This window comes from Phyllostomus discolor, chromosome 9, assembly GCF_004126475.2.
Source record: "Phyllostomus discolor isolate MPI-MPIP mPhyDis1 chromosome 9, mPhyDis1.pri.v3, whole genome shotgun sequence".
NCBI lineage: Eukaryota > Metazoa > Chordata > Mammalia > Chiroptera > Phyllostomidae > Phyllostomus > Phyllostomus discolor.
Window position 1 is genome coordinate 53,794,055 of NC_040911.2, and position 121,172 is coordinate 53,915,226.

General features: G+C 41.9%; 1 protein-coding gene and 2 pseudogenes across 8 annotated transcripts; 1 reads left to right on the top strand and 2 right to left on the bottom strand.

Moving 5' to 3' along the window:
• Positions 1–991: 991 nt before the first annotated feature.
• Positions 992–77,818, bottom strand: SLC41A3 (solute carrier family 41 member 3). Of its 8 annotated transcripts, XM_028524835.2 has the most exons (12): positions 77,707–77,818; positions 55,863–56,149; positions 42,379–42,546; positions 31,055–31,162; positions 22,479–22,550; positions 17,144–17,288; positions 13,951–14,097; positions 11,527–11,671; positions 10,280–10,359; positions 8,116–8,250; positions 3,409–3,557; positions 992–2,145 (listed from the first exon to the last, which is right to left on the bottom strand). In XM_028524835.2, exons 2-12 carry the CDS (start codon positions 56,115–56,117, stop codon positions 1,936–1,938), a joined length of 1,614 nt encoding a protein of 537 aa, XP_028380636.1. In that variant the 5' UTR covers positions 56,118–56,149; positions 77,707–77,818; the 3' UTR covers positions 992–1,935. The 8 variants fall into 8 exon arrangements, with proteins under 8 accessions (XP_028380636.1, XP_028380637.1, XP_035865264.1 ...); XM_028524836.2 differs by lacking the exon at positions 42,379–42,546; XM_036009371.1 differs by lacking the exons at positions 31,055–31,162; positions 42,379–42,546.
• LOC114506526 lies at positions 4,083–5,558 on the top strand (annotated as a pseudogene).
• LOC114506982 lies at positions 58,485–61,888 on the bottom strand (annotated as a pseudogene).
• Positions 77,819–121,172: the final 43,354 nt, after the last annotated feature.

Genomic DNA, 121,172 nt, shown 5'->3' on the forward strand with positions numbered 1-121,172 from the left:
ATGAAGGAGAGAATCCTAGAAACAGCAAGAGATAAGGAGACAGTTACCCACAAAGGAGTTTCCAAAAGACTGTCAGCTGATTAGTCTAAAGAGACCTTACAGGCAAGAAGGGGCTGGAAAGAAGTATTCCAAGTCAGAAAGGCAAGGACCTACATCCAAGATTGCTCTGTCCAGCAAAGCTATCATTTAGAATGGAAGGGCAGATAAAGTGCTTCTCAGATAAGGTCATGTTCAAGGTGTTCATCATCACCAAGCCCTTGTTATATGAAATGTTAAAGGGACTTATCTAAGAAAAAGAAGATAAAAACATGTATACTAAAATGACAGCAAACTCACAATTAACAACCACACCTAAAACAAAAACAAAAAACAAAGCAAACAACTAGAACAAGAACAGAACCACAGAAGTGGAGATCACATGGAGGGTTAGCAACAGGGGAATGGGAGGAGAGAGGGGAAAAGGTAGAGAATAAGTAGCATAGATGGTAGGTAGAAGATAGACAGGGGGAGGGCAAGAATAGTATGGGAAATGTAAAAGGTAAAGAACTTATAAGTATGACACATGGACATGAACTAAAGAGGGGGAATGTGGGTAGGAGCGAGTGTGCAGGGTTGGAGGGGAGTGAAGGGGTGAAAATGGGACAAGTGTAATAGCATAATTAATAAAATATATAAAAAACAAAATAAATGGAAAAAACATAATTTCAGTTAAATCATGGCTAAAGTTGTTATGATGAGCTAATAAAAAAATTAGTGAGTATGTATGCACGTGTGTGTATGTATATGTAAAAATTATTTTTTAAAGATTTTATTTGTTTTTAGAGAGAGGGGAAGGGAGGGAGAAAGAGAGGGAAACATCAATCTGTGGTCGCTTTTTGCACACCCCCTACTGGGGACCTGGCCCGAAACCCAAGCATGTGCCCTGGCTCAGAATCAAACCAGTGACCCTTTGCTTTGCAGGCCAGCACTCAATCCACCGAGCCAGGGCGTATTTTTTTTTAAACAGAGTTCTGGTGCAGTGGTTCTCAAATAAAAGAGTGTATCAGAACCACCTGGAGGGCTGGTTAAGCATTGCTGGCTATGGGGAAAGGGAAGATTTATAATCTGCATCACTAACAAGTTCTCTGGTAATGTTGATTCTTCTAGGCTTGGAGGCTACAGTTATGATAAACATTGCACTAGAGAAATGCCTGAGGTTTCTATTACACATAGATCCAAATCTCATGGCTACATTAATATTTTTACAAATAGAAAATGCCAAATGTAACATATTCTATGCTTTATTTTATACTTTTCTGACCATTAAAATCTAAACAGAGGTTTTTTCTTAGAGAAAAAATAAAAAGAAAGAAAAGAGAAAGAGGTAAAAAAAAAACAGTGACAACAGTAACAGCTGGGAGCAGATGAGGGGATGTGTAAGGCCCCATTCTAGGAAGGGCTGCACGTATTTGCAGGGCACACCAAAAATGGCCCATGGAGCTGGACCTGGTGAAGATAGCAGTTAAGCCAAGGTTCAGGGAGTCCTAAAGCTTGGGCACATGTGGATCTTTTTCCTGCTTTACCCCAGTGGGCTGCATTGCATGAAACAGGGCCACACATCCCCCAAAGTGCACTGGACATGCCTCTTCCTTCAGGATCTTTAGGCCTCAGTACCCTGCTGTCTACACATATGTGCACTCATTCACAGGCTTGTCTAGCAGGTAGACACACGCAGTCACATTCACAAACAAAGAGTGCTTCTAATTTTAGGCTCCATCATAGACTCAGTTTCCAATGCCAGGGTCAAAGTGTATGGGTCAGAGTCTCCTTAGCTGATTGACATAGGGCCACTTTAGAGGCAGGGAGACCTAAGGATCCAGCCAAAGAGGAACTGTATTCTGTACCCCATTGGTGTGAGGAAAAATTTTATTGACTAACTGGAACTGCCTGGTCTCATTAGGAAGGTCCAGATGCTGATCCTGAAATTCTATCCAGTTCTGCTTCACTCTGCAATAACCAGCTGATAAGAAAACAGAGAGCTAGGAGGCCAGTCCCTAGGAGGTCCCCTAGCCCTGTGAGGTAAGGGATACAGTGGTTGTCAGGATCCAGGGCCTGGTGCCACATCAGCCGAGCCATCACTTCTGCCAGGTACAGCAGGACTGTCACCTGTCATAAGAGCAGGTAGACACAAAAGGCAAAGACCAAGTCAGAAAGTCAAGTGTCATTAATAAACATTAGCAGATTTCAAGAGCCGACACCAACATGGACACATCAACACCAAGTAGTTCCCCTTCCCTGAGCTTCTCTTGGGGTCTGACACCCAGCTATGAGCTCACACAGGGACCAAAGAAGCCCACCCTCTTCCACACTTGCCTAGCCTTCCTCCCTGTGGTTGGGCCCTGCTCCTGGCATGCTGAAGAGTCAGACAGACCTGTTGCTATTCATTAGCCTTCATCTTCTCTGATGCATCAGCTTCACTCAACATCCTTGGAACCTTAGACATGAAAATTGCTGAGACTTGAACTTGGGTTCTCTGGAAACCCTCTCATGGGTAGTTTTGGATGACTGGCCTTTCCTGAAGCTGCTATGGGGTAGTTCACACAGCCCCGGTCAGGTCCCAGGGCTTCCCAGTCCCTTGATGCAGGCTGACCCCAGCCCCTTTCTGCTGCTGCTCAGGATAGTTTCTCAGACTGCCCTAGTCTATTCTTCAGGGCCAGAGGCATGCTGTGACTACAAACGCTATAACTCAAGGATTTGAAAATGCTAGTCCCTTAGAATTGCCCAACAGTGCTCACAGTAATCCCTGCAGAGGCCCCAGGCCCACCAGGAAATCAACCAGCTTGGCAGAGTCTGCTGTGTCCTTAATCTTTGAGGCAGGTACCAGTAGGTACCAGCTTTATCTTTTATGTCCTTATCACCATTTAGCACTGACTAAAGTCCACACATGCCTTTTAGAAACACCCCAGCAGGGATCTGGTCCATGCCCATGCCAGTCTGTGCTGAGTGATGCATATGGGCCAGTTCATCAGCAGGATCTGATAGTCAGCTTGCTTCATGGTAACATTCTGCATTTTCAAGATGGCTCTTCTGATCTTCTGGTGAGGAGTGAGCTGTATGCAATAAGAACTATGCCTTGTGAAGGGTGGAATAATGAGTGTACTGTGTGGATGGTGGCCTATGCAGTGAGCAACATGGAGTATGCTATGTGGAATATGCAGTATGGAGTATCCAGTATGGAGTATGAAGTGGCCTCTGAGTCTGGATCATGCCCTCCTTGGCCTTGAACAAGTTAACTTGATGGGGACTGTGCCCTGCATGTCCAGAAACACCCAACTCCACCTCCTTAGCATCTCTGCCAGGACAGGGAATAAAGCTTGCTAGCTGCCTAACTACTGAATGCTGCTTTGCTGCTGCAACAGCTGTCCTTACCTGGATCAGGCCAGCTAGCAGATAGAATGCCACAAAGATCTTGCTGTTTGGGACCGAACGGCCTTCCACCAGGTAGATAACATAGAAGAAAATCAGATGGCCCGGAATCACCAGAAAGATCAGAACTCGAGCTGACATGGAATTGATTTCTGGAATAAACAGAACCAAGGAGGTTGCATGACTTACCTGGCAGCAGAGGCCACTTAGGAATGTGACAGTTTAGTAAGGGATCCACATTCATTCCGCTACTCCCTGAATGTGCCAAAGGGTAGTTCCCACAGCCCTGGTGGACTATGTTGCAGGCATGTTTCTGTAGATGGGAATATAGTCCCATCCCTTCCCTAATGGAGCTGACACTTTAAGAGAAAAGAGAAAAACTGGAATTGAGCAGCAGAAACAAACAAGAAAGGTCATTTCAAATTGGGACAAGTACTAGGAAGAAAATAAGCCAGGATAATGTGATAGAAAATAAAGTGTCTATTAGTGCGAATGAGCTACTGGAGATAGCTCTCTCAAGGAGATGGCATTTAAACTAAATTCTGACTCTGGGGGGAAAAGATTCTGGTCAGAAGAAAGAGAATGTGCAAGGGGCTTAAGATGGGAAGACCCTGAGAGTGTCGAAAAAACAAAAGCTCAGCATGTGGAATTAAGTGATCGGGGAGGGTGGGGCACTCATGGGGCCTTTGGCACATTGGCGGGTGAGAGTGATCACTGCTCTCTTTAGGATCTAGCACTCCATGAGTTTGAGACTCTGAAAGAAATGTGATTTACCCTGCCCATCTCTTTAAAACTATAACACATGAATATGATGGGTATTTCAAACACAAAGAGTTTCAATGAAAAGTAAGTCTCCATTTGCTTATGAGTTAATATAATGTATATTATCAACTTAATAAGGAAAAGGAAAAAAATTGTATGTAGCTTAGAAGCTGAAAAGTCAACTATAAAATAATAAAGAATGGAAACACACAACAGCACCAAAATCTAAGATGACAAATTAGACAAGGTGTAGAAAACTTACACAAGTTGTAAAAAACTTAAAGAGTAAGCAAAATAACTATTATTACCAGCTGACATAAAAACTCAAGAAAATTAACCCTGGCTGGCATAGCTCAGTGGATTGAGTGTAGGCTGTGAACCAAAGTGTCGCAGGTTCGATTCCCAGTCAGGGCACATGTCTGGGTTGCAGGCCATGGCCCCCAGCAACCGCACATTGATGTTTCTCTCTCTCTCTCTTTCTCCCTCCCTTCCCTCTCTAAAAATAAATAAATAAATAAAATCTTAAAAAAAAACTCAAGAAACTTTATACAAAGCCACATAAACAATTTAGCAAGTATTTTATGTGATTCTACAGACAGTTTCCACCCAAAATCCATGTTGTAACCTAACCCACAATGTGATGATATTTGGAGGTGGGGCCTTTGTAAAGTAATTAGGTCCTGATTGTGGAATCTTCATGAACAGGATTTGTGCCCTTATAAGAGAGACCCCAGAAAGCTCTCTCACCCTTTCAACCATATAAGGACACAGTGAGATGACAGCTGTCTATAAACCAGGAAGTAGACCCTCAACAGACATGGATCTGCTAGTGCCTTGAGCTTGGACTTTCAGTCACCAGAACTATAAAAAAATAAATTTCTGTTTATTGTTTTATGTTTCTGTTATAGCAGCCTGCACTGAGACAAATACCTAAATAATATAGAAAGTAGCTTTCTATCTCTTTCCCACATGGTGGGTCCTCTGTTGCAAAATTCTGGATTTCCCTGGGTCTTCTGGCAGAAACAGTGATCAACTGTGCTGACAACCCAGGAGCCAAATATCTGTATATCATCTCTGTGAAGGTGATCAAAGGACAACTGAACAGACTTCCTGCTGCTGGTGTGGGTGACATGGCGATGGCCACCACCAAAAAAGGCAAACCAGAGCTCAGAAAGAAGGTAATCCAGCAGTAGAAGTTCGACAACAAAAGTCATACTGGGGAAAAGATTGTGTGTTTCTTTACTTTGAAGATAATGCAGGGGTCATAGTAAACAATAAAGGTAAAATGGAAGGTCCTGCTATCACAGGACAAGTTGCAAAGGAGTGTGCAGATTTGTGGCCCAGGATTGCATCCAATGCTGGCAGCACTGGATGATTCTCTAGTATATTTGTAAAGAAAAAAAAAACATTAAAAATTATTTCCTCCCCCACCAAAAAAAGAAAGTACATACTTTTTCTATATACAAATGAAAGTCAAATTATAATAGTGACTTCCCCTTCTAGACAAGATGAAACAGACACACTTATTCCTATTCTTCTCACTAAATACAACTAAAAACCCTGGACATTATATAAAAACAAACATAAGAAGATTCTGAAAGGTGGAGGAAAAAGGCAAGCTGCCTAGGGACCTCAGGGTCCAGGGAACAACATGGTGTTGTTCCCCAAATTGTTGTGTGTTTTTTTGGCTTCACATGCCCCAGACTGGATGCTAGAGAATTTAGTTACCAATGGGCACTGACCAAAAAGACTCAACCGAAGTTTGCTTTCTTTAGCCTAAGGTCCAGAAAAGGGGCAGCCTAGCAAAACAGAAAACTCTTAGACAATAACCACTTTATTCTGGCCAAACACCATAGCAACCCCACCTCTATCAGCAAAGGGCAAGTGAGTAGCCTGGACTTCTCTCTGCCCTTATCCAGATGGAATGTTAGTATTCACACCTTTTGGATTAAGTCATATAAGAGAAGGTGGAGTAATAGAAAATAAGTGGTACTCTGCGGGGTGGTAATGAAGACCCCCCCACAACCCCTGACACACTCACCGTGAAGGCCATGTGGGAGCAATAATAAGGCATCCCTCTTCCTCCAAGCAAAAGTGGTGTCAGAGGAATATGGACTCTTACCTTGCTAGGGTAAGGAAGTACTCATTTTCCCCTAGAGCACACTGGAGAAGGCCAGGGAATCTGGACTTTCACTTCTGCCTGGCAGAAAGGAAAAGCAGTGCATTCCTTTTCCCCGAGTGTCACATAAGATCCAGAGTCTTATAACATAATAGTCCAAATGTCTGTGATTCAATCTAAAATCACTCATTATAGTAAGAAAAATCTCAAGTAAATGAGAAAAGACAACTAACAGACATTAACATTAATATGACACAAATGGCAGACTTAGTGAAAGTGATTTTAATGAATCCATTTTTAAAATATAATTTTAATATTGTAATAACTATGTATGGTGACAAATGTTACTAGGTTTATCAGGGTAATAGCAATTACAAACATACATGAAACACATGATAAAAATAGAAAAATCTCAGGAAAGATAAAAAGAACCATATGGACATTTGAGAACTGAAAAAAGTACAATAGGCAAAAAATCTGAACAACTCAATGAAAGCATCAGTAGCAGAATGGAGAGGACAGAGGAAAGAATGAATGAATGTGATGAAAAGAAAAAACTATAGAAATTAGCCAATCTAAATGACAGAGAGTTATGTGTACTGGGAAAAAATTAAAGAGGACCTCAGAGACTTGTGGGACTATCACAAAAGATAAAACATTCCCCTCATCAGAACACCAGAAGGAAACAAGAAACAGTGGGACTGAAAAAGTATTTATAGAAATAATGGCTTAAAATTTCCCAAATTTGGCAAAACATACTATGTTTCCAGGTACCAAGTAAGATAACACCAAAGAAATCCAGACCAATGCACATCATAATACTAAGACTAGAAAGAAAATAAGCAACAGAGAAATAAATGATACCTCATATATACAAGAGACAATTCAAATGATGTCAATTTCTCATCAGAAAACAAGGTCAGAAGGGTGGCACATTTTTCAAGTGTTAAACTATTAACCCCCAAAGTTACATCCAGTGAAAGTATCCTTCAGGAATGCACCAGCAGACCTACCCCAAAAGAATGGCTAAAGGCAGTTCTTGAAACAGAAAGGAAATGGTAAAAGAAAATGTAATTGGAGAAAGATCCATCTTTTTAAAAGCTAGAAAAAGAAAAAACACCTCCAGTGATTTCCAATGGTTCTCAGAATAAAATCCAGTCTCCTTTCTCAAGCTACAAGGCTTGAGGTAATTAACTTCTCCCCATCTTTCTGTCTTCAGTTCCCTTCACCCTCTCCCTTGCTTGCTATGCTCAGGTCTCACTGGCCTTTGAGTTCTTCAAATTTGCTAATAAGCTCCATCCTTCCTCTAGGCCTTTGCTCAGCCTGTCCCCTCTGCCTCAAATACTCCTCCTGCTTCAGCATGCCTCCACCCCAACCAATCTATGCTCATCCTCACAGAGGGACTTTCTAACCCCAAATGTATTTCTTATCATTCTTTTTCATTGTACCCTATACTTTTTTACTTTTAGAACATATCATAATTTGTAATTATGTATTAATTTTTTGGTGTGTTCACCTATTCTTCTAGATCATATATATATATACATACATACATGGAGGGCAAGAAACAACTTTCTCTGTCACCATTGTAACCTGACACCTAGTACCCAGTAGACATTTGATAAATATTTGACTGAGTGAATCAATCAACTAAAGGCAGAGGTAGGGAGTCAGGTATCTGGGAGAGTGGGCTGTGTCTTTGAAGATGATCTGTGTTGAGGTCAGCAATGGTCTTAGACATCATTGTTATAAACACCAGATTTCAATGACATTAATTTTTACTTGTTCAAAGAAATGGCCAAATAGCCTCTGAAGGATATCAGACCCACCTGAAGTACAGAAAGTGGAGCATGGGTTAGGCCAGATTTTTTTCATCCAGAGGGGTAGGACCCCAGGTGTGCTCCACATGTGCAGATAGGTGGAGATCCGGCTGGTCTGAATGGCCACCAGATTGCCACCAACACCTGTGAGGAGGAAAAGAATCTTGTTTCCCCTCCTTTGTGCCAGTTTCTGAGTTCTAACCCTTATTTTAAGTTTACTTTCTCCAGGGATTCTTCCTTGACTGATTCAGCACTTGATCTTCTTACATTCCCTCTCACTTTACCACAGATGTTGTTTGGTATCAGGTAGTAATGCATCACCTTGACAGCTCTTTAGGTAAAGAAAGTATGGCAAAGTAGATTTTCAGTACACATTTGCTGGGAAGGAGAATGAATGATGGGAAGGGAGGAAATTCAGGAAATGAGGGAGGACAAGAGAGGGAGGAAAGCAGATGACTTGGTCTATGAGAGAATATCTTGATAAGGTACACAAAGTTGGAGGAAGTGACAGGAACCAGACTATAGACTGGAATATCTGGGAGGGAAAAAAGGGATTTTCACCTCAAGGTAAAAAAGAAAGGGAACAGTGGGCAAAATCAGCACGGGAGGAGAGGTAATCATATGGTGACAGAGCTGGGGCTTATTGCTGAGGCTCCTGGCTTACACCAGGAGCTGATGGTGTGTCCAGTGCCATGCTGAACTCCATGCAGGGGCAGACTTTGGGGCTGGCAGAGAACAGGGACCACTGATAGCGACCATCTCCTTTTGAAATTGAGTTGGGTTGCCCCCATTCTATTTCCTCAGCTCAATGGAGAACAATCTCTCACTGGGCCAGATGTATCTCAGTGATCTCCAGGTGCAAAGACCAACTGCCTTGGGCTTCCAGAAGATGCAAAAATGTCTGTGGGCAGAGGATGGCTACAGATCTATTTTGCCTTGCCCACAAATGATTAAAAAAGTAACTCAAATTAATTGATAGCATTTACAAAATAGACCTTTAATACAGATTCCCAGCTTTTCCTAAAAAGTCAGCTCAAGCAACTCTGGACCTTAGTGCCTACCAGGCAACAAGGGGCCAGAGATAAACAGGCACTACTCCCTTCACCCTAGAAACACATGCCCTGTTCCCCACCTCCTTACTGCCTAGCTCTTGTCCTACCTGCTTAACTCGTTCAAATTGTTTGCTTGACCCCTATAGGTATTTGAGTTGGTGCCATCCAAAGATATCTTTCCAAGCTTATGGCCATCTGTACCTGACTTAGCTGTTACTGTCCTCACTCACAGTGGCCAACCCTTGTGCTGGGAATGGGCCCTATGGGACTCTGTCGAGGTACAGACCTATTGGGTGGCCTACTGACATGCAAGGAACACAGGCCTGAGTTCCCAAGGAAGTGGAGGGAGGGAGGCTGGCCCAAGAATCTCTGAAGCCTATTTCTGAAGACCCAGAAAGCCAGAGGCTGGCATCAAGCAAACTATGCAATCAGTTACCATGTTTGGTTTCTCCCCTGGCCACTGGTCCCATTTACAGAGCATTTCCAGAAACCAGACTCATACCAAACTTTGGTTAAAAGGGGGATTCTCACACAAATGCTCATAGGATCTAAGTCTAGAAAATAAATCAGTGAAGAGGGAACTGAGACAAACTGGACAGTATAAGTCCTGTCTCAGTGGCAGCTGATTCCTGCCCTACTCCCAATGTAAACCCAGTATTGTTACAGACTTGCTTTTCAAGAAGACAGACAGACATAGTTTTGTATAAATGTATGAGTTTTAAATGTCACCGATGAATCTAAATTAAAAATAAAAGAGAGACCATGAGAGGTCAACACTCCAGTTCTGAAGGCCACATTCATTCTGCTGGTGCCAGAGAATCCTGGATTAAATTCTGTGTGCATTCAAGCTCTGTGGGAAAGCTCAGGTCTCAGTGGCACCTATGAGGAAGAGTGTGTGATCTGGTGGAGCAATGGGCATGGCTTCTCCCATGGTCTCCCAGGGTCTCCTTCTATCTGAGGAAAATCAGCCTCAGTAGTCTCTGAGCACCTAGTTTCCTAACTCTGCCTCTGAGAGCCTGAGACCAGACCTCTGACATCACTGCTGCTCAGGTCCCACCACCTAGGCCCAGGGGGCCAACCCAGCCCAAGGACCCGAGGTGATGGGGATTGCCAATACCTACCACATATGATGGGAGTAAATATGGCCATTCCTTTGTACTGCTCTTTAGAAATGGTTTTGTTCAAGATGAGCCCTCCGAAACTGGGGAGAGAGCAAATGACAGTCAAATGATTAGAGTTTAGATTTGTAAGTGGCCTTGCAAATATTCTCTAAATAAACTGCCTAGTCAGGTTGTATTTTCATCTTAGCAAACACTTTCCTTACCCCTATGCAAAATCCCTGTTGTAGCCAGTCTGGTCTCTCCAGTGTCCTGTGTACCCCACACACACATTTCTATCTCTAGTCTAGTCTTACCCGTTCCAGAAGGCCCTTCAGACAGTGTCAGTCCACTAAATGCAACAAACTCCTTTCTGAGGCCTCTTAGCTGGCTGGCTCTGTCTTGTGAGAGCCCCTGAATGGCAACTGAGCTGCTCCTTAGCAGAAAACACACTTGCATGAGTATCATCTCCTGCCCTTGTTCTTGGAAGATGCTGCAGCAAGACCTCACTCCCACCAGTCCCTGTAGTTTAGCACAGGCTGCCCCACCCATACAGCCTTAAAGAAGTGAAATCAATTTGTGTAAGGAACCTAGACACAAAGATACCTAGACTATACCTTCTCCTCTATGAGAGTCAAAGTTAGAAAAGCACATCAGAAAGGACTGGGGTGGCCCCCATCAGGGTCTGCTAGTGGGAAGGGCCCTTGAGAACAAGGCTAGAGGGTAAAAGACCCGGGCTCAGCTAAAGGCCCAAGGCTACACAGAAACTAATCCCTCAGTCCCTCTAGGCCCCACTAGCATCCATGCTGTGAAATGGTGTTCCTGTAGTCATTGTCTTGAGGACAAGTGAGGGACTTCCCTGCAGCCTAAGCAGGGGGCCAGGCCAGTGAGAGCTGTGGCAGCAGGGAAATGGAGACCAATATCTCACAGCACCAAGATGGGGCAGGAGCCATGGCACTGGTGCACTTATCTGATGTTTCCATATTCAGCTCTTCCTGGCTCTCTGGTGCTCTGGCAACTGTAAACAAGACTGCCTCCCAGAACAAACAAGTTTAGGGTTCTTGGTGAGAAAAACAGAGATGAAGAGTAGAGGTATGACAACCAGCACTGGGAATTAGTGAAGGCTGCAGTTCACTCCAACCATGGCCATGGAGAAGTGAGCCTCACCTTCCTCCAGGGGTTCCTTAGCTCTCACACCACTCTCTTGAACACAGAGCCAGGGAATGGCACGGGGAAGCAGAGAAGGGGCAGGGACCCCAATTCATGCTCACCTGCTGATCACCATTGCTAGGATGATTGGGAACCACCCGAACTTTAGGATCTTCATGATGGGTGGGTTCTGCTTTGCAATGAGGACCCAGACTGGGGTCAAGGCCATGAAGCCAATGCAAACCAGTGGAGCCAGAAACTGATTGTCTGGGAAGAAAAAGAAGAAAAAAAGGGATGCATGCAGCCATGTGGCTAGGGCCAGAGCACACAACAGGGCCTTGTGGGCTGAGGCCTGGGTTGTTAGAGATGAGAAGTAGGCTGAGAACTAAAGGTTCTAGAGGTCTGAGGAGACACTTCTGTCCCCATCAGTTTAGGGTGAACTGTCCCATCATACCTTCCAAAGTATTTTCTCCATCCTGTTAAGCAACTGGAAAAGCTGCTCTCTGTCTTCAATTCCTGCCACCTTTACTTTCACTTCTGGTTTGCTATTTTCCTAAGTACCCTCTTCTGCCTCCTCCCACCCCAGTGAGCTCTAAGCAAGTATCAAACACTATGGGAGACAGCATCCTATAGGAATGCCGACTTGTAGGACATTTTCACATCTAGTCTAATTCTTCTAGAACTCCCCAGAAGCCTCAGCAGAGGTTCCACCTCATATTCCCCAAGCCTGGTTGTGAATATTTCCATTGCTCTGCATGTGGCTAGTCTTCCAGACTACAGTGGCAGATGTGATAGTTAATGGCTCACACCTTGTCAGTGAAGATTTGTCTGACAATATACTAGGCTGTGACTCCCACACCCATGCAGTGAACCCAAGATAAATTCAGTGTAATTGGAGAGATGGACAATCCAACAATAATTCAACATCTAGTAAGTTGTGTGTTAAAATACACTATTTCAGTAGGGGTGTAGAAGAGGCAGAGAGAAAGGGTCTGGGGATATCTGTGACTCATATTTATTTTGCAAATCAAACATGACTAACCTGCCCTGGCTGGTATGGCTCAGTGGATTGAGTTCTGGCCTGTGAACCAAAGGGTCACTGGTTCAATTCCCAGTCAGGGCACATTCCTGGGTTGCATGCCAGGTCCCCAGTAGGGGGCATGCAAGAGGCAACCATACATTGTTGTTTCTCTCTCTCCCCTGCTCTCTACACTCCCCTCTAAAAATAAATAAAATCTTTTAAAAAATATGAAGAGGATCTTTTTTTAAAAAACAAAAAACAAAAATACACAAAAAACATGACTAACTCATACACAAATCTAGTTTTAAATTCAGTTTGGTTTAAAAATAAAATTAGGCAATATTATTATTAACTCTTCATTGTCACTGACATGAACTTTGAGAATCTCCCAGATCATTAAATACTGTTGATGGTAGGCAATTCCCAGGATGGCAAGAAGCCAGTCCCAGAGCTGAGACAGAAAGGGTCCCGGTGACTGAACACTCTAAATCAGAAGTGTTTTGTTGCTCTGCTTCAGTTGCCAGTATGTAAAAACAGGGTGATATCCCAAATCCTTGGGTCCATGTTCCCACAGGGCAATGATTAATTGAAGCTGGGCTGCAGCTGCTCCTTTGTCTGGGGCATTTCCTCCCACTAACTGTCACCACATGCCCCAGCACTCCCCATTGTCTTCATCACCACATACTCCATTCATTTATGCTACCTGCACCAAAGCATCCAGGTCCTGAATGTGCTTGGAGTCCATGCTTACCAGATGTAAACAGTTGTGTACAGTCATCTTGGAGAGACTGTGCCAGGTGGGAAGTAAACAATGTGATACTCAGAAAGGTGGTCAGCTGTTGAATCTCAAAAGGGAAGAACCTCTGGGCAAGGATGGTGTTGCCTATCCACAATGCCACAGGCATGAGCAAACTCTGTTTCCATGGCAGACCTGGGGAGACCTCTGGTGAGGGCATGTTGCTACAAGATGTGTAAACTGCTCCTCAGCTGCTAAGCAGGTAGCTGAGGAGCCCTGGCTTCCCCTGCCTCATGACTACAGGGAGAGCAAATGCTGTTGCTGCTGCCTGTAACTGAGACACTCTTTTTTGAGAGCTACTTCTTGGGCAGTTCACATGTGTCCAGTGTGAACTGCCTTCCGCAAGGAGGTGCAGGTTAGTCGAGTTTTATTTGCAAAATAAATTCTGAGCACCTGCAAGAATGCACTGAAGTGACCAGACCAGCCTCAGGATGCCCCTGGCCTCCTCGCACACCCTGGTCCTAAAGTGGAAATGGACAACCTATATGTTTGCTGATATGAGCAGTGCTTCCCATCTAACATGACTGGGAGAGCTTGAGGCACTTGTTGGAGAATACATTGACTTATTCAATGACTTGAGGCTTTGCTTCTGTAAAAGGAGGATCTCTGACTCCATAACACACCCCATAGGTTCCTTCCTGTTGTGCCTGATTTGAATAGTACAGGCTGGGTGCAAACATTCCCACTCAGCCTTGCTGAAAGGCCCCTCCTCCTTGGGGGCCCCCCTACCTTTGTGTTTATAGAAGAAGTTGCTAACAAAAGCCAGAATGGACAACGTGATAAGGTCTCCCAGGCTGGCTGCAATGGGTGTGGCGATATTGTCTGGGTTGACCCCAAGCTTTCGAGCACCAATCACTATACAGACCATCAGTACTCCTGCAGAGAGGAGAGAGGAGACTCAAAGCCTGGGGAATCAAATGACTCCAAGGAAGGTCAGCCACACAGTTGAGAAGTGGCACAGGATGGCAAGCTGGTCAGGACACTGCTCAGGAACTTCCCTCTATCAGCACAAGTCTAGACAGAAGCCAGAGCACCTGAAAACGCTGGGAGAGTGTTGGACTCCGCTTTGTGACTTTCTGACATGATGATAAGGAACAGCCTAGAAGCTTTGATGGCACACTCAAACCCACTGTGGTTCCTGGCTTCCAAGCCATTTGGAACTATAGATGTGAAGTTCATACCCCTCACTTCAGGGAAGATGGTCCAAAACTCTTCTGAGCAGTAGGAACCCCAGGGACTGAGCACAGCCTTGCATGTCTGTTGGGGTCCATGGAGAAGCAGCTGCCAGGGTGGAATTAGCTGTGTGAGGGGTTTGTTAGGGTCAAAGCCTATGAGGGAAGATGGGAAGGGTAGCAATACAGGGCAGGACAGAAGGAAGAAAGAGGAGCACATGCAGACTACAGTGTAGTGCTGGGGAGCCCAGCAGGACTGCCAGGGGTCCCCAAGCTGAAATCATGTGGATGGGTCATGTCTCTGGGGAAAACGCCCATCTCAGGAGCTCTGCAGGACCACCATTGGATAAAACCAGCATGTGGCCTCTGATTGCAGGGCTGATAGATTTTAGGGTGTAGCACTTAAGATCTGCTCCCCAGCTAGAGGCCTGAGAGGTACCTTTTAGGAGCTGCCACCTCTCCAGGTCCTGCTTTCTGTTCTGACTCTGTTCTGAGGTGACAGTCACATGTGGACTTCCAGCCCCCATCTTCTGCTTGGGACTTCATGTGGGTTTTTAAAGACACTTTGTATCTCGGATATTGGTGTTTTAACACTTTACCCAGTATTCTGTAACTCTAAAAATAATTAGAATTATGACCTTAATGTTGTTTTATTTAAAACTGCCACCACCAGCCATAATTAGTGCCCTATTTTGTGACCAGATCATAGATACTTTAATCTCTTTCAAAATAACAATTCTAAGTGAATCTGAATTTGCATGGCTAAGGTGGTGGTCTCGTGACAATCCCACCGGGACTATAAATAGGGACACCACCCACTGGAGATTGCTTTTTGAAAACCACCACCACCACCACCTGACTCCATGGCACAGTCATGTCATGGTCACACTGTGAGACACTGATCGTCTACACATCTTTGGATGACCCCAATTATGTCCATGCAGCTGAGCTTTACCCCATCTCTGGGCCTCCGTTTCCTCCTCTGTAAACTGGGGAGCCATGGCATTTTGTACAAGGCCCCACAGGAACAGGTCTGGCCTTATGAATCATCTGATTGTGTTGTTTTCACAGAAAACTTCATGCCAAGTATCTCCTGGGCTCTATTTCTTCATAAGGTTTGGTATACTCACCCTGTCCTTTCTTTGACCAGAATGAGTAATTGTGCCACCCCATGCACATGCATAGACATGTGACCAGGTGCAAACATCACGCCCGGAAAGCACAGCTTGTGAATCTGCTCCTAGGCTTCTACACTCTCACCTTTCCCTCCCAATCATGTGCCCGGTACAGGAATGCCATTCCATTAATCAGCAGCTGTCTGGATTAATGTATAGAGAGCTGCATTAACTTACAGAAAGCTGAGTTCAAAGGTATTTTGGGGGCAGTCAGATGGCAGGACAGAAGTGTAAATACAAATCCAATTCATAAAGTTATCACTTGTTCCGTATTGCACTAGCACATATTGCAATATACACAGACACACAATCCATAAGAGAACCAGAATAAAGTCCATTCACACAGCAAACAATTGAGAGGTGGTTATATGCCTGGAACTGTTTTTAAGGAACCACTGGGCTCTATACGCACACTTACATGCTTCTTGGGTGAAAAAACAGACAGTATACAAGGAAGTGAACAAGCATTTAAAGTAAATAAATAGGATACTTAAAAATAAAGCATGACTATGAACAGGGCTACTCCAGAGGGCTACTCCAGAGAGTTAATCAGAAAGCCTCAGAAAGGAAGAGGAACTGACACTCAACTGGAATTATCTATATGCTCCTGTACTGATGTCTCACTCTGAACTAGAATACAAACATCACAGGATCCCTGTGCATTTTGCTCACAAGTGTATCACCAGCACCATAACAGTGCCTGGCCTGCAGCAGACACTCAGTAAATAATGAGTAATAATGAGTGGGTGACATTCTATCATAACTACATAGCCAACTGGTTCTCTACTGACATACGTGAGCTCTGAGGATGGGTTATGTCTGCCAATGCCTTTGTTCTTCCACCTTCTGTAGACACATAGGAAGCATCTGCTTGTGTGGCAGGCAGTATAATAGGAGCAGCAGATGGAAAACAGGAGATGGGGTCTCCAGTTTGGAGGAGCTGACATTGTAGCAGGCAGGTGAGACAGAAAATGAACAAAGAAACAAGATAATTGCAAAGTTTCCCAAGTGTTCTAAAAGGAATCTGGCATGGTGCAGTAGAGCATGGTGGCAGTGGGGAAGGGGAAAGGGGAAAACAGTACTTGTGAAAGGGTAGATAGGAAACGCCTCTCTGAGGAGATGAAATTTAAGCTAAAAACCAAGCCTTGCTCCTCACAATGACTGCAGACTGAAGGGTCCACCACTGGCCCATATGTAAGCCATGCTCGAGAAATGGTTAAGGACTGACTAATTAACTGAATAAATGAATGAATGAATGAATGAATGATTAGACAACTGTGTTTACAGAGCACAAGCCAGTTCTTTAAATAAGCAGAGGGAAGAGAACTGAAGTTAGAAGCTCCCCTTGGCACACACACCCTACCCAAGCGGGGGCTCATTGTCCTCTTCACCTGCCCATGAGGTGGGTCATGACCTGGAAGGCTCATCCTCATTCCCAGGCAGGACACCAAGGCTCCATCATTAGTGCTCCATCTTTCGGAATCAAAAGCACAAAGATCTGATATTGGAGCTCTGAGAAGTGGAGCACGCAGCCAGGTAGGAGGAGGAAGGGGGCTGGGTGGGGGCACAGCTCACCAAGTGCAAAGGCCGCAAGGAAGGCAGTGCTGACACTGCTGGCACACAGCAATTTGACCGTGGCAAAGTCTAATTCCCCCCTAGACACAGCTCCCAGCAGCAGGGCAGCCATAGCAGCCAGGAGACCCACGACGGTGGCCTGCACCTGTCAGGCAGAAATCAGAAACATGAGGAAGGGTCCCTCTGACCATCACTGCCCTCCCTGCCCTTCACCATGCCTCCTCTCTGACCTTCAGAGGTCAGGGGAAAACAAAAACAAACACCTTCCTTCAACCCAGCTCCCCTGAAAACTACCACTTTCCCTTCCACTTCTGTTCCATGTCATCTTCAGTCACGGAATCTAGTTCTTCATCTTGCCCTCAGCCCTTGGTCAAAGACTACCAGGCTCTGGCCCACAGCTCCTCCTTCACTGCTTTGGGCAAGTGGTTGTAACCTCCTGTAGGGAACCGATCTACCTGGCAATGGCAATTGTAGCTCAGCCCTACGGGAAAGCCCATAGGTGCGTGGTGGCACACAGGAACCAAACCCACGGATTGGCTTTCCCGTGGGAAACCAGGCCTGCATTATACCTAGGCTGCTTTGTGACTTGCTCTTGCTAAAAACTCCCTCACCCTGAGTTAAGGTAGCAAATGCTTACTGCATATCTTTAAAGTAACTTCCTGAAGTCTGTGCTAATTCTCCCAAGGATCAAAGTGTAACCAGACCAATTACCCTTATTGTTCCCTTGCATTTGCAACATTTTTTCCTTGTTAACCTGTAAGAAGTAATCAGTAACATCCCTTCTGTTGCTATCTATAAAAAGTAATTACCTAAAGCAAACCTAAACATAATGAATAAAAACCTTCTTTGATGTATGCTATTAGAAAGCCAATAAAAGCCTGTCAAGGCAAGGGTCAGGGCGCTCTCCCCTTGAGAGAGTGGCCGTGCCATCCCTTTTTCTCCACATGACTCAGTAGTCTGTGTGAATTTGTCTCATCTCATCCATAACACTGCGAACACCGGTGTCTGTGTCAACCTCCTGCAGCACAAACTGTGGATCTGTCCTGGTGGAGACGCTCCCTGGTCCTCAGCTACAGCTCAGAGGCCATTGTGCACAGTTCCCATCTCTCTCCCTTTCCTTTCCTGCATTGGCACTTGCTTTGCATGCTGGCGCCCTGTTCTCTGCATTCTCTCCTGTCCCCAGCTGCAGTTCCCATCTCATGCAGGTGGGACACATCCAGGTGGGGACATATCTCTGTATGCACTCAGGCCAGTACCAAGGATGCCCAGATCTAAGTATTAATATTGGCATCTGCTCTCAGTAGCCCAAAACATCTCAGTGGAAATAGGTTGTGTTATTAAAGAAGGTTGAATAAACAAAGAGTTCCACCATATATATAGATGGGGCGAGTTAGTCCTTTAAAGATGAAAAGTGCCCTCCAAGTTCACATATATAATTCCAATCAAAGTCCTAACAGTTTTTTTCATGAAACTTAACACATTTCAAATTTCACAAAGAAAGTAGATGTGTGACAATAACCAAAACAATTTTGAGAAATAAGATCAAGAAAGAGTTTTGGCATATTTATTATCAATATGTGTTTTAAAGCTAGTAATTAAAACAGGGTATACTGGCAGAAAAATAGATCAATATGACATAATGGAGTTCAGAAATAGAATCGTGAATATATGAAAAATTAATATGATAAAAGGCATTTCAAATCTATATGACTAGTGAATAAATAGAGTAAGAGAAACTGAATATCTGTTTGGAAAAAATCTAGAGTGTGCCCTGGCCAGGTGGCTCAATTGGTTGGAGCTTCATTCCCATACACCAAAAGGCTGAGGTTTCAATCCCCAGTTGGGCATAAACAGGAGGCAACCAATTGATGTTTGTTTCTCTCATTGATGTCTCTCTACCTCTCTAAAATCAATAAACATATCCTTGGGTGAGGATTAAAGAAAAATTTTTTTAAATCTTAAGTGTAAAATAGGAGAAAGTATAGAATAATATGTTTCAGATTTTAAATTACTACTACTAAAGATACATCATTTAAAATCAATAAAGAAAACTGTAGATAAACTAAGTCCAAGTATGACTTAACACAAGATAACACAAAATTCAAAGACAGAGATAGACTTGGAGAAAATATTTCCAACATATACAATAAAGGATTAGTATCAGAATAATTAAGTCCATTTTACAACTAAACAACAACGATAACATAACCTGATAGAAAGATGCACAAGAGAGGTGGACAGGGAACTCACAGAAAAGGAAACACAAATGGCCAAGAAACATGCAAAAAGACAGTCAGCCCCCTAGTAGTCAGGGGAATTTTAAATGAAATAACAATTTAAAGGCATCTTATTTATTTGTAACCACTGTTAGCTTTCTTATTTAAGTTAAGCAGTGTCTTATTTCCTCCTGGGGTCCTGAGCTCTGAGAAGAGAACCTGGATTTCAGCCCTCATCTGTGCTCACCAAATAAATGAATGAATGAGTCTATGAATGGATAGGATACACTATTTTTACCCATCAGATTAGGTAAAATTAAAATTTTAAAGTTTGATAACAAAATACACATTGACAAATATATGGAAAAATGGTCTCTTATACATTGATGTGGTAAAATTGGTACAGGAATTTTGGAGGAAAATTTAGATGTAAATTACCCATACACCTTATAATCTAGCATTTCCCAGGGAAACAACTGCAAATGTGAACAAAGACACATAATGATAATGATACTTAGAGTTGCTATTGTCTGAGTGCTTACTATTTGCCCTTGTAAGTGATTTTCATTCATGAAATCATTAAGAGAAAAGTACAAATTACAGAATTATATATATAATATAATATTTTTATTTTTAAAAACACAGAAAGTCACCATATATTGTCTATGGCTTAGAATAATACTTTCAATGCTGGTGAGGTTATAGAGAAACCAATGCTTCAAATATTAATACTAGTGCTATAATTTAATACTAAGAAACAAAATATTTTGTGATGCTTTTGGAAAAAATGTGGAACCTTTAACTGTTCATAACTTCTGAACTTGTGGAAAGTTTTCTTAAGAAATTTGTGCAAAAAGGGAGCATTTTTGTTGCAGTATAATTATCAAGTAGCAGCTTCAAAACAACTGCAGATGCACCCGCAGGCCAATAGTTAAGTGAAGTGGGACAGGGCCCAGTTTTGCATTGGCCTGCTGGGCTAGGTCTCAATGACTGCCCTTCAATCTTACTGGGAAATTTCCAGGCCCTATTAGACATTAACAATTTTAAATAACACTCTTGGTTCTATTTACATTATGGAGTATGCTGAAATTATTAAAAAGTTTGATTGTGAAACTTATTACACAATTTGTTTCAATGTTTAGCTTTTTAAAAATAGAGGGGACAAAATTATACCCACACTAATATTAGGACCATGTGCAAAGTTGCTGCCTGGCCCCAGAGCAGGACTTAATACATGTTTGTTAACAATCAATCATGCGGAAATGTACATACATACAAACAAGGATTTGGTGTAAAATAGAAAAGTAAAACCAGTGAATTGTAGCTGAGGTATTTATTACCTGCCTGTGCTCAGACCCACTATTACGAATGCCATCAGTGTCTCATTTAATTTCCCAAAGTCTTCAGCTGCAGGCTTACTTTGGCTGTAAATTACCCAGACCTTACAGTATATTACCGGTGGTCCAGGCCCATGCAAATCACCTGAAGTGGAGAAGGCAGACATCTAAACACAGAATCATAATAAAGGCAGCCCCAGCAACACATGCAAGGCACCAAGGAGCTGTGCCTTGTGTCAGGTTGAAACTGAGATCTGACTGGAGTCTTTAAAGGGCTTCCTTGACAAGTGAACAAAAGAAAAGGACACTCCAAGGACAGATAATCACATATGCAAGACATGAGGCTGGTGGGGAAGGTGGGACCAGACCATGAATGCCTTTTGGCACTCATGGATGGGGGAACCATCAAAAAGGCTTAAAGAAAAAGAGGACTTATTAGCTTTACATTTTAGAAAAGGTTGCTCAGGTGGCTATGCAGAGGTGAGCTGAAGGTCAAGAAGCCTGAAGCAGTTAAAGCAGTGAAGAGGTTTGCAGTTAGCCAAGGGACCAAGAGGCTAAGGCAAGGAGGGCAGGGCTGGATTCCAGCATAGCTCAGAGGTAGGATGCTCATTTACTGGCTGAAAGGACAAAGGGCAGAGAAGATGAAGTTCACTCAGTTTTCAAATGATTAAATGTTAAGAATATTCAGTAGGCATAGCTAACATGATTGATTAATATGTGCAAACTAGACACCATACCTCTCCCATGATCCACAGCTCATAACAACCTACCTTACAGGTAAGTGGAAGTGATTCTGAGGGTCCCCAGCTGACACTCAGAGTAAGCTTTCAACCATCAAACTAAACTGATTTAGGGACTTCAGAACAGTTGAGTGTGAGGAGAGAAGGTGACAGGTCAAATCTGGCTATGCTGTTTCAGGGATACTTTTGGGACACGCAGATAGAGATACCCACTAGAGAGCTGCAGGTAGTGGCTCTGGAGCCAAGGTGAGGGGTAAAGTAGGAATTCTCCTAATTTGATGAACAGGGAGACATGGCTAATTGAGTCTGTGTGCCCTGCCCATGCCACCAGTTAATACATAATGGCCTTAACTCCAGGCCTGTCTGATCTCAGAGTCCAGGTTGTTTGTGTAGGCATAGACTGCCCCCAGCCAGAGAAGCCCAGGAGGTTCTGGAAGGAGCCACTTCCTGTCTAGATACAACTCCGCCTTTGCCTGAGCCCCTAAGCCAATCTCTTCTAAGGCTCTCAGAGTCAGGTTTCCTCAATGAGCAGATGAACACATAAGCCAACTAGGATCTACTAGAGGGATGTATATGTTTGAAAGAGCAGGCAGTATATAAATGACAAAGAAGAAGGTCTTGGAAAGGCTGAGATGAAATAGGTAGAGAGGCAGCAGTGGGGCCAAGGAGGAATTTTCAGGTAGGAATGACATACAGATGCTCCAGAAAAAATAAGTAGAATCACATGCACAAGGCAATCACAGGGGAATGGCAGCAACCTTGGCAAGCACAGTTTGCATAGAATGGGAAGAGAAGGCAGTTAGCACCCCAGGCTACAAGAAAGAGAAGTAAGGAAGTACAGGTGAATCTTTCAAGAAGCCTCCAGCTACTTGTGGTCTGGTGGGCATGGAGTGAATGGATGATTGACCCTCATCCCCAAAACTCAGTCCAGAGCACAGGGATAAGGGCTCACTTTGCCCTCACCCTTCCTACCTGGAGTGGGCCTGGCTGCAGATTCAAAAGTGAGGAAGGGATAAATCAATCAGACAAAGGGAAAAGTCACCTGAATGAGGGCAAGGTTACTGCTGATGATTCTGTGTTGCTCCTGGGGGTCATCGATTTGTCCAGTGTTGGCCTAGCATGGAGAGAAAGGGGAAAAGGGTAAGTATGGCTAGGTCCAAAACTAGGTCAGTCCTTCCTGGAAAAGGCAATCAGTCAGAAGAGTAATCAGCAAATACCATTTCACTATAGTCAAAACAAATTATTCTGATCAGGTTTCCAAAGAGTGACTCAGGAGTGGAGAGGTAAAGATATCTTTAAGAATCAGATGGTGCCATGAGCCATGACTCCCATTCCCAAGTGTGCAAATGCACACACATATATACATGCACATGAGCACGTCACCCACCTTCAGGGCCACCTTACTGCCAAGTTCACCCACAGACCGAAAGGGAGGGACATCTCTGTGAACCTGGCCTGTGATCTCAGCCAGATCTTTGGCCACATTCTCCCAAACACCTGCAGGTCCCTTCTTCCCGCTCCAGTGAGTCACATTTCAAAGGACAACCAACCACCCCAACTTTATCTCTGCAAATGATCCTGTTTCAGAAATGCATATAAGTCTCTCTTCTCTTAGGATAAAAAAAAAAAAACAGGATCAGAAATACAATTTTCTCCTTCAGAAATGGTAGACAGCTCCAAATACCACAGCATTGCCAGCAAAATTCAATACGTAGATAAGAAAAAGTTTCAAAGCAAATATATTTTCCTAGTTTCTTTGTACTGAGTTCATTAAGTTCCTAAACACAGCTGGGAAAAATATAATCACATTTCTTTCTACAAATGGGGGGGCACTTTTTGTCTTCAGTATGACAGATGTCTGGGATTTATCTCAGAGCCTGAGTCACCTCTTCCCACAAACAGACTAATACCCACTTCAAGGATCCTCGTAGGGGCAAGGACACAAAGTAGAGCAGAACACAGCTGCAGACTCCACAATGGGCCCAAAACACAAGGCCAGCGTTCGTCCCTCCTCTCTGCTCCATGCCTACACTATGCACTCCTGGGGCTCAGAGTTTCCTATCAATCAACCAATTCCAAGGCCGGTGCCGCTCTTATCAGATGAAGGGCATGCTGACCTATGACCCCTGAGTATGAATCTGAAAAGTATTCCTTTCTCAAAACATTTTATTTCCATCTCTACAAAATGGTTAAAATACACAAATCTATAACCTGTATGGCCCATGCAACAGCCATTTTTCTGTGTGAAGGTGCCTGGTGGTGTCCAGAGGTATATTATAGAACAGGAAGTAGAAGGTTGGGGAAGTTTGGAGATCTCATAGAGAGGAGGGAAGAAGAGTGCCAGAGGGAAAGAAGCTGTGGGAAGAGGTAGCATATTAAGGAACTAGGATTTTGGAGCATCTAGAAGCATTTCTAGGCTAGGGGATGGGAATGGGCAGCTGTGTAGAATGCAAGTGAAGGTCAATGGAGCCAAAGCTGTCCAAAAATTGGGAGGCTTGGGTTTTGAATGAATTATACATGTGAATGCTGAAATCATCCAGAATGGCAGTGGAATTTGGTGTGGAGTTGAAGACCCTTAGAGGGCCTACTTTCCAGGACTGTGGGGGGCTAACCAAGTGGCAAAGGAGGGGAGGGAGAAGAACAGGATGGTGAGGTTGCAGCAAGCCCACAGGCCATCAGGATAAACCATAGGTAGGAGTCCTCAGGAGGCAGGTCTCCATCAAGATAGAGGGACATTTCTTAACCCTAAATGGTGGTCCTAGAGATATCAGGGTAAGAGTCTGAGGAACACCACCAGTCTAAATAAGCACAGGCTTGGTGGCTTTTTGCTAAGACTACAAAGAGAAATTTTGTGGGAAGTTGGAGCATCTTTTACAGACATCAATCTACATCCATGTCAACAGAAGAGGTTAGAGAAAGCCCTTCTTAAATGTGTATTTGATTACATATACTTATACATTTTAAATCTCTTTATCTCCTAAGTACAGGTTTCTGTAAGAAATCCTATGGAATCCTTTCTCAGTTCTAGATTTTCTAAATTTTTCCTTACTGTCTGTATCAAACAGTCTGCTTTCACTGGTTCAGACCATGGTGTGATGGATATTCTCCAGGCACCTCTCTGGTTCTGGGTTGTACCTGGAAGACTGACCTGTGTGGCTACATGTACAAGCTCCCTTGTGGTATTGTTTCTGCTTGATTCTGGTCAATAGGGAGCCATGGAAAGATACTGGAGGGCCAGAAGAGTGAGGTTGGGGGTGTGCGTATCTCTCCATCCTTCTCACTGGCCAGTGGCTACGTTCCCTCACCCAGACCTGCAGCTCCAGCCACATGGCCCTCTCCTCCAGCTACAGGCTCAGGTATCCCCAGTTCTGAGAAAAGAAAACCACCTCCTGCCCCTTTAGGCTTTGAGTGATTACTTTCTATTGTTGCCAGTCCTGGGGTGTTTCACTGTCCCTTTTTGGTTTGCCATTCACTTGCCCACAGTTTGGTGAATGAACTCACTAAACTCTGTTCGAATCCAATCTGTGTGCTACCTCTTTCCTGCCAGGATCCTGACTTACCCAGTAAGTTATATCTTCAGGAGCAGCAAAAAACATTTGTCACTGCTTTGTATGTTTTTTTCTAATAACAAAATATATGTATATTTACTGGGTTAAGATAGAGGAGTGAGTAGAACATAAATTTTGCTATTCTTCTTACCCAAATTGGAATAGAGAAAGACAATCTTAATTTGTTCCAAAGTTAACACAGAGGTTTCCCCTATAGGTTTCCTCCAGCTTCTCCTGATGTTAACATCTTATACAACCATGGGACAATCATTAACTACTAAGACGTTAACACTGATTGGTACGACACTATTAACTAAACAACAGAATGTATTTGGACTTCCCCGATTTTTCCACTAATGTCCTTTCCTTATTTCAGGAAATAAATCAGGATGGCCCACTGAATTTAATTGTCACTGTCTTCTTGGTCTCCTCCAATCTGTGAAAGTTCCTCACCTTTTGTCTTTCATGACCCTGACCCCTTAAAAGAACACTAGTCAAATATTTTGCAGAGTGTCCTTTCACTGTTTGTCTGGTGTTTGCTCATGATTAAACTGAGATTATGGGTTCTGACGGAGAAGAGTGCAGAGGCGAAGTGGTCTTCTCTTTGGTATCCAGGGGTACATGACAGCAACATGGCTGATCACAAGTGATGTTAACTTTGTTCACTGGGGAAGGTGATACCTGCCAGGATTCTCCACTGTAAACTTAACTATTTTTCCCTTCCCATATTCTATTAATTAGGAGTCATTAGGTCCAGTCCACACTCAAGGGAAGGGGTACTGAATTTCACCTCCTAGAGGACTGCATTTCAAAGATTTGAGGAAATGTGCTAAAACGACCACAGCAATTCACAAATATTTGGGAGATACTTAGAGGTTATGCAAAGATCCTATTTCTCCTAACAGTGCTACCTACTACTTCATCAGCAGATTTTGCCTGCAACAATGATCACCGTGGTATTCTAACGGTGATTTTATATTTCTGCCTTTCTTTCCACATTTATTAATTTACATTTTTCTTTAAGATGGAGATGTACTTTCTCCCCCATTTATTGACTTATTTATTTATATGCTATATATGGGCTCATGGGTAGTTATTTTATTTTTGAGGTCATAAGGCAGTACTATTTATTTTGTTGCTAAAATTGTTCCAGCTATGGGCAATGTGAGCTCTTTCAGTTTGGTTCCTACTTCTTTCTGACATGCCTCACCTTCATTTTAGCACCTCCTTATTTCCCAGCACTATCATATATTCCAGATTCAACTCAAATTTTCTCTGCCCCAGCCTTTTTCTCAAGGATGCTGGTTCCTTTTATTGGAGCATGGTATCAGAAAACAAGGTCTGGGCACCAGGTGTGCTAGGTGCTACTGCACTAGTATTGCTTCTAGGTCCTCTTAGTGGATGGAGCTAGAAAATGTATATATGTACACTAACCCATGTATGTATGCATCAACATTCATATTTTTTTGTATCTATCTGCATACATATTAAAATAAACATGAGTTTATACCGGTATCTCTGTCTTCAATATAGCATCACAGGATTCATTCTAGCATTGAGGAGATAGGGTTTTGTTTTTGTTTTTTTAAAAAGTGCTAGAAAACAAGAAGAGTTATCTATAGTATAACACAGATTAAGGGGAATCTCTGATCACTGGAAGGCAGATGAGAGTTCGGTTGACAGAAGAACCCATAACCTAAAATGAAAGCAGGAAAGGCCTAATGCACAAAGTAGAGGTGGCCCTGGGGATGATGGGAGCAGAAGGGTGACTAGGACAATTGAAAGGGTATTTGGTTCAGAAAGCAAAGCAGGAGCTTTAAGGAGGGCTGGCCTCTTCCCTTGCCTGCCTGGTTTGTGCCAACAGTGGGACACCTGGCTGCCTGGGTCTAAGCACAAGCAGCAAGAGTGTGTGTGTGTGTGTTGGGGTAAAAAAAAAAGCAGAGCAGTGCCTAGAGTGGTGATTAGAGGGACACAGAGCCCCCAGATCCGTAACACCAGTTCCTGGCACACATCTACAGGTAAAGAATTCTGACTCTCACCCCAAATCACAGGGGTAGCCTGCTTTAAAGGTGGCAGCATTCACAAGTACAGAAAGTAAAAGGAAATCTAAAGTATAACAACGCTTAACCAGCTAAGAATCACTGTTATCTAAAGGACAGCCACAACCATGAAAGAGTTTATAGATACTTGAGGATACAAACTCTTATTTTGTACATACTTTTTTCCTTTTGGTTATTCTCCTTTAAAATTTAGGCAAGGAAATTGTAATGGGTAAAATTGTGCCCACCCCCAATAAGTTGAAGTCCTAACCCTGTACCTTGGTATGTAACTTTATTTGGCAATAGTATTGCTGCAGGTGTAATTAGTTAAGATGAGGTCATACTCGAATAGGGTGGGCACCTAATCCAATATGACTGCTGTCCTTAAGAGGAGAAATTTAGAAACAGATAGGAAAGAGACAGAAAACCAAGTGAAAATACAGAGAGAGATAAGGGTAATGTCTCTAAGCCAAGGAACACCAAAGACTGCCAGAAAACTACTAGAGGCTAGGAGAGAGGCATAGAACATTTTCACTTCCAGCCTCAGAAGAAACCAACCCTGCCAACATCTTGATCTCCAACTTACAACCTTCAGAACTTTGAGACAATAATTTCTGTTGTTTAAGCCACTCAGTTTGCAGAACTTTTTTAAAGGCAGACCCAGGAAACTAAAATTATTACATGACTTCCAATTTAAATGAGGCAGGCCATCATCTTTCTTCTCTGGACTTTGCATTTGTTCTGATACTTAAAAAGCATTTTTTATCAGCAGATTCTAAAAATACTGGTGTGCTTTTCTGTTATCACGCTTCACTTTAAATTATTCAGTCTTTTTGGCCTAGCTGGCGTAGCTCAGTGGATTGAGCGCAGGCCTGTGAACCAAACGGTAAGGGTTGCCAGTTTGATTCCCAGTCAGGGCACATGCCTGGGTTGTGAGCCAGGTCCCCAGTAGGGGGTGCGTGTGAGGCAACCACACATTGATGTTTCTCTCCCTCTCTTTCTCCCTCCCTAAACATAAAATCTTTTAAAAAATTATTCAGTCTTTCAAAATATATATTTACATTTTTCTCTAAGTATGACAACTTAGAGAAAAATTACTTTCAAGAATAAACCAATTATCTCAGAATCACTTATTAATAACTCAGTTCTTTCACTGATTTAAAATGCCAGTATTATCACATAATAGATTATATTTGTATATATCTGAGCTTATTTCTAGAGGTTCTGTTTTGCTCTATGATAATATCAATTGAGACTGGTTGCAAAATATTTTAATTATTATAACTTTAAATTAAATTTTAAAATCTGGAAGTGAAATTTTACCATTAGTATTCTTTCTTTTTTTTCCCACCAATATTTTCTTGGGTAATCTCACTCATTCCTCCATATAAACTTCCCTAAATCCCTTTAGCATGCTGATAATAACTGTATAACCTTTACAAACTAAAACAAGGAGAACTGGTAACTTACAACACCGACTTTACCCAGTCAGAAACTTCGTATTTGTATTTCCACATTTGTATTTCCCTTTTTAGAGATTTATTTCCACAGGTCCTGTACCTTTCTTTTTGAGGCTTCATGCTGAAGATGCTTTAAAATCAGTTAATAGTTTGAAAGATAGTTCTTTTCCAATGGCATTTTGTAATTATTTTTAGTGACTGTAAAAGTACATAGATACATATATGTGTTAATGTATATTTCAAATTTCATCCAAATATTTTAAAACCAGGTTACTTTACTGAGCTTATTATCTTTAATGGTTTTCTAGTTAATTTGCTTAGAATCTTCCAAGAATACAAGCATATCAATAACAAGTTTTTCTCCTGCTTTCCGATATTTAAAGCTCTCATTTGCTTTCCGTGGCTTACTACATTAGCTAAAACATCCAGAACAATATCAGTAAAATATTCTGTTGAAAGTTGCACTAAGAGTTTCTTTTTCAAAAAAATTATGAATGGGTGTGAGGGAAGTCATAATCTACAGAGATTGGAACTGGATCAGAGGCTGCCAGGGCAAAGTGCTGCGAGAGACTGGACTGACTAAAACAAAATGAGAGAACCTTGTATGGAGAGGGTAATGTTTTATATCTCAATTGGGCTAATAGTACATGGGTATGTATGTATGTGTTTATTTAATTTACTGTCAAAAGTAACTCACATGTACATATAAAATCTGTGAGTTTTGCCTGGGCCCAGTGGCTCAATTGGTTGAAGCATTGTCCCATACACCAAAAGGTTGCAGGTTTGATTTCTAGTCAGGGCACATACCTAGGTTGTGGGTTTGACCTGCGATCAGAGAGCATTCATTAGGCAACAGATCAATGTTTCTCTCCCACATCAATGTTTTCTCTCTCTCTCTCTAAAATCAATTAAACAAACATATCCCCAGGTGAGGATTATAAAAAATTTGAAAATCTGTCAGTTTTTATTATATTAATTTATACTTTAATGTAATGATTAATAAAATTAAGAATGAATGTTGAATGCCTTTAATATTCTGTGATGATACAGGGACTGTTCTCCTTGGACAGATCACTGTAATGAATTATATGAATTCCTTCTATTTTCCCTCTATGTTTTACATATTTTAAAAGAATTACAGCACTAAGATATGATCATTGTAGAGAAATGCAGCTAAGCATTATGAAATAAAAACCTAACACCTGAAAAGCCAGCATGGCAGAGGTAACAATCAACATTTTTTTCCCTCCTAGACAATGATCAATATAATCAGGCATGCCAGTGTATACATACATACATGGGTATGCATGTTTTTGTGTGTAAATGTGTATTTGTGTGTGCCTGCTTCATGTTACCTGCTGCTTAAAACATGTTGATGTCCTATAGGGCTCTACATGATCTGGTCCCATGTGCCAGGTTCCCTGTTATTGAAATAACAAATTACTGCATAAAACAACAGAAATTTATCCTCTTACAGTTCCAGTGGCCAAGGCCTGAATTTATGGGGCTAAAATCAAGGTGTCAGTAGAGCCTTGCTCCCTCTGGAAGCTTTAGGGGAGAATCTGTTCTTTTGCCAGTATGCAGAGCTACATTTTTTGGCTTGTAGCTCTTTCTCCATCTTCAAAGTGGCAGAGGATCTTCTCTCTGGGACTCTGCTTCTCTCAGTTCTTCTCTTCTATCTAAAACTTCCCTCTGCCTCCCCTTTATAAGGACTCTTATAATCCAGGATGCTCTCCTATGTCAAGGTCCTTAACTTAATCACATCTGCAGAAACCTTTTCCATATAAGGTAATATTCACAGATTCCAGTGATTAGGACATGGACATTTTGGGGGGCTGTTGTTCAGCAAACCACCCCTCATCTATGTCTCCAGCTTCCTGTTCCAGGCAGCCCCCTCCCCTCACCCTCAGCACTCCAGCTGAATCTGTGGCTCCTCTCACAGTTTCTTGAACACACCACACTTCCTGTCGCCAGAGGCCTTTTTCAAATACTGGATATCAAGTGGGCATCACAGAGAGAGAGAAAAAGAATTTCAATTCCCAGAAGAGTTGGGAGAGAGAAGAAGGGCAAAGTTAGGAGCCTTCTAGTTAAAGAATCCACAGGAAAATACCTCCTCCGGTTGTGTGACATTCAAGGAACCCTTCTGGAGAACAAAATCCCTCACAGAGGTCATTAACACCATTTAATACTCTGTCTCCTCTCCTCTATGAAATCCTCCACCAAGCCTGTAGTGCTCATTAAGGCTTCAGTGCAAACGTGTGGAGCTAGGCTCAAGGTCCAGGTGGCTGAGCAATGGCAGCATGTAAACTGGGCACAGGGAAACAGAGCCCTACCTGACATGGGGTTAGAGAAACTCAGGGGACATAGGGGCTGAGCCTGGGCAGACAAGCAGTCCGACTTAGGCTATGGAAAACCAGGATGACAGGCATCACGACAGAACAAAACTCAACAACACTTGTCTTTTTACAGAGTCCAACCCACCCCCGTACAAGCTACTTCAGGAAGACCTGGTGGTGCAAACATTTCCCTCCCCCAGGGGAAGGTGGTCCAGATGCCCAGATGTCCACTTACAGCTGTGGAGAGTCGTGACGCCAGTGTCATCTCCAGGTTCCCCTTCAGGCCCACTAAGGGGGGCACCAATGTCAACAGGTCTTTAATCTCCACAAATGCTGGCCAGTGCTGGTGGGGACAGAATAAGAAATTCAATCCACACACACATATTGACATATATTGGACATTTGTTGAGAGAAACTTTCCATAAGTTACTTCTTACTCCCTATAAAATAAATGAATAACACTAACTAGTTTCTTTAATGACTTTAAACTAAATAAAAATAATGACGAAGCCGTGAAGTTTTCTTAATACTATTATTCAGTGAACAGCTGTAGTGGCCTCAAGAGTCCCTTTCTCTGGCCCTCAGCACCTGGGAAAATTGGGGAACAGGCTTGGCCTATCCTGCAGACATTCTTTGTCAGGAGTGCCAACGTGTTTATAGAAATAGGAATGAGTCACTAATTTTCAATGTTGGGAGATTCACATGAACTGGGAGAGCATGGGCTGAAGAATGGCACTGCTTTATCAGGGACAGAGCCTCCAGGCAGCCCCAGGCCTACACCACTGCTCTCAGGCACCAAGGCTGAGTGCATGTTACCCTGGTACATCATGTAGGGGGCTCTGCATTTGTCAAAACAGATAGAATGTGTCTCTACACAGGTCTCCATCAAATGTAAAGAAATAAAAATTAAAAATAAAAGGAATGAAAGAGATGCAGGTTTCAAGAAAACTAGAAGAGAAAAAAATTCTTTGTGAAGTAAAAACTACTCCAACCTGTTTCACATACACTAGATTATCGCTCAATCAATTTGTAATGATTCTCCTGACTTACTGGAGCTCCCTGGCCCCTACAGATATCTGTGACCCCCTATATGATAAGGACCTCCTGGTTTTGGAATGCTAGACCTGAAAAAAAAACAACTTTGTCAATGAGGAGATAGAAGGCCTGAGGTCCCCCAATCCCTAAGATAAGAGCTGTGTGAAGGTGTGAGGATCCACTCACCTCTGGGCCCTGGAGAGTCATCATCAGTAAAGCAGCAGCTCAACAAAACTTTTTACCAGGCCTAGAGGTGAAGGGACTGGGCCAGGCCCTTTTAAGACCCATTGTTTATGGTCTTCACTCCTTGATTATTCCCTTTCCTTACCTACAAAGCTGTGAAATTCAGAATCCTTACCTGCTCTGATGGATTTATGAGTCTGTGCTCTTCTAAAAATTCAGAAGGAAGCTGTATCAGGCAAGGATACAGGCAAGGAGGTACACCATAATCACAGTCCCAATCTTTGGGAAGCGTCGGGCCCCAGTGCAGCTGGGCAGCTGTCTAATGAGCTACCACACTCTACCCAGCAGAGCGTGATCTCCCATCAATTCATGGGCAAAGGTCCTCTCTGCTGCCACCCTAAACATCTTCCTACTGCCTCTGCAAACTGGCACGCTCCTGTGTGCTCTGTTTCCCTGCCTACATGCAACATCAAGTACCCACCAAACCAAAAGTAAAAACAAACCCCAGCTCTCTCGGCTTCCCTGCCACAGACGCCTCCCCCCTCTCTTCCTCAGCATCACCAAATTTTGAAGGAGTTCTTGTTGTCACCTATCATGATTAAATGCTGTGCAAGCCTCTGACTACCACAGTAATCTGCAGCAATACCCAAATTATGCAGCGGCTCTTTCAATAATCTTTTAAAATCGTCGAGCAGGTCCCAAGTTTGTGATCATTAATATAGAAAATGTACATATCTAAGTAATAAAGCATCAATTGATTTTTTAAATGTTTTTATTGTAAAAGTAAAAGAAGGCAACATAAAACTTGTGGGATGTTTAACACTATTTGAGAAACTGGTGCATTAATATCTTGTTTGACAGAAGTAGTTATAATTCTCAGTGAGTTCTCAAGGTGCTCATAGACATTTCGGTTCTAATTTTACCTATGTGTTTCATACTTGAAAATAGTTGCTCTCAAATGTAGGTGGTGCTAGATAGCGATGAGATGAACAAAGTATGATTGTGAAGCAAGAAACATTTGTCTCTGGGAAGATAGGATCTATAAAAGTCCAGTAAGGAGACATGATCACATTTTTCTTTAAGGTGAATGTCAGACTGCAGCTCTAGGCACTCCATTTGAAAATTGGCAGGTAACATATTTATGTCAACTGAAATCAAGACACAAATATAGCAAAATATTGACTATTTCCCCAAACATTTTGAAATGTTTTCAAATTTTTGTATCAAATCAAAAAGCAAGGCCGCATATTTTTCATTGTTACAGGACTGTGTTTACCCAATGTATCAAAATGCATAAAATTGTTTGCCTTCATTTGAGCTTGCCATAACTTCAGTTTCATTTGGAATGCCCTTATGGTTTGAAACATGGTATGGATAACGTGGTTTTCATCTTGAAGATGCATGTTTAACTCATTTAGATGAATTGTTAAATCGAATAAAAATGCTAAATCTGTAAGCCAGTTTTCATCATCGTCCTGGCACAAATTTGTGTTTTGATACCATAAACGACTTGATAACATGTCACAAATCACAAAATCTTTTCAACATTTGGCCTCGACTTAACCATCTTACTTCTGAAAAGTAAATGATGTCACCATAGGCAGTGTCAATACTTTTAAGGAATTCCTGGAATTGGGGATGATTCAATCCCTGGCTCCTATGAAATTCACAGTCTTTATGATGATTTCCATGGCATTATCCATTTTTAAAGTTTTTGTACATAAGTTTTCTTGATGTACTATGCAATGATAGTTCATCAGACATGAGTTTTGGGTGGCAACTGCATCATATATTAATTTTACAAGTCTCTGTTTTATTTACCATCACCAGGCACCATCAGTAACTATCCCAGATATGTTGAAACTAGGCAAAGAAAATCACTTTAACATATTTTTTACTGCTTCATATAAAATTCTCAATTTAGTTGTGTCTTTTAATGGTACTAAAGAAGCCATTTCTTCAGTGACATTACATTCAGCATCAATACCTTGAATAAAAATGGCAAGTTGAGCCGTATCTGTAGCAACAGTGCTATCATCGATCATCAAAGCATAAAATTTAAAATTAGCATCTTTACTATCCAAATTTCTTTCAATATTTTTCCAATATTATCAATCTGCCTGGCTATAATCTGTTGAGACAAACTGATTTTAGAAATATTCTCCTTTTTTTCAGGGAAAATTATATCTGCCATGCTTCCTATACATTGCTAAATAAACTCACCATCAGAAATAGTTTTAGGTCCTGGCTGGCATAGCTCAGTGGACTGAGTGCGGGCTGTGAACCAAAGCATCTCAGGTTCGATTCCCAGTCAGGGCACATGCCTGGGTTGCAGGCCACGGCCCCCAGCAACCGCACATTGATGTTTCTCTCTCTCTTTCTCCCTCCCTTCCCTCTCTACAAATAAATAAATAAAATCTTAAAAAAAAGAAATGGTTTTGATTTTTTTGTTATTAAATATGCTACCACATAACTAGCATTTGCAATGGAATCTGCCCAAGTAGTAACTTTTTGAAAAATTTTTTGTTAAGAAGACAAAAACTTTTTTTCAGTTCCATTATTTTGTCCTTAGGACACAATCCTTCATACACATTGAATTTGGTAGTATGTTTTGGCATATAATGCCTTTCAAATTATAGTCTTGAAAATGTACACAAATTCCCTACAAATTAAGCAGGGTACCTTACTATTCGCCTCAATAACAAAGTGGTCACCTGTCCATTTTTCACTGAACAATATTCCTTCATTCATAATTTTTCTTTTCGGGGGTTCTTTTTTCTTTTGAGACATTGTAGAAGTCAGGCTGAGATTAAAACATAAAAATAGCTTCCAGCCAAGATGGAGGTATAGGTAGAAACACTTCACTTCCTCATGTAAACAAAAGAAGGATAACAACCAATTTAAAAAAACAAAAAAACACCAGAACTGCCAGGAAATCAAACTACATGGAAGTCCTACAACCAAGGAGTTAAAGAAACATTCATCCAGACTAATAGGAGGGGCCGAAGGCAAGAGGCTTGGAGAGGACATGTGGCAAAGTAGCAGCTGGTGAACCAGGCCTTCCCACATCTGCGTAAGGATAAAGGGGGAGGAACAACTGGGAAGCCAGACAGACTGCACAACCCAGGGTTCCAGCATGGGAAAAATAAAGACTGTAAAAATCTGTGAGGATTGTGGCAGCAGGACAAACTGCCAGTTTCTTGAAAGTATGGTGAGAGCCAAGCAAATGGCATTGTTCCCTCTCTGACCCCTCCCTCACATACAGTGTCACAAGGCAGCAAAGTGTGTGGCCCTGCCCTGGAGAATACCTAAGTCTCCTCAGCTTACAATGTAAAAGGTACTCTAAGACAAAGAAATATAGACCAAATAAAAGAGGAAATCAAAACTCTGGAAAAAGAACTAAGCAACAAGAAGATAGTGAACCTATCAGATGCAGAAGAAGAAGAAGAAGAAGAGAAAGAAATTAAAAACTTATTTGACAAAATAATGAAGAAAAACTGCCCCAATCTGGTGAAGGAAATAGTCATGCAAGTCCAGGAAGCTCAGAGTCTCAAAGACGTTGGACCTAGGAACACACCAAAGCACATCATAATTACATTAGCTAAAATTAAATATAAGGAGAGAATCTTAAATGCAGCAAGAGAAAAGGAGAGAGTTACCTACAAAGGAGTTCCCATTAGACTGTCAGCTGATTTGTCTAAAGAGACCTTACAGGCAAGAAGGGGCTGGAAAGAAGTATTTAAAGTCATGAAAGGCAAGGGCCTACATCCAAGATTACTCTATCCAGGAAAGCTATCATTTAGAATGGAAGGGCAGATAAAGTGCTTCCCAGATAAGGTCAAGTTAAAGAAGTTCATCATCATCAAGCCATTATTATATGAAATGTTAAAGGGACTCATCTAAGAAAAGGAAGATCAAAATTATGAACAGTAAAATGACAACAAACTCACAACTATCAACAAATGAACCTAAAAAAAGAAAAACAACAAAAGAAAAACTAAGCAAACAACTAGAACAAGAAAAGAATCAGAGAAATGGAGAGCACATGGAGGGTTATCAGAGGGGAGGGAAAAGGGGGAGAATGGGGAGAATGGGGGAAAATGTACAGGGAATAAGTAGTATAAATGGTAGGTACAAAATAGACAGGGGGAAGTTAAGAATAGTACAGGAAATGGAGAAGCCAAAGAACTTAGATGTACGACCCATGGACATGAAGTAAAGGTGGGGGGAATGCTGGAAGAAGGATGGTGCAGGGTAGAGGGGGAGAAAGGGGACAAAAAAATGAGACAACTGTAATAGTATAATCAATAATATACTTAATAATAATAAGATAAGGGACTTTATTTACTTTTATTATAATAATTAATTGACAGGAAAATAGAAATCAAGGTTAGGGCCCTTCCACAGCCCTCTCAGCTACCACTACGTAGGGCAACATAGAGGGCCAATTGTAAAAAACATGGCGAGTGATGTGTGAGGCACCGCTGAGGTATGAAAGTACCTTTAATAATCAAATAAGAATGTTCACCTGACTTCTAAATAACATTAAATGCCATAAAGTTGCAATGGTAGATGGAAATATTATTGATAATCTCTGCCTCACAATGTCACCACGAACACAGGTAGCATCTGATGGTGTCAATTCTACTGTCTGCGCTTAGAAGAGAACACACTGGGAACCACAAATCACTGTAAAACTGAAGCTACATATGCCTACAAACAGCGAGAATGCATGTACATTAATTTCACATGACATTACAACATGTAATCACAAAAGAAATCTCATAATATTTTAAGTAAATTTACAATTTTGTGTTGGGCTGCATCCATAGCCATCCTGCAGGCTGTGGGCTGGATACCCCTGCCCTAAAGGAAGCAGTGACCTCCAAGTAGGTGACTCCACTGGCTCTCCTAACATCCATTCTGCTGCTCCCTCTGTGCTGGGGAGCTTTCCACCCCATGACCACTACCCAAACATGTACTAAACTCCCACTGTGAGACAGGCACACCTCTGAGCTCTCTGTATCCCCTGTGCTATGCCAGCCTCTGTAACCATTCCATCTTGGCTTCCACTGAGGGCTCCTTGTCCTCCTCCTGACCTTTTAATTTTTAAAAATTTAATTTAAAGGATTTTATTTTTCTCCAAAAGGAAAGCTACAAAGTTAGAAATTTCACCGAAGTCTAATAATCCTTGATTTTAAATGGGCACCGACTTTCAATTCTGGCCAGCCCTCAGGTTATACGAAGCCTTGTGGGACTTATTAAACCAGAACTAATACCCTATCTCAAGAAAACACAGGGTCAATCTTTTTCAAGATTCTAATTCCACAGCTGAGAAACTCCCTTAAAGGACAGATTGAACCAGACCAAGGAGATCAGGCTGCCACCATACCACTGATTTCCCTGTAGCACACATGGCTCCTGACCAGTCCTTTCCCAGTCCTGGATGCACCCCAATCCATTCAAAGTCTTCTTTCTGCCAAAAGTAAAACCCAGAGTTCGGGAAACCCAAGGTTGCAGACCTCCTGTCATAATCCTGACTTTCCCTCATGTTTCATCTTCATTTCTCCTTTCCTTCCACATCCTCTCCTTTCCAAAGCTTGAGTTACCTTCCACAACCACCCCACTCTCCATCAACAAGCACCTGAAAGAGGTAAAGGCTGAAAGGTTAACCTTTTGTGGGGGTCCCATCCTTCTTGTAAGCAGTCAGTTGGGTGTGGGCTGGGACACAATCATGGCCAAGGAGATTTGGGAAATCATGTCTAGACACACGAGGCATCCTTCAACCATGAGGGACAAAGTCGACAAACATGGAAATGTAAACTGGAAAAACAGTAGGACTCTGGATATTGGTGACACTATTAATCCAATCAATTAACTTGTGCTGGAGCTGTCTCATTTACAGACTTCTTTACAGGGATCATAAATGTTTTCAATGACCAGCTCAGATCTGCCTTCTGAGTGTTACACCTGCTGACCCAGCTGTTGACCAAACCTTGATATCCCACAGGCCCTCCTCATCAAGCCTCCTTTGCCTTGCTCCACCCACTGTAGTTCCAAAAATCCTTCTTGCTCTGCCAGCCAGGATTTAATTAACCTGTTGTGTTCCCTGACATCCTGGCATCCAAATTTTCACAACTGTCTTAAATTCTGCCACTACCTTCCAAAAGAGCAACACTTTAAAGACATCTAGCTGGGGCACTGGCAAAGCTGAAATAAATCAAAAGTAATGATTCGTGCACTTGGAGAGCTCTGAATCACAAACACAGCCTCTCAGCTTTGCCCTGTGGCTGGAACCACACCCTCCAGGGCATCTCTGACCCCATTGCCAGGGTTGAGTGCTGTTGTACATATACAACCATGTCACTCAGCCCCTTCTAACCTTTCATTAGCAATTTAACTCCTGGACATATACCCAGTAGAATCCTTTTACCCTCCCCCCCCCAAAAAAAACATATGCCTACCTCCCCTCTAAAAAGACATATACAAAATGTTCCTGGTAGTATCATGCCTTCAGAACAGCCAAAACGAATCTACAGTATTATAAGTCAGAAGAGTGGTTTAGGTTTGGCTAGGCATAGAGGGCTGAGAATGCTCTTGACCCAGGTGGTGGTTACTGAGGTGCATTAATCTTGAGGGTCCATCAAACTATACATATATGAGTTGTACAATGATCTATACTTCTGTGCTATACTTCGATAAAACAAATACATGATATTTATTATTAAAACAAAGAATGACAACAAAATCAACAACCCCTGTGCTCTCAGTATGTAACTTAAACTCTTGAGCAGAGCTGACATTGTCCCTCACTGCCTGCCTCCAGAGCCCCATCTCCATGATAGTGGTACTCATGTTCCTCACTCTTCACAAACATACACTAATCTGTCCATACCTATGCATACACTGATCCCTTCACCTGGGATGTTTACTATTCCTCACATCATCCTGGAAAGTGCTACATTATCCAAAATTAAACTCCAACTGTCCTACTAACTGTAGATTCTCTGACTCCTTTAGGAAGAATGGATTATTCCCTCTTCCTTCACAGGCAAATGTCTGCTCACTGCCTCCACTCACTCACTCATTTGTGGTATGGTCTAATGAGCATCTGCCTCACCTATTAGACTACAAATGCCAAGAAGGCTGGTGCTGGTCTGCTTTTGCTCACTATTGCACCCTCAGGGCCCAAGAGCAGCTAGCAGAGTTCATTCAACAAAATGTGCTGAATGAATAAAGCAGGAACCAGGTGAACAAGTGACTTCATCTATCCTACTCCGCAGCATTTGGCTCTCAGCTGCTCAAAGGCAAGGGCCCTGTCTGATTTGTCTCTGATTCAGTGAAGAGAGATCACATACCCTCGAACAACACTAAAAGCCACTCTTACTTGCCCTGGCTGGTGTAGCTCAGTGGACTGAGCTCTGGCCTGTGTACCAAAGGACTGCTGGTTCAATTCCAAGTCTGGGCACATGCCCAGGTCCCCAGTAGGTGGTGCACAGGGGCAACCACACATTACTGTTACTCTCCCTCTCCTTCTCCCTCCCTTCCCCCCTCTCTAAAAATAAATAAATAAAATCTTAAAACAAAACAAAACAAAATACTCTGCCCTGGCTGGTGTAGCTCAGTGGATCGAGCGTGGGCCTGCAAAACCAAAGCATCACCAGTTCAATTCCTAGTCAGGGCACATGCCTGGGTTGCGGGCCAGGTCCCCAGTAGTGGGGTGTGAGAGGCAACCACACACTGATGTTTCATTCCCTCGCTTTCTCCTTCCCTTCCCCTCTCTCTAAAAATAAATAAATAAAATCTTAAAAACACACACATATTCTTACTGTCTCCAGGTACACACATGTATACATAAACCCCAAAAGGTCTGGAAGAACATGCACGACCTCATAATACAGCTACAAACTGAGAGTGAGGGCTGTGGTCAAAGAGGGCTTAACTTCACCTCCAATACTTATTTTATGAGAAAGAGAAATATTTATACCTTCCTTGTATAAATAGTTTTTTGGGGGGGAAAAACTGATACTCTGACCACATACTGGACCTCAATCCAATTCCTAGGCCCAACCATAGACTGAATTCGGACTACAAAAAGAGAGAGACCTCTGGCCCCAAATTGAGAGGAGGTGAAGTCAGAACCCAACCAGTGTCCTTGGTCTCAGGACTGTGCCAGGCACAGCCCATGAAGTGTCCCTGCCAAGTCAGGAGGTCGTACTTGCTATAAATTCTTAAGCCTCAGGCCCCAGCAGGCAGCCTCCTCTGGGCAGGCATGGTCTGGGTACAATGGAAGCCAGGAACCAGGACCCCATCTCTTGCTGAGGGACTTCCCATGGAGTAGTGTTATCAAAGGTGCTTTCTTCGTTGCTCAGTAGTGGTGGGCAGTAAAAAGGTGGTGGAGGTTCAGGAGCCAGGGAAACTCAAATGCCCTTGAACTTCACATCAAACTGGAGTCAAAGAACCATGACTGTGAAGTGAGAAGAAGGAAAAGGCTGTGACTTTAAAAGCTATTTCTCTTTCTCCCAGCTGCTGGCTCCTAAAAACGAATGGCTCAAGGATTGAATTCGCAGACAGCCTTCCCCAAGACACACCTTTTTCTTCACGCTGGTGTCCCAGATGGTACCTTAACACACAATCCAGAAAGTTACTCTGCCCTCCGGATAGACTTCCTCTTGGACTGGCCTACTGTGCCACTTCTGCCAATGGTCAGGCACAATCCCATATCCTCTGTCTCCAATATCCCACCATATTTTCCAGATTCTACCAAGCTCTCTCAACTGACAAGACACCCTCCCAGGTTACAGCAACTGGGGGACACACAATCGGGAGAAGAGGCTCCAAACTCTGCTCCACCTGAGGCAGCTGTGGAGGTCAAAAAGAGGAGACGCAGGGCAGAGTCTCTTTTCCCAGTATCTGCAGGAGGGTGTTAGGGCAGGGGTGACAGACTCTTGGAGCAGCTCCAGAAGTGAAGCTCAAAGGCAGAAGAGATGGGTATCTAGGTCGAAAGCCCAGGTGAACACAAGATTCTAATGTTAAGCTGGTCAGTATGCAATAGCTACCCCAGGCCCAGGACTAGTGAGTGCCCCATCCACTGAGGTGTGCAAGCAGAGGCTACATGGGAGGCATCATGAGTCTCATTCAGAGACCAAGAGACCAGATTGGGGGTTGTTCACCCTTCTCCAACTCAAAGAGAGGCGCAAAGGGTAATGCTGGGTGGCCATTAATAAGGAGATGCTGTGTGTACTGAGGAAGGAGGAATGCTATCTGGGGTGTCCCATAGGTTAAAAAACTAAATTGAATTTTACAGATTATAAAGCACATTATGTACTATGATACCACAAATTTATGTGTTTAGATGTTCTTGATAGATACACTGCATGATATTGACGAATGTTATAGGCACCCACCCTCCTTCATTTATGTACATTTTGTAAGTTTTCTAAAATAACACACTTACTATATAAGAAATGTTTAAGTACACAGGACAAAGCCTCTACCTGAGCCAACCTATGAACATAAATAGACCAGGAGAAGCAAACACCAGTGTGCGATCACTCGAGGGCCTCCCAACAAATGCCTCTACTCAATGGAGACCACCACAGCCCCTTACTGGCCTGGACCCCCAGCCCAGCCTCTGTCCCTTGTACTTCCACAGAAGAGCCCCACGAAGATTCTGGGGGTAGGAGGGAAGAGTGGCCATCACCCTCAGGCCACAACACAAGATGCACTCAGTCATCCATCTTCACAGTCCTGCAACGTGGGTATATTTATTAGTCCCCTCTGCAGATGAAAAAACTGAGGCAGGGGGACACCAACGAGTTCCCTCAGATATGAGCAAACAGCACAGCCAGGATTTGAATCCCTCAGGCCCTGCCAGTGAGTCTGCATTCCCTGGAAAGAAAACGGTTTGAGCTTTTTTTTTTTTTTTTTTGTATTTATTTATTTATTTATTTTTATTTCAATCATTGTTCAAGTACAGTTTTCTCCCCCCTACTCCCGTTCCAGCCCATCCACCCAACCCTCCCCCCTTCCCCCCATTACCCCCCACCCCTAGTTTTTGTCCATGTGTCCTCCAAATTTGTTCCTGTAATCCCTACCCATTCCCCCCTGAAATTCCCTCTTCTCTCCCCTCTGGTTTGAGTTTTTGTGGCTAACATAGCTCATGCAGGCTGACCTTCAGAGAGGGTCATCAAAAGCTTCTATAAATCTCAGACACTGAGGTCTCTGGAGGACCCACACTCTCAGGCCTCAAGGCCTAGTTCAAGGTTGCAGTCCCACTCCTGGGAACCCTGGCCCCCTAACCCTGGGCCCCACACTGTCCCACAGAGGCCCAGTACGCACTTGGATGGTGCTCATCACCAGGCCAGCAGTCATCATGCCCAGTCCTGAGAGCAGAAGGGGCACCATGATCTGGCATATGATGGTGAAGGCAGTCTCAGGGAAGACCCCGTGGGATGACCGGGTGAGCTCACAGCTGAAGCCTCGCAGCTTCTTGCCTTGAAAGCGAAGCTCCAGATTCAGTTGGGTGACCACCATGATCAGGCCATTGACCACATTCTTGAGAACAAGACGTCCAAGCCAAGGGAGCCCTCCATCCTCTGTCCTCCTAGCCCCCACCAGGATACGTTTCCTAAGAGGTCCACAAATACAGAGCAGCCAAGGGCCTCGTACCTGTGGAGTGTTCCCCAACTGCCCCTCAGCCAAGGGTCAGAGAAAACAAGTGAGGAAAAGAGGCCAGTGTGACTCAGAGCCTCTTTTGGGGCCTCAGCCAGCTCCTGCTGTCCATCTGCTCTTTGCAGATCAAGTTTTCTTCAGAGAGTGGCTGCTACGTCAGCCAGGACCTCCCTTAGCTAGCCTGCCACAAGAAAGTTCACTGTTCCTCTGTATGACCTTGAAAGCATCCAGCCCTCTGGCCCCCACTGGCTCAGGCTGAACACCGAAATAGAGCCATGTGAGGTCTGGCCTTGGCAAGGGCCACGTGGAGGCCTGCCCACCTCTCTAAGTGTGCCCTGACGGCCTCTACTCTTGGCAGATAAGGGTCTAGAGAAATATCAGCATGAACAACCCACTCCTTAGGTCAGGCCTGTAGCCCTCTGAGGGTCTGCAGGTCCCCAAGGAAGACACACCTATAGTCATCTCCACTTCAAAGTTCAGAGGGTCACAGCCACATGAAGAAGTTGTGTTCAGAGGAATTATAGCCCTGTTCCCTCATGGGCCCAAAAGATTTGTAAACATGCTTCCAAAGGGACCACACTCTCTCATCTGCTACATAGGTAAGACCAACCTGGCCCAGAGGGGGCTAGGGTGCCACCTCTGACTTCCAGGAATTCTATTGTTCGGTTTGTCCACTATGCATTCCACAGGTGCCAGGAACAGAATGGCCAGCCCTGGGGGCAGATTGGAGCAGGGATTAAGGACATAGCCAGCAGAAGCCCAAAGTTGAGGGCTCCATGCACACTTACTCATGGACCTGAGGACCTCACCTTGAACCTGGTCTAGGCCTAACCTCTACTCCTGCTCCTAAACCACAGTCCTCTTAAGCACTTAGATAGTGCCCTGTCCATCCTGGCTCAAGTCCTGCCACCTTCTCCTAACATTCACAGCCCTCACCAGTCTGCATCATAGCAACCTCCCCATTCCTATCCTCTTTCCTCACCAACTCAGGCCAAGTGTCTCCAGTAACCATTTCCCTCAAGCCCCAGATACTCCTTTCACTGCAACTTCCCCCACACCATTCATTTACTCATTCTTTCAACAGGTATTTTGAAGCCCCTCCCAGGAGCCAGATATAATGAGCTCTAAATGTCTTTGGCATTCCTTCCATTGAGAGTTAAAGTTCTGTCTCCTCCTCTTCAATCTGGGATGGCTAGACTAGTAAAACACAGTGGAAGAGACACTGTGCCAGTCTGATTCTAGGCCCAGATCTTAAGAAACTGACAGCTTCCACTTCACACCTCGTGAGATGTTTATGCTCGAAACCCAGCCACGGTGTTATGCGGAAGCCCAAGTGGTCACATGGAGAGGCCACATATAGGGGTTCCAGCCCAAAATGCTTGCTGAGGTTCCAGTTCAGCCAGATGTAACTGTTATGTCATGTGAACAATCTTGGATTAGGTAGAGTGCCTAGCAAGCCACCCTTGCAGATGTTGCAATCAGCAGACAACTATTCTCACTGAGCCCAACCCACAGACCTACAGATTTGTGATCAAACTGAATGACTGGCTTCAAATAAGTCACAAAATTTTGGTGTGGTTTATTGCATAGCAGTAAATAATCAGGACATTTTGTGGAACCTCATCCTCACCCTTAACTTTACTCAGCTCACATAAGCCAACAACTCCCAGCCTTCTCTCTCCAGACCAGATACTCTATCTTGAGCTTTCAGACTGTATTTAACCCCATTATGGAGAGGGACAAGTACTTCAAACTCAACTTTCATGATTATTGCTTCCAAATCTCTTTCTCTAAGTTTCCAGACTCAATGAATGGTTCTGCAAGAAACTCAAAACTCACTCATGGCCCCTCCCCTGACAACTTCAACCCCACGTCCAGTCTACCTGCCCCCAAATCTCTCTTGCATCTGCCCCTCTTAACCACCTAATGGACATGACCTTCACCATGGCCCTTATTACCTCCTAACCCATCTGCCCACCAGTAGTAAAACATGATCTTCATACTAACATCCTACAGTACATCTCCAAGCCATTTGCCCAAGTATCATTAGCTGTCAACTTACTACCTGAGAAGTTTAGATTTGTGGCCAGGCAGTCAAGGCTTTTTATAATTTAAGGGATATAAAAGCATCCATTTGAGCCCTCTCTCTTTCTAGTCTCTGGTCATATAATACTACACACCACAGAAGGAACTTCCTGTGGACCCTCCCATGGGTTGTACCTATGCTCACGCAGCTCCTTCTATAGGCTCCACATATGACCTAGGACGAACTCCTGCCTAGCCTCATGGCCAATTGAAATGCCACCTTGTCTTTGAGGCCTCCCAAGCTTCCTGGCCATAGTCTAACATCTACTTCACCAGAATTCCCAATGTACTTTTTTTCTGAACCTCTCTGAAGGTAAGTTCACTTAACGCAAGCATGAACTGCACATAAATCTACTCTCCCTTCCTGGCCTGTGCTCCTCTTGAGAATGGAATCTGGCTGACTCACTGCTGCAATCTTCACAGCAGGGGAAATTATTCATTAATTTACTCCACAAATTAGTACTCAGGCCTAATATATGCCAGACTCTGGTCTAACAGATGCAGTGCATCTGTGCATCTATTGATGAAACAGGCATGTATAGAGCTTCTAGTGTAGTAGATAATCATAAAACGAAAATGTAATTATGAACTGTGAAAAGTGCTTAGAAGGAAAAACAAGGATGAGAGCATAGCACAGAGTCAACTACCCATAAGCAATTAATGACCAGCAAACGAACAAATGAATGAAAGAATGACAGATCTTCACTTTCTTTTGTGTGGCAGTCCCTACTTCCCAATTTCCTTTAACAGTGAATCATTTCATGTTAAATCAATTACCAAAATATTTCCAGGATGTTTACTAGCAAGCACTGCCTTCCCTAGGCACTTAAAGGTTCTCCCAATTAATATCACAGGCAGGACTAAGACCTTCAGCTCTGGACTTCCCAGTGCAGACTGCCTCCACTACCATCCACCGCTGTCCACTCCCTGACCTTTCTCCTGTCTGCCATTATCTGCCATCAGTGCTCTGGGTCTATTGGTTCAAATTAGTCTAAACAAGTAGGAGACTGAAAGAAATGGCGAGTTTCTGAGAAAAGAGTTGTGGAAGTTAGAAGTTCACTGGCTTAAGGGAGCTAACTAATTTAAAACAGAACCCCTCTCAGCTAGCCTGAGACACTCAATACACCACTCCCACAGCACACAACTGGAGAGGCCTCAAAAAGCGATCACCTTCTTCTGACTTCAGCAACTCCTGTGATTTTCTTATAGTTTTGAATGTGGTCAGACATAATACAATATATAATCATACACAATGGGACCCTGAACCATTCTCACTAGTTCAGAAGATATGAAAATAATCACTTGCATAATTTCATATAGAGTCCTAATAAGCAGGTTATAAATCATTACAAAAATGTTTCTCATTTTTGTTTAAAAAATCAAATAAGAAGTTAAGATAAACACACACATATAGTCACGCACACAGACATATAAGTAGTGAAAAAGTTCAGCAGGACATACACCAAAATGCTCAAAGTGGTTATGTTTGAGTGGTAGAAGTGTAAGTGACCTTTATTTTACAAGTTTCAGTATATTCTGTTTTGATTATTTGCTTTTATAACCATAGAAACATAAACTGTCATCACAAATAAATAAAAGATGTTGTTACATGAGAAAAATTACTTTCCTGTGCAACTTGAGAACAAAGTATGTGAACACAGTTTATTGGATCATAATCCAAAAAAATCAAGAATGTGATTTTTAAAATAGTTCAGTAGCACAGTGGAAAATCTCAAAGAGTTTAAACTATTGAAATAGATTCCAGGTCTGTACCAAGTAGAGGGTAGAATCTGGGTTAAGCATCAGGTGGTTTTCTGGGTGACCTGTAACAAGTCCCTGCCCTTGCATGTGCCTCTAATTCACCCACAGCCCTTCAACATGACGGGTGGGACTGCATTGGTGGATTTCAATCCACAATGCCAACAGAACTATCTGGGAGCTCCTGAAACATGCAGCCCAACCCCTGCATAGATCAATGAATCAGATCCCCAAGACTGAGGCATCAGAACCACTCATCTGTTCCAACCCCCCCTTGATTTTCAGGGGGTTGTCACCGCAGGACAGTTAGGAGGGTCTGCAGAGGGAGAGCAAAGAGCTCTGGAATGCATATTGCCATTCCTAGCTTTCACTTCTTATTCTTCAGTGGGAACTGGTTATTTTCCCAGTAGTATACCTTTCAAAGGCCTCCTATTCCTTTCATGGATCACCTTGAGCCTGGGCTGGTTTTGAGCCAAATGGTCATTCTTTTTTAATTTTTTTTAAATCCTGACCTGAGGATATGTTTATTGATTTTAGAGAAAGGAAAAGCAAGAGAGAAATATTGATGTGAGAAAGAAACATTGATGGGTTGCCTCCTGTACATGGCCCAGCAGGGATCAAACACACAACCTAGGTATGTGACCTGACTGGAAATTGAACCCACAACCTTTCAATGTATGGGACAACACTCCAACCAACTGAGCCTCCCATCCAGGGCCAATGGTCAATTTCAAAGGCCTGAATTCTTCCCCATCTTGCTACGTTCTCAGAAATCAAGCCAATTATATTTTCAATAACAGGAAAGGGAAAGGTTCTTTATTTTCTGCTTCTGATTTGGCTAACAGAACCCACCCACAAGTAAAAATAGACTGAATCGCTCACTCGCTCCCATCCCCGTCCAACTTGCTTTCATGAAGTTTCTCCAAGCAGCTCCTTCATGTCACTCAGGCCTCACTCCACCATCTACTCAGAAAGGTTTCTCTGCTTCCCTCTCCAAGGCTGGAGCATATCACCTAGCTTTATTTTCTTCAGACCCCTTACTGCTTTCTAACATTGGCTTGTACATCTACTGTCTATTTCTCCCGTCTCAACTTTGATGGTCATCAGAGCAGGGCCTGGTGCTTGTGTCTACCACAGCGACCAGCACAGTGCTGGCCCATGGCACACATACAAATGTTACATGAAGGAGTGAATGAATGAATAAATGAATAAATAAATAAAAAGAATGGTACAAAGAGAAAATGAAACCCAGTCAGCCTTCCATAGGTTGAGGGTGTAAAGCCTAAAATTATGATGATTTGCTGCCTTAACATCTGGCGAAACCATGGCCCGACTGCAACTTCCTTTCCCGTCTCTGCTCTGGTGGATAAGGTCCCCTAGCTAAGCAATGCTTCTTATAAGGGGCATGGGGCACAGTTCCTAATTATCCCTGAGCAGTAGATTTTAGTTCCTGCCAGCCCATGAGATTATTCAAACAAGCTAATCTCACCCTCCCACAGGAACCAGTGAGCACCTCACCCTGTTGTTACTATAAAAGCCCGCTTCCCACAGCTCTTGGCAATTCACCCTGCTCCCAAGCACAACCCATGTGGCCCTGTGTGGTAAGCAGTGCCCTTCTCCCTTGGGCTGTGAAAACACGTGACTGATAAACTCTGTGATCTCATTTGTCCAGTGCTGTGGTCACGAGTTCAGCCATTTCATAATTCCAGGGCTGGAATCCCACCCTCACCAATGGAGTGAAGAAGAGGCATTCAAAACAACTGACATCAGGAACAGGACAGCCCAGTGCTGACACAGGGCACCTGGCCAGGTTTCACTATTCTTTGCTGACTAGCTCCTGACACAATGAAGACCACCTGGGATGGAGCCACTAATTACTGGTTAGCTTGTGCCTACGCTGCTCCATGTTTGGTCACCTGACCTTGGCACTGTCATCTCCTCCCACCCTAAAGTGTCACCCTTGCCCCTAAGGCAAGAACTATTGTTAACGGACCATATTCCAATGTCAGGTGCCTTCAGGTACAGTTTGTGTCTGGCAGGTGCTCTATGGCACACCTGCCACCTGGTCTGACTTTAAAGTTGGCTTGACAAAATGGGACTCCATGGACCACCCCCTCCACCCACCACCCAGTTAAAATAGTTAATACAGCCCAATGTGAAGCTAACACAGGGCCTTCAAGGATTGAAATTTTTCATACAAGACCTAATTAGTGAAGGCATAATTATCCCCACTGCTTCTCCTTTTAAAAGTCCAATTTGGCCTGTTCTTAAACCTGGAAAGAATATCACATGCTTCATTGTGGATGACCACTACTATATGCTGTGGTGCCATCCACTGAGACCTCCATTCCCAATACTAATGTTATTGAGATTACTGACTCCAATCAGCAACCAGTATTTGCTACTACAGATCTGGCTAATGTGTTCTGCTCAGTTCCTATTTCAACGTCTCTCAGCCACAGTGATCTTCAGCTCTGAAGGGACACAATGCATCTTTTCCAGGCTTCTCATCTGGTTATCACCAACTCTGTCATCACACAGACTTTCCAGGCAAGATCTTAAGTGCATGTGCCTTTCTCCAGGAACACAGGTCTGACATTACCCTCAAGACATCCCTCTCCATGAAGACTCACTTGAACATACTAATTACAGACATCAAATACAATGGAGCTCACAAGAAAAGGATGGACCATTATCCCACATGTGGGGCAATTTGCCACCTTGGTCAAATTCCTAAAAATGATTTGGTAAACCAAGGGCAATCCTCGACACTGTCAAAAAAGAGATATTGACCTCTCAGCATCTACAATGCCCAACATCTTTTCATCCTTTTTGGATTCTGGAGGCAACACAATCCTGATCTACAAATTTTACTTATGCCCACTAATGCTGTCACTTGCAAAGCAGCCTGCCATGAATGAGCACCTCCAACAAAAGGTTCTAGACTAAAATCTGTCCAAATTAAAATCAGCCAGCACTCCTACCAGTACCCTCAGAGACTCACTGTAGAGAGAGACTTTAGCAATCTCCACCCAGGCTTCCTGAAGTGTCTGGACTACCTACAATAAGTTGCCTAAGGGCCTCTGTTACAAGAAACTGCCCTCCTTGCCTGCATTATATACATCAACAGAGCAACAATTCTTGGTTGCATACTGGGCACTCTTGAAAAGAGAGGTTCTCACCGACCCTGGTCTTTGGCCATCAGCACCCAGATGCCCAGTGAAGCCTTGGGAGGCACAGCTACCAAGGCCTCCTCAATATGGGAAGAAGCCACCCTCTGGCATATCCCACCAGCAAGTGGGAGTGGCCTCCCTGTCTTCAGTTCCTTGCCAGATGCCACACTGCCAGAGGGAGTCACCCCTCTCCCAGGCTCCTTGGCTATGTGGGGTCAACTTGAGTTCACTGAGTGAGCAATGTTAGCAAAAGAAACACCCAAGTTCTGGCCAGGCAGCTCAGTTGGTTTGAGCATCAATCCAATATGCCATGATTGCAGCTCAATCTCTGGTCACAGCAAATACAAGAATCAATCAATGAATGCACAAATAAGTGGAACAACAAATTGATAGTTCTCTCCCTTTCTCTTCTCTCCCTCTTTCAAAAATCACTAAAAATATTTTTTAATTATTTTTTAAAAAAGAAAAAGAAACATCCAAACCTGTAGAAAATTTTTATAAGAGTTTATTTGAGCCAAACTGACAACATATGCTGAGGAGCAAGATTTCAAATGCTCCCAAGAATAACAGTTTTGTAGCTTCTTTTATGCATTTGAAATTAAGGAGGGGAAATAAGGAAGACTGGAGAGAGCAATGTGGGGACTGAATTATAGAATAGTTTAAATTATATGTACTCATGAGGGTTAATACCCACTTCAAGGGGTATTACTTCTGGTATTTCAAAGGTATGTTATATTAGATGCACAAGAACAATGAATAGTGCTGGCTGAAAACCTTTCACTAAAGAAGTTGTATACCTGGGCTGTGATTACCCACCATGACTGCCCAGTTAGGAATTTACAGTCCAATCACCCTGTGACATTACTCTCCATAGAACCCCTTTTTTAAATCCACATATTTAAGTTACAAGTTGGCGAGTAGACCCCTGCTAAGGCAATTAATAAATTTGACATTGATTAATGTGGATTCATGCTCCCTGGGGATATACACTTCTTGCACAACCACTCCAAGTCCTTCAACTACAATTATTGGCCACAGAGGGGGACCCATATAAGTTCATCATGGGGCTCTCTCCCTCCTGGTCAGGAGCCTGCTTTGCTTGCTAGGGAGGCACTTCATCTGCTCCCTAGAAGTCCCAGTCACCACCAAGGTTTAAGTCGGCATCAAGACATCAGGGGTCAATGTAGTGAAAGGCCTAAAACTAGTAGAATTATGTGCTGTTATGACATCTGGGAAAAAACAGGTGGTCCCTAAATAGCCTAAGAACAAGGCCCTTCCCACTCTGCTCCCACAGATAAGGTCCCCTAGCCCACAACACTTCTTTTCATGGTGACTGTGCCTTCTTATCTAAGTGGAAGCTCTAGTTCCCTACTAGGCTGTGAACAACCCAGTCATACCCTCCTGCAGAACACAGGGGCTCCCCCAAGCTTTCGATGCCACAGAGTACCTCCTATAGTCCCTGCAGGTTCATATGCTTGGGCCCTGTGTGACATGCACTATCCTCTCCCAGGCTGTGATTACATGTGATTAATAACCTGTTGTTGATCTCAGCTGTCCAGTGTTAGGTGCCATGTGTTCAACCATCCCCACAAGACTAGGGTGGGAATCCCTCCCTCACCAGTGGGGTGAAGGGAAGGCAATCACCACAGGCCTGCCTCACCAGCTGCATAACCCAATCCAGTCAATAATTTCTTCCCTCATATAACTCTCCATCCCCTTGCCTCCCCCCTCAGCCAGACCACTTGCCCTCCCTGCTTTCCTAGGCTGCTCTGTATCTTTGCTGAGGTGTGATCCATTGGATCCTCCCTCCATTTTGTCTCCACCCCACCCTCATTAGACCCTGACCACTATGTAGACCAGCACAATGTTGATGGCTTGCCAGTTTTGAACTTCTGATATACATACATAACACAAACAGAGCAGACTCAGAACAAATACTGCCTTCAAATGAACACATTCCCTAACTCCATAATATATGCTGGCCTGTGTGGCATGCAGGAGCTGGAGAACTGTCTAAGAGACAGCTTCTGCTTCTAAGGAAGACACAGGTTCAGAACTTTAAAAGGCCGAGCATTAATCTGACAACATAATTATATATATCAAAAAAACATCAAAAGCAAAGTTAAAAGTAAAAAAATAGAAAGCATATTTACAACCCAAATCAAAATTAAATGGCAATTACCCTAATGTATAAAGAGAGCTTAGGTAGCAATAAGAAAAAGAATACCTACTCCACAGAAATATGAGCAAAGAATATAAAACAGAAATATCCAAAGATATTCAAGCTTACTCATTCATAAGAAATGCAAATTACACTAGAAAGAACATAGTAGGCAGCTCTCAGTGATGTCCCAGTGATCCCTGCTTCATGTATTGACATTTATGCACTGACTTCAAGTACTGCATGTAATCTCTTCCCTCAAGTGTGGGCTGAGCTCAGTGACTTGCTTCTAGCCAAGAAGTAAAGATGTTGCTTCTGTGATTAGGTTTCAAAAGAGTAATTTCTGTCTTGCTAGCAAATTCTATTTCCTTCTATGACTATACACTTTGACAAAACAAGCTGCCATGTTGGAGACATCCACAGGGGAAAGAATTCAAAGTGGCCTTCGGGCAATAACCAGTAAAGAACTGAGGCCTTCAGTCCAATAATCTGTCCAGGAGCTGAATTCTGCCCACACCATTGAGTGAGCAGGATGGATAACTAAGCTCATGGCTGACATTTTGGCTTGCAGCCTCATGAGAGACCATGAAGCAGAAAACCAACCTAAGCTGGATCTTGGCCCACTGCAACCAAGAAGTAATACATGAGTGCTGTTTCATGTAGCTAAGTTTGAAGATAACTTGTTACACAGCAATAGAAGCTAATATAGTATACAATGAAATGCAATTTTCCATCTATCAGATTGTTAAAGATCAAGGAGACTAAAAGTAGGCTATGCTAGCCCAAGTGATGAAAGCCAGCCTGGATGGGTAGAGCTGCAGAATGGCAGCCATGCCAGCATTGAGCCTGTAGGGCATCAGTGAACCTTTTCATCTTTCCTCACAGACCCTAAGTGCACAAAGGAACCCACCTCATGGAGCAGGTGACCCTCTCCTCTGCTCAGGTCAATCAGGCCCAGCCAGTTATAGCCATTCCATTCCCTTTGCCTGTGTTTGGTTTCAAAGTGGGATGTGCCTCAAATCTGGCCACTAAAAAGTTGGGAGCTCTCCTAAGGAAGTATGCTTGTGCTTAAGAAGGAGGAACCAGAACAGATGGCCCACTCATCTCTCTCTGGACATGATGAGGCCATGAAAACAAAGCTGATCTGGCAAGAATTTGGAATGATCCTGGATTGTAGGTATCGTTGGTTGGTGATGACATCACTTTCCAACCCAGGAATCACCCTGTCCTGAAAATCTCTTTTTGGAAGATGACATATTCCCTTCTTACTTAACCCAATATTGGTTGTGTTTTCTGGTGCTTGAGGCTAAAACTATCCTAACTGATACAGCCAATGTGAGCCCAAGACTCTCAGATGCCCATTTCAGGAGTCTGGGTTTTATCCCACTGGCAATAGAGAAATCAACAGAGATTTTACAATTCAGAAAGATCTACATCGTGGAGATCCCCGACAGAGCACTCAGGCAGTGATCCCCATGTAGGATACAGACAATCCAATGGCACATGGAAGAAATGCTAGAATAAATATTTATACCTAATTTTTATCCCTTTGTGTAAGTTCTTGAGAATACACACAGTACTAGATGTGACAGATTATTAATGAAAATAAGAATAACAACAGTTAACCTTCACTTGGTGCTTTCTAATGCAAGGCACTGTTACAAGCATTTTATAGCCCTCTTAACAGCCTTATAGGGTAAGTTCTAATTTACAGAAGAGAAAACTGGGGAATAGAGAGCAACTGGTTCAAGTAACTATGGTCAAACTGAAACCCAGTTAGTTTAGCCCCAAAGTTTGGGCTCTTAAGCAATACAGTATACTATTACACTGCCTCCTTATATATAATTTATAAATCTATGTGTGTATGTGCTTGTGTCTGTATGTTTAATTTCTAAACCAATGTATATATGTATAGGGAATTTATATATATATGAATATGCATATAAATATAACATCAATGTATATATAAATACACACATATATGTGATATATATGTGGGTATATATATCAATGTGTGTTCATATAAAGGATACATGCTGACTATATTATACTGGTAGAAACACTCAATAAAATAGATTTCTTGAAAATCACTGGTATAGAGAATGGACTGCAGAGAGTAAGGCCAGAGTAAGGAGGGAGGTGAGGAGACTGGAGGCTGGTGGTGAGGGTGGTGGGAGGTGGCTGTGGAGTAGGGAAGAAGAAATCCATGGGAGGAAATCTTTGGGATGTAGAACTCCTGTGATGTGAAAGCCAGGTGCTGAGGTACTCAAGGTTATAGCAGTGCTGACAGTCCAGGGACTAAAGAAGATTGTGGGGTTAGGGAGCATCGGGCCCTTGGCAGGAAGAAGACAGATGAGGGTCTGCAGTCACAGAGAGACCCAAACACAGAGAATGGGACTGGGTCAGTCTGGGACAGGAATTCCAAGAGACAGCCATCCTGGGTCCTGATGAGGTCCAGGTAGAACCTGGGAGTGGAGCTCGCAGTCACTGGTGCTGTCATGTTTTGAGGAACTGGACAGCTAGGATGTTGGGAGGGTCACTAAGAACCCCAGTCAAAGGCAAGGCCGGGCAGGTAACAGAGTAAAGTGAGATGGTAAAACATCTCACTTTAGATGAGGTGGATGAGAAGAGGGAGTGGTAGAAACTGTGGTAAACGAGAGACCACAGATACCTAGAGTGGGCAGGAACCACTGTGACTCTGAGGGAATGTGGGTACAATGTTTCAAGAGTTGCCAGGTTTTTAAGATAAAATAGGAATTCAGATTTTTACATGAAATGTCCTAATTTTTAAGTGTTCCTTCAAAAAAAATTAAACCACCAGCCTTAAAGCTAAGTGGCAGACTGGGATTTAAACCTTGACTGGTTCCAAATCAGTGAGGGGCAAGACACAGAGACCCCTGTGGTGCAGAGTCCCTGTGAGTGAGGCAGACTCAGAGACTGTTGGACATGTCAGCCCTGCTTCTCCCAGCTTGTCCCACTCAAGACAATCTTTGTTCACAGCAAAGATGTAGCCAGTAATGACTTAAAGTATTCTTGGGTAATGTGCTTTTTAATATGCTTTTCTGGGGAAGACTTCTGAAGATCATGCTGAAGATAGGAATGGGGCTTTGATGGAGGGAGAACAGGAAACATATGGTACATGGATAACTTTTTTATCTGATGGGTAACACCCAGTTCCTCACTCTATGGGATTCTGGTAAAGTGTAAACCCAGGGGCACCTGCCTCACTGCAGAGAGTGAACACAACATAAGTCAGGCTGGCCAAACAAAGAATGCCATCCCTCAAACAACAGTGACTGGAATAGGAGTGACCATTTGACATCACACTTTTGGCAACTGATATGGATATTGACAAAGAGATCTCTCTCTTTAAAAAAAGTACACATACAAAGGAAAGATTGCAAAGGGCCACCCTCCCCAGAGTTGAGAGATAAAGAAAGAGCCAGCATCCTGATATCATTTAAGCACTTGGATTATGCCATACCTTACATTACATTCAAACTCTTAGATATTTCAATTGTATGAACTAATAAATTGTCTTTCAAAGCTTAACTTAGGTTATATTTAGTCTCTGTCACCAGTAACTAAAAGAACCTTTACCAATTTATAGAAAAGCCATATTTGAGAAGAGGAGGCCCTGCCCCAAGTTCCTCAAGCTGGGCCCAACATGTAGCTGCCACTCTTTAGGGCAGGGGCGTCAAATTCATTTTCACTGGGAGGCCACATCAGCCTCATAGTTGCCTTCAAAGGGCCAAATGTAATTTTAGGACTATATAAATTTTAGGAGACTATAACTACTCCTTAATTAGGGGCAAGGAGCTCAGTGCTGCTGTCAAGTTGAAACAAGGTGCTGAGCCAGATAAAACAAGGTGGAGGGCCAGATTCAGCCCACAGGACTTGTGTTTGCCACCTGTGCTTTAGGGTGACATTGACAGTGCCCCCACCACCATCATCCACATTTAGTTCCCTCTTACCTGAAAATAGTCCAAAAGTATGCCAGCCCCAGACAGTCCCAGGCCTGCAAACATGAAGGGCACTGTCACCTGAAAACCAATGGCTAAGGCAGTCTCCCTACTGAGCTCAGTCCTCAGAGGTTTAGTGGTCACCCTCTGGCTCTCAGGGACACTCCGAGGTCCATCTTCTGAGGCTGCAGGGAGTCTTCCTGGGTTGAGGGTGTATGGCAGCCCTACCTCCTCTGGCCTCCGCTGTCGGGTCTTTGTCCCATCCATGTGAGCACAGCTGAGCTCCTGGTAGCCTTAACCTGGAGACACAAAGCAACAGGGGTGGTAGGACAGAGTTCTTGACCCCCAATGGGGCTGATAACTGTAAGGTCTCAGGCCCTTCTGTCTAACAGAGGCTGGCATTATTCCAGTCAATTCACAGCCCTTCATTTGGTGACTACTCCACATGGTCTCCTACAACCCCAATTAACAAACTTTTTAATTTATTATGCACACATTTGAGAAAAAATACACACACACACAGAACAAAGCATTAAAATACATGAACTGGAACCAGCAAAACCAGTGATATAAGGACCCATGAAAATTCTCTCCAAAAAAGCAACAGAAAATTGTCAGCATAAACTTTTTCAAAATTCTGGAAATCAAAGACTTGCAGCAACACAGATTTATTCAAGAGAAAATGCTGAGTCGCAGGAAGAACAGCAACACTGTAATGTCCACAATGTTTCAACTTGCCTTAGTCCTATCCTCTGCTCTTTTAATCTGCAGCCATCCTAAAAACAGGAGGGAACAGAAGTTAGGGGTGTCCAACTTGTGGCCCATGGGCTGCAAGCAGCCCAGGATGGCTGTGAATGAGGCCCAACACAAAATCATACATTTTCTTAAAACATTGAGTTTTTTTGTGATTATGTGTCATAATATATTCTAATGTGTGGCTCAAGACAACTCTTCTCCTTCCAGTGTGGCCCAGAGATGCTAAAAGTTTGGACACCTCTGGAGAGCTTTTTCAAAGCCTCATTCCAAAAAAATTTTCATTATTAGATCTATTCTGTGGTTCAAAAGAAGATCCACCTGCAGTCTATATTTCACCTGACTTATAGGTTGCTTAGTGTAAAAAGGTTTTTCCATTGGGGTATTTGTTGAAAACAATTATAGGCACTTTGTGGCTGCCCGCAACAGTAGATAATAGTTGGGATAAATAATACACTAACCAAAAACCTAAAAGGAAAAGCTAGGGAAAGAGATGCCTATACAGCCTTTAAAAAGTTCCTACATATGTCTGGGAATCTAGAAGGCCACCCATATTGAGCTGAGCATATATTCAGGAAGTACCTGAGAAGGTCCTAAGCTCTCTCATCCCCAGCTAATTTGGGGGCTCTGCACAGGGAGAAAGTGAAGATTAAGGCACAGTTGTAACTACCTGACTGAATGTGAATGTAAAAGGTGTGCCTCAACATGCACACAGAACCACTGGGCAAAGACTAGGAGGCTTACCTGACCACTAAGTAGAGACTTCAGTGACCACATACAATGAAGAATATAGACTAAAGAATTAGTTCAGAAAAGTCACTAAACAAATAACAATTACAATAAGCAGCAATAACAAAAAACCCTAAGACGGGAGAATCTTGAGTTGCCCAGTTGTCACATTATATAACTTTAAATGTCCAGTTTTCAACTTTAAAAAAAGACATGCAAAGAAACATTAAATCATGGCCCATACACCAGGAAAAAAGCTGGTAATAAAAATTATTCCTGAGGAAGCCCAGACAATGACTAACTAGGCAAAAACTTTAAATTAGCTATTTTAAATATATTTTAAAAACTTGAGGAACCGTGCATAAAAAACTAAAGTATGAAAATGAAGTTTAACCAAATAGAGAATATCAATAAAAATTATTTTTAAAAGAACCAAATAAAAATTCTGGATTTGCAAAGCAGAATAGCTGAAATGTAAAATTCCCTAGAGGAGTTCAACAGTAGATCTGAGCAAAGAGAATAAAGAGTTGTTTAACTGAAAAATACATCAACAGAGATTATCCAATCAAAAGAACAAAAAGGAAAATGAACAAGTTCTCAGACCTGTAAGATACCATCAAGCATACCCACATACATGTAATGGAAGTCTCAAAAAGATAAGAGTAAATGGGTCCAAAAGAATATCTGAAAACAAAGTGGGAAAAAGCTTTCCAAATCTGATTTTAAAATTTACACATTCAAGCCCTCAACAAACTTTAAGTAGGATAAATTTTAAAGAGGTGTACACTAAAACACATCATTATCAAACTGTCAGAAGGCAAAGGCAAAGACAAAGAGAATTTTGAAAACAAGGAAAAATAACTCATCATATACATGGAATCCTAAATAAGGCTAATAGCTTTTTTTCATGACAAACCATGGAGGCCAGGACAATGACCTGATATATACAAAGTGCTCAAAGAACAATACTGTCAAATAAGAGTTCTTTTTTTAATTTTTTATTTTTTAAATATTTTTATTTTAATTGTTGTTGCAATACAATTTTCTATCTTTTACTCCCATCCCAACCCACCCACCCAGCCCTTCCCTTCTCCCTCCCATTTCCATCAACCCCTAGTTTTTTTTCCAGTATTTAGAAATACTGGAAAAAAATAATTTTATTAGAAATTCAAATCACAGAAAGAGAATGTACAAACAATGAGAAAATGGGGAAACGACTAGGTAGGAAAAATAGATGAACACAGCCAGGGTATGCAGTAATCTTCATTATCGTATCAACCCCTCTGACCCTTCCACCTGTAGGAAACCAAGCTGTGTCATTAGAGGGTAGAGGGATTGTACTCTTTTTCTGCCTACATGATTTTTCTACTTGCAGAAGCCTAGATATACCTGCAGGATAGACTTCAGAAAAATACTACCAATATCTTGAACTTGCTCTTCAGCCAAAGTTACCAAAACAGTAAGGACATAGAATTCAAGCCAAGAAGGCAACAGTTCTCATAACACCCTTATATGCTCAGTCACTTAAAAACAGTGGGTATCTTGAACACACCAGACTCGATCCAGGATGAAAGGGAAGCAGACTTCGAGTGGTGAGTTACTGAGCAGTTGAAAAAGAAACACAGGCAAATCATGCCCACCTAAGATGATAAGACAAGAAGAAAGGGAGAAGTAAAGGCAACATTCCCAGCCATAGCCCAAGCCCAGCAGACTTTGGGAAGTCAGACGGTTCAGCTGCCAGCCCTCACCACACTCTGTGTCCCCCAGTGGTTTGTTTTTGTATCCCTGAAAGACAAAGTAAAGTGAGCACCAGAATTACTTCGCAGCCAGAATGAGGAGACTGCGGAGGCTCAGAACTGATGGAGGATCATCTTCAGCTTCAGATCACGGCTAAACTTGTTCATCCAAAAGAGCTCACTGTCATAAAAGGCAGAGAAGTTGTGGATGATAATTTGATGGACCTTGTCCACCAAATCCTTCTCAGGCACTTCAATAGTGTCCTGCTGGGCCCCAAAGTGGTTGCGTTGGTAAGTCACTTGCTCTGCCACTAACTGCTTCAGTATGAAGAGTAACAGCTCATTGTTATCATGCCAGAATGAAAGGTAGCAGGCAAATGTCTTCCACATGCTGTGCATGACACTGAACTTCTGTGTGTCGATAAAGCTCTCCAGCATCACACGGATAACCATGTTGACATCATCCTCTATCATGTAGTCCCGCAGGTGGATGTGTGCGTGGACCTCTGCCATGCAGATCATGGACTCGATGTGCCGCACTGTGATGGGGATGCTGCCTGTTGCCATGGATTCTTTCCTCAGGTCACTGTACATCTTGGCCACCTTGTCCTGGTCCATCTGATTGAGCTTTGGATGGACCTTCTTCTTGGCATAGATGATATACTTCTTCAGGACTTCCTGTGGCAGGGGCTCCATGCCATACATGTTGGACATGGTGGGCTCTTGGGCACTGCCCAGCCTCTCCTCTTCCTTGTTGCTAGGATGGTGTCTAACATGGCTGCCAACCACAAAACGGGCCAGCATCTTATCCTGGTCTGGGTCCACTGTGTCCCTCACCACACATAGGATGTCGAAGTGGGAAATGATGGGCTTTGTGAGGTCCACGTTTTCTGAGAAGGTCAGTGAGGGGTCATAGCGGCCCCCTATGGGGTTGGCAGCGGCAATGACAGTGCAGCAAGCCTGCAGGGAGGTGATGATACCAGCCTTTGAGATGGAGATACTCTGTTGTTCCATGGCTTCGTGGATGCCGGTTCTGTTCTGGTCATTCATCTCATCAAATTCATCGATGAGACATACTCCTCGGTCAGCCAGAACCAAGGCTCCAGCTTCTAAGGTTCACTCGCGGCTGACAGGGTGCCTCTGGACATATGCTGTGAGGCCCACGGCTAAAGCCCCCGGCCAGTGGTGAAGATGGCGCGGCTAGACACTTTCTCAACATATTTGAGGAACTGAGACTTGGCTGTGCCAGGATCTCCACACAAAAGCACAATGATATCGCCTCTCACCTTGTGCTTGTCCCCTGGGTTTTTGGGCTCCCCTCCAAACAGAGCGAGTGCTAGGCCTCTCTTGATGTCTTCATGCCAGTAGATGGAGGGAGCAATACTGGCAAAGATCTTCTCCCCGATCTGCTGGTCCTTGGAGAGGCTGGTGATCATCTTTATATGTTCGTCACTCAGTTCCCCCATGGCAAACTTGTTGTCCTTCTTGGCAATGTGGCTTGCTAAGATGACTGTGGCAAAGACAGGGAAGCCATTGGCATTGTTGAGGGAACCATTATAGTTGTTGTGGTAGATACCAGTCAGCTCTATCTCGTCTCCTGGCTTGCAGCTGTCCACCAAATCGGCAAGAAGAATAGCGTCCTTGGAGCAGGGCACATGGCCAGCCGCCACTTTGCCAGGACTCTCTTGAATGTGGATGCGCTGGTAGTTCTGATAGATGGTCTCTTCCATGTTGACTTCAAAGGGGCCAGCTGACTGGCACTCAGGGCAGGAGCTGGGCTTCACCTCTTGGTTCTGTGACTGAGAGAAAGGCCCCAGCACGAAGCTGCACTTGTTGCAGTTGTACTTGACCATGTTGAGCTGGGGCACCTATGCAGCTGGTCACCACCCTACTTGTACGGATCAGCTGGTTCAGGTGCAGCTGCCTCAGCCAAGCGCAGCTCCTCCACCAGAGGCAGGTGGGAGATGCACACGTGTATGCAGCTGGTAATACGGTTGTACTTAGGGTACATGGCCAGCACCACCTCCAGAGCAGCCTCATTGAAGATCTATAGCATTTCTACTGGTGCTTCTGGCAGGAAGTATGCCAGGACATGCTCCCTGGCTGCCAGGTCCTCATAGTTTACCAGGCTTTCACGATTCTCTTTGCACATGTCACTGATTCGCTCTTTGAAGACGTTGTGGCCATGGCTGTCCACATGGGTGCGCAGGAAATTCTTGAAGAGATGGTGGGTCTCCAGTCAGGGGCCTGCTATGCTTACCCACTCACACACAGAGTGGCCCTTAAGGTCCTCTAGGTTCTCAGTGGTCTCTATCATCTCCTCATCCTCCTCGCCATCCTCTGTGGCCTGTTCCACTTGGGGGCGCTTCCGAGCGGGGTGATCCTCATCCTCCTCATCACTGTCATACAAGAGCCCACGTCACATGGGACTCAGGCCCTGGCCAGCCTCACAATCACACTGCTGCATGGCCCGCTCTGCTGCCACCCTCTGACTGGCTGTCAGCTCCTCTATATCTTCATCATCCAATGCCAGTCCATCAGCCTCATAGGTGTCTATCTCTGGGATGGCACGGTAGTCCCTCTCCATGCCATCTCCAATAAGTTCCTCTCCATCCTCCTCCTCCAGGGGCCCCTCTGTGCCTAGTAGCCCCTCAGACTCATCCTCAAATGGAGGAAGGTCACCATGCTGGAGGTTAGGGCATCTGCCCTCCAGGAGCTTCACCCAGGGCTGGAGGTGAGAGGATCATTGCTTTTCCGAGGGCAGGCAGGGCTGGAGGCCATGGTGAAGAGTTCAGATGATTCTGCCATCTTACCGCTGCCCTCCTCCCCACCCCTAGTTTTATCCATGTGTCTTTTATACTTCTTCCGGTAAACCCTTCCCCTTTTCCCCTGAAATTCCCCTGAAATGCCCCCTGCTCTCCCTTCTGAACACTGTCAGACTGTTCTCTATTTCAGTGTCTTTGGTTATATTTTGCTTGTTTCTTTGTTTTGTTCTTTAGGCTCCTGTTAAAAAGGTGAGATCATATGGTATTTGTCTTTCACTGCCTGGCTTATTTCACTTAGCATAATGCTTTCCAGTTACATCCATGCTGTCACAAAGGGTAGGAGCTCCTTCTTTCTTTCTGCTGCATAGAATTCCATTGTGTAAATGTACCATAGTTTTTTGATCCATTCATTTACTGATGGGCATCTAGGTTGCTTCCAACACTTGGCTATTGTAAATTGTGCTGCTATGAATACTGCAGTGCATAGGTTCTTTTGGATTGGTGTTTCAGGGTTCTTAGGATATAATCAAAATAAAAAGCTTCTGAACAGTTGAAGAAAACAGTATTAAAATAAAAAGAGAACCAACTGTATGGGAAAACATATTTGCCAACAATACCTCAGACAAGGGGTTAATCTTCAAAATATATAAAGAACTTACACAACTCTACTCTAAGAAGACAAGCAACCCAATTAAAAAATGGGCAAAGGACTTGAACAGACACTTCTCCAAGGAGGACATACAGAGGATCCAGAGACACATGAAACGATGTTCAATATCGCTAGTTATCAGAGAGATGCAAATTAAAACCACAATGAGATACCACTTTACACCAGTCAGAATGGCCATCATAAACAAAGCAACAAACAAGTGTTGGAGAGGTTGTGGAGAAAAGGAGACCCTAGTGCACTCTTGGTGGGATTGCAGACTGATACAAACACTATGGAAAACAGTATGGAATTTTCTCAGAAAACTAAAAATGGATCTGCCTTTTGACCCAGCAAATAAGAGTTCTATAAGCAGCAAAAATATACTTCAAATATGAAGGAGAAATTAAGAGATTCCCGGACAAACAAAAACTGAGAGAATATGTCATTAACACAGCAAAGGATATCTCTCAGTCTGAAATAAAAGTATCTGAAGTACTGAAGGCAGTACTTCAAATCCACATAAAGAAATAAAGAGCAAAATAGAGGCACTACATAGGCAAATGTAAAAATTGTATACATGCATTTTTTGTTAGTAACTTTTTTCTCATATTTGATTTAAAGACAACAGTATAACACAGTAATTATAAACAAGTGTTAATGAGCACGCAATGTATAATGGTGCCACTTATATGACAATAAGAGGACAAAGGGAATGTATATAGAGCTGAACAGGAGCAAAGTTTTATATACTAGTGAAATTAAGTTGCTATTAATTTGAGTTAGAATATTATAAACTAAGGTGGTAATTATAATCCTAATAGCAACTACTAAGAACATAACTAAAATATATATATATTAAAAAGGACAAAAGAATAAAAATGATATACTAGATAAATGATACATTAGATAAATATCCATCTAATTCAAAAGAAGACAGTAATGGGGATTAAAGAACAGAAAAAAACATAAGACACGGAAAACAAATGGGCACCGTGTATTAGGGCACATATAAATCCTATCTTATAAGTAATTACATTAACATAAGTGGATGGGTTGAAAGTAAAAGGATTTTAAAAGATATGCTATGAAAAAAAGGTATACCATGAAAACAATAACCAAAGAGAGCTGGAGTGCTTTAGTAATATCAGGCAAAAGAGATACTAGGAGAAAACTGTCACTAAAAAGAAAGACACTTGAAAATGATTAAAGATTTAACATACCAAGAAGACATGGCAATTATAAGTATATATACACCTAACAACATAGCCACAAAATACATGAAGAAAAACTTGGCAAAATTGAAGGTAGAAAAAGACAATTCAACTATAATAGCTGCAGACTTCAGTACTCCACTTTCAATAATGAATAGAACAATTAGACAGAAAATCTGTAAGAAAAGAGATGACTTGAAAAACTCCATAAGCTAATTAGATCAAACAGACATCTATGCAACACTCTACCCAGTAACAGCAGAATATACATTCTTATAAATGTACATGAAACATTCTCCAAGACAGACCCTATATGGGGGGGGGGGGGGGTGGACAAGCCTTGGCTGGTGTGGCTTAGTGTATTGCGTAACAGCCTGCAAACCAAAGGGTCACCAGTTTGAGGCCCAGCCAGGGCATGCCTGGGTTGCAGACCAGGTCCCCTGTAGGGTGTGCTCAAGAGGCAACCACACATTGATGTTTCTCTCCCTCTTTCTCAAACCCTTCCCCTCTCTAAAAGTAAATAAATAAAATCTTTTTTAAAAGATAAAAGTGTCATTTTTTTTAAAAAGTCTCAATTTGAAAGGATTTAAATCATACAAAGTATGTTCTCTAATTACAATGGATTGAAATGAGAAATAAATAACAAATGTAAGTGAGGAATATTCACAAATGTTTTAATCAATATGCTCTTAAATAATGGGTCAAAGAAAAAATCATAAGAGAAATCAGAAAAATATTTGAGATGAATAAAAATGAAAATACAACATACCCAAACTCCTGAGGCCTGTGAACCCAGTGCTTAGAAAGAAATTTATAGCTGTAAAATGCCAATATTAAAAAGAAGAGCTCAACTTAATTTTTCACTTTTAAAGTCATACAAAGAACATACAAAAAAAGTAGAGGGCAGGAAGTAATAAAGATAAGAGTAGAGGTAGTGATAAGTGGAATAGGGAATAGAAAAATAGTAGAGAAAATCAACAAAACCAAAAATTGGACCTTTGGAAAAATTGACAAAACTCTACCTAAACTGACAAAGAAATAAAGAGATAAGATTCAAATACTTAAGAGGGTCCATTATTTCTAAATTTACAAATATAAAAATGATTATGAGGAAATACTATGAATAACTACATCAACAAATTAGAAAACCTAGATGAAATGGACAAATTCCTAGAAACACACAAACAAAACTAACTCAAGAAATTTAAAATTTTTAATAGAGCTATAATAGTGAAAAACTTGAATTAGTTATAAAAAGATTCTCATGAAGAAAAGTCCAAGATCAGATGGCTTCACTGGTCTACTAAGTCTACCAAGTCTGAAGAATTAAGCCTAGCCCTTCACAAACTCTTCCAAAAAAGTACAGGAGGAGGGAATACTTCCCAACTTGTTCTATGAGGCCAGTATTACCCTGATACTAAAATCAGACAAAGAAAACCGGAGGAAGAAAAATACAGACCAACATGTCTATGAATCTAGACACAACTATCTTCAACAAAACACTAATAATCTGAATGCAGTGACATGTTAAAGAGGTTATACAACATGACCATATGGAATTTATCCCAGGAATACACGGTTAGTTCAATACATGAAAATCAATCAATGTAATACACCATACTAATAGAATAATGGGTAGAAACACATGATCAGCTCAATAGACCTAGAAAAGATATTGGCAATATCCAATACTCTTTCATGATAAAAACACTAAAAAACTAGGAAAAGAAATTATCTCAACCTGATAAAGGACATCTATGAGAAATCCAGTTAACATACTTAATGGTGAAAGATTAAAAGTATTCCCCCTAAGATTAGGAACAAGACAAGGATACCTATCTTTGCCACTTCTATTAAATGTTTTGCTTGAGGTTCTAGCCAGCATAGTTCAGTAAGAAAATGAAATAAAAGGCAAGGTATCCAAATAGGAAAGGAAGAAATAAAACTATATTTACAGAGATGATCTTGTACATAGAAAGTCCTAAGGAATACATACACACACACACACACACATGAGACAATTATTACAGCTAGTTAAGTTCAGCAAGATTGTAGGATATAAAGATCAATACAAAACTCAAGTTTTATGTCTATATATTAGCAATAAACAAAAAATTAAACTAAGAAAACAACTGCATTGGCAAAAGCAATAAAAAGAACAAAATGTTCAAGAAAAAATATCATAAAATACTGCAAAACTTTTACCCTGAAAACAAATATTGTTGAAAGAATAATTTATAAACCTAATACATGGAAAGGTATTTTGTGTTAATAAATTGGAAGACAATATTCTTTTTTTTTTAAGATTTTATTTATTTAGTTTTTAGAGAAGGAAGGGAGGGAGAAAGAGAGAGAGAGAGAGAAACATCAATGTGTGGTTGCTGGGGGCCATGGCCTGCAACCCAGGCATGTGCCCTGACTGGGAATCGAACCTGCGATGCTTTGGTTCGCAGCCCGCACTCAATCCACTGAGCTACGCCAGCCAGGGCAGAAGACAATATTCTTAAGATCGCAATACTCCTGAAATTGATATACAGATTCAGTGCAATCCCTATTAAAATTCTGATGGCCTTTTATTTTTTTGGAGAAATGACAAGCAGAACCTAAAATAGATATATAGAAATACAAATGATCCAGAATCCTAAACAATCTTAGAAAAACAGAACAAAGTTGGAGAACAAACACTTGATGATTTCAAAACTTACCATATTTTGCCATGTATAATGTGCTCTTGTGTATAATGTGCACCCATGTTTTTGGCCCAAACTTTCAGGAAAAAAAAAATCTTCATTTAAATTTCTTAATTCAATTATTTATTTATTTATATTTAGAAACAAACTCATTTATCATATTCCAGGATATTATTTTGCATAGAGTAATAGTTATTGATTTCTAGAGTTACACTTTTAACACATAAGCATAATAAAAGAATTAAAAACAACTTATATAGATATGGAATTAGTACTACCCATGTATAATGTGCATCCTTATTTTTCCCTCAAAAATTTGGGCAAAAAAGTGCTCATTATACACAGCAAAATACAGTAACTATGAAGCTATAGTGATCAAGACAGTATGGTTCTGGCATAAAAACATAAATATAAATCAAGGAAATAGAATTGAGAGTCCATAAACCCATGCACTTAAAAAGTCCATTGATTTTCAGTAACAATCCAAGACCATTCAATGGGAAAAGAATAGCCTCTTCAACAAACAGACAACTAGATATGTACATGTAAAAGAAAAAAATGTGGACCCCTACCTCAAGACATATACAATAACTAATTCATAGCAGATCAAAGACCTAAACCTAAGAGCTAAAACTATACAACTCTTTGTAGAAAATACAGATGTAAATTTTCATGATTTTTGTACTGGGTTATAGTTTCTTAGATATATCTAAAATACACACAACCAAAACTTGATCAAAAAGTTGATATAAAAGTTTTGTATTTCAAAGGACATTATCAAGAACGTGAAAAGACAACCCACAGAATAAGAAAGACTATTTGCCAATCACATATCTGACAAGGATCTAGTATCTGGAATCTATAAAAAACATGTAACAACTCAACAATAAATTCAATTTAAAAACTGGCAAAAGAATTTAATAGATATATCTCTAAAGATAAACAATGGCCAATAAAACATATTGTGAAATGCTCAGTATTAGTTGTTAGGAAAATGTAAATCAAAACCACATTAAGATACAATTTAGCATAATGTTTTCAAAGTTCAACCATGTTGTTGTATGAATCAGTACTTCATTCCTCTTAACGGATAAATAATATTTCATTGTATGCATAGACCACATTTTGTTTATTCATTTATTAAGCGACGGACATTTGGACTGTTTTCACTTTTTGGCCATTATAAATAATACTATAAATAGTCATGTGAAAATCTTCTTGTGAACATGTATTTTCTGTTCTATTGAATTATACATTTTAAAAGAATGAATTTTATGGTATGTGATTTATACCTTAATACAATGAGTATAGCTCTAAACAATATAGCAGTGTTTTGCATACTCTTCAGTTTCGATCACAAATATCACACTCCATACTTTCTTTACACATCTAGTTTCTTTCACTTGATACTACATTTGTGAGATTCACCCATATTGCTGAATCTATTTTTATTTTATTGCTACATAAAATACATTACTGTATAAATATGTCAATTCATTCATCTATTCTACTCTTGAAGAATAATCAAAACTTCTTTCCAAAATAACTTGGTTTTTTATTACAAATTAACATAGTCATTAAAATATAATGTATACGATACAAAAAGGTATAAATACAGAAGTTTAAATCACCGACAATTTTACTGCTCCAAAATTACTAATTTTCAGCCTATTGTACATCCTTCTAAACTACACAAGAACACACACACATGCTCTCACACACTATGTATAGATGCTGGGTTCTTTTTATTCTCACCTGAGAATATGCTCATTGATTTTAGAGAGAGGAGAAGGGAGGGAAAGAGATAGGGAGAGAAACATCAATGTGAGAGAAACATCGATAGGCTGCTCTCACAGGTGCCCCAACACCTAACCCAGGCATGTGCCCTGACCAGGAGTCGAACCTGTGAGCTTTTGGTTTACCAGACAACGCTCCAACCAAATTAGCCACACCAGCCAGGGCTAGGTGCTGTTTTTTTACTTTTAATTTAATAAAATATGTATCTCTTTCCATCCCTATTTTCAGTATAAGTCATTGTTTGCCTTCTCTTGTCATCCTTCACAATTGATCTCAGACAGTTTTAGACAAGGAATGAGATGGTGGGATTACTCCACCCAGCTGCCAGTAAAACTTTTTCCATAGGATTTACAGATTCGAGAAAAGCAGAGGGGAGAACTCAGTAATGACAGGTACACAGGTAGACATGAAAGTAGCAAAAGAAAACCAGCGAGTGCTCACCCCCTCCTCCCTATCTGCAGGGGAAATACACTGTGAACAGCAGGTTTATTAAGTCAGCAGAGGAGATGCTGGGCCAGTGAGGAGAGTGTGAGCAAGCTACACATAAGGGGGCAGAGAGAAGTCTCACTTCTGCAGGGGGTAACCTTCAAGGCACGAGTGAGTGGTCCCCACGGACCACCCTACAGAACTTGGGCCAGGCAGACTTTGCTTGCCTCAAACAGTCAATGAATCATGGAAACAAAGATAGAATTACTTGTTCCAGCATGACTCATACCTTCTGAAAGGTTACAGCAGCCCAACACAGGGGCAGGTAAAATCTGCCCCTTTAGCCATACCAAGGCCAGTAGTGTTCATCTCCACCTCCCACCACACCCCTGCCACAGGAGCTGCCCTCACGCGACCCTTTGGCCAAGGCCCAGGACATTCCTCAAGACCAAAAGGCAGAAATCTAGTGGTCTTCCTTTTTTTTTAATCCTTACCTGAGAATATGTTTATTGATTTTAGAGAGAGAAGTAGAGAAACAGAAAGAGAGAGAGAGAAACATCAATGTGAGAGAAACATCTATGTGAGAGAAACATTGATCAGTTGCCTCCTGTAGGTACTCCAACCCAACCTGGGATCAAACCCACCTTTTGTTGTACAGGGCAATGCTGCAACCAACTGGAACACCTAGTCAGGCCACCCAGTGGCCTTCCCATCCAACCCTGTAAGTCTGACCTCTCAGGGAGGACCAAACACTCTCTTTAAATTCCTGTCATATTCTCTGCAGAAATGCTGATAAAATGAATAAGGCCCACATGTAAGGCCTGGCCACAGTGGGGAAGAAGAGAATGGAGGAGAGGAAGGCTCCAGTCCTGCCACCACTGTGAGCACCATACAGAGTGTTCAACAGGGTCTCCAGTCCCCATTCTGCCTCCCTATGTGTCTTCCCTATAAACCAAGGGAGGAAGCATTTTTAGCAGGATAGGGCTAGAGTGGCCTGGGTCCCTACAGTGCTGTATCCTTATTAATCTCTACAAAGAAAATAATAGACACTACTACTAATGATGCTTATGGCAGTTCTTTAATCCTCATAAGCCCCCAGGAAGGTCTGATGATCAACACCCTTATTACAAATCAGAGGAAACTGGGTAAAAAGGGTCAGCAGGCATGGCTTCCCCTTACCCTCAACACCAGCCTTCTCAAGGACTCACCCAACAAAGGCCTCCTCTCTCCTGCCTCCTTGGTTTCTCTCCCTACCTCTGTGGGATGATTTGATGGGAAAAGGAACTTTGCTCCAGGATTGCCTCAAAAACAAACTCTGACTCTCACCCCATTCTCTCCTCCCCTTCAGGAAACAATTACCAGAGACGTGTCCCCTCTGTTTCTATGTCCCACCTCCTTATCTGTGCGGAAGCATGCCTCCAGATTCTCCTGCACAAACTACCCCTGCCAAGGCCAGCAGTCACCTGCACAATGCCAAACCCTCCAGCCTCAGTGTGCCCTGTGTCTCGGCCAAACTCACAGTGGCATGAGAAGCTCAAGGACTTGAGACTTACTCACCATGGCTTTCCTACATCTTGTTCTGCAGCAGTGCCCTGCCCCCTCCTACACAGGACTTTTAGCCCTTTGTCCCTCTTGATCAAGTCCAGACAGCCCAGACAATGCTGCTGATTAACACTGAAGAACAATGCCCTGTTCTCATTTCTAAAAGTAGCTATACTGGAACTGCCCCATATCTTCCTGTGAAAGCCCACAAAGCATTCTACATCCCTTCCCCAAATGGTAACACACAGAGCCTTTTTGTGCCCTGCATTCTAGAATAAAGATTAGGTTAATGATTATCTGGCTGATTTTCTTTCTTGTGTGACTCTTTGAGACTCCTTTTTCCAGCTACAGTTGCCAGATTTGGCAAATAAAATGGGACATACTTATGCTGAAAAGTGATTCATTGTCTTTCTGAAGTTCAAGTTTACCTGGCAATACTGTGTCTTAATCTGGCAGCCCTTCCTGGGCTTCCACATACCACCTCATTTCCCCTGCTCCACTGGTATCTCTTTTCTTGGTATGGCTTATCCATACCCTGACCCCTACTACGGATTTTGCCCTTATCTCCCTTCTGTCTACAGCTTGTGTCTTGACATCATCCAAGACAATGATGTGTGGTTGCCTCCCAAAATTATGTCTCTGTTTCAGACTTCATCATGTGATCCAGACTTTATACCCAGTTAAGAGGCATTTCAAATATGGAAAGTCTAATATAGAACTCTCAATTTCCCAGTTCTGTCCCTCTCAGTCTCTTCCTTCTCATAAAATGCATGCAGCCAAACAGCATATGAGAAAGGGCTTCGGGTACAGGAGACATGAAAATACAATCCCTTGGATATTTTACATGTCTATATTGTTTGGACTTTTCCGTGATTAATGTGCACTATTCTTCAAAAAACGAACTATTTTTAGAGCAGTTTTAGGTTCACAGCAAAATTGAGAGAAGATACAGAGATTTTCCATATACCCTCTGCCCCACACATGCACAGCCTTCCCCATATCAATATTCTGAACCAGAGTGGTACATTTGTTACTATAGATGAACCTATACTAACATCGCTATCACCCAAAGTCCATAGCTTACATGAGGTTCACTATTGGATGTGTATTTTGTGGGTTTGGACAAATGTATAAATGACATGTATCCATCATTCCAGTATCACACAGAGGTAGTTTCGCTCCCTGAAAAATCCTCTGTTCTTCACCTATTCATCACTCCCAGCTATTCCATATACTTCTTTTGGGGGAGAGGGTATTTTTTAAGCAATTAATGTTTATAAACAAAATCAGCAGTGATCTACTATTATCTTTACATTCTGAGAATCACTGATTCATCATTCAACAAACAATGTTCTGTTCCTTTTATGCCAAGCATTTTCTAGGCATCAAGAATATAGTGAAAAGCGAGTCAAACAAAAGTTCTGCTCTTGGAAATTTACATTCTACATGCAGAGACAGACATAAACAAGAGAACAAACAAATGAACAAGATAAATACAAATATGAAGAAAATTAAATAATGTAAATTGATAGGGAAAATCTGGGGAAGGTGGAGGTGATGGTTTAGATGTACAATCAAGGAAGACCCCAGAAGATAGGGTGACATTTTTACTGAACCCTACTGAAAAAAGGGGGGCAAACTATGTGAAGATCTGGGGAAGAACCCTTTCATGCAAAGAGAGCAGCAAGTACAGATACTGGGGTAGGGCAAACTTGGCACTTCAGAAGAAGGAAAGGCAAAGAGTTCAACTCACCTTGCACAGGTGGACAGTGAAAGCAGGTGACAGAAAGTAAGGGCAGGGCAGGGAGCCGGGGCTTATAGGCCAAGCAAAGAGATCATGTTTCTTGCTCAGCATGAGGAGAGAGAATTGGATGGTTCTGAGCAAGAGGGTGATGTGATAATGTGTTGTTTTCAGAAGACCACTCTTGCTTTCCCCACTAAAAGGAATCAGTGCCCATGAACCTCAGATGACCCTCCATGGTGAGATTCCAGAAACCCAAGTGCAACAGGGTTTTTAGGCTGAATGGGGTGTGAACTTAATGGGGTGTAAACTGAGAGGCCCAAAGGACTGCCCCTCCCACACCCCCCAAGCTAGGCTTGGGGGCTGGGAAAAGCAGCATTACAAGGTGGAGAGTTATTTTGCATATCAATAACAGCAGGCTAGCTAGGGAGATGGGCATGACTTTGTAACTGGGAGGCATCTCCCTGCCTTACAGTACCTGCAGGAAAACTTGGAGACGGTTCCAGGGACTACACCTGCCCAGACTAACAATGGCAGACAAGACAGGCAGAAGAAACCACACTACTGACAGTTGTAGTTGATTGTGGGAGGAGTCGGAAATGGGGTTCCAGAGGAAGATCCGTGCGGTGATTTAAACCCAGGGTGGCAGCCATGCAGGGACTTAACCATGTGGTTTGGGGAGTAGAGAGCGGGCTCCCTTGGCCACACAACTGAGAAAGAAGGAAAGCAAGATGTAACAGCCATGCAGAACTGTCTCTCTTAGCGGTTTGAAAGGATGCAGAAGGATGCTCCAGCTCTCCATGATGACATGGTTTTAGATCAAGACTGGGAGTCTAGCTAAATTGCAGACCTCTATTTCTTTTCCTGAGACACAGTACCCCTGACTGGCCTCATTTGGCAAGGGGAGGCAGGTCTGTGTGTGTGTTTATGGGTATTTTAAAGGGACTTTGGAATTTAACAGGGACATTCCACCATTACTCTAAACCTGTATATCTTCTGAATAAATATTTCCTTTCCTTTTTACCAAACTCCGGTATTGAGAGCCACAGTATTGTCGAAAGAAAGATCCCAGGGGAGGGAAGTTGTTTCTGTAACACTATGAAGATGCAAAAGTAATAATGAAATTACTTAACACCCTGGGAAAACAACACTGGGAAGGAATAAGACTAATAATAATAAAGGTAATGAACCTAGACTAGACATTTATTTCCATGACACTAGATTTTTTAAACCAGTTTTAGTATAGTGAACTGGTTAATTCTGTAATTATTTTATTTTGTGCATATTGAAAATGTTACAGGAAGCACAAAATGGAGTAAAAATAGCCTCTTCAACAAATGGTGTTTTTCTTGCTCCATGCAAGAGAAATGAAACTCAACCAACTTATACCATACACAAAAATAAACTCAAGATGGATAAAAGACTTAAATATAAGTCATGACACCATAAAAGTCCTAGAGGAGAACATAGGCAGGAAAATATCTGATATTCCACACAGCAATATTTTCACTGATATGTTCCCTAGAGCATGGGACAAAATGGAAAGAATAAACAAATGGGACCTCATCAAAATAAAACGCTTCTGAACAGCTAAAGAAAACATCAGCAAAATGAAAAGGGAACCAACTGTATGGGAAAATATATTTGCCAATGATATCTCAGACAAGGGTTTGATCTCCAAAATATATAAAGAACTCACACAACTCCGCTCCAGGAGGACAAACAATCCAATTCAAAAATGGATAAAGGATCTGAAAAGACACTTCTCCAAGGAGGACATACAGAGGGCCCAGAGATATATGAAAAGATGCTCAGCATCACTAGCCATCAGAGAGATGCAAATGAAAACCACAATGATATACCACTTCATACCAGTGAGAATGGCCATCATAGACAGAACAACAAACAATAAGTGCTGACAAAGCTGTGGAGAGAAGGGAACCCTAGTACTCTGTTGGTGGGAATGCAGACTGGTGCAGCAACTGTGGAAAACAGTATGGAAATTCCTCAGACAACTAAAAATGGAACTGCCTTTTGACCCTGCAATTTCACTGTTAGAATTATACCCTAAGAATATGGAAACACTAATTCAGAAGAACCTATGCACTCCAATATTCACAGAAGCACAATTTATAATAGTCAAGTGCTGAAAGCAACCTAAGTGCCCATCAGTAAATGAGTGGATCAAAAAACTATGACATATTTACATGATGGAATACTATACAGCAGAAAGAAAGGAGCTACTGCCCTTTGCAACAGCATGGATGGAACTGGAGAGCATTCTGCTAAGTTAAATAAGCCCAGTGGTTTAAATAAACAAGCTAGCAAAATATAACCATACACATTGAAATAAAGAATTGAGGGTAACCAGAGGGAAGATGGGAGGGAGATAATGGAGGAAAGAAGAAAAAGGGTTTTCAAAAAACATGTATAAAGGACCCATGGGGCAAAGCCAAAGTGGGTAGGATTGAGGATAGGAAGTGGGGGTGGGTGGGGCAGGGGAAAGTGATGGTGAGAAAATGGAGACAACTATATTTGAATAACAATAAAAATGATTTAAAAAAAGGAAATGTTACAGGAACCTGGTCTATTAGATTTATGGTTGTAATTATTCAGAAGAGTGTCATTAAATATATTTGTTCAATGTTTAAATGTTTAGAGAATTTATTTTATGTGTAAGTAGTGATTTGTCAGCTATATAAATAAATGGGGTATAATAATGAAAAAAGCACTGTCTTGGATATCTTTTAAAATGCTAACTGTTCGGCCCTGGTTGGTATTGCTGGGTTAGAGCAATGACCCCTAACAGAAAGGTTGCAAGTTCAATTTTCTGTCAGGGAACATAGCTTGGTTGTGGGTTTGGTCCCAGCCCATGCAGGTACCATAACTGGTCTGGTATATGGGACAAAAAGGAAAGAATAAACAAATGGGACCTCATCAAAATAAAACACTTCTGAACAGCTAAAGAACAATCCCAGATCAATGAACAACCCCAATTAATGTTTCTTTTTCTCTTTTCCTCTCTCTCTAAAAGCAATGAAAAAATATCCTTGGGTGAGGATAAAAACAATGCTGACTGTTCAACAAGTATACTGAAATAATGAATTAGGTATTATACACAGTCAGGTAGGGGGAAGACCTCTTTATACAGGTGCCAGATATGCAGGCTTTATGGACAATAGCAAAGAGGGTGTTCAGCTTTTTGGGGGCTCCTTTCATGGCCTGGGCAGGGGTTGGATGGCCTGGGGAGCCACGAAGTGGTCGGTCAAAACAATTTTTGACCCTAAGTCAGGAATTTAAACCTCTAAAGGCTAGGGGAGATAAGGTCTTTACTATACCCACCCCTCTTCCCAAATAAAAACCCTGAAAGCAAAAACCATAGGGAAAAATGATTAATTTGACTCCATCAAAGTTTAAATATTCTGTGGGACAAAAGTTCTTAACAAATTAAGAGACAAGCAAAGATCTAGAGACAGTATCTAGAACCAAAAAGACTCCTCCATAGCCCCAGGGAACAGAAAAACTGACAGAGAAGAGGCAAGAGCAGAGACAGGCACTCAGCACAAGGAAGAAAAGAACTGTCTAGTCAACATAGAGCCTAGGGACCGAGGAAACGATTTAAACCTAGCAATGCAAGGTCCTATCTCACCATCAGATGGCCCAAAAGCCCAGGGAAAGAGAAGCAACCCCACATTGCCTAGGGGAAGGGAACACTGGGCCCACCCCTGTAAAAGGCAACTTAGTAGTGACTATTCAGTACACACATGACCTCACCTCACAAAGCACAACTGTCATGGGTGCACAAGGAGACATACTCAAGAGTGCTGATAGCAGCTGTGCTGGGAACCTGCACAAACATCTCACACTGTCCTGTCCTGTGGTCCACCTTCCCTACACACATGCAGGAAAAGGTCTGGCCAGGGGTGACCTCAGTGGGGAGGGAGTTGCCTAGGACAGAGGTCCCACCTTGGTCAACACTGCAGTCATTCCCACCTTTTGTGCTCAATAGGGTGGGGACACTGGTCTACCAGCAGGAACCTCATATCCCTATGGATGGTGGTCAAAGGTGATTCTGATACTGCAGTAGTTTATGGTGGTCAATTCATCAGAAATGTGGTAGCATTTTGTAAAGAGAATGTGCTCAAATGTCACTTAGGTTGATAAAAATGAGCACAGATAGACAAACTAGGTCCTGAAGGGCTGGCCTGCTGGTGAGGAAAGCTCCTGTCACAAGAGTGGGCTGTGGATGCAGGAAAACCTTCCTTTAGCACACAAGAAGGGGCAAGGCTGGGGGGAAGTGCCATGGACTCCACAGCACCCTAGGAGATATAATGAGGAAGGGGTGCTATAGCATAGCCCTGTACTATACAGAACAAACTACCCAGCCAAGGTAGCAGTAGTGTGGGGAACTCTGTCTGGGCCATACTGCTTGGAGCCCCTTGCTCAGGAGCAGGCCTTGAGAAGAGCCAAACAGGGGACTAGGGTCTATGAAGGCTCCTAGTCAGATAAAGTTTGCAAGGTCACCGTTCTAGTTGCCTCACAGGAAGTCTGTTGGGATCAGACTGAAGACAGTGACATTGTCTCACCCAATGGGATACTAGGGCCAGAGGAAGCCAGCCTTGGCTCCCAGATCACTGGGCACCCCAGTGCTCTGGGACTGGTGGGAGGCAGAGCCATTCCTAAAATCTCTGGGGTGTGGGGGTGGCTCAAGAGGCTGAGGCCTCAGTTCTCTGGGCTTCACAGGTGATCTGGTTCAGTGGGAGAGCTTTGCAGCCTGCCCCAAGGATTGGAATCTCAGCTTCACCCCTTCCTAGATGTGTGTCCTTGGTGAAGTTAAATTTCTGTGCCTCCATTGACTCACCTGTTAAATGGAGATAATAGCACCTACTTCATAAGATTTGTGAAAATTACAAGGAATAATTCATTTGCATCACAGGACACCTGGCTGGTCCCAACTCCCAGTTCAAACCGCCCAAAGCTCCAATGTTTTGCATAGTGGTTCTTAAACTACTGCAGCCTCTAGCCCTGGCTGGCGTAGCTCAGTGGATTGAGCGCGGGCTGGGAACCAAAGTGTCCCAGGTTCGATTCCCAGCCAGGGTACGTGCCTGGGTTGCAGGCTATAACCCCCAGCAACCGCACATTGATGTCTCTATCTCTATCTCCCTCCCCTCTCTAAAAATAAATAAATAAAATATATTTAAAAAAAAAAAAAAAAACTACTGCAGCCTCAGAATCACCTAGAGGACCCATTAAAAACATGCATTGCTGGACCCACCAGATAAGTTTAGAATTTGCATGGGGAGCAGGACGAGTAGGCCCAGACACCAGATGAGTGCGGTGTACAGTGTAGGGGACCGAACCTCGGCACAGGACCTGCCACCACCTGCATGCTCTTGGTCACCTCTCCAGCACGCTCCCCACCTCCACACCCCGCAGGCAACGCTCCCGCCCTGGGCCCAGGCGTCCTTCCCTTCCCTCCGCCGGGCTTACCTATCTATGGAGTATCTCTCAGCCGCGGGTCCCTACTCTGAGCTCCTGAGCTCCCACAACCTTGGGTCTTCCACTGGATCCCCGCTCCCGCGGTTTACATTATTATCCACGCCCACCAAGCCTGGGAACCCCTAGATGTGCCCCCACCCCTCCCCAGGGGCCCCTCGGAGCTCTTCCCACCAAATGTTTACTCCATCTCCTGGGCATACCCGTTTCCGCTGCAGCTCCCACACTTTCCCCGCCCTTGGCCTCCCTCGAGCGCCCCGGGCTCCCCTTTGGGCTGCACACTCCTCGTACCCATCCTGGGGAACGCTGGATCGAGCTTACCGGACCCCTCACCAGAGGCGGAAAGCCGAAAGCTGGATCCGCTGGGGCCAGGGGAAGACGAGCAGGGCGGTTGGGAGGGCTAACGGAGGAAATGCCGGAGGATAGGCGGGCCCACCTCTCCACAGCCCCACCCTCCAGAGCACCTCCCCTGCGGTCTGTGCTGGGAGGAGACGCGCCGGGAGCCGGAAGGCTGGGCGGAACAGGCCCCGCCCTCCAGCCTGAAGCGTCAGGATCCCCAAGTCCTGGGGAAGAGCTAGAGTCACACAGCAGCTCCAGGCTGCAGTCACCCGGAAAAGGAACGTTTTCTGAGTGTGCCCACCTATCCACATCCCCTGCACTTTGGAGAAGCGTCTCTTCGGAGTCTGATGTACAAAGGTGGAAACCAAGTTTCTTGCTGAGAAATCCTCAGGGGAAAAAAGGGACCTGAGAATTTCTCCTGTAAAGGGTGTGTGAAGACCAACCATTCCTGAGGGATAGGTGTCTGGTCTGCAGCCATCAAGTCTCCAGAATTAGTTTTTTTGCTGTTGTGGTTAACTTTTTTTCTTTTTTTTTTTTTTATTTTACTCATTAAATACAGTTTTCTCCTTTTTACTCCCAGTCCAGGCCCCCTCCCACCCCTCCCCACTTCCCTCCCATTACCACCCTCCCCCTAGTTTTTGTCCATGTGTCCTTTAAGTTTGTTCCTGTGAACCCTTCCCAATGTCCCCTGAAATTCTCTCTACTCTCCTCTCTGGTCACTGTCAGCCTGTCCTCTATTTCAGTGTCTTTGGTTATATTTTGCTTGCTTTTTTGTTTTGTTGTTTAGGTTCCTGTTAAAGGTGAGATCATATGGTATTTGTCTTTCAATGCCTGGCTTGTTTCCCTTAGCATAATGTTTTCCAGCTCCATCCACGCTGTTCCTAAGGGTAGGAGCTCCTTCTTTCTTTCTGCTGCATAGAATTCCACTGTATAAATGTACCATAGTTTTTTGATCCATTCATTTACTCATGGGCATCTTGGTTGCTTCCAGCACCTAGCTATTGTAAATTGTGCTGCTATGAACATTGGGATACACAGGTTCTTTTGGATTGGTGTTTTAGTATTCTTAGGATAGAGTCCCAGCAGTGGAATCGCAGGGTCAAAAGGCAGATACATTTTTAGTTTTCTGAGGAAGTTCCATACTGCTTTCCATAGTGGTTGTACAAGTCTGCAGTCCCACCAACAGTGCACCAGGGACCCCTTTTCTCCACAACCTCTCCAACACTTGTTGTTGTTGCGTTGATTATAATGGCCATTCTGACTGGTGTGAAGTGGTATCTCATTGTGGTTTTAATTTGCATCTCTCTGATAGCTAGCAATATTGAACATCGTTTCATGTGTCTTTGGATTTTCTGTATGTCCCCCTTGGAGAAGTGTCTGTTCAAGTCCTTTGCCCACTTTTTAATTGGATTCCTTGTCTTCTTAGACTGCAGTCGTGTAAGTTCTTTATATATTTTGGAGATTAAACCCTTGTCTGAGATATCATTGGCAAATATGTTTTCACATACAGTTGGTTCTCTTTTAATTTTGATACTGTTTTCTTTAGCTGTGCAGAAGCTTTTAATTTTGATGAGGTCCCATTTGTTTATTCTTTCCTTTATGTCCCTTGCTCTAGGGGACAAGTCAGTAAAAACATTTCTATGTGAAATATCTGAGATTTTCCTACTTACGTTCTCTTCTAGGACTTTAATGGTGTCATGTTTTTTATTTAAGTCTTTTATCCACCTTGAATTTATTTTTGTATATGGTGTAAGTTGGTGTTCAAGTTTCATTTTTTTGCACGTGGCTGTCCAGTTCTCCCAACACCATTTGTTGAAGAGGCTATTTTTACTCCATTTTATGTTGCTGCCTCCTTTCTCAAATATTAATTGACCATAGAGACTTGGGTTTATTTCTGGGCTCTCTGTTCTGTTCCATTGGTCTATGTGCCTGTTTTTATACCAGTACCAGGCTGTTTTGATTATAGTGGCCTTGTAGTATAGTTTAATGTCGGGTACTGTGATTCCTCCTACTTCACTCTTCTTTCTCAAAATTGCAGCAGCTACTTGGGGTCCTTTATGATTCCATATAAATTTTTGAAGTGTTTGTTCTATGTCTGTGAAATATGCCATTGGTACTTTAATAGGAATTGCATTGAATGTGTAAATTGCTTTGGGTAGTATGGATATTTTGATGATATTAATTCCTCCAGTCCATGAACACGGTATATGTTTCCATTTGTTTGTGTCTTCCTTGATTTCTTTCCTGAGTGCTATGTAGTTTTCTGAATACAGATCTTTTACCTCTTTGGCTAGGTTTACTCCTAGATATTTTATTTTTCTTTTTGCTATTTCAAATGGGATTTTTTCTTTGATCTCTGCTTCTGCTGTTTCATTGTTGGTGTACAGAAATGCCTTTGATTTCTGGATATTGACTTTGTATCCTGCTGTTTTGCGAAATTCATTTATTAGGTCAAGCAGTTTTTTGGTGGAGTCCATAGTATTTTCTGTGTATACTATCATGTCATCTGCAAACAGTGACAGTTTTGTTTCCTCCTTTCCGATTTGGATGCCTTTTATTACTCTTTCTTGTCTGATTGCTGGGGCTAAAACTTCCAGTACTATATTGAATAGAAGTGGTGAAAGTGGACAGCCTTGTCTTGTTCCTGATCTTAGTGGAAAAGATTTTAATTTTTGCCCATTGAGTATGATGTTGGCTGTAGGTCTCTCATATATGGCCTTTATTATGTTCAGGAATGCTCCCTCTATTCCCACTTTGCCGAGTGTTTTTATCATGAATGGGTGCTGTACCTTATCAAATGCTTTTTCTGCATCAGTTGATATGATCGTGTGGTTTTTGTCTTGCCTTTTGTTTTGTTTTGTTTGTTTTGTTTTGTTTATTACATTTACTGATTTGCAAATATTGAACCATCCTTGCATCCCTGGAATGAATCCCAGTTGGTCATGGTGTATGATCTTTTTAATGTATTGTTGCATGCAGTTTGCCAGTATTTTGTTGAGGATTTTAGTATGAATGTTCATCAGTGATATTGGCCTGAAGTTTTCTTTCTTTGTTGTGTCTTTATCTGGTTTTGAAATTAGGATGATGTTGGCCTCATAAAAAGAGTTTGGGAGACTCCCATCTTTTTGGATTTTTTTGGAATAGTCTATGAAGGACAGGGGTTAGCTCTTCCTTAAATGCTTTGTAGAATTCTCCTGTGAAACCATCTGGTTCAGGGCTTTTGTGTGTTGGGAGGTTTTTGATTACTGCTTCAATTGCTTTTGATGTTATTGGTCTGTTCAAGCTTTCTGCTTCTTTTTCATTGAGTTTTGGAAGATTATATTTTTCTAGAAATTTGTCCATTTCACCTAGGCTTCCAAATTTCTTGGCATACAGTTCTTTGTAGTAATTTCTTACCATCCTTTCTATTTCTCTGGTATCTGTTGTAATCTCTCCTCTTTCATTTCTGATTGTGTTTATTTGGGTCTTCTCTCTTTTTTTCTTGATGAGTCTGCTTAAAGGCTTGTGGATTTTGTTTATCTTTTCAAAGAACCAGCTCTTGGATTCATTGATCCTTAGAATTGTGCTTTTAGTCTCTATGTCATTTAATTCTGCTCTGATCTTGGTTATTTCCTTCCTTCTGCTTGCTCCGGGATGACTTTGTTGTTGTTCCTCGAGTTCTTGTAAACATAGGGTTAGGTTGTTTGTTTGGAATGTTTCTAACTTTTTTAGGTGGGCCTGTATCACTATGAACTTCCCTCTCAGGACTGCCTTGGCTGTGTCCCATAAGTTTTGGGTTGTTGTGAGTTCATTTTCATTGGTTTCCAGAAACCTTTTGATTTCTTCCGTAATATCGTTCTTGACTCATTCATTGTTTAATAGCATGTTATTTAATCTCCATGATTTTGAGTGTTTTGGGGTTTTTTCCCTGGGGTTGGTTTCTAGCTTCAGTCCCTTGTGGTCTGAGAAAATGCTTGGTATGATTTCAATTTTCTTGAAATTCTTGAGGCTTGTTTTGTGTCCTATCATGTGGTCTATCTTTGAAAATGTTTTGTGTACATTTGAAGAGAATGTGTATTTAGCTTCTTTTGGATGGAGGGCTCTGTATATATCAGTAAAGTCCATTTCATCAAGGGCATTGTTCAATGCCACAATATCTTTGTTGATATTTTGTTTGGAAGATCTGTCCATTTTTGACAGTGGGGTGTTAAAATCCCCTACTATAATTGTGTTGCTGTCCATATCTTTCTTGAAGTCCTCTAAGATTTTCTTTATGTATTTGGGTGCTCCTATGTTGGGTGCATATATATTTACAATATTTATGTCTTCTTGGTGGATTCTTCCCTTGAGTATTATGAAGTGACCTTCTGGGTCTCTCTTTATGGCCCTTTTTTGGAAGTCTATTTTGTCTGATATGAGTATTGCTACCCCGGCTTTTTTTTTCCTGTCCATTTGCTTGGAAGATTTGTTTCCAGCCCTTCACTTTCAGCCTGTGTAGGTCTTTTATCCTGAGGTGGGTCTCTTGTAGACAGCATATATGTGGGTCATTTTTTCTTATCCATTCAGCTATTCTGTCTTTTGATTGGAGCATTTAATCCATTTACGTTTAAGGTTATTATTGATAGGTATTTATTCATTGCCTTGTATGTATGTGTGTTCCTCTCTCTCTGTCTTTTCTTTCCCTTCCTTAAAGCAGTCCCTTTAGAATCTCTTGCAGAGCTGGTTTGGTGGAGGTATATTCTTTTAGACTTTTTTTTGTCTGAGAAGCTTCTTATTTGGCCTTCTATCTTAATTGAGAGCCTTGCTGGATAAAGTAGTCTTGGTTGCAGACCTCTGGTTCTTATTACCTGGAGTATTTCTTGCCATTCTCTTCTGGCTTGAAGTGTTTACATTGAGAAGTCATGTGTTAGCCTTATTGGGGCTCCCTTGTATGTTACTTCCTGTTTCTCCCTTGATGCCTTTAAGATTCTCTCTTTGTCTTGAAATTTTGCCATTTTAATTATGATGTGTCTTGAGGTGGGCCTCCTTGGGTTCCTCTTGATTGGGACTCTCTTTGTTTCCTGGATTTGTGTGACTTTTTCTCTCATCAATTAGGGAAGTTCTCCTTCATTACTTTTTCGATTAGGTTTTCAATCCCTTATTCTTCTTCTTCTCCTTCTGGTATCCCTATTATATAGATATTATTACGTTTCATATTGTCTTGCATTTCTCTTAATCCCTCTTCATTCTTTCTGAGCCTCTTTTTTTTGTTGTTGTTCTTTCTGGATGTTGTTTTCTACTTTGTCCTCTAGCTCACTAATCCGATCTTCTGCTTCATCGGTCCTGCTTTTCATTCCTTCTACTGTGTTCTTCAGTTCAGAAATTGTATTCTTCACTTCCTCTTAGCCTTTGTTGAGGGTTTTTATTTCCTTTTTCATGTTTATATAGTTTGCAGTGAGATTGATGTAGTTTCCCTCTAATTTCTGATAGCTCATTGTGAGTTCATTGAATTTCCTGACAATCACTGTTTTGAACTCACTCTCTGGTAGTTGAGTTGCCTCTAGTTCATTTAGCATTTTTCCTGAGGCTTCCTCATTTCCCTTCAATTGGGGATTGTTTCTTTGTTTTCTCATTGTTCGTGGGTTTCTTCTTGTTAGGCTCTGTTTCTTAAATGGATCTGTTCTGGTTCCCTGCAATTATGGTGTGAACTTTTGTGGTAGAATACTTGTGGGATTCAGTGGTACAATCTCCTTCGTGTATCCTGGTGTTCACAGCTTCCCCTTCTCTTTTTTTTGTGATCAGTTGGAGGAGTAAGGCAAAATGGTTTAAGACAGCAAGACAGTGTACTATGATATTTACATTAGCAGCCAGTAGAGAAGAGATGGGTTATCCTTTGGCTCCTTATAGTGTTAACCGTGGTCCTCCACCCCACTATCCACATTTTAGAAAGGATGGAAAGAGGGTAAGACTCTTATTGGGGATGAGAGGATTGATAGTTGGATCTAGAAAGCTGTGAGGCTGTGGGAGGTCAGATTCTGATGTAGGGTTGGATTAAAGATTAGTATATAAGAGTAGTGTGTGAAAGAATAGAGAGAACCCCCACAATAGTATAGTTCAGGAAATTGCAAAGTTGGCTGAGATCAGGTAGGGATATGGAGTAGTATTTACAATTGTAAGGACTAGGTCTTATTAACAGTAATAGTAAAGTGACAGTCTTGTGGCAGAATCGATGAGATCTAGATAACAAAAATAAAGAGTATAGAACCTTGAGAGGTGTATTAATGGAACACAGATGAAGGATAGTAACTTATCAACACACTGTGACTGAGATACCAGGGAGAACCTATCAAATGACAGTAAAATCAGCCTAGCAAAGAAGATTTTACAAAAAGAAAAAGAATACCAAAATATCATTAAAATAAAAAATGTCAGAAAGGTGAGGAAAAGATAATACAAATTTACAGTAACTTGCAAGAAAAAAAAAAAAAGGAAAGAAAAGCAGAAGATGGAGTGCAGGAGAGATAAATTTGGATTGGAAAGAATATTATTAGGATGAATGGAAGAGAAACATAAAAGGATTGGGAGATATAAAAATAGTAAGAATTGAAAAATAAAATGTCACTTAAAACACAAGATAAAATCAATCATCCAACAACAGCCACAAAAACCAAACCAAACCAAACCAAACCAAACAAAAAACAAACAAACAAACAAAAAACCTCTTGTTTGTTTCTAACTGGCCAGACCAGTTTTTCTGATCTTGCTGGCTTCAGCTGGCTGAGGGATCTTTGAAATGCTTCTCTCTCTTCCCAGCCAGATCTCAGCAAGTCTCTCAGGAACCCTGGGCGCTCCCGAGCACACTCACTCTCCCCTGCCAAGGTCTTCTGGACTCCGGGGTCCCTGCCGGGTTCTAGCTCTATGATCTCAGGAGGCACCCATGATGTTTTGGGATTCACTGCCCCCTCCCTGGGAGTTGTAAAAGGGCACGCCCCTCCACTGAACTTTTGAGACTCGGGCTATAGGAAGGCACTAAGCGCCCGTCCCTTCCGGGATCACAGCTCGGTAGTCAAGATTCCCGATGGGGCGTGCACTTCCCCAGATCAGAACTACTGGCTCCCAAGACCTGAAAATGCCCGAGCCCCTCCCAGCTCTGGGTCCTCCACTGATCCACACTTCCACCGGGCTATGGGTGCAGGCATATTTCCGAACTGCCCCTGGTTGGGCTGGCTGGAAATTTTTGAGTTTCGGGCTATAGGAAGGCACTAAGCGCCCGTCCCTTCTGGGATCACAGCACGCGAGTCAAGATTCCGGAGAGGGTGCGCACTTTCCCAGATCAGAACTGCTGGCTCCCGAGACCTGAAAATGCCCGAGCCCCTCCCGGCTCTGTGTCCTCCACCGATCCGCACTCCCACCGGGCTAGGGTGGCAGGCGCTCTTCCAGGCTGCCCCTGGCCATGCTGTCTGGAGGCCCTCACTTCTCCCAGGTCTCTGGGTGGGTGTTCATAGTCCCAGGGCGATTCCCTCCCATTCCAATTGGCCAATCTGTGCCTTTAAGCAACAAGCTCTCCCCTGGAGTTGCTCAACCCCCATATCCAGGGGAGGGAGCAGCAACTCCCCTCTCCTGGGAGCCCTGAGGCAGACCCAGGAGCACCGGGCCTGGGGACTGCACACCCCTAGTCCCCACGCTGATCCCTAGGTCCCTTTTGTCCTGAAGCAGTCTCCTTACCGTCTGGTTTTTCAATGATCGCAATAATTTTTAATGTCCTGCTTTCAAAAGTTATTTGGTAACCTAGTCCACTTGCTCCGCTTCTCCACCGAACCACGAGTTTCCCTCCTCTTCACAGAAGATGAGAAACACGCTGCCTAGAGCAAAGCCGCCATCTTCCCCCTCCTGATTATATATTGTTGTGGTTAACTTTTTAATTATGGAAATGTTCAGACCTACAAAAGTAAGACAATAAAATGGCCTCACAACCATCTGCCAACTTCAATTATGTCTGCATCTTTTTTTAAATTTTAATTATTATATTTATAGATTTTGCTATTACAGTTGCCCCAGTTTTTCCCTCTTTGCTCCACTCCACCCAGCACTCCCCACTCCTGTCTGGTGATCCCCCTTCCTTTGTTCATGCCATGGGTCATGCATATAAGTTCTTTGGCTATTCCATTTCCTATGCTTGCTCTTAACAACCCCTTGCCTATTCCTTAACTACCAATTTGTACTTTTTAAACCCTTTACCTGTTTCCCTATTCCCCCCGACTCCCATCCCCACTGGCCATAATCCCAATGTTCTCCATATCTATGATTCTGTTTCTGTTCTGCTTATTTGCTTTTTTGTTTTTTAGATTCAATTATTGATAGGTATTTAATTCCATTTTAATGTTCATAGTTTTCAACTTATTTTTATTAAATAAGTCCCTTTAACATTTCATATAATAATGGCTTGGTGATGATGAACTCCTTTAGCTTCATCTTGCCTGGGAAGCAGTCAATCTGCCCTTCAATTCTAAATGATAGCTTTGCGGGACAGAGTAATCTATGTTATAGGTCCCTGCTTTTCAACACTTTCAATTCTTCTTACCAATCCCTTTTAGCCTGCAGTTTCTTTTGAGAAATCAGCTGACAGTCTTATGGGATTCCTTGGTAGGTTACTTATCTGCTTTTTCCTTGCTGCTTTTAGGATTCTCTACTGTTAACCTTTGGCATTTTAATTGTGATGTGTCTTGGTGTGGTCCTGTCTACATCTATCTTGTTTGGGATTCTGTGTGCTTCCTGGACTTGTATGTCTATTTCCTTCACCAAGTTAGAGAAGTTTTCTTTTATTACTTTTTCAAATAGATTTCCAATTTCTTGCTCTTGCTCTTCTCCTTCTGGCACCCCTATGATGCAAATGTTGGAACATTTGATGTTGTCCCAAAGGTTCCTTACACTATCCTCAAGTTTTTGGATTCTTTTCTCTTCTTTCTGTACTAATTAGATGCCTTTTTCTTCCTTATGTTCCAAATCATTGATTGAATTCTTGGCTTCATCCACTCCACTCTCTTGATTCCCTGTAAATTGTTCTTCATTTCAGTTAGCATATCCTTCATTTCTGCCTGGGTCTTTTTTATGCCTTTTTATGCTGAGTTCTTTGAGCACCCTTAAAACCAGCATTTTGAACTCAGCATGATAGATTGCTCATCTCCATTTTGTTTAGTTCTTTTCTGGAGTTTTGTTCTGTTCTTTCATTTGGGCCATATTTCTTTGTCTCCTCATTTTGACACCCTCCCTGTGTTTGTTTCTGTGTATTAGGTAGAGCTGCTATGACTCCCCACCTTGGTAGCATGGCCAAATGTAGTGAGTATACTGTAGAGTCCAGTGGCACAGCCTCCCCTATCACCCAAGTTGTGTACTTGAGGTAATCCATCTCTTTGGGCTGAGTACTCTCTCCTATTGTAGATGAGTCTTGATTGCTGTCAATAAGTCAGTGGGAGGGATTTACCCAGTCCAAACAGCTGGTAAGACTGGCTGTGACCCCTGGCCAGCAGCCAGGGAGGTGGTTGAGTGGTGTTCTGACATACTCTGTAACTATCTGCTGGGTGTACTAGCTCTGGGCTTTCCTGGGTAGTGAAAAGCAAGGTCAGCCTCCACCTGTGTTCAGTCTTGGTCCCCTCGGCATAAGCTGTACAGTGATCTGCAGATGACTGCTGCTAGTGCTGAGCATGGGGCCACTCAGTGAGAGGTGTGGGGGCTGGGCTTAGCTATTGTTTGTTTGAGCAGATTGAGGAAAGTCTGAATCCTGCACCTAGCCCAGCCCTTCATATGGAAAAGCCACTGTTAGCAGCATAGGGGGGTTGCTTGGGTGGGCTTGTAAGTTGGATGTGGTGGACCCTTAGGTAATTGTCAGGTAGGGATTTACCACTAGAGCCAGGTTAATGGAAATTCAGATATGGTGCCGCCATACTCTGTCTCTGTGTGGGGAGGGCTCAGGAAAGGTATAATGGCTGCTGTCTGCAGTTCTGTTTGGGAAGAAGCTGTCTTCCACCTGTTGCCCTGAGGCCAGACACTTCAGTGCTTCCCCATATGCCACTGGTACCCTTCAAGCTTCTGCCCTGGTGCTGTAGCCCAGGGAGGGAGTAAGTCTGAGTAATTCTGTGCATAGTGTGAGGTATATTAAAAAGAGAGGCCTGAGAATCCCAGAGCTTCTTCTGCTGACCCAACCCCTGCTGTTTTTATAGCCAGAAGTAAAATATGGGGACTTATCTTCTTGGCACTGGAACCCTGGGCTGGGTTGTCTGGTGAAGGGGTGAGATCCCATGCCCCTGAGACTTCCCAAGATATCCCTGTTTTATATCCACCACACGTAGGTTTGGGACTATCTGGTTCTGCATCTCCAAATCTCTGCCTCTCCTACTATCTGGATGAATGTGGTTTCTTTAATTCCTTAATTATCAAACTTCCATATGGCTCAGTTTTCTGATGGCTCTCGGTGATGGTTGTTCTATATTTCAGTTGTAATTTTACTATGGTTGTGCAAGGAGGCAAGCTGCATTTACCTATGCCTCCATCTTGACAAGAAGACTCACCTTTATGTCTGCATCTTTCCTTTTTTTAAATCGATCTATGTTCCTCCACAAACACACCTGCTCCCCACTCCAGTAATTTTAAAGCATTCTCAACAGATATGTTTCACCTTTAAATACTTGCACATGCTTATCTAATTGACAATATTTTTTCAAACATTCCCATAATACCAGTATCACATCTAAGGTAGTTAACAATGACCAGTTCAAATCTCCCTGATTGACTCAAAAGAAATCTTTTGACAATTGGCCTGTTCTAACCAATATCTGAAGAAGGAGGAGAGATTTTGGAGAGAGGGACCTCTGCCCATGTTCACAGAGTCAGAATGTCAGTACCACCGGAGGGAAGTTTGAAGGGTACAAATGTCAAGTGCCAACAAGAATCCTCAATTTGGGGTACCATGAAGAAGGAAACTACTCATTGCAAACAGCTCAATTATGATGTAACACATGCAGGGATGTCAGGTGGCCCTGGGGCAAGAACCCTGTCCAGCTAGACAGTTTTACTTCCTTCAAGTGCACTCTGCCCTGTACTGGTCTAAGAGATGTTGGAGATAGTAGTCGAGGAGACATCTTCCCAGTGTTTCAGCTACTCAGTGGAAAGGAAAAATGACCTCTCTGAGCTAGAAGAGAGCTAATTTATATAGACAGAAGTCTCCAACCCTGGTTCCCGATTGGTCCATCCTCATGCAAATGAGGATTCCAAATCCTTAAAGTTTGATTGGTTCAAAAGGCAGTGTCCTGATTGGTCAGAATGGAATCATTCTGATTGGTTGGCAAAAAAGCTGATGGGGATACAGCTGTGTAGCTCTGATTGGATGGGGAAAGCCTCAGTCCTACTGGTTGAAATAGGATTTCTTTATAAGGGTTCGCTCAGATGGCAGGAACACATTGTAAGCAGGTAGTTTGCTGTAGGCTGCTTCCTTAAGTGCAGTTTGCATGAGAAATCCCTGTGTTGAAATGGCTGCCAAGCTCTGTTAAAAAATAGTTCGCCATCAGGAAACCTTCTTAGGAGGCAGTATATCTCCTTTCTCAGGGTTCACAGATATTTAACAAGATTGAGCAAAAATACTGTATTATATTATTTCAACAAAAGATAACTTTACATGTTAACCAAAAGAGGTTCTCAAAGTTCATAGATGCACACATGCAGCCTTTATGACTTATATCTAGTTATGGCTCTACCCACACATGTCCTCATGCATCTGGGCTTCACAGTGCCAGCCATCCTCTGGCCCTTCCTGCCCTCCCTATGGAACATGGAGTGGTATCCAATAATCCTGTTCTAAATTTTCTAGACCATGCTCCAGCCCCGGACTTGGGAATTCCCAATAGCTCTAAGCTCATTTACACAATGTGTACCCAGTCAGTGCTCCAGAGAATAAACAGGGTAGACATGGGCTGTCTCTTCCCACAGGGCCACATTGGAACTTCAAGGAGTCCAAGAATTCTACACATGAGCCTGACCTACTAAGTTATTATGGAGGTAGATTTTTGAAGGCCAGAAAATAGAATGAATTCTATTTATAGTCATGAAATTTATGATAGAGACTTTAACCTAGACATAAGTGGAGTGGCCCTATAAGAAAAGATAGTAGATGTGGGAAGAACTATTATACTCTATGTCATCATGACAGACATACAGGAAGAGCTCTGTTTACAACAGAGCTCTATGGTTGTAACAGCTTCTCCACTTAATTTCCTCTTCCCTGTAAAGTACTTTCTCTTTGTTTGGTTCAGTGTCTGCATGTGGCTTGCCATGTCAGCACATACTAGATAGTTATCCTTTTATTTCCTGAATAAACTATTTTTGGTGACAGAATACCCGGTATGCTTTTTTTTTTTTATGGCTGACAACAGCTTGTTGATTTTATTTGCAATGCATGTGTTTTAAACATTTGGTTTGTGGGTCACAGTTCGTGGTCTTGCCCTGGACTCCGTAAAATTTTAGATGGGCCTATCTTGGCCCTATCTTGTTTCAATATAGTTATGGGTACAAAAAACATTTTACTTTCTTCTTAATCTAATGCAAGACAAATAAATCAGCAAAATATAATGATAAATGGCAACTAGCAGTTAACCTCTGTTGACCATAAAAGTTACTTTACCGACAATAATGGGCTTCTTCAGGAAGAGCAGAGAATTGTAATTTGGAACAAGCAAGCTATAGCAAAGCCATAGTTAGGTCTAACAAACAAAGGAGAGGAACACTGTGTTATGAAGAAAAAGGAAAAAGTTAAGAGCAGTTGTCTACTGACATTGTCCACTGACTCTGAATAAAAGTCCACTGGGAAAAAGCAAGAAGAGGAACAAACATGAGATCTCTCTCTCTCTCTCTGTCTGACTCTAAATCCCTCTCTCCACAGAGAAGAGGCCACATGGAGACCAGTGAAAAATCAAGGAAGGAAGGACTCACCAGAAACCAACCCAGCTGGCACCATGATTTTGGATTTCTAGCTTCCATAAATGTGAGAAAATACATTTCTGTTTAAGCCACCCAGTATGTGATACTTTGTTATGGCAGGCCAAGCAGACTAATGCAGGGGGTTAATATTTTCACAACAAGCTGATTTTAGAAAAGTGATGAACCTCAGTTTTCTCATCTGTGAAACGGGGATAATATTGGGGCCTACCTCATGGGATTGCCAACAGATATCAATCCGTGTAACCCCATAGCACACTGCCTCACATTTAGTAAGAGCTCAATACATGCTTTCTGTTACTATGTTTATTGTTAACCAATAAAAATCTGAGGCTTTAATACAAATTAAAAGTTTATTTGATGACTTAAATTATTCAAAACTGAGAGGCAAGATGCAGATTGAGATAGTAACTCAAACTGCACTCTTAAGAGAACAAATAAAGTCAGGCTTTAAAACATTTTTTAAATTTTTTAATTACTGTTGAAATTAAATATTACTTTATATTAGTTATAGGTGTACAGCATAATGGTTAGACATTTATATAATTTGTTAAGTGATCCCCCAATAAGTAGTACCCACTGGCACCATATACAGTTAACATAATTTTATTGACTGTATTGCTTATGACTATTTTGAACCATGAATTTGTACTTCTTAATCCCTTCATCCTTCCACCTGGCAACCATCACTTTATTCTCTGTCTCTAGGAGTCTGTTTCTGTTGTGTTTGTTCATTTATTTTGTTTTTTTTTTTAGATTCCTCATATAAGTGAATTCATATGGTATTTGACTTTACTTACGTGACTTATTTTGCTTAACAAAGTACGTCCTATGGTTCATCCATGCTGTCACAAAAGGTAAGATTTCATTCTTTTGTATGGTTCAGTAATATCTCTATGTATATATATGACACATCCTCTTTATACAATTGTCTATTGATGGGCACTTAGGTTGCCCATCTTGGCTATTATAAATAATGCTACATTGAACATAGGGATGCATATATTTTTTTCAAATTAGTATTTTGGATTTCTTCAGATAATACGAAGAAATAGAAGCACTGGATCATAATGTTACTGTAGACAGTCATAGTGCAGGCTACTGGCAGCAAGGTGAGTGTGGGCCAGGCTGTCCACTTCAGTGGTATGGATCATTCAGGGGCTGCACAAAGGACACAGGCATGCCAGAATCCAGTGTTGCCCTATTGACTTCAAATGCCCAGCCGCCCCCCGCAAGATGTGTAGGTAGTCCAGCATCAAGAAGCAGGCTGAGGACTGCAGAATCTCCAGGCTTCTTCATGATAAGTCCTGCAGTACCCCTCCACAACTGAGTCCCCACTATTGGCCAAGATGGTGCAGGGAGGTTCTTACACTGAGCATGTCAAAAACTAGAAAGATGAATAGATAGGACCCAAGAGCACCAAAAACTAGAAAAATAGGGCCTGAGCCAGCCAAAAGCTAGAAAGATGAATAAACAGAACTCCAGTGTGCCAAAAACTAGCAAGATATTGAATAAAAAACAAGTCCTCCCCTCTCTGTCCTATAATAGCTGTGGGCTTGAGCAGGATGGTGAGATGGTCTTTGAGATGGGAGTCCAACATTCTCCCAGTTGAGAGACCTGAATGAAACATTTTTCTTCTGCAACAGTACTTGTCCTATGAGTTGGGCTTTTATTGTGACAGGTAACCAAACATGCATTTTAGTTATAGTTTTTGGTGACTCTGCCAGGATGGTGTAAACTTCAGCAAGTTCTGGAGAGCCAGGGTTGGAATCCCAGTTCTCTGTGGCAGGTCCACCTCAGAATCGGGGCAGTGGGACTTCCCAGCAGCTGTCAAGAATTTTTTTCAAGGAATTTCCCTATACTCCTCAAGACATCAGAAAGACTCCTGAAATGCTTGTCTGGTGAAAGGAAATGGGTTCCTGGGGAGTAGACAGACTCCAAGACTTGGTAAGTTGAACCACTGTGCACACTAGGAGTCCTCTGTCCCAGCCACTTGGGCTTTGTGCCACTTGGGGTTTGTGTCACTTAAGCTTTGTGCCATTTGGTTTCAGTCAGGACCATTTTCAGGACCAGTTGGCAGGCTATTCCTGCTGCTTGGGCTTTGTGCTCCTTGGGCTTTTTGCCACTTGAACTTTCTGCCATTGGAATTTGATCAGAACCACTTGTGATATCGGTTAGCAGAAGATAAGACACTAGAACTTGCTGTGAGTGCTCATTTGGCCTAATGGTACTATGGATCCACATTTTATTCATATGTTCCCACTTTGTCTGGGATGTTTCTATGATTATGGTTTTGGGTTTGTACTTTTGTGCCATCAGGGGATGTGCTGTTTCAACTCCTAAAGGAAGCCCACTGAGCCAAATTTTAGCAACTGGTCCTTGTAGTGTTATGATTCAATAACTAAGAAGGAACTGGTTTTCTATTGTAACACTACTTGGCTTATGTACATTTCATACTATGGGGAAAATAGCCCCTAAATGTTTCCCTAAATTACTACACCATCATACAACTGGAATTATTTTGCCAATGGTCAGAGAAGTAGGACAAAATTCCTTATGTTGAGGTGCTTATGTCTTTACATAGTAAGGATTTGTTAAAGAAAGGGAACAATCTAATAATACAGAGAAGGTAATTGACTTCAAAACCCCTCCCTGATAGTAAGACACAGGGAGAAAAGAAAAATGAAGAGATGAGTCTCTTTAATGTCCTGGACCCATAGAACCCAGGATTAGCAACAGAAAGGTCTCCCCTGCCACAATCCCCTCTGCTAGATATCCCTGAAATAGGGCCCAGAGGGATGACAACTCCACCCCTGTATGATGAGGAAATGATTTTCCACTTAAAGATCTGGGAGGGCACCCAATTTGGCCAAGGAGCTTCCTCATCTGGACCGGGACAATCTCTTTGAAGAGATATTGTACAAGTGTAGTAAACCAGGGAGGCCAGCCCGCTGGCCAATACTTGACCCATACTTCATTTTCCACTTCAGATTTTCTGAACTGGTAGAATCATACCCTCTCATATAGGGGGATCCTTAGAAAATTGCAGATCCTATCACATTCATTTTTGCCACACACCGTCCAAGCTAGGAAGATGCACAGGCTCTCCTTAGCATGCTGCTAATGGTAGATGAAAGGCAGCTAGTTATAGCTGAGGCTAAAAAGAGGCTCATTGCTTCCATTGAGAGAATTCCAATGGGACTCCCAACCCAGCAGAGGTAGTTCCCTTGACAGAGCCCAACTGAAACTCAAATGGCAGGGATCTAGTCTCCCTAAAACATCACAAAAGCCACATATTGGAAGGGCTTAAGGAAGGGTTGCCTAACAAAAGAGCCTGAATATGACACAGCCCATTCAACAGGAATCAATGAAAATTATTCTGAACTTTTTAAAAGGATCTATCAGTCCTGTTGAAAGCACAATGATGCTGACCCACAAGCACAAGAAATGTCCAGATGGTGAATATCACTTTTATTGGGCAAAGTGCCCTGGATATCAGAAGCTCAAAAATTTAGACAGGGGATTGGGAATAAGTCCCTCCCATCTGGTGGACTTAGCTTCTAAAGTTTGCCATGCCCAAGACAGTCAGGGCAGAGAAGACTTGCAGCATGGCGGCAGCTGGAGAGCCATGGCAGGTGAGGCGGTGGCTGGCAGATAGGGCGATCTCACATTTGCAGATAAACTGAGAGGAACAAGTAGTGAGCAAGACAGACCATGCATCCCAGGGTTAGTACAGGGTTAGTACAGAGAAATAAAGCCTCAAAATCTCTGACTATAAAAACCTGTGGGGGACTGAGGCAGCAGAAGAAATGCCCAGCCTCAAAGTGTAGAGGAGAGTTCATTGGAGAGATCCATAGTGTCCTAGAATGTACACAAACACACCGACCTGGAAATCAGCAAGAAATCAGCACCAGAAGGGACCAATTTGCTTGTGGGTAGTGGGGGAAGTGACTGAAAGCCAGCCAAGAGCCAAGTAAGTGGCATTGTTCCCTCTCAGACCCCTCCTTCACATATAGCACCACAGCACAGCCATATGGGTTGCCCTGCCCTGGTGAGTACCTAAGGCTCCACCCCTTACAATATACCAGGTGCAACCAGAAAAAAAGATATGGCTCAAATGAAAGAACAGACCAAAGCTCCAAAAATACAACTAAGGGATGAACAGATAGCCAACCTATCAGATGTAGAGTTCAAAACACTGGTAATCAGGATGCTCACAGAAATGGCTGAGTATGGTTGCAAAATAGAGGAAGAAGTGAAGTCTATACAAAGTGAAATAAAGGAAAATGTACAGGGATCCAAGGGTGATAGAAAGGGAACCGGGGAGAGCTAAGATGGCAGCTTCATTGGAAGGAACATAATCCCCTTCCTCTATGCAGGGGAGAGAAACTCGTAGTTTGGCGGGGGAACAGAGCAAGGGGCCTAGGTTATCACAACATTTATGAAAACAGGACATCAAAAATTATAGCAGACACTGAAAAACCAGATGGTAAGGAGACTGCTTCAGGACAATAGGGACCCAGGGATCAGCACGGGGCCATGGAGGTTGCAACCCCCAGGCCCAGTGCTCCTAGGTCTGCCTCAGGGTACCCGCAGAGAGCAGTGTCGCTGCTCCCTCCCGGGACAACACGGATTGGGCAACACCACGGGAGGCCTTGTTGCGTGAAGGCACAGGGAGGGGATTTGGACTGGGAGACAGTTGAGCAGGGACTGCAGGCACCCACCCATAGCCCTGGGAGGAGTGAGTGCCCCCAGCCTGTGTGACCAGGGGTGGCCTGGACGTGTGCCCGTGCCCCCAGCCCAGTGGGAGTGTGGTGCTGTGGAAGACCCAGACCTCGCAGCCCTGAGCAAGGAAAGGGCGCAGGTGTTTGCAGGTTTCTGGAGACTGTGGTGGTGAACTCCAGGGAATACATGCCCCTTCGGGATTTCCAGCTCTCGCACTGTGAACCAGAAAGGGTCTCGGCGCTTTGGAGGTTCCTGGAGCCCGCAACCAGGAAATTGGTGGAAGTGCAAGCCTCTTCGAGATCCCCGGAGCTTGCACTCTGTATCCAGAAAAGACTTGGGTGCTTCCCAAGAACATAGAGCCCACCACGGTGAAATTTGGGGGAAGGGCGCATCTCCTTGCGATCCCCAGAGCTTGCACCATGAACCCAGAAAAGACGCAGGAGCTCTGCGGGGCCCCGGAGCCTGGGAGACCGCAGCAGTGAGCTCTGGAGAGCATGCTTGGGAATGCCCATACCAACATCCAAGGACCTGCAGGGGGCAGCGGATCAGCTCTGGGGAGAGTGCGCTGCCAGCCCTGGGGACAGTGCCAGAGAGACTGACTGAGTTCGAACTGGGAAGAGTGAAAAGCATTCCAAATGCCCATCAGCCTACTGAAGCCAGCAAGACAAGAAAAACTGGTTTGGCCAGTTAGAAACCAACAAGAGGTGTTTTGTTTTGTTTGGTTTGGTTTTGTTTTGTTTTTGGCTGTTCTTGTTTGATTGTTTGATTTTACCTTGTTTTTTAAGTGACCTTTTATTTTTTAATTCTTAGTATTTTCATATCTCTCAATTCCTTATGTTTCTCTTCCTTTCATCCTAGTATTATTCCTTCCACTCCAAATATATCTCTCCTGCATTCCACCTTCTGCTCCCCCCCCCTTTTTTTTTGAGCCTGCAAGTTACTGCTAATTTGTATTATCTTTTTCTCACTTTTCTGACATTTTTTATTTTAATAGTATTTTGGTATTCTTTTTCTTTCTGTATAATCTTCTTTGCTTGGCTGGTTATACTGCCATTTGATAGGTTCCCCCTGTAATCTCAGTCACAGTGTGTTGATAATTTACTGTCCTTCATTTGTTTTCCATTAGTACCCCACTCAAGGTTCTATACTCCTTATTCTTGTTAACTAGATCTCATAGATTCTGCCACATGATTGTTACTTTAATATTACTGTAAATAAGACATAGTCCATACAATTGTAAATACTACTCAACACCCCTCCCTGATCTCAGCACACTTCACAATTTCCTGAACTGTACTATTGTGGGGGTTGTCTCTACTCTTTTACACACTACTCCTATTTACTAATCTTTATTCCAACCCTACATCAGAATCTGACTTCCCACAGCTGCACAGCTTTCTAGATCCAACTAACAATCCTTTCCTCCCCAATAAGAGTCTTATCTTCTTTCCACCCTTTCTAAAACATGGCTAGTGGGGTGAAAGATCAGAGTTAACACTATACGTAGCCAAAGGATATCCCATCTCTTCTCTACTGGCTGGTACTGTAAATATCATAGAATACTGTCTTGCTGTCTTAAACCATTTTGCCTTACTCCTCCAACTGATCATAAAAAAGAGTAGGGGGAAGTTGTGAACACCAGGGTACATAAAGGAGACTGCACCACTGAATCTCACAGGTATTCTACCACAGAAGTTCACACCATAATCACAGGGAACCAGAACAGATCAATTTTAGAAACAGAGCCTAACAAGAAGAGTCTCATGAACAATGAGAAGACAAAGAAACAATCCCCAAATAAAGGGAAAGGAGGAAGCCTCAGAAAGAATGCTAAATGAAATAGAGGCAACTCAACCATCAGATATTGAGTTCAAAACAATGATTATCAGGAAGCTCAATGAACTCACAATGAGCTACCAATAATGACAGGGAAGCTACAACGATCTCACTGCAAACTATATCAACATGAAAAAGGAAATAGAAACTATCAACAAGGGCCAAGAGAAAATGAAGAATACAATTTCTGAACTGAAGAACACAGTAGAAGGAATGAAAAGCAGGACCGATGAAGCAGAAGATCAGATCAGCAAGTTGGAGGACAAAGTATAAGAAAACCACCTATAAAGAGCAAGAAAAAAAAAAAGAGGCTCAGAAAGAATGAAGAGGGATTAAGAGAAATGCAAGACAATATGAAATGTATTAATATCTGTATAATAGGGATACCAGGAGAAGAAGAAGAGAAAGGGATAGAAAACCTGTTTGAAAAAGTCATGAAGGAAAATTTTCCTAATTTGATGAGAGAAAAAGTCACACAAATGCAGGAAACACAGAGAATCCCAATCAAGAGGAACCCAAAGAGGCCCACTTCAAGAGACATCATAATTAAAATGACAAAATTTCAAGACAAAGAGAGAATCTTAAAGGCAGCAAGGGAGAAACAGGAAGTAACATACAAGGGAGCCCCGATAAGGTTAACAGCTGACTTCTGAATGGAAACGCTCCAAGCCAAAGGAGAATGTCAAGAAATATTCCAAGTAATGAGAACCAGAGTCCTGCAACCAAGACTACTTTACCCAGCAAGGCTCTGAATCAAGATAGAAGGCCAAATAAGAAGTTTCCCAGACAAAAGAAGTCTAAAAGAATACACATCCACCAAACCAGCTCTGCAAGAGATTCTAAAGGGACTGCTTTAAGGAAAGGAAGGAAAAGAGATAGAGAGAGAGGAACACACGTACATACAAGACAATGAATAAGTACCTATCAATAATGACCTTAAACGTAAATGTATTAAGTGCTCCAATCAAAGACATACAATAGCTGAATGGATAAGAAAAAATGACCCACACATATGCTGCCTACAAGAGACCTACCTCAGGATAAAAGACATACACAGGCTGAAAGTGAAGGGCTGGAAACAAATTTTCCAAGCAAATGGACAGGAAAAAAAAAGCCGGGGTAGCAATACTCATATCAGACAAAATAGACTTCCAAAAAAGGGCCATAAAGAGAGACCCAGAAGGTCACTTCATAATACTCAAGGGAAGAATCCACCAAGAAGACATAAATATTGTAAATATATATGCACCCAACATAGGAGCACCCAGATACATAAAGAAAATCTTAGAGGACTTCAAGAAAGATATGGACAGCAACACAATTATAGTAGGGGATTTTAACACCCCACTGTCAAAAATGGACAGATCTTCCAAACAAAATATCAACAAAGATATCATGGCATTGAACAATACTCCAGATGAAATGGACTTAAGTTACATACACAGAGCCCTCGATCCCAAAGAAGCTAAATACACATTCTTTTCAAATGTACATGGAACATTTTCAAAAATAAACCACATGATAGGACACAAAACAAGTTACAACAATTTCAAGAAAATTGAAATCATACCGAGCATTTTCTCAGATGACAAGGGACTAAAGCTGGAAACCAACGCCAAGGAAATAAACCCAAAACACTCACAATCATGGAGATTAAATAGCATGCTATTAAACAATGAATGGGTCAAGAATGAAATTAGGGAAGAAATCAAACAGTTTTTGGAAACAAATGAAAATGAATTCACAAAAACCCAAAACTATGGGACACAGCCAAGGCAGTCCTGAGAGGGAAGTTCATAGAGATAGAGGAATACCTAAAAAAGATAGAAATTTTTCAAACAAACAACCGAACCCTATGTTTACAACATCAAGGAACAACACCAAAGACAGCCCAGAGCAAGCAGAAGGAAGGAAATAACCAAGATCAGAGCATAATTAAATGACATAGAAACTAAAAGCACAATTCTAAGGATCAATGAATCCAAGAGCTGGTTCTTTGAAAAGATAAACAAAATCCACAAGCCTTTAAGCAGACTCATCAAGAAAAAAAGAGAGAAGACCCAAACAAACAAAATCAGAAATGAAAGAGAAGAGATTACAACAGATACCACAGAAATAAAAAGGATTGTAAGAAATTACTACAAAGAACTATATGCCAAGAAATTTGAAAGCCTAGGTGAAATGGACAACTTTCTAGAAAAATATAATCTTCCAAACCTCAATGAAAAAGAAGGACAAATCCTGAAAAAAACAATAACAGCAAAGAAAATTGAAGCAGTAATCCAAAAACTCCCAACACAGAAACCCCCTGGACCACATGGATTCACCGAATTCTACAAAGTATTTAAGGAAGAGCTAAACCCTATCCTTCACAGACTATTCCAAAAAATCCAAAAAGATGGGAGACTCCCAAACTCTTTTTATGAGGCCAACATCATCCTAATTCCAAAACCAGATAAAGACACAACAAAGAAAGAAAATTTCAGGCCAATATCACTGATGAATATTGATGCTAAAACCCTCAACAAAATACTGGCAAACTGCATAAAACAATACACTAAAGATCATACACCATGACCAAGTGGGATTCATTCCAGGGACGCGAGAATGGTACAATATTCGCAAATCAGTAAATGTAATACATCACATCAACAAAAGCAAAGACAAAAACCACATGATCATATCAATAAATGCAGAAAAGGCATTTGATAAGGTACATCACCCTTTTATGATAAAAACACTCGGCAAAGTGGGAATAGACGGAGTGTTCCTCAACATAATAAAGGCCATATATGAGAGACCTACGGCCAACATCATACTCAATGGGCAAAAATTAAAATCTTTTCCACTAAGATCAGGAACAAGACAAGGCTGTCCACTTTCACCACTTCTATTCAATATAGTACTGGATGTTTTAGCCACAGCAATCAGACAAATTCGAAAGGAGGAAACAAAACTGTCACTGTTTGCAGATGACATGATGGTGTACATAGAAAATCCTACAGATTCCACCAAAAAATTGCTTGACCTAATAAATGAATTTGGCAAAACAGCAGGATACAAAGTCAATATCCAGAAATCAAAGGTATTTCTGTACACCAACAATGAAACAGGAGAAGCAGAAATCAAGGAAAAAATCCCATTTGAAATAGGAAAAAGAAAAATAAAACACCTAGAAATAAACGTAACCAAAGAGGTAAAAGACGTCAGAAAAGGTCTTTCAGAAAACTACATAACACTGAGGAAATAAGTCAAGGAAGACACAAAGAAATGGAAACATATACCGCGTTCATGGACTGGAAGAATTAATATCATCAAAATGTCCATACTACCCAAAGCAGTTTATACATTCAATGTAATACCTATTGAAGTACCAATGGCTTATATCACAGACATAGAACAAACACTTCAAAAATTTATATGGAACCATAAAGGACCCCAAATAGCTGCTGCAATTTTGAGAAGAGTAAAGTAGGAGGGATCACAATACCTGACACTAAACTATACTACAAGGCCACTGTAATCAAAACAGCCTGGTACTGGCATAAAAACAGGCACATGGACCAATGGAACAGAACAGAGAGCTGAGAAACAAGCCCAAGTCTCAATGCTCAACTCATTTTTGACAAAGGAGGCAGCAACATAAAATGGAGTAAAAATAGCCTCTTCAAAAAATGGTGTTGGGAGAACTGGACAGCTACATGGAAAAAAATGAAATTAGAGGACCAACTTACACCTTACACAAAAATAAATTCAAGGTGGATAAAGGACTTAAATATAAAACGTGACACCATTAAAGTCCTAGAGGAGAATGTAGGTAGGAAAATCTCAGATATTTCACACAGAAACTTCTTTACTGACATGTCCCCTAGAGCAAGGGACATAAAGGAAAGAATAAACAAATGGGATCTCATCAAAATAAAAAGCTTCTGCACAGCTAAAGAAAACAGTATCAAAATTAAAAGAGAATCAACTGTATGGGAAAACATATTTGCCAATGATACCTCAGACAAGGGTTTAATCTCCAAAATATATAAAGAACATACACAACTCTACTCTAAGAAGACAAGCAACCCAATTAAAAAATGGGCAAAGGACTTGAACAGACACCTCTCCAAGGAGGACATACAGAGGATCCAAAGACACATGAAACGATGTTCAATATCACTAGCTATCAGAGAGATGCAAATTAAAACCACAATGAGATACCACTGCACACCAGTCAGAATGGCCATCATAAAGCAACAACAACTAGTGTTGGAGAGGTTGTGGAGAAAAGGGGACCCTAGTGCACTGTTGGTGGGACCGCAGACTGGTACAACCATTATGGAAAGCAGTATGGAACTTCCTCAGAAAACTAAAAATGGATGTCTTTTGACCCAGCAATTCCACTGCTGGGACTATATCCTAAGAACACTAAAACGCCAATACAAAAGAACCTTTGCACCCCGGTGTTCATAGTTGCACCATTTACAATAGCTAAGTTCTGGAAGCAACCTAGATGCCCATCAGTAAATAAGAGAATCAAAAACCTATGGTACATTTACACAATGGAATTCTTTTCAGCAGAAAGAAAGAAGGAGCTCCTGCCCTTTGCAACAGCTTGGATGGAGCTGGAAAGCATTATGCTGAGCGAAATGAATAGGCAGTGAAAGACAAATATATGATCTCACCTTTAACAGGAACCTAATCAACAAAACAAAGAAGCAAGCAAAATATAAGCAAAGACACTGAAATAGAGGCCCAGCTGACAGTGACCAAAGGGGAGAGATGAGGGAATTTCAGGGGAGAATGGGAAGGGTTAACAGAAAGAAATTTAAAGGACACATGGGCAAAAACTAAGGGGAGGGTGGTAATGGGAAGGAAACGGGGAGGGTTGGGTGGGTGGGCTGGAATGGGAATAAAGGGAGAAAATTGAACTTGAACAATTATTAAAATAAAAAAATTTAAAAAAGGAAGGGAAACCAGGACTCAAATCAACAATTTGGAGCAAAAGAAAGAAAATAAACATTCACATCATAATTACATTATCCAAGATTAAAGATAAGGAGAGAATCTTAAAAGCAAGAGGAGAAAAGGAGAGAACTACCTACAAAGGAGTTTCCATTAGACTCTCAGCTGATTTCTCAAAAGAGACCTTACAGGCGAGAAGGGGCTGGAAAGTATTCCAAGTCATGAAAGGCAAGGACCTACATCCAAGATTGCTCTATCCAGCAAAGCTTTCATTTAGAATGGAAGGGCAGATAAAGTGCTCCTCAGATAAAGTCAAATTAAAAAAAGTTCATCATCACCAAGCCCTTATTCTATGAAATGTTAAAAGAGCTTATCTAATAAAAAAGATGATAAAAAATATGCACAGTGAAATGATGACAAATTCACAACTATCAACAACTGAACTTAAAAAATGAAAACAAGTGGATTGAGTGCGGGCTGGGAAACAAAGTGTCCCAGGTTCGATTCCCAGCCAGGGTACATTCCTGGGTTGCAGGCCAGAACCCCCAGCAACCGCACATTGATCTCTCTCTCTCTCTCTCTCTCTCTCTCTCCCCCCTTTCCTCTGTAAAAATAAATAAATAAAATCTTTAAAAAAATGAAAACAAAAACAAACTAAGCAAACAGCTAGAATAGGAAAAGAATCACAGAAATGGAGATCACATGGAGGGTTATCAGCAGGAAGGGGGAAGGATAAAATGGGAGAAAAGGTACAGGGAATAAGAAGCATATTTGGTAGGTACAAAATAGACACGGGGAGGTTAAGAATAGTATGGGAAATGGAGAAGCCAAAGAACTTATATGTATTACCCATGGACATGAAGTAAGGTTGGGGAATGATGGTGGGGGGAGCACAGGGCAGAGGAGAGTAAAAGGGAGGAAAAAATGGGACAACTATAATAGCATAATCAATAAAATATATTTTAAAAAATAAGTTTACCATGCCCCAGAAACAAGGAAATTAAATCAGGCCACTATTTTCTTAGAAATAACATGGGGAATCAGAAGGAGAGGCTGGACCCTAAAGGAAAAGGGAAAAGCCCACTAGGCACCAATCAATGTGCCTATTGCAAAGAGGAAGGCCATTGAATAAAGACTTCCTGTAACTCAAAAAGAAAAATAAAAAGGATAGAAGCCCTCCCTTAGAAATGTTAGAAAGAAATGATGAATCTGATGATGAATGAGGAGACCCACAGGCTCTCATAGACAACTCCCGACCTATTACTATTTTCCCACAGAAGCTGTGGCTACAATTGACAGTGGAGAACAAGCTAAGCCAGATAACTTCCTTGTAAATATCAGAGCTACATACTCAGCACTAAATACAAAACTAACCAAGAAAAGTTCAGCTGCAGGGTCGGTTACTGTAGTGACAGGACAATTATAAAAATGGGCACTTCTTTAGCCTCTAGAATGCCAGCTTGGTGATCAAAATGTACACATGGGTTTCTCTAGACGCCAGACTGCCCCATTGCATTCTTGGACTGAGATTTACTTTGTCAATTATATGCACAAATAACTTTGCCCTGAGAAGCAGCAATTATGCTTAGGAGTCCCGCCAAAACATGCTCTCCAACTCTTGGAGCTTCTGATGCCTGGAAATACTCAAAGGTGAACTATTCCCACCCAAGATCTACAAATAGATTGATGAAGCTGTTTGTGCTGACAGAACCCCAGGTATGGCAGTTAACATCCATCCCATGACAATAAACCTAAAAGAAGGGCTGTGGATCCCATGGAAGAATTAATACCCCCTTAAGAAAGAAACTGCAGAGGGAATTCAACCAGTATCACAGAAATTCTTAAAATCAGGATTAATTTCACCATGCCAGTCTCCTTATAACACCCCCATTTTACCAGTCAGAAAGACTTACTTGGATGAATATCCATTTGTACTGGAACAATGGGCCATAAATGATGTTGGCCAGGGCATTTGTCCTACAATGCCCAACCCTTATACTTTGTTGACCATGTTGCATGGGTATAGCAAATGGTTTTCAGTCCTAGACTTGAAGGATACTTTTTTTATTTATTTAATATATTTCATTGATTATGCTATTACAGTTGTCCCATTTCCCCCTTCACTCCCCTCCACCCTGCACACCATCTCCCACCCACAATCCCCCCTTTAATTCATGTCCATGTGTCATAAGTTCTTTAGCTTCTACATTTCCCATACTATTCTTACCCTCCCCCATCCATTTTCTACCTACCATCTATGCTACTTATTCTCCATACCTTTTTCCCTTCTCTCCTCCTCCCACTCCCCTGTTGCTAACCCTCCATGTGATCTCCGTTTCTGTGGTTCTGTTCCTCTTCCAGTTGTTTGCTTAGTTTCTTTTGATTTTGTTTTGGGTGTGGTTGTTAATAACTGTGAGTTTGCTGTCATTTTCCTATACATGTTTTTTTTAATCTTCTTTTTCTTAGATAAGTCCCTTTAACATTTCATAAATAAGGGGTTGGTGATAATGAACTCCTTTAACTTGACCTTATCTGAGAAGCACTTTATCTGCCCTTCCATTTTAAATGAAAGCTTTGCTGGATAGAGCAATCTTGGATGTAGGTCCTTGCATTTCATGACTTGGAATACTTCTTTCCAGCCCCTTCTTGCCTGTAAGGTCTCTTTTGAGAAATCAGCTGACAGTCTAATGGGAACTCCTTTGTGGGTAACTGTCTCCTTATCTCTTGCTGCTTCTAGGATTCTCTCCTTCATTTTTGCCTTGGCTAATGTAATTATGATGTGCCTTGGTGTGTTCCTCCTTGGGTCCAACTTCTTTGAGACTCTCTGAGCTTCCTGGACTTCCTAAAGTCCATTTCCTTTGCCAGAATGGGGAAGTTCTCCTTTATAATTTGTTCAAATAACTTTTCCACTTGTTGCTCTTCCTCTTCTTCTTCTGGTACCCCTATAATTTGGATGTTGGAACATTTAAAGATGTCCCAAAGGTTCCTAAGCCTCTCCTCATTTTTTTTGAATTCTCATTTTTTCATTCTTTTCTGTGTGGTTGTTTCTTTCTTCCTTCTGGTCCACTCCATTGATGTGAGACCTAGCTTTCTTTCCATCACTATTGGTTCCCTGTGTATCTTTCTTCATTTCACTTATTGTAGCCTTCATTTTTTCATCTAATTTGCGACCAAAATCAACCAATTCTGTGAGCTTCCTGATCACCACTGTTTTGAACTGTGCATCTGATAGGTTGGCTATCTCTCAGTCTCTTAAGAGGATGGGTTCTGGGGCTTTCATTTGGTCTTCTGTCTGAGCCATCATGCGCGCTCTCTCTCTCTCTCTCTCTCTCTCTTTTTGGTCTGGTCATGTCTGTTACTTACGAGGGATGGAGCCTTAGGTGTTCACCAGGGCTGGGCACCCCAGTCACCGGGTTGTGACGTTGTATGTGGGAGCGGGGTCAAGAGGGAACAATGGCACTTGCTCCATTCTGTGTGGGACCTCAGTCCCTTCTGCTGCTTCCCCTGAGCAAACTGGGCCCTTCTGGTGCCAATTCCCGTGTGAGTGGGCTTGTGCACACTGTGGGACCCTCCAAGGACCTCTCCTGTGAGGCTGGGTGTCTCTCCGTGCACCTCAACTCCCACAAGTGTCCTCAATCAGTGTCTTGAGGCTCTATTTCCCAGTGTTGGGATCCTGGGTTGCACACAGTGCCTTGTTTCACAATCGCCACCTCACGGGGTCTGCCGGTTGCCATCTCTCGGCCAGGGTCTGCCAGATGCAGCAAGTTCCTAAGATTCTTATATAAACACACTATTTATCTACAAGTTATATGGTAGTCAAGAGTCAATGTTTACAGAAAAAGTGTGCAAAAAATGGTGGGGTGGGTTACAGTTCCCCACTGTTACAGCTAGTACACAGTAGATACTTACTTTATGTTGCTCTCTAGTCCATAGAATTGACCTTGAGATGAGGATTCAAATGCAAGTAGTTTATTTGGGACATGATCCCAGAAAATACTCATAGAAGAGTGAGGAGGTGAGACAGAGAATGGAAGGGAGCCAATAAATTTTTTGTCAAGCAAATGACCACCATAGGTGCTAGGAGCTCAGTCCTGCTGGGACCTTTGAGATATCCCATCTGAAGGGTGGGTAACCCTGACTCCTGCCACTCTTATATGAGGGATGCTTCTGGGGGCACAATAGTGCTCTGGCTCTTCAGGCCTGATCACATCGTCAGGGGAGGTGGGCCAAGTGGCTACAACAGGCAGAGAAGCCCTCCTGGAGATCACTGCATTAAGAAGTCAGGCAGGCTTGTCCCTAGAAAAGAGAGGTGGGCATGGGAGTGGCAGGGACCACTGCAGCACTTAAGAGATTTGCTGATCACAGAAATAAATGAGTACGTGCAACAATGAAGAGTGGAAGTACAATTTCCTAGCACCACTCTGGGTGCAATGTGCTTTCTGCACATAGTTGCTAACCCTCAGTGGCAAGACTGTAAGGTTACTATCTGCATGCCTTTTTTATAGATGAGGAAACTGAAATCTCAAAGAATTACTCCACTTGCCCAAGGTCATGACTTTGAGTGGCAGAACTGGGATTCAAATTCTGTTCTGAATGAGACTAAAGATGACACTTTCCATTGCATTGGGCCACCTCTCTTGAACAAGGAAACCAGTGAATGGATGAATGAGTGCTTAAAAAAAGAGATGCTCTACCTAATCCTGTGTTTCTGTTAAAATATGACTATTCTGTGGATTATCTGTTTTTTCATATTAAATTTGTAATATCAAATTTATACATGAAACAGTAAAATTCCAAGGAATGAAATTTGGTCTCTGATGTTGACAGAAATATTTCAGGATCACCAGGGACCTGTCCCTCACATTCCCCCTTGGCATGCTGGATAAGCCAGGGCTGGTTTAGGTTTCCCTCATCCCGTCCTGTGCTTCACTCCGTCACACAGAGTTGTTATTGTTTGTCCTGCCAAATCAGCGACCCCATCCAGGAGTTCTGTGGAGAACTTACAGAGATTCAGTGATGCTAGTAGGAGCTACATGGGGCCTCAAGGTGGAACAGGCCTGCAACAGTTCACCTCACCCTAAGTGCAGACCACACCACCTTTGCATCCTGGCTCAGAGCTGCCAAAAAGGAAAACAGTGCCACCACTAAAACCCTCCTGCAGTTTGCAGAATCACAAACATACTGAATTGGAAATAGCGCCTCACATTTTATGAGGACTTTCCAATACATATTCACATCTGTGATGTCACAGAATCATCATGACTGGGGGGTAGGTCATTCTCTTTCTCATATGAAACAGCTAAGATTTCCCACTAGGGAGTGTCTGGCAGTATCAAACATAGGATGTGAGGAACATTCCTGCCTCTGTTAGAAAACCTCCCTCCAGCAGACTTGGTCTTTTCCACCCTCAAATTGCTTGACAGCCAGGGGCTGAGCTGTTTGTTAAGGTACACATAGAAAGACGTACAGCACCCATGTAGGGGCATACACATGGGGTTGCCCCTCAGTGAAGCTGCTGGGTCTCCCTTGAGGTAGGAACGTCAGGAGCAACTGATCTAACTTTCCAGGACTCAGGGCCACAGAAGGGCCATAGCAGCCCTGTGAAGGACAGCTAGTGTGTACCCAGCTACTGCCACACAAATGTTTCCTGGATCCCCAGAGACTGGACATCTCCCAGGGCTTCTGGGAAGACACCTAGACCTGGAGGGCCTGTGGTGACTGAGCCAACTGTTAAAAATAGCCAGGGAGATTTTGCTTTGAAGGGAAGCTGGCAAAAGGGAAGAGATTTGGGGTTGGTGGGGGAACAACTTAGTAATTAATGCATGTAAAAAGCTATTATTCCAGAAACTGAAGTCATGGCCCACCCTGACTCCAGGAGACCATCAAGCAATTCCACTTTGTGCCCCAGGAGGACTGCAAGATATTAAGGTGGATCTGAGCCATTGTACTCCAGGGAGAGACCTCCACTGCCCAGGACTCAGATAAAGAATCACAGGTCAACAAATAAAAGGATCCTAGAGAAATTGCTGGACTGCAGCTTTGATGTGATTAAGCTAATACCTATACTTTTCTTCTTATAAAAAAGATTGGTTTGAAATGAAATGTAAGATGGTGTGTAGCGTACATAACTGCGGTCTTTTCACATCCCCAGCCATCTGAATAAAGCACCCATAAAGATTCAATTCTTGCCTCTACTTATTAGTTCTGGTGGTGACGGGCAGCATGAATGCCAACTTTTTGGTTCCAGAAACTCACCAAGTGGTCAGTCACTCACCAAGCCTAAAGAAAACCTGTCTCCCCACCTGTAAGGTGCAGGTTGCTCCCTCCCCAGCACTTCCAAAGGCTCAAGAAGCCTTAACCACTGCCATGCCTGGGAGGTTAGCAGAATATTAAAAAGATGAAGTCAAAATGAGCTTACAAAACTTGTGGTGCATTTTAAATGTCAACTAATGTGACATTGTGATTTATAAAAATGTTCAAACCTGTAGAGAATTTTTTTTTGAGTTTATTAAAGCCAAACTGACAACTGCCAGGAATCAAAATCTCAGGGATTAAGAAAATGCTCCAGACAGTGGCAGTTTTGCAGCTTACTTTATACATCTGAATGAAAGGAGGAAACATAAAAAGGGTTACATGAAATCCCTTGATGGTAAATTAAGAAAGCAGGAGAAAGCAAAGTGAGGAAATCTCTGGGACTGGATAAAAAGAAAAATGGAGAAACATATTATTTCTTTCACATTGGTGGGTATAGGATAGTTAATAATTAACATTTATAGCACATAAAGATAGTATGCAGTCAATAAGAAAACAATGAGGGGTTCTGTGGTCTTGAACTCTGGTGGCTAGGGTTGTACCCTGAGGGGTCTGAAGAAGACTATTCTGACATTTTAAAAATATGTTATATTAGATGCAAAAATACAGCAGACAGGGTCACTTAACATAAAAACTGACCTTTGTCAAGGAAGCTACAGGGCTAGGATGTACCTGCCATGACCAGCTTTTAGTTAGGAATTTTTATGTTCAGACCATCCCTTCTGGTTCCTTTTGGTCTCTGAGTCTGTAAGGCCCACCATGCAGGCTTCCCCTGGGCTTGTCAGGTTTAGCATGTGGTCCCTTTTTCATCCACAATAAAGAGAAATACATATTTGGTTTTTGTCCACTGTTTCTGTCCCAGAATTCCTAAAAACCTTGGAATTTCCTGAAATGAGAGCAATAAAGTTATTTTTTGTTATGTTAATGAGTTAACTTTTGGACTCACACCTAAGGATAGGGGCTGGTTGCCAGGAGAACTAACCATATGAATAGAAGGTTAGAACTTTCAGTCCTACCTCCATGAAGTTCCAGAAAGCGGGGAGGGGCTGGAGGTAGAATCAATTGCCAGTGACCAATGATTTAATCAATCTGCCTATGTAATGGTCAACCATTAAAAAACTGAGGCTGTAAAAGAAATGGAAAGTTTATTTGGGGTCCTAAAAGATCTGAATGCTGGAGACACATTCAGAAAACATCTGAAGCATGCATGCTCTTGTGAAGACAAAGAAAGTCAGAGCTTAAAAAGTCAAAAGCTCCATGTTGTAACAAAGAAAACTTTTCTTATTGCTTCTTTTTTAATAATATATTTTATTGATTATGCTCTTACAGTTGTCCCACTTTCCCCCCTTTATTCCCCTCCACCCTGCACACGCTCTCCCACCCACATGCCCCCTTTAGTTCATGTCCATGGGTCACACATATAAGTTCTTTGGCTTCTATATTTCCTATACTACTCTTAACCTCCCCCTGTCTATTTTCTACCTACCATTTATGGTACTGATTCTCTGTACTTTTTTCCCCTCTTTCCCCCACCCACTTCCCTGCTGATAACCCTCCATGTGATCTCCATTTCTGCGGTTCTGTTCCTCTTCCAGTTGTTTGCTTAGGTTGTTTTTGTTTTTGTTTTAGGTGTGGTTGTTAATAATTGTGAGTTTGTTGTCATTTTACTGTTCATAGTTTATCTTCTTTTTCTTAAATAAGGCCCTTTAACATTTCATAGAATAAGGGCTTGGTGACGATGAACTCTTTTAACTTGACTTTATCTGAGAAGCACTTTATCTGCCCTTCCATTCTAAATGAAAGCTTTGCTGGATAGAGCAATCTTGGATGTAGGTCCTTGCCTTTCATGACCTGGAATACTTCTTTCCAGCCCCTTCTTGCCTGTAAGGTCTCTTTTGAGAAATCAGCTCACAGTCTCATGGGAACTCCTTTGTAGGTAACTGTCTCCTTTTCTCTTGCTGCTTTTAAGATTCTGTCCTTATCTTCAATCTTGGCTAATGTAATTATGATGTGCCTTGGTGTGTTCCTCCTTGGGTCCAACTTCTTTGGGACTCTCTGAGCTTCCTGGACTTCCTAGAAGTCTCTTTCCTTTGCCAGATTGGGAAAGTTCTCCTTCATTATTTGTTCAAATACATTTTCAATTTCTTGCTCTTTCTCTTCTCCTCCTGGTACCCCTATAATTTGGATGTTGGAACATTTAAAGATGTCCTGGAGGTTCCTAAGTGTCTCCTCATTTTTTTGAATTCATGTTTCTTCATTCCTTTCTGGTTGGATGTTTCTTTTTTCCTTCTGGTCCACACCATTGATCTGAGTCCCAGTTTCCTTCCCATCACTGTTGGATCCCTGTGCATTTTCCTTTATTTCACTCAGAGTAGCCTTCATTTTTTCATCTAATCTGTGACCAAATTCAACCAATTCTGTGAACATCCTGATTACCAGTGTTTTGAACTGTGCATCTGATAGGCTGGCTATCTCTTCATCACTTAGTTGTATATTTTCTGGGGCTTTGATCTGTTCTTCCATTTGGGCCATATTTTTTTTGTCTTGGCACACCTGAGCCATGAAAGGTTAAGTGCCTAAGGCAGTATCTGCTGAAAGGACTGATGCACCCAACTGACTGACACAGAACATGCAGGTAAAAATGCTGGAGTAACTCATCCCAGTGTAAAAAGTCTACCCACATTCACACAACTGCCGTTCCTTAGAAGAAAGTACATTCTTGGTGGAAGGGATGGCTCACAGCTCTTTTTTTCTCTCATTACTTCTAACACAGCGTGCTGATTAGTTCAAAAGGAAGGACCGGTCAGGTCCTAATGGTGAAATGCTGAGGTAAGCGAATTCCATCATGTGATTCTATAGCAAGTGCTCAAGTACAAAAGTTCAAACTTCCTTCAGGTGTTGATATGCTTAAGTCTGACTTCCCTAATGGCCTCCTGACCCCATTTTAGGGCCTCTTGACATTAGTGGCTCCATTTCACATGTTTCTGTTCACATAATGAAGCCTCCATAAAACCCAAATGGGACAGAGTTCAGAGAGCTTCTGCACTGGTGAACACATGGAAGTTGAGGGATAGTGGCATGCTGGAGGAGCATGGAAGCTACCTGCCCTCTTCCCCATACTTTGTCCTATGCATCTCTTCCATATGGCCATTCCTGAGTTATATCCTTTTATAATAAACTAGTAGTCTGTAAGTAAAATGTTTCTTTGAGTTCTGTGAGCTGCTCTAGCAAACTAATCAAACCTGGGAGGAGGTCATGGGAACTTCTGATCTGCAGCTGGTCTGTGCAGACACACAGGTGATAACCTGGGCTTACAATTGGCATTTGAAGTGCAGGTAAGGGAGGGCAGTTTTGTGGGACTGAGCTCTTAATCTGTGGGATCTGACACAATCTCTAGATTAACAGTGCAGAACTGAGTTGAAATTGATACGCAACTGGTATCCAAGTGGTGTCCTGACACCTCCCTCCACACCCCCCACCCCTGTCACACATGCTGTAATTGGGTACAGAACTTTTAACATGGAATATATTGATGCTTAAAGTATAATGTAACATAACTATGTTAGGATTAAATCATTGCAGATTTTTTTTAAAAATTCTAAATTGTCATGTATTCTGTAGTAAAAGGGCAGGTATTTAAAGTTGCATAATATGCAATTTTCCCCTTCTGTTGATGAGTGATATCTCAGTTTTCTAAATCACTTCATTTATCATTTTTATTAAGTCCATGCTTGGGAACATGAAAAAGGCCTGTGGATGGATGGTGATATTCACACGACATTGTGAATGTACTTAATGCCACTGAACAGTACACTTAAAAGTGGTTAAGATGGCAAGTTTTCTGCTAGGTGTGTTTTACCACAATTTTTTTAAAAAGTCTGTCCTTGGAGCCTTTCATGAATGGGCAGGGCCCAAAGCACATGAGCTCCCCTAGGCAGGCTCTGATCAACTCTTGCATACTTTTCAATTGAGTCCCCTGATTTGGTGGTTGTTGTGACCAAAATCTGGAATTCATGATAGTACTCGAGTCTGGGTAGAATCTCAGCTCTCCCACTACCTACATATTGAACCACATTTTATTTTATGTTAAAAGATCTTTCCTTTATTTCTTCTTTAGGTTAAAGTGAGAGCAATGTAATAATTTTGTTTAGTTTATGTGCATAGGCTGGTAATACACTCTATGAATCTTGTCAGAGGATATAAAAAGGGTGATAAACATATTTGTTAATAAAAATAATGTTGGAATGGACAGGGTTGATAATTATTAAACTCTTTACTATTTGATATTTTGGTTTCTTCAAAATATATAATATAGTTTTATTATAAATTATGGCCAGAGGAATAACCATCTATCATTGTAGCACTCAAGTTAAGCTATGTCAACAAACAGCCCTGCACTATCAGCAAAGATTTCCTCCTTGCTTTAGCCACATGTTCATTGAGGGTCAGAGGGTCTCTACTCATTGTAGTCACTCAGGGTTCCAAGCAGGCAGAGCAGCACCCTCTCAAATATTGTTGGTTACTTTGCCAGACTGGAAAAGAGATTGGAAAAAATATCTCATTCTAGCCATTAAATGGTCTGGTTCAGCAGTGGCACACTTCACTTCCCCTTATACCTCATTAGCCAGAATTAGTCATGTGTCTCTATTGCCTGCAAAAGGACTCAAAAGTTCAGTTTTCTGTGTGTCAGGAGGGCAAGAAGACCTTGATATTTGTGAAGAACACTAATGCCTCCCATTAGTCACTCTTAATTAGTTCCTTAGGATATTATTTGAAGTGAGGTTAATGAACCCACTGCTCTTGCTATTAACAAACAATTTTCAAGAAGTTTTAACATATAATTATTCTAAAGCCTTGTCATATATATTATCTAAAAATAACAAAAAGTTGGTCCTTGCCTTTGCAATATTTGTGCTTAATCCCTGCTATAGTGCATTATACAAAACTTTCTGTACAATTAAAAAACAGTAGTGATGTCAGGCAATGATTGTTCCTTATCTGAATGGGAATATATCTACCGATTCAGGCTTAAGGATGAACAGTGCATGGGATCCTCTAACACATGGATTTTCATCCTTTCTAACTTACTTGAGGTGATGCTGTAATCATTGTTCCTCTCTCCCTCCATTTTTATATTTTTTCTTTCTGTGTTGGAAATTCCTGTCAGCATACAGAATGTTGCATACTACTTTCTCTGGTTCCATTTCTGCAAACACTCTGAAAGACCTGTCTATACTTTCTTTTCCATTGTCTCCTCCCTCTCTCCTTGGATTTCACTTGAGTCAGGCTTTTGCCCTGAGCTCTCCCCCAACAAATGGTTTACATCAGGGTCATCAATGACCTCCATGTTGACAAATCCAGGGGTCAGTCTTTAGTTCTCATTTTACAGAGCATGTGGCACAGTTGGACAATGCCTCTTTTCTCTTTAAAGTCCCTTTCTACATTTGACTTCCAGGACATCACTCAATTGGTTCTCCTCACTCACCTTTGCTGGCTTTTCCTTATCTCCCCATTCTCAAAGGAATAGCAGTGTCTAGGGCCTCCTTACTCTGTACCTCTCCTTTTCAGATGCCTTAATTGACCTCATCCAGGGTGATGGCCTTAAATACCTTTGATGGAGATGATACACAAATTTACATCTTCATCCTGGATCTCTCTCCTTAATCCACCTATGAATATATCTCCTTGACATCTCTATTTTGAATGCTTATTAGATATTTCAAATTTTATATACACGAAGTAGCCCACTCAATTTTCCCTTGCAACTTCTACTATCTTCTCAATCCCACTAAATGGTAATTGCAGTCTTCCAGTGGTTGAAGCCAAACAAAGGAATTTATTCTCTACTCCTTTCTTTCTCTCACATCCCATACCTAATCCATCAGCAAACCTTACCAGTTCTACTTCAAAAAATGTTCTGAAAAAAATCAGTCCTCATCACTTTCACCCCTATCACTTTGTTCTTTTATCTGATTTAGAGGAACAACCTCCTACTGATGTCCTTGCTTCAGTGCATGCCCCTGTAATCTAATTTTCACACTTAAACATTGATTCCAACATTTCATTCCTTAAAACCACCCACAGCACTTACCTTTTGCATGAAAAAAAAACCCCTGGAACTGCATGGCCATAAGCAACAATCATGTCCTTATCACATGATTCTGTGAGTCAGCATTTGGACTGAGCCCAGTGAAGTGGCTCTTCTGCTGATGTGCTTGGGGACTTACGTGACTGCAATTAGCTGCTGGCCCTCTAGGTGGCTGTGCCTCTGTTAACTGACAATGCTGAGTCACACATTTCTTATCCCCACACTAGGTCAGTCAGGCTTTTCCACAGGATAGGAGGTGATTCCAAGCAGAGCAAGCATGAAAGTCCCATGTCTTCATGACTCCAATGCTTAGATCTAGTACAGTGTCACATCTGCCACATCCTACTGGTCAAAGCAATTCACAAGACCTACTGAAATTCGAGGGTTAGAGAATAAACTCCATTTCTTGACAGAAACAGCTACAAAAGATTGTGGCCATTTTTATGATCCACCACACATTGAATGGTGTCCTACCTCATTTCCATAGTCTTTCAGATTTCTGCTCAAATATCACCTTATCTGAGCTGATAAAAAACCAGAAGCAGATCCGGAAAGAGAAGACAGAAGGCAAACGCCAAACATTTCTAAGATGAATTCCACCTGGTTTCTCTTGAGAATTTGCATTATTTTTTTCTTTTGCATAGCTCTTTAAGACTTTTTCTTTTGTATCAATTGTATTCCCACTAATTCACTGTTTCTTATTCTTTTCTCTTATATTTTTATATTATTTTTTATTTTTAATTCAAATCTCACATTGTACCCTTTTCTTGTCTTGCTCTATTTTGCCTTCTTCCTGCACTTTATTTTTGTTGTAAATCTTATCCACCTCCCACACTATGCCTTGTTCCTACTCCTTACTCTATTTTTCCTCCCTCTATCCTCTCAAAATCATTTTACTTCCTTTAGTCAGCTCTCATTCTTTTCCCTTGCTTATAATATTCTTATTTTCCTTCCATCTTTACAAATTGTGGCTTGTTGAGTGTGGATACCATGGTTATTGCTTTTCTTCAAATGTATTCTATTTGTTCACTATTTTTTTTAAAGTTTCGTAGGTTACTCTCTTCCTGTCTTCATCCATTTTGCCTTCCTCCTGCCCATGCTTATTTGAGCTCAGGATTTTATTTTTTCCCTTTTTAGCTTGGCTTCTATTCCTCACTCTCATTATTTCTCCTCCATGTTGTCAAAATCATTTTTCCTTACTGTAGACATCTCATATTCTCTTTTCTCTTTCACATAATACTCTTATTTTCTTTCCACCTTTATTAAATCTTTGCTCAGCTGTCATTGATATTGAGCTTGTTGCGGTTTTTCTACAATTTTGTGCCTTTTGGCTCACTGTCTTTTAAATTTTATTTCAAACCTCATCTTATACTCTTCCCTTTTCTTATTCCATTTTTTCATCACCCTTCTCTGTTTTGCTTACATTTTAAATTTTATTTCTTTCCTTTCTTCAATTTGTTCCTATTCCCTACTCGTATTACTTCTCTTCCCTCTTCACACCTAAAATCATTTTTCTCTTCTTTAGTCATCTCTTATTCCCTTTTTGCTATCTTATAATATTCTTAATCTCTCTCTACCTTTATTCATCTTTGCTTGATTGCTGTTGATATTGTTGACATGGTAGGGGGTAATTTTTGCTGGCATGGGTTTGGTTCTCTGGGTAGTAATGCTTTGTTAACCAGCACCTACACAACAACACACAAGACATGGTGGGGTTGTGACACCCACTCAGCCAGCCAGAGGGAAGAACCCACAATGAATGAGCCATCAATAATCAAAGTCCAAAGTACAACATGAGAGCCCACATAAAGTGAATAAAAGGCAACCCAAAGCATACAGATCAGGACATCAAAGAGACTGAACCACTGTCCCACAGAACTCATACCACAGAATCCACCCTTCCCCCCAGACACAGGCAGTGGAAATAGAGCAACCTGAGAAACAGACACAAACAAAAAGAGTCACCTGAAATAGGAAGACAAATAAATAACACCCAATCAAAAGGAAAGGAGGAATACTCAGAAAAAGGGGTAAATGAAATTGAGGCAAACAATCTATCAGACATAAATTCAAAGTAATGGCTATAAGGATGCTCAAGAAACTCAGTGAGAACTACAAGGACCTTTGTTAGAGCTACAAGAAACTTAGTGGGAACTACAGCAACATGAAGAAATGGCAGAAACTATGAATAAGAACCAGAAAGAAATGATGTAAACAATATCTGACATAAAAAATACACTCAAAGGAATTAAAGCAGGGTAGATGAAGCAGAGGATTCAATCAGCAAGCTGCAAGATAAGGTAGAAATACCCAGTCAGAGCAACAAAACAAAAACAATAATAAAAAAATGATGACATTTTAAGGGAACTTCAGGACAACATGAAACGTAACAACATTCACATCATAGAACATCAGCAGGAGAAGACAAGGAGCAAGGGATAGAAAATGTGTTTGTGAAAATAGTGGCAAAAACTTTCCTAACTTTGTGAGGGAAAAATCATGCAAATTCATGAAGCACAGAGTGTCCCAATCAAGATGAACCCAAAGAGTTCTACTTCAAGGTACATCATAATTAAAATGGCAAATTTTAAAGACAAACAGAGAATCTTAAAGGCAGCAGGGGAGAAATAGTTGGTAACATAAAAGGGAGCTCCAATAAGGCTATCAGCTGACTTCTCATCAGAAACACTACAAGCCAGAAGGGACTGGCATGAAATATTCCAAGTAATGAAGAGTGAGGAACTACAACCAAGACTACTCTATCCAGCAAAACTCTCATTTACAATGGAAGGAAAAATAAAGAGCTTCCCAGACAAAAGAATGCTAAAACATTACATCTCCATCAAGCCAGCACTGCAACAGATTGCAACAGATGCTAAAAGGACTGTTATAGAAAGGAGGAGGAAGAGGAGGAGCAGGAGGAGAGGAGAAGATAAGAGGAAGAAGAAGAAAAAGGGAGAGGAGGAGAAAGAGGAGGAAGGGGAGGAGAAGGAGGAAAGAGAGAGAAACAAAGGTATGGTAAAAATGGCAATGAACATGTACCTATCAATAATAACCTTAAATGTAAATGGATTAAGAGCTACAATTAAAAGACATAGGTAGTTGAATGGATAACAAAACATGACCTGCATATATGCTATATACAAGAGACCCACCTCAGAACAAAAGGTCTACACAGACTGAAAGTGATGGAAAAGAACATCCCAAACAAATAATAAAAAGTTGGGATAGCAATATTCACATCAGGAAAAAAATAGGCTTCAAAAGAAAAGCCATATAAAGGGACAAAGAAGGTCACTACAGAATACTTAAGGGAGTGGTCCAATAGAATGATATAAGCCCTGTAAACATATATGTACCCAATATAAGCCCCCCTGAATATATAAAGAAAATCTTGGAGGTCTTCAAGAAGATATTGACAACAACACAGTTATCACAGGGGATTTTAATACACCACTTCCAGCAATAGACAGATCTTCTAAACAAAGAACCAAAAAGGGTATTGTAGCACTAAATGACACTTAAGAACAAATGGAGTTAATTTATATATGTATATGTATGTATATATACACACACACATTTATGTATAAAAATAACTAGTATATATAATTTTCATATAATATATAATTTATATATGTAATTTATATATGTAAATTATATGTTTATATACATACATATAGAAAACCACCCCCAAAAAGAGAAATATACATTCTTCTCAAATAGCATGGAACATTTTCAAAGATAGACCACATGGTAGGACACAAGACTCAACAAACTTAAGAAAAATGAAATCACATCAAGCATGTGCTTAGATCAAAATGGATTGAAACTAGAAACCAACCTCAAGGAAAAAAAAAACATTCAAAGACATGGAGACAGAATAACATGTTATTAATTAATGAGCAGGTCAAAATGAGATCAAGGAAGATATAAAAAAATATCAGGAAACAAATGAAAATGAACACACAACCCAAAATCTATGGGACACAACAAAGGCATTACTGAGAGTGAAGTTCATAGCAGCACAGGCTCACCTAAGGAATATAGAAAGGTCTCAAATAAACAACCTAATCCTACATCTACAAGAACTAGAGGAACAAAAACAAACAAAATCCCAGAGCAAGTAGAAGGAAGAAAATAATCAAGATCAGAGGAGAATTAAATGATATAGAGACTAAAAGAACAATTCGAGGGATCAATAAATCCAGGGGCTGGTTCTTTTTGAAAAGATATACAAAATTGACAAGACTTCAACCAGACTAACAAAGGAAAAAAAGAGGCCCTCAATAAGTAAAATCAGAAATGAAAAAGGACAAGTTAATCGACTCCACACAAATATAAAGGATTGTAAGAAACTATTATGAACAACTGTATACATAGTAGTTGTCCAAGAAATTGGACAACCTGGGTGAAATGGAAAATTTCTAGAAACATACAATCTTCTAAAATTTAATCAAGACATAGCAGAAAGCCTGAATGGACCAATAACGACTAATGAAATTGAAGCAGTAATCTAAAAATTCTCAGCATAGAAAGGTCCTGGACTGGATGGATTCACAGGTGAATTTTACCCATCATTTAAGGAAGAACTCACTCCTATCCTTCTCAAACTATTGCAAAAGATTCAAGAAGAGGGAAGACTCCCAAACTCTTTTACAAGGGCAATATCATCCTATACCCAAAATTAGATAAAGACACAACAAAGAAAGAAAACTACAGTATTGTTAATGAACACAAATGCTAAAATGCTCAACAAAATATTGGCAATCAGGATTCATCAATACAGTAAAGATATCATTCACTATGATCAAGAAGGATTCATCCCAGGGGTTCAAAGATGGTACAATATTTGCAAATCAATAAACGTAATACACCTCATAAACAAAATGAAGGACAAAAACCACATGACCATATCAATAGATGTGGAAAAAGCATTTGATAAAACCCAGCACTGATTTATGATGAAAACACCCAGCAAAGTGGTACTAGAGGGAGCATACCTCAACATAATAAAAGCCATATATGAGAAACCTGCAGCCAACATTATATTCAATGGGCAAAAATTAAAAGTTGTCCCCTTATGATAGGAACAAGACAAGGGTGTCTGCTTTCGCCACTCTTATTCAACATAGTACTGGAATTGCTAGCTTGCCACAGTGATCAGACAAGAAAAAGAAACAAAAGGCATCCAAATTGGAAAGGAGGAGGCAAAACTGTCATTATTTGCAGATCACATGATAGTGTACATAGACATCCCAACAGTCTCTGCTAAAAAACTACTTGAATTAGTAAATGAATTTGGGAAAATAGTGGGATACAAAGTCAATATTCAGAAATCAATGTCATTTTTGTACACCAGCAATGCAATATCAGAAAGAGAAACTGGGAAAAAATCCCATTTTATACAGAAACAAGAAAAATAAAATACCTAGGAATAAACCTAGCCAAGGAGGTAAAAGACCTGTGTTTATAACACTACAGAACACTGAAAAAATAAATTAGGGAGAGATACAAATAAATGGAAGCTTATACTGTGTTCATGGATTGAAAACATTAATTCATTAAAATGCCCGTACTACCCAAAACCATCTATAGATTCAATGAAATCTCTATTAAAATATCAATGGCATATTTCTCGGATCTAGAACAAATATTTCAAAAAATTATATGGAACCCAAAAAAGACCCCAAATAGCCTCAGCAATCTTGAGAAAGTAGGAGGGATCACAATTCCTGACATCACACTATACGACAAGACTATGGTAATCAAAACAGTCTGGTACTGGCATAAGAACAGACATATACATCAATGGAACAGAATAGAGAGCTCAGAAATAAACCCATGTTTCTATGTTCAATTAATATTTGACAAAGAGGACAGAAGCATACAAATGAAGCAAAAATATCCTATTTAATAAATGGTGTTGGGAGATCTGAACAGGTACATGTAAAAAAGTGAAACTAGACCACCAACCTCCACCATACACAGAATGAACTCAAGATGGATAAAAGACTTAACTGTTAAGTCACAACACCATAAAAGTCCTGGAGGAAAACACAGGCAGGAAAATTTCAGATACCTCACCTAGCAATATTTTTGCCGATATATCTTCCAGTGCAAGGGAAATAAAGGAAAAAATAAGCAAATGTGAGTACATCAAAGTAAAAAGCTTCTGTATGGCTAAAGAAACCATCATCAAAATGAAAAGGGAACCGACTGAAAGAACTCATATGACTCAACACCAGGAAGACAAACAATCCAATTAAAAAATAGGCAAAGGACCTGAAATAGATACTTCTCCAAGGAGGTCATACAGATGGCCCATAGACATAAGAAAATGTGTTCAATATCACTAGCCATCAGAGAGATGCAAATTAAAACCACATGAGATACCACTTCACACCTGTTAGAATGGCTGTCATTAATAAATTAACAAACAAGTGTCTGCAAGGAAGTGGAGAAAGGGTAACCCTATTGCACTGTTGGTGGGAGTGCAGGCTGGTGCAGGCACTGTAGAAAACAGTATGGAATTTCCTCAGCAAACTAAAAATGGATCTGCCTTTAGACCCAGTGAATCCACTTCTGGGAATAT

Excerpts from the sequence above, each read along its gene's own strand:
- SLC41A3 (XM_028524835.2), bottom strand. The coding sequence starts at position 56,117 with ATGGATGGGACAAAGACCCGACAGCGGAGGCCAGAGGAGGTAGGGCTG. Across the intron at positions 14,098-17,143 it reads CCTTGCGGCCTTTGCACTTG|GAGTACTGATGGTCTGTATA; the intron begins GTGAGCTGTGCC and ends TCCTCTCTGCAG. Across the intron at positions 3,558-8,115 it reads CTCCACTTTCTGTACTTCAG|AAATCAATTCCATGTCAGCT; the intron begins GTGGGTCTGATA and ends TGTTTATTCCAG.